At 38.6% G+C, this 113,917-nt stretch overlaps 2 protein-coding genes, 2 long non-coding RNA genes and 1 pseudogene across 11 annotated transcripts; all 5 read right to left on the bottom strand.

Moving 5' to 3' along the window:
- Window positions 1-13,610: 13,610 nt before the first annotated feature.
- Window positions 13,611-31,405, bottom strand: LOC144666293 (uncharacterized). The gene is made up of 3 exons (XR_013573160.1): window positions 30,910-31,405; window positions 21,747-21,824; window positions 13,611-15,089 (listed from the first exon to the last, which is right to left on the bottom strand). It is a non-coding gene; the product is annotated as an uncharacterized LOC144666293 (long non-coding RNA).
- An 11,247-nt stretch (window positions 31,406-42,652) lies between these two features.
- LOC144666294 (uncharacterized) lies at window positions 42,653-48,421 on the bottom strand. Its single transcript, XR_013573161.1, has 3 exons — window positions 48,347-48,421; window positions 48,095-48,151; window positions 42,653-42,724 (listed from the first exon to the last, which is right to left on the bottom strand). It is a non-coding gene; the product is annotated as an uncharacterized LOC144666294 (long non-coding RNA).
- Window positions 48,422-50,426: 2,005 nt separating this feature from the next.
- Window positions 50,427-79,352, bottom strand: LOC144666213 (uncharacterized). 5 transcript variants are annotated; one of them, XM_078527603.1, is made up of 6 exons: window positions 79,266-79,352; window positions 79,016-79,076; window positions 76,149-76,273; window positions 74,716-74,776; window positions 53,538-57,970; window positions 50,427-52,356 (listed from the first exon to the last, which is right to left on the bottom strand). In XM_078527603.1, the coding sequence occupies exons 5-6, from the start codon at window positions 57,916-57,918 to the stop codon at window positions 52,319-52,321; spliced, it is 4,419 nt and encodes a 1,472-aa protein (XP_078383729.1). In that variant the 5' UTR covers window positions 57,919-57,970; window positions 74,716-74,776; window positions 76,149-76,273; window positions 79,016-79,076; window positions 79,266-79,352; the 3' UTR covers window positions 50,427-52,318. The 5 variants fall into 5 exon arrangements, 4 of the variants coding, with proteins under 4 accessions (XP_078383729.1, XP_078383730.1, XP_078383731.1 ...); XM_078527604.1 differs by having other exon boundaries at window positions 74,716-74,773; XM_078527605.1 differs by having other exon boundaries at window positions 79,301-79,340.
- Window positions 79,353-82,481: 3,129 nt separating this feature from the next.
- On the bottom strand, window positions 82,482-101,668 carry LOC144666211 (uncharacterized). Of its 3 annotated transcripts, none has more exons than XM_078527599.1 (6): window positions 101,584-101,668; window positions 100,306-100,366; window positions 97,925-97,985; window positions 95,402-95,460; window positions 89,824-94,305; window positions 82,482-84,272 (listed from the first exon to the last, which is right to left on the bottom strand). In XM_078527599.1, exons 5-6 carry the CDS (start codon window positions 94,251-94,253, stop codon window positions 84,248-84,250), a joined length of 4,455 nt encoding a protein of 1,484 aa, XP_078383725.1. In that variant the 5' UTR covers window positions 94,254-94,305; window positions 95,402-95,460; window positions 97,925-97,985; window positions 100,306-100,366; window positions 101,584-101,668; the 3' UTR covers window positions 82,482-84,247. The 3 variants fall into 3 exon arrangements, with proteins under 3 accessions (XP_078383725.1, XP_078383727.1, XP_078383726.1); XM_078527601.1 differs by having other exon boundaries at window positions 82,482-83,347; XM_078527600.1 differs by having other exon boundaries at window positions 95,402-95,457.
- Window positions 101,669-105,419: 3,751 nt separating this feature from the next.
- LOC144666219 (uncharacterized) lies at window positions 105,420-113,903 on the bottom strand (annotated as a pseudogene). The gene is made up of 4 exons (XR_013573143.1): window positions 109,785-113,903; window positions 109,217-109,261; window positions 109,005-109,049; window positions 105,420-107,398 (listed from the first exon to the last, which is right to left on the bottom strand). The product of XR_013573143.1 is annotated as an uncharacterized LOC144666219 (transcript).
- Window positions 113,904-113,917: the final 14 nt, after the last annotated feature.

Raw genomic sequence — 113,917 nt, 5'->3', positions numbered from 1 at the left:
GTGACCGTCTTTGTCTCTGTATGGCAACCCGCGCACGCATTCCTTATGCTCAGCTTCAAATTTCGTCGTTAATGTTTTAATGGCATCCTCATCTACTACCACTGATTCACTGTCAAGCAATTTAAAGTAGCATTTATTCAACTGACTGTAAAGAAAGGAAAGTCTTTTCCAAATATCAAATTGAGCCCAAATAACTACTAAGGCTTAGCTGGCCACTGTTGCGAATGGATTTGACTAAAATGGCTGGAAAATTGCTAAGTTTGGAGCAACAAGTAACAATTTGGTCGTTAAAATATTTGTGCTTTTGGCACATAGACTCGACAGCAGCTTTCACTCTTCTAGATGAAAAGGATTCTTGAGCGCTGTAAACTTCTAAAGTTAAGATATTGTTTGTTCAAAATGGAAAAGGGAGACCTGAAAAATTAGAACGAAAGCCTTTGGATCGAAGGCAGCGACCGACAAAATAGATGTGACTGCAAAACCTTGTTTTAATGAAAATAAGCCTGGCTTAAAGAGGCATTATCACCAAGATTTAGTGCAATTTTCGAATCCCATGAAAGGGTCCTGAAAATTGTTAAAACGTGTTTTGGGCACAGACTGGTAGTAAGAAGTGGCCTAAAACTTGAAAACGTCGGGACGGCGTTTTCAAGTTTGACAGTTTTATTTGAAAGACGATTTCTTAAAAACCATTGATTGCGGTTTATTTACTTCTTGAGGAATGATTTCACGCCTTTCTTTTGTTGTTCAAAGGTTATTTTGCTTAACAGCGAGTGCATCCTCGTAGTTCCAGAATATTTTACACGTAAACTTAGAAGATTTCTCGTGACACTGTCCCTTTACAGTAACAGAATGCTGAATTACTAATAATAGAAGAAAAAGGAGTAAGATTGCGTACGATCTTTCCGCGTAGCTCCTTGGTGTTTCTTCAGGGTTGTCATCTCTGGCTTTAAGGATCTGACAGGTCCATCAGCTGAGGAAAACGATCTGAAAATTGTTTCAGAATTGCAATTTAATGTATATATTTTTTTTCACCAAGCATAAGGGACATGCATGCATTTGTACTTGTAAAGTAAATGTAACGGCCCAAGCTACAATCAGCGATAAAAGTAGTTGAGACACTTTCTTTAAATATGCTTCACTGCCATTATAAATGCTTCTAACAGTGATTCTCTCATACCCCAGTTCCCCAATTCAGTGTTGTGCTGCCAGTGTCTGAAGTCTGTGCAGCCTTAGAGATAGAAGATGCAATATGGCATTATATGGGGGAGAGGAGGTATAATTTGTCAAAGGTACTCAAAAATGGCATTTCAAATTGAAGTGTCTTGACACTTAACTTTAGTCAGTCATTACAGGCCTTAACAGTTGAGATGAGGTGTATGCAAAAACACTGAGGGCCAATATCCCTAAGTGCAACCAAAAGCAAGCTTGTTTAATAAGAGATTCTTTATGTGACTTAATGAATATAATAAAACCTTTACTGGTAGAAAATGAAACTGGACCCCTTTCTATAAATATAATAGCTTTTTTTATTACAATCAGTTATGGGAAGCTAATAACATGCATATTTGTTATACAAACCATTGACATTGATTAAATATTTAGAACAGATTGTTTGTCTCAAGGGAGGCCGATTGGCTGATTTTTAGTTACTGGCTATCTTATGTAATAGCAATTTACAAGAATCATTTTATTGGCCACCATAACCCTGTAAGGCCAGGGTGCATATGTACAATATTCTGATGTACAAAGTACATCCCACCCCACCTCAGGTTTAATTGACTCCCTCTAAGGGATGGTATAATTTTGGGCATTCATGCCATGACTTTCCTACAATCATTCAATCTCGTCCTTAAAGGCCACAATTTTCCTTCTGCTTTGCACCAGGGATCGGGACCTCTAATCTGAAAGCCTGCCACAAAGGCGACTAAATCTGATTGGCTGTTGAAAACTTGTTCGTTTCACAGCAATCTCAGGCGCATGTGCGCAATCAAACCGGAACCAGGATTTCCTGGTTCCGGTTTTGAATTAGCCCAGAGCCATTGAGTTTCCTGACCGCTGGTCAAAGGGGACACAACCTCTGGGAACATTAGATTGACAATAATTTGAATACAATAATTAGTTTTAAGGACTCACTACACGTAACAATATTTTCTATCTATCAGAAAAATCGGTCCGCGATGCGTACGTGTGGGGGCTTGATAATTTCAAATTTGATTCTTCTTTTTTGTGAATTCATTTAGTACATTCAATTACCTTAAGGCTGCTATTTATTGCGGCAAATAATCTTTGTGATTTTTTGCAAATTCATTCCTTGAAAATTTATGAGCAGCAGGTGATTCAAACATTTCTTTGATGCACATGATAACAGATAAACAGCGGAATGTCTATTACATTGATATACGATATTTTCACCCTTAAGAGTAGCGCAGTTGGGTAGGCATCTGACTGGGGAACGAGAGGTCGTCAGAGGCCCGAGTTCGAATCCCAGAGGGGACAATTTGTTTCTATTTTCCTTTTTTTTTTCTTTTTTAACCAGTAGCACTAAAATGGTTTGTTTATTATATCGCTCCGTAGGTATGCATTGCAGAATAATTTACATATATCAGAACATATAGCCATATAGACTGATTCAAGTACAAATGTATTAAATTGTGCTGTTTCTGCGGCTTTCAATATTGGCTTGCGTAAGCGTAAAAGCTTCTCTTGAATTGATGTGCAACCTGCACAGACTTCCAGCCAAACGAAATGTTGGCTAGTATGACTTCGTGAGCTGCTGTAATGACGAGCAACTTCAAGAACAGCTCAGTGAAATCAAAGAAACCACACGAAACGTACGACACGCCAAAATCCAATATGGCCTAGTCGACACGCACCAACGACTCATCCCCAGGCTCTCTCGCAGAAGACCACGTGACACAAGCAAACCCACACACAAATAAATAAATAAATAAATAAATAAATAAATCCCGCAGTCGATAACAATGTGGCGGCTTTGCCCCCACAATAAAGCATGTTCACACTTAGGGAGGCCAAACAAAAAATTATTATTATTTTAGGGCACGGTATCAAGTTGTGAAATAACTTTGAGCATTTTATGAAGAACTCAAACCAGCAGGAATCTTCGCTACAATAAATTGTATTAATTCCATGTTACAGTGTTAACAATTCAATGAATAAATTCATGTCGTTTTATTTTCAGTGGTGAATAATTAAATTCACAACAGAGTGTTTATTTTCAGTTGGAGAGTATAATAAAACACTTCTTATAATGACTGTCCCCAGGGAAACAGTAAGTTTTGTTTCCCCAAAACCCTCGTGAGGGTTGACACAACAAATAACTTGGAAAAATGAGCTCAGAATTCAATGTACTATGACTATTAACATGTACATGTAAGTAAATGCAGACATCAGGTTAGCATGTAAAACATGCTGGGATAGAACATTCTGATCAATCTCCGCTTCATGAATTCTAGTCAATATCATGGACTCTAGGTTTATGATTACTACATTTGTTCATAGACAATTTTGAGTTAATGTTGTTTGAGATGGTTTAAAGTAATTTGATCATGTTTTTGAATAATTGATTGGTCCAATCACAAATAAACTCATTATTTTACAATAAGCGTGCTATATCATACCCTGGTTTAACCATAGTTTGTAGAAATCAGAAGCAATGTATGAAATATCACATTCTGCCTTTGAACTGCAGAGGTAATGATACCAGAATTTTTTTTATTTGTATTTGTAGATATTCTTATTTTTAAATGTTTTTAGATATTTATTTAGCTTTTTTAAATATAAACAATGCCACAAGGTTTTATGACTTTTAATCAATGGCTATTTTTTTTAAAAATAAAGGCTATCTATCTGAGTGTGTAATATTATCAACAGCATAAAACATGTTAATCTTATACTGCTTAATTAAAATTCTGAACTTTTTGCTCTGTAATAACAAATTAACACTGCAATATTGATACAATTCCTAAGTCCTGTTCAAGCTATATGTAGGTTTTATTAAACAAACAAAGAATTATGGCAAAGTTGCTGCAGAACACCCAGCCACTCAAAAGCTCTACCTCTAAAAATCATGGATATGCACCTACAAAGCCTTTGTTTTTTCATCCCTCTTACTGTTTTCTATCTTTAGAACTAGTGGTAACCACAGGTTAGAAAGTGCGGGCCTTGACGCACTTAGAAAAGCTACTGGTACGAGAGTGCGCAATTTTAGATGGCAGTGTCGATAAATAAATGATAAAATGGACAAAAGACAATTATTCCGAGTAACGCATCAAGTAAGGAATGCATGTTTTCATCGTTTTGGGAAGTGTAATCGAGCACGCGGTGTGAATTGGAATGTGATTTTTCTCAGTCGGTAAACTCGCTATGTTGTGCTCGCCTTTTATTAACGTGTAGACTTGCCACAAGTCGACCTCATGAGTTCTTTATTGAAAGTCTAATTAACGTGACGCGATCAATGATAAATCACTGGACAAAAGACAATTATTCCGAGTAACGCATCACGCTTAACCGGACTCGAGGAGGCGGCGGAAATCGAGCCTAGCCGCGAACCAGTCGGAGTTGTTTTTTGATTGACAGTTTTTGAGTCTAATGCTTGCGTGCGCTTTGCGCATGCGCATTAGACTCTTTGTTGTATGAAAAAAGCTGTTAGCAATCCCAAGGGAATGGTTCGGGATCGATAATCGTTCGCTGTAATGTAGAAAACAATGATCAGCTGCAAGAACGGACTCCGTACGGACACGCACGATTAGTTTCAATTAAAAACAGCCAATCAGCGACACGTGTTCCCACGCATAATTAAAAGTTCTTTCTCAAGTCACGATTATTCAACACTTGAACAGGACGTAATAATTTTCCAGTTAAGACATTTGTAAGCTTTTTGTGAAAATAAATCTTCGTTTTCAGTTCAGTTAAGCACTTGTGTTTTCGTCTTGCTTAAAAAGCAAGACGTCTTTGAGAAAAAATATTTCGACGGCGACTCGCGTTTATTTACACAATGCGACCAAATATTTATTTTGTTTTAAAAAATAGAAAACTTTACCTCGTATTTTGTATTTAAGTCATTCGAATTTTGACCAATTTTTTCTTTACAGTGCAAACAAAAACCTTCAAAAATAAAAGATGTACATGGATAAATGTAAATCAAGTTACGCGACTAAATCAAAATGCGTTTGTTTGGCCGCTTTGCAGTATTACACTGTCCCGGCCTTTGCCATACACTGAAATCGAATTTCATGCTTTTACGACTCTCAGAGATCTTAAGTTCTTCTTACAGCTAGAAAAATCATAAAATGGTTACATTGATATGGAAGTGATGATTCGCGAAATTTGTACATCATGATAAACAGTCTTCGCTCCTGTGTATGGTAGCTCGATAATAATTGCCTAGTTTCCAGCGTTCAAAAGGTCATCATTATATTGACTTGAGCATTTACACCCGTTTTTAGGAAAATCTGTCACTAAGTGCTTACAGTACAATGGAGTAACAGTCACTATTTCAAGTGCTTTTATTGCAAAATCTGTTTCAAGAGTCATCATCAAAATGGTGAAAAATCTGAAAGAAAACGATGTGAAGTTCTTCAACCCTTGTTGTAATGAACATGCTTTTTGTAAATCGTCACGCAATCTTGTCCAAATGTTTAATCGTTTCTGTTTTTACGGACAATACGGAAGAAGTAACATCAACTCCTGTTCATACTTTAAATTTTGTGAAGCATATAACATTTATGACTGTTTCGTTTTCATCCATAATCATCCACGATGCCCCTAGCTTGCTATAAGCATTTTAAATTAAACTCCCGAACACAAACCTCTAACCAATTTTAACCGGCTTACGAAAACCGCGCAATCTGTATCACTATGCCATACGGCATTAGACTCATGTCACCCTTGGTGACCTATTTTTTTTTTTTGAAGTGTAGACGAGCACGCGGTGTGATTAGATGTGATTTTCCTCGGTCAATAAACTCGCTATGTTGTCAGTGTTATAACGAATTTCTCGAGAATAACCGTTGTTGGAATCATAATCGCTTTGCCGTGGTTTATATGTGCCGGATACAATCAGAGCAAATTTTCGCAAAAGCAACACTCGTAAAACAAGTCTGCAATATGTGACAATCATTCATGGAGAACAGATTTTCTCTTCCGGTGTTACGACAAACTGTCGTGATTGACACATTTTTCGCATTCCGATCGTTCTTAGTGGAAGAACAAAATTTTCAACTTCCGTTTTCTCTTCGCTTTTTAATAACGTGGCGCGCACGCGTAAAACACAATCCGCTGGTCACTGTCAAGATTAGGGTTGCGGGCCTCTCTTGGGCCCGCAACAAAATTTTTCACTCAAATCTAAGACTGCTGCCTCCTGAAGTCTGGAAATTCTGGAAATTTTCAGTGTGCCATTTGCAATTTCTTTCAGTTTTTATTTCCTGACCATGAACAAAATGGCAATGTTTGACAAACTGGACCATAATGCATGGCTTGTGGCCCTTTGTCAACAAATTAAGACACTTTTTTGAGCAATCACTCAACCAGCTCTCCTTCAAGCAGTAACTATAGCTCATCCAAGTGCATTGTTGAGATGAGTTTTACACTGTATAGGCACACTGGAACTTTTACGAACACACAAAAAGTATGCAGAGAAGCACAAGAAACAGCTGAGAGCTTTTGCACTTCTCGGTTGTTGTTATATTATATAGAACTCAACAATGCACAAGGAACATTTTTCAATGAAATTAAAATGTCGAAGAAAGTGCATGCACTCAAACTCGTGACATAATTAAGCTGTGTGCATTATACATGTAACTCTATAAACCATGCATGTGACATAAGCCACATGCTTTGTGGAGTTATAATGAACTTCAACTGACCAATCATGGCATGTACAATGTCTCGAACATTTTACAATAAATGGTGAGCGACATCTCTTTTGGTTTGCTGTTTTTGGAGAAACACTTACAATTATTCAACAGTCATTTCAACTGGTCTATTTCACCACATGGTAAACAACCTCTCCCAACCCCACCCTGTCCCCTTACCCTACCCCCACATGCAGCCAAGTGATTTATGATAAATGCCTGCCACAAACAATGGGAATCCCGATCAGGGGGATCAAAGGACGACTACAACAAAACAACTGACCATCAAGAGGCTGAATAATCCTTGATTAATCAATCAATCAAACTGGAAAACGAATCATTTCCTTGAGCTGGGAATATTGTTTTGAAATATTGATAACTTTTTGAAAGGTTATAGGTCACAGTTAAGCTACAGCCTCGGCTAAACGATCAAACATTTTCGTCCAACATCGTGTTTGTCACACACAACATGGCCAGAGTGGCTAAACGCCGAGCAAACAATGTTTGATCAAACATGTACCAAAGTGAGCCCACATAACGCTTTGTGCGCTGTAATTGTGGCGCGACATCGCATAGATTCAGTTTCTATTTGGCTGCTTTTTTCCGCTTGGGCTTATTTTGTTTGCAGAGGTGGCTAAACGATCAAACATTTGCATGTGAAGCAAAATGTTGGATGAAAATGTTTGATCTAGATCAAACATGGGAAACCATTTAAATGCAATGTTGAGAAAGGCGGCTAAACGGTCAAGCATGCTCTTTCAACATGGTGTTGGACGAAAATGTTTGATCGTTTAGCCGGGGCTTAATGCACCTATCAATGTAAAGCAACAGGAAGGGGAGGTCGGGCATAGGCCGAGCATTTGAACTTATCTGAGATTTCTGTTCAAATGCCCAACCCCAGAGCATTTGTGAATGTTCAAAAGAGTCACTAAACTTCAATAAAATGTTGTAAAAAAGTCCATTAAAACGGTCAAAAAGTTGCCACGACAGGCGGTGCTCTCAAATCCCCCTCCTATAACTTCCCTCAGGGAAAACAAAAACGCCCGCATATTTCTCGTTCTTAAATTAAAAACGTGCCCTACCAAAGGTTTTAGAATACAATCAAACCTGTAACATGTTACACGTAAAAATTCCAGGGGCACTAGGTCGGGAGCGTTATGACAAGCATTCGCAGGTGGACAAGTATTGAACAAAACGCACTAAAAAGGACTTTATTATTTTATGTCATTGAGAAAAAGCAAAAACCTGGGAACGAGCTACCAGCTTCGCGCGCACGCTGCGTCATAAACGCTTATTATGACGTCAAATTTTCACTTTGCTCTTTTTCGCGGAACGAACAAGCTGTGCGTTTATCGGGAGAGGAAAAGAGTTTTATTGTGAACATGAAATTGGTATCTTCTTACAGCGCTGACATTTCTCTTGTTGTTATCATGTAATACGTATCCTGCTAAACGAGAAGGTAAGATTTTCTCGTGTTTTCAATCTGTAATCTCGTTGTTAGTTTTTTCGCGCACTCGAAAATGTTGACCAGAGGATCTTAAAAATGCATTCTTGTCATTATAAAACATTTTCTCTTCTCAGCAAATAATGTAGCTTTTAATCGCCGATACTAAAAAGAAGTTGACATCAGTCTTTAGAAACAAGTAGTTCTTGACCAATGAAAGGCCGCCAAATCTGACTAGCAAAAGTTGATCGACTTTTCGGAAAACCAAACAACTACGGTTGCTATGGAAATCTTCGGGTGTCACGCGCGTGCATTTTCTTTAATTCTTCGAAACGCGCGCGCTTAAACGGTTATTTTTAAATTCACATCTCTCAGCGGCACGCTCTATATAGGGAAACAACTTTCTAAATTCTTGCAAAAAATTGCGCAAACAGATGACGAATTTATTAAGAATGTCATCGCGTAAAATTTACTGTAACTGAAATGAAGCCTTTTTCGTTCTTTACAGAAATCGCGTAGTCCAATAAATTCGTCATTTTCACTCATTTGTGCCATTTTGCGCGTGCACTTAGACTTAGACAGTTGTTTTCATGTACAGCTCGTGTCCCTTTAAAAGTAACGAAAGCCTCTATCAGCGCACCATTGTTTTCATTAAAGTTTTAATTTTGTTGCTCTTAAAAAAGAAAAGTAAACATCGATCGCTAATTACAAAATCAGTGAGAACAAACATACAAAATCCAATGGATTAGTGGAAAACACGGGGCCGGGGTCCCGGGGTGTCCCGGGGTCTGTGGAAAACACGGGGTGTGGAAAACATGGGGTGTGGAAAACACGGGGTGTGGAAAACGCGGGGTGTGGAAAACGCGGGGTGTGGAAAACACGGGGTGTGGAAAACACGGGGTCCCGGGGTCTGTAGAAAACGCGGGGTCCCGGGGTCTGAAAATAAAACGAAGGTAAAAATAAAAATTCTGGCTAAAAAGACAAGTTTAATAATTTATCACCACCAAACTTAGGATCTTCGTAAAACGTCTTTCCTTGCGTTGAAAAGCCTATAAACATGTCATAAAAATGCAATTCAAGTTTGTGAATCATATACTTGTCCTTGTGATCTTTTGGGAATATCCGTTTTTTCCATTTTATAAAATTAACAATTTATCAGGTATCCGAAAATAAATATTAAGACAAACTACGCGCCAACTTCGCCCATATCTGACACAGGCGCTGACTTCATTCACCTAGTTTCATTCATGAATCGTCGTGTGGTGCCGTGGTTTCAGCACTAAAAAGAAAGAAAGCTGCCGACCGTGATGACACGGCCAAAAAAAAGTTAAGGAGGCTCGATGTAGTTTTTTTAGCCGAAGGGTGGTTGTTTTGAAAATTAAAATTATCTAGGAAGCCAATGTTCGATTTTTGCTAAAATACACCATTATGATCAAATGTGACCAAATTTTAATTTTTTACCCGTCACTTAGTCACAACGGTTACCATAGCAACGATTGACGTTTTCTTTTGTTCTCAAACAAGCTTGATTTTCTCGAAATCTAGACTGACACTTGGTGTTTATTTTTTGATATGTTAAAGTTTAGTAGATTGACTAACTGTTGACGAAATTTTAGAAAAATCTGTAAGAGCGTTTTCAAGTAAATCAAGAATGAAATTTTCAGAAAAACACCGTTTTAATATAAAATAGGCGCCTTAAAATTGTTTCGTATTATTTGAGCACAGTTTCTCTCACTGACATATAAATACTTACACCATCAAAGACCATTAACTAAAAGCGAAAGACTTTTTGCTTTAATTTGTTAAAATATATCGACTGCCGATTGTAAGAAATTATAAGAAAATACCAAAAACTTCATTCTTGATTTACTCTAAAACGCTCTTACAGATTTTCCTAAAATTTTGAGCACAGGTAGTAAATCTACTGTACTTGAACATATCAAAAAATGAATGCCAAGTGTCAGTCTAGATTTCGAGAAAACCAAGCTTGTTTGAGAACAAAAGAAAACGTCAATGGTTGCTATGGTAACCTTTGTGACAAAGTGACGAGTAAAAAATTAAAATTTGGTCATATTTGATCATTATGGTGTATTTTGGCAAAAATCGAACATTGGCTTCCTAGATAATTTTAATTTTCAAAACAACCACCCTTCGGCTAAAAAAACTACATCGAGCCTCCTTAAGGAATTGCGTAGTTTCAGTGGAAAGAAATAAGCGAGAAAGAAGAAATCGGGAGGGACTCATTTGGATCCACCCTTGAAGTTAACTCATCTACCGTACTCTACTGATTATGGTTGTTATATCTAATATCCGTTTTCTGTGCATTGATATATGACCGGTAGCATGTCATAGTTATTCCACGCATATGCCAATGTTCACTTTTAGCTGTAGCTTGGAGCTACATGAATATAGCAAATCAATGTTGAGTCTTAGCTGGAGAGCGACATACTTTATACACGATCGGGTGGTAGTTAATAAAATAATTACATTTTGACTTAATTCGGCGGACAATGTTTGCAACCTGTACGCAGACGCCGCTAAGGTGAAATTAATTAGAGGCAGGCAGCTATACTGCGGTCCTCCTATTCGGCAGAACACCAGGTTTGCTTGTGAAATTAGAAAGCTAAATTTATCTGATCTACATTTTTGTACTGGTCTTTTGACAACAAAAACTATTTTGAAAATTTGAAATATACAGCATTCACTATAAGAGCACAATAAGGTCCACGGTTTAACCCTTTCCTGGCACGATAAATTACTTATGACTAGAAAACTGTCTGCCTGTATTTCCCGTTTCATTATTGGCTTGTACTGTGTTCTATTTGGAGTAGTTTTATTTTCGGATACCTGATAAATTGTTAATTTTACAAAATGGAAAAACGGATATTCCCAAAAGATCACAAGGACAAGTATATGATTCACAAACTTGAATTGCATTTTTACGACATGTATATAGGCTTTTCAACGCAAGGAAAGACGTTTCACGAAGATCCTAAGTTTGGTGGTGATAAATTATTAAACTTGTCTCTTTAGCCAGAATTTTTTTTTTTTACCTTCGTTTTATTTTCAGACCCCGGGACCCCGTGTTTTCCACAGACCCCGGGACCCCGTGTTTTCCACACCCCGTGTTTTCTACACCCCGCGTTTTCCACACCCCGTGTTTTCCACACCCCGCGTTTTCCACACGCCGGGACCCCGGGACCCCGGCCCCGTGTTTTCCACTAATCCAAATCCAATACAAAATAGAAGCTATCAAGTGTCTGAATTAAAGTTAAAAATTAAAGAGGGTTTTTTGCATTATGGGGTTGGGGGTGGGAGGTGGGGTACCTATTTTTGACATAACATGTTGAGGGTTCATAACGTTTTCTCTTTTCCTTGGAGTGAGATCAAAAAATTTTGTTTTGCCTTATGATGGATCTTGCCAGCCCACCCCCTGTCTGTCATGATCGAATTGAAGGACGTTCGCGGAAAGTCTTCCAACAATGATAGCTTTTTCCACTGCGAGCTTATGGTTTACTCATGCCATATAAAAAACAAACAAACAAGACCGAAGGACAGGGACAGCACGCTCTTTGCAGAGATATGGTGTTTAATAAATGCCAGAAATGCAATTTTCTCCGCCAAATATTCTTTAAGTGGATCTACCAAGCCTGGAAAACATGTTTCGGATGACCTGCACCCATCTTCAGTTTAGACTACAATGATAAGACTGCTAGTCAGCGTGATATAAATACAAGAATTATTTGTACATGCAGGACTTTAACCTAACTGAAAAAAGGATATAAATTATATAAATGCAAATTGGAAAGCTCAAAGCATGGCCTAGTGTTTTAATATCAATGAATAGATTCATGTCGTTTTCAGCAGAAGAAAGACTTTTAAGTCTTAAAAGCCTGGTTTTCATTAGCGACGCAAGCACAAGCGCAAGCATACATATTCGTTTTCAAACGGCTTAAAAAACTCATTAATAATTTATAAAGAAAATACAAAACAAATTAACGTTTAATGAGTGTCTTTATATCTGATAAAGACACGGCTAATCTTTACGTCCATTTTTCTAGGCCAAAATAACTACAAATCTAAATATTAGTGCAAGAATGAGTTGATCTACATCAGAAGACTTGTAAGCCGTTCAATAAATTCGCAGTTCGTGTTTTATTAAGTCTAAAACATTCGGCTGCGCCTCGTGTTTTAAACTTGATAAAGCACTGCTGCTCATTTATTAAACATTACATAAACGTGAACGCAATCACAAGAAAAGAAAAAATTTTGATCCTTGTGCTTGCGTCAAGGCTGTTTTCACAGTGAAATAAGCTGAAATGAGCTGTTGTGCTTGCGTTGCTTGTGAAAACCACGCTTTAGTGCTGAATACTAAAGACATCATGCAGGGCGTTTATTTTCAGTTGTGGGGGGGGGGGGGGGGTACAGTTAGGGCTGTGTGACTGAACAGTTATCGTAACGTCTGTCTCTGTGGGAAGTGTCGGGGAAACAAGTCTCACTCCTTGCCCTGGGGCAAAATGCTTATTATCCATTCTCTGCAACTTATATGATTTGAGATTTCTGTCCCGGATTCTGTGACGCCGACGAAGTAAGATTGGGGTATAGATGTTATAACCAAAGTTTAATGGACAAAATGCATCGCGTGGTACACTGACTGGGCGAAGGGTATCAAACAATTTACCCCGTCCGATTTGGTATCCGTCGCCCGATTTATAGATAAGTACAAAACAAACGAACAAGTCATCTTTTCACATCTAATTCTTTTTTGCTCAAATCATAGTGTTAAGAATCAACTTGCATTTTTTTCCAAGTTAAAAATAGGGTACATCATAATCCTTCCTTAATGCTGTGACGATAACAACCAATAAAAACAAAATATGTCATAAAAACTAACAATTTATTTAACAGGTGTCCTTAAAAAACTTAACATATAAGGTAAGTTGAAAAATGGTACATCTACAGCAACATTTGCAAATACAGCAGTATCTACTGCAATATATTATCATAGAGTGTATTAAAAAGACTCTTTAGATGACTCGAAACCTATTCTCATTTTCAATATAAAACTATACAAACTAACAAGACATTGCGACCTTAAATAAATCTAAATCTTAGTTACATGTGACTTAAAGTCGTGTGAAGGGTTTATTAGTAGAACTATACTGTACATTTTATGCAAAATAACCTGTATTTAATAACTAGTTTATTAGATTGTACAGCATAGTCCAAAGAATATATTTCTATAAAAACATATTTTTATATTTCGATATAAAAACTTAATTGAATTATTTCGATATATTTCGATATAAAAACTTAATTGATTGAATCTATACACGGCAGAAGCTCATTTGAGGTCCCTAACTTTCAAAACAGTAAAATAGAAAACAGTGTTGTCATGACAGTGAACGTCATAAGTTTTAGTAGACATTAACCCCTTCCTAATTATGGCTCGTCTTGCAATCTTTTGTTGGCGAAAGAAAGATATTGTAACGAGCTTGAAGACTACAACAGGCCAAATTTTATGTTTCGTTCACTTGGCAACACCGCTCATAAAAATATTTTCGACGATTTATAAGTAAAAAAGCAAAGCCTTTTACTTAGAGCTCTCGGCGCTTAACTTCGGCTTTTGCAGCATGAAGCGGCTAAAAGTATTACTACTCCCCCCTAGATGGGATGCTTGTCCATTGCATGTTTCTCTCCAGCATTCTGTCAGGTTGACCCAATAATTCACTGGTACCCATTTATACACCTGGGTGGAGAGGCACTGTGGGAGTAAAAGTGTTGGCCAAAAACACAACAGCATGACTCCTGCCAGGGCTCGAACCCGGATCGCTTGATCTGGAGTCCAGCACATTAGGCCAATACCCCCTCCCCTGATTCATACCTTGAATTTATTTCAAAAATTGTACAAAACTGTTTGCTATGTAGTATAAACACTTTTCCAATATCTCTGCCTAACAATTTTGTTTGAGCTTCTACAAAGAATCACCAGCACTACTACATGTACAAACTTACCCATCTAACTAATTCGTCTGTTTGCTGAAATACTGCTCTCATTCTGTTTCGGAAACATAATTTGCAAGAAAAAAATAACATTTCCCCCAAAACGGAAAATGCACTTGTAAATAACATCTATATGGTGTGGACTTGGAGTACATGTATCTATGTATACATGGATATTTTTGATTTGTTATATTTTCGTTACTTTGCGAGTCATTAATGATAACCGTTAAAAGAGGAAGGAAATTTTATGATGGTGGTTTATCTTCTATTCTAATAAAGATTTCCCTGTCAAATTAAAGATTAGCGGAATGAGAATCATTTGATTTATAAATACAGTTATTTACATCACAACGTTTTAAACGTTATATTATCTAATTTACGTTACAAAGCTAACATGCCTTGCACGCCTACAATGTCGGATTAAAATATTCAAAATAAGAAAGCTAAATAAGTAACCATTGGAAGATGGACTTATTAGCCATGCTTCAACAAGCACAATTCTACTGCTAAATCCTGACGCTTCACTAAAGGATGACACAAGGCCTTGTATAAGGCGCAGAAAGTTGCCTTTGAGCCTTTACTTTGCTTCCATCTCAGCAACATTTGATAAGCCTTTTCAGGGCATTCTTTATACTCGTTATCAATTGAATCTATCACTGCGTCAGCATTTTTGTTAAATAACCGACGTCCAAGTTTCTTCCAATGCCTAGGAATTCTCCCTCCCAATTCTTCCAGGTCATCATCTTCAGGTGTTCCCTCTTTAAATACAACTAAAAGAAAAGAAGCATATTTGTAAATTATATTTTTAAAACTTATGTTTTGTTAAAAAGTCGAAAGCATGAGGAGACTATTTAAAATTAAGACCAACACGCGCATACCGTAACATTCCGATATTATTCCTCGGGCATTAAAAAGGCTATTCGGTGGGATTTTTTTAGGGAAGGTGTAAAGACCTGGGATGGAATGTTTGTTATCGAAAAGAATGATTACGTTTACATTTCGAATGGATTTCGTAAGGATTTCTGCGTCCGAGATTTGGGGGTCTGAACCAATAACTTGACTTGTGTTCAGCACTTCACATACGTATTAGAAAACAAGAACATTGAGAAGCTTGAGAAGCTTAAAATCGGGCGCTTTGCCTTGAAAGGCAGGGTTCAGTACAGCAGAAACCACGAAGCAGTTACTTAAGTAGCACTCAGTCCGACTGTGTTTGTGTAAGTCACAGGGCTTGCATGAGCTGTATTAGTGTGCATAATATAATATCTAGAACGTTGTCGAGATTGCATTATTACTTAATGACATGATGGTTTCAATTTATAAATGTATCTCACACAATACAAATAAACGATTGAAGTAGACGACTAGACAATGTAAAGTTTTAAGACTTAGCAAAGTGCAGTGTATTGGTAATACTGTAAGGTGCGGTTTCACCTGAAGGTCGTGTGCTTTTCGATATTTTCCAGGCATTGCACTTTGATGGGACAGTACTACAACTGTTTACCGGGGAACTACTATTGTCAAGAAAATGATCACAACTTGTTGATGAATGATTGAACATTTGTTTCATACCATTACTGTAATAGCAATTGATGAAGGCTTTTAGTCCTGAACCAAAGTATAAGGACTGGAAAATACTGAAACCCATTATCAGCCACCTTAAACGGAAATATCTTGTTGGTGTTTCAAGGAATCCAAGGAAACTTCACTCATCCCATGTATCTATGTATTGCGGTATTTTCTAATTTTTTGAGTGATTTTTGGGGATGTTTGGCAGGTGATAGTTTTTTTTAAAAGAATTAGTAAAATTTAGACAACTAAGAAATATTGAAAATTTAATGTGAATTTAACATTGGAATTTGAAGTTAGAAATTGGCAGACGGACACCAAACAGTCCCGTGACACCCTGGAGTGTTTTTGCATGGGGGTCAACTGTGTGATGATGTTTCCATTTTTTTCTTCAATCCCCACTGATAAAGAACTGTTGTTGGTGTTATGTTGGTGTTATCACATGTCAAGCCTTTAACAAGGTATGAAAAGAACACAAGGATTTAAATTATTCTGGTGCTCAATTTTTGCGTAACTAAAATTAATGTTACTCAAATTCCTGATGGATTCTGTCTTAAACTGTTACGAGCTTAGTATTTCCAAATTATTGCATGTCAATGTAAGGCAAGACAAGACATGCCTTGGTTCTTATGTAATTCTCTTAAAAACACATAAGATATTGACTATAATTTTGTCTGTGCTATGGCAATTCACAGTGGGGTGGTCTTGATGTGTCTTTAACTTGTAGACTGGACTGGACTAGTAAAACGCGGACTAGTAAAACGCGGACTTGTAAAACGCCTCTAGACACTTCGAATTCCTTGGCCACAATCATCTTACGGCTCTCTTCAATACATAATGTCTCAAAAAAACAGTAACCTCAGAAAGAAGTCAGAAGCAAATAAGGTCGAAAGACCGAATTTGAACATATAACGGCAAATGTTCTAATGTCACGAACGTAGAAGTCGTGTAGGCCCGTCACCTTTATTTATCACATACTGCCCCCAAATTAAAACAGTACCCTCAGAAAGAAGTCAGAAGCAAATAAGGTCGAAAGACCGAATTTAAACATTTAACGGCAAATATTCTAATGTCACGAACGTAGGAGTCGTGTAGGCCCGTCACCTTTATTTACGATTGACTGTTGATTTCTGGACGGGCCCCGTTCTACCTCGTGCGAGCAATACAAACGACTGCACTCAACAGACGTCAAGTAGTGGAAAGAAAGAAACATATGCACACAACTCATAGCATCAATCCCGTTGTTTTAGTGGGGGTTTGCAGAACGAACATGTGCTATACTGCAAAAACATCTCCACGCTAAAACAGACCATAGAGTGCTCAAAAAAGCTAGAAATATGCCGTCGAAGAAACACACAAGAGCTTCAAACACAAATTGTTTCGCTCGCTAAACCGTTTAGTTTTATCCGATTTACAAGCGCTTGTTTTACAAGTCCGCGTTCTACAATTCCGTGCTTAACAAGCCCTCGTTTTACAAGTCCGCGTTTTACAAGTCCGCGTTTTACAAGTCCGCGTTTTACTAGTCCGCGTTTTACTAGTCCGCCTTTTACAAGTCCGCGTTTTACCTGAGTCCGCGTTTTACTAGTCCGCGTTTTACAAGTCCGCGTTTTACTAGTCCGCGTTATACTAGTCCGCGTTTTACAAGTCCGCGTTTTACTAGTCCGCGTTTTACTAGTCCAGTCCAGTCCTCGAAATACAGTATGCCAAAACTCCCCGCCCTCTAAAGATAAGTCCTTGACGGTTCTTGTCGTTTTTCGGTGCCTATTCATCTTCGGCATCTTTCTCATCCACCTCTCGTTCTGTCCTGTGTCTGTCATCACACGAAAGAAAAGCTGATTCTCAAAAAATCTGCCACAAAAGGAAATTGACAAAAACAATATGAAAACCATATATCGAAAGTTTCTTATTCTAAAATTTTATCATACGTCTTAATTCAGAGCTACAAAGAAGTTCCTCCTTTTGAGTTATTGATACTGTTCTTACAGTACCTCTTTCCACTAGCGAAATTTTACAAAATTCCTTCGCGGCGAAAAGGTAGCGCGAATCCAGAACAGACTCCAATCGAGAGTGGGTTAATTCTAGATTACTATTAATTAACTATTACAACATTCATTTTTAAAATAGTTTCCCAAGCCGACTAAGCTAACTAAACGTCGAGTGTATCTTTCAGTAAACAAAACATGCCGTTATGACGCCGGAAATCCAGCTCACGCATACTATACCCCGTGACTCACGCAAACCTCCGACTTACGTGCTACTACAGTCATTCCTTTCTAAACATTTTTTTTTTGACCACCACCGTACCTTTCTACCCAAAAAACTCATGAAACCGCCCGGTTTTAACCTGTTTTAACCTTTCAAAAATTAGAGCGTTCGAAACTAAATAAGATCCGTAATCACAAACAACATACAGCCGTTTACCAGCACTCTTTAAAACTCCTGAAACCCTTCAAAATCAGGCAAAATAAATCTTTGAACTAACCTTTATCAATGTTTCTTATTTTTTATTCAGTTCTATAAAATGCCTTTCATACACTACTGTCAAAGAAAAATTTCAATTTCCTCAAAGTTTTAAGACAAAAGAATAACAAATATTTCGTGCACAATGTAATTTGATTAAGCCAATATTATCACGTCTAAAAATATTTCAAGCAATTCAGTGAAAACCCGTTTTTTTTTTCGTATCAACGAAAACCACTTTCGAATAATCAATACATGAAAATAACAATAAGATCATAACGAAGAAAGGAACCTTTCTAATTATTTGAAGACTTTCAAAGCCGTGATATTATGCATCCAATCCGCGATAAAATTTAATTACAACAAAATCCAAGTTCTCATTTTGAATTCCATTTTTTTCAGTTGATACCTTTATCCAACTTGTGAAAAATTCCATTCAAGTTCCTATTAATAGTGTACATTCCCAATGTTTTGCTCAGGTCTTCAGAAGCGTCTTACTAACCAAATCTAAAATAATTCCAAAACATGCTGTACAAACATTCTACTCTTTGTGACAAACGACTTGACGACCAATTGTTCAGAAATGAAAATCGACACAGTTCTTGCTAAATAAAAAAAAAGTTTTACGGCGGAGTCAGGCTCAAAAAATATACCGCAAGATCACATCCCCATTCATAGTCAGAAACCAGCAAACCATCTAGTTTGGTAAAAAAAAAACACTGCGTGACATCAATGACGTTACCTTTTTCATTTACAAAAATAACTTTAACTTGTCAAAGTAAGTGCAATTTCACAATGGTGAATATCAGTACAGTATGAGGCCCAGTTATCGGCCGGGTCCAGTTCTCGGCCACTTTGTGTTTAACGCGTTTTTTCACACTCCAGTTGAATCAAAAGAAAAAGGTATTTCCTTCAAACGATAGACTGATTCATGTGCTTTAAGTATCTTGAGTTTGATCGTTCAATTCGATATAGAAAGCTCACACGTCGAGTTTACGCGGAGGTAGGTGAATTTGCATTCCCGAAAAAGTTGTTTGTTTACGGCTCCAAATTCATGGATGTAGTTAAATTCGTATTTTATCCAAAAGCCCCCACCATACGAGCTAATTTTTGGCATGTGAAACGTAGAATAATTCAGCTTTCTGCTTTAGTTAACTTTTCGTTGAACCGTTGTATTTTTTGGTCTTAATTTACTTCGAAATTTTTTCTTGCGACGTTTGCGTATTTGCCAGTTCTCGGCCACCCTGCTCGCTATCACAGCTTAGCGCTTGGTTTTTAATATAATTTCATCTGCTGCTGCCAGAATGAAAGAAATAAATGTTTTAAAAATAAAGTTCAATCTTATCTCTAAGTTTTGAGCTGACTCTTGTCTTGTCTATTATTTCTACAACACCTAAATCTTTCAATGCGGTTTTGCCAGAACCTGCACATAGGCAACTAGGCGCGTTAAAATCCTTCTTTTTTAAAGTAAAACAAAGCATCATAAAAATAATTTGGGATCGATATAGTATAAATAGGTTTACAGAGTGATTTTATGACTGTGAAAATTAATTGAGCATTTTTTTACAGATAATTACGCACAAGCTTTTTAGTGGCCGAGAACTGGGCCAAGGTGGCCGAGAACTGGGCCCACAAATGGAGCTTTTATTTTTATTATTTCTCGGGCAAATTAATTTTTGACCGGTCGATAGCTTTACACCAAAAAGCTGAATAATGTAGCTAGCTCTGGGAGAAATTTCAAGTTCCTGCGGTTCTTCTGAGGTAAGAAATACAAGTTTACGTCAAAAGTGGCCGAGAACTGGGCCAAGGTGGCCGAGAACTGGGCCCACAAATGGAGCTTTTATTTTTATTATTGCTCGGGCAAATTAATTTTTGACCGGTCGATAGCTTTACACCAAAAAGCTGAATAATGTAGCTAGCTCTGGGAGAAATTTCAAGTTCCTGCGGTTCTTCTGAGGTAAGAAATACAAGTTTACGTCAAAAGTGGCCGAGAACTGGGCCCCATACTGTACTTTGCACCGTAAGCTTTTTTCTCTGTCCTTCCGCCGAAGCAAAAAAACACAACCTGATTACACATTAACCCAAAAGTCGACCAAGTGTGCCTGCAACGATTTCCTGTCAAAACTAAAATGAAAACCATTGCGGTATGCGTCACCCGTAGCGGTTTTGTAGCAACCCCGAGCTATCCCCGTCTTTTTGGCCGCGCCAGGAGACTACGCTCTAGAACGACCAAAGGGTAAACCTTAAATCGGCCACGCCCGATTAAAAAAACATTAATTAAGCAAATACTCGACAACAAGATACTTGTTTTGACTGTAAATGTTAGAACCACAATTAGGTGGGTAACGGGAAACGCCCGCAAATTCAGAGAATTTTACTTCAAAGATCAGAATTAACACGTATTAAGTGTCATAGTCAGTAAAAATCAAAGAAATGTTGGCCACAGCCAAAAACTCATACTTTGTCAGTTTGAAGGCCTAGGTATGTAACTGAAAGATATGAAGTTAGTTTTTCGGAATATTCAATTTTACGGCAGAAAACCACGAATAAAGGCCATCGTACCGGAAGCTCAAATTTCACTTTTCGACAATCCGAAATTTCACGCTTTTCAGCTTCTTGCTACCCAGACGTTTCAAACGCTGTAAATCTTTCCTTACTTTAGTTGCATAGATTGACTCTTCCTTTATCGAAATATAGTTAGTATTTTTATCTCTGATTATTTCTGAGCCAGCTGAGCCTCGATTAAGTAGACACATTTTTCTCATTTAGGAAAAAGGCTAAAATAATCCAAATTCAGTGAGGAAAAAAGCTGACCGGTAGCTAGGGGGGGGGGGGGGGGACTCAAAAAAGTTTTATACGGGGAGGCTTCGCCCCAAGCTCCTACCCCTTACCCTTTTATATACCATTTTCACAGAAATTGAACCCCTTTCGTATACCTTTTACTGAAAAAAGGTACCCCTTTCATATACCTAAAAGACATGGCATAGACTTAGAACAGGACGTTTTCTTGTCATTTTCATGTTGCGCTTTATAAATTAAAATAATACAGCCATAAGGTGCGTCTGTTCGAAATATTTTAATTCAAGGCCCTTTTAAAAACCCAAATGACGGATTTACATACCCTTTCATATACCTAAACTTGTGAAATCCCTACCCTTTTATATACCTGAAGCCTGAGAAAGGTACCCCTTTTGGGCGGAGCCTCCCCGTATAGGCCATTATGGAGTATATGGAGTATATGGAGTATATGGAGTACTTCCCGGGGATCTTCCCTTCGACGTTTCATGCTTTTTTTTTTTTTCAGGTTGCCCCGCTTCACCCCATATCCACTACGAAGCCTTTTCGCAGAATACAATTAGAATGCGTCTCTTTTGTTTGGTTTGTATTACTTGAAATCTTACCCGCAGTGTGGTCAGGCTTGTGTTTCGAAATTTTTGAGCTGGAACATGGTGACTCTCTCTTTCGCTTTTTAGAAGTACCTAGAATAGAAAAAGACAAGAGCTCTTAGAGCTTACAACTGCGCTGGTCTCGTGAGCACTTTAGGGGAGCCATCTGGGGGGAACAAAAAATGCACCCCCCCCCCCCCCTTATCCCCTTCATCCGCAACGAACAATGATGCGACTAACAAACAAGCAAACAAGATGGTAAAAAATATTTTCCTTATATGCTAGTGGTGGCCAAATTTAATTCCCACGATCCTGATCCGTGAAACAAAAAAATCTTTTAAATCAGCATCCAGTGTTGTCTTGAATTACCGTTTAAAGTTTGAATAACCAGCTCCGAAAATGGAATATTGGAGCAAATAATTAAATCAAATTTGAGAAGAAAACTAGACCTGTGTTTTGCTGAATGGGAATTCCCCGGGGAATTAATTTACCAATGACGTAATCCTTGCAAGTCAGGGCATGTTTGTCTCAGTGGTCTTCCTTCAGATTTCAAAAATCCGTAGATGACACAGCTCCAAAAATACGTAAAGCTAAAAAGTCGAACATTTTACACTTAACATGCTAGGTTAGTTTCCATTTGTAGCAGTTAAGCTTTCAGAGCATTGCGTGATTCTTGTCGATCGGTGCCTTGTGAAAGTAGAAATTTGCTAACGCTAGCACATTCCAGGACACAGACGTAATGTAAATAAATGTAAATTCTTGCCAGCTAAAGCATCAAATTTTAGTATTTTCTTTGATTCAAACGCTTCAAAATACTTCATAGTTTTAAGTAAAGACAAAAGGATTCGCAAAGATTTCAAAGGTGGCTGAATAGCTTTGAAAAATTACGTGACTCCAGCCGATCGAAAGTGAAACTTGTCATGTCAGCACATTCTTTGACACCAACGTAATGGCATTTATTTACAAAGTCTGGCCCACTGAATTATATTTCTCTTTGAAAACTGACCCAATGACAATGTTTTGTAGTTTCTATACTGTTAGTATTATTTTTGCCCTTATTTTGGCTTTCGTATTACAATAGGCGGTTGTAAAAATGCAGCGACTGACAAACTTTGTGTGACATTTCATGGTTGACTTGTTCCAGCCGCGATTAATAATTTTTCATATATGCAAATTCTGGCCGAATTCCCACGCGCGGACGCTGAAGCGGTGAGGGTAAAAGGCGGAATGAGTTTGCGGAATGGCATGTGGCATGACTTGCGGAATGGCATAATTATGCGGAATGTAATTTACGCGGGATGACTCATTGACATAAATTTTACTGAAGAGCGCGCCAATTTTTAAAGAGCAGACGCTTTATTAAATAATGCGAGCTTAATGATAACAATCGATTGAAGATAGTGTTCTTCACGGATTCTACGAAAAATATTTCGGCGGCCAGTGTTTCCCCAATGCTAAGGATTTCCCATTCTGTGTACGGTTTATCGCTTTTAGTCAAAAGATAAAAACAGCGACGGAAAAGCATCCGACCGTAGATCTTTATACTACAAACCGAAAAATGCCTCGGATACATCTTTGTATTAATATTCATGTAGCGGTTATTAATACTGTATAAGTTAAACAAAACATCGGGACAGAAAGTCCAGTTTTGGCGGATGTCATCTCAGCTTCAGTAAGTACAGGGTAAAAAGGAGAGAGATTACGAACACTACGCCATATTTGTTTCATTAGAAGTCTACTAGCCCTGCTTTTCGTTAGTCTCCTTCGCAGCCGCTCGGGCTTAAATGACGCAACGCTCCCGGTTCGGCTCGAGTGCCAGGCTGCGAAGGAGACTAGCTTTTCGCCTCCCATTATGAAGACTATATAAACTCAGTGGAAGACTTGAACATTAACTTAAAAAAGCGGCAACCGACCACCGATCGAGTAGAGCGAAACTTCCATATAGTGACTATAGTCACTGCACGGTAAAAACAAGCTATCGTATTTCAAATCTAGCTCGCATTGCAGGTTTACCGATAAGGCAGATAAGGAATCCGGCGAGTAATTATCACTGCCTACTTGTTGTGAATACTTCGGCTTTCTCTTAGGAAATGAAAATCATTCGCTAAACATACATTTTATTTTACAGCAAAGATCACGAGACGCACATCGATAAAATCCACTGCGGTGTAAATAGTGTCACACCAGCGGAAAAGCCGTGTCACGATCTCTTCATCGCTGTAATAAAAAGCTAGAAATATACCAAAAGTAGTTGTCTTCAATGAAACCACTAGCTTTTTCCCACCCCTAGCAAGTTTTGATTTAGAAAGAAACGATTCCTGGAACAAGGCAGTGACACGGTCACACATTATTTCGCGGGCGACTAACAACACGTCACTTGCTTTCATTTTATATTTAAATGCGTTGTCTTTTGAAAAACTTCTCTTCAAATGGGTTGAACTTGACAGTTGTGTGTCTTGCCTTGAAGTACGTAGCTTTAGAACGAATATTGTTCTGTATTTTGCATGAGGCAAATAGACGAGAGTTTTCATTCATGTTAACAGAACTGCTCACACACAGCTAGTCGATAATTCAAGTCCTCGGAAGCGTCACGGCAAATAGCGAAAATAATTTCTCTGCTTCTGTTCGGCGTAAATCGGTGATTTGAACGGTGAAATAATCTTTACAACGATGTTCTATGGAAGTTTCCTGCTCAGTCCTTGATTGTTTTAGCCAGCAGTGTTTAACAAGGCGGCTTCTCTTTTAAAATTTGGCGCGCTTTTTAGTATAATTTATGTCAATGAGTCATCCCGCGTAAATTACATTCCGCATAATTATGCCATTCCGCAACTCATGCCACATGCCATTCCGCAAACTCATTCCGCCTCTTACCCTGACGCTGAAGCTGTTTTTAGCACAGAGGGTAATTTCCCTGGCATACCGAATGACGTAAGCGGTACAGGGCATGTTTGTGAAGGGAATTTTTCTTCATATCTCTAAAATCCTTCAACGACACAGCCAAAGAAATAGATTACGCAATAAATTTGTTTAGTAAAGACCAAAGGATACGCAAAGATTTGAAAGGTAGCTTATAATAGCTTTAAAACATTACGTGACTCGAGGTCTAGCCGATCGAAAGTGAAACTTGTCATGTCAGCACATTCTTTGACACCAACGTAATGGCATTTATTTACAGATTCTGGCCCACTGAATTATATTTCTCTTTGAAAGCGTGGAAACTTAGTATTTTCCATGAGTCAAATGCTTTAAAGTCGAACATCTCACACAAAACATTCTTTGTAAAGACAAAAATAAGAAAAAAATTCCATTTGTTACTGATTTGTAGCTTCGAAACATCGCGTGATTCAAGCTCGACCGAGTGGAGGTCTGGGTCTGGTCACCGACAAAACGAAAAAAAAACAAGAAGCTCTTAGAGCTTAAAACTGCGCTGGTCACGTGACCACCCTAGGGGTAGCCAAGCGGGAGAATAAAAAATGCACCCCCACCCCCTTATATCCCCTTTATCTGCGTCAAACAATGTTGCGACTGACAAGCAAAATGGTAAGAAAACACCTTGTGTGACATTTCATGGTTGACTAGTTCCATCCGCAATTAAATAGTTTTCTTATATTCTAATGGTGGCCAAATTTAATTCCCACGATCCTGATCCGTAAACCAAAAAATCGCTTATCCGGACGACGGGATTTTTTGGGCGAAGGTTTACAACAACTGCCCCTGGGTCTCCGAGGATAAACTTTACAATTGATAAGTACATCTGGCTTCACGCAAGGAACGCTAATATCCGTGAGAATTTTGACAGTATTCCCCATTTGCATAAAACTGAAAACTGGCCCAATGACAATGTTTTGCAGTTTCTATAAAATTAGTACTATTTTTGAACCTCTTCAACAGTTCAAAATTTATTTGACCCTGTTTCGGTTTTCGTATTACAATAGGCGGTTGTAAAAATGCAGCGTCTGACAAACTTTGTGTGACATTTCATGGTTGACTTGTTCTAGCCGCGATTAAAAATTTTTCTTATATGCAAATTCTGGCCGAATTCCCACGCGCGGACGCTGAAGCTGTTTTCAGAACAGAGGGTATTTCCCTAGCATACCGAATGACGTAGGCGGTACAAGTCAGGGCATGTTTGTGAAGGGAATTTTTTTTTTTTTTTATCTCTAAAATCCTTTCAATGACACAGGCCCAAAAATAATAGATTACCCTTAAAGGAGAAATACATGCAATAAATTTGTTTAGTAAAGACCAAAGGATTCGCAAAGATTTGATAGGTAGCTTATAATAGCTTTAAAACATTACGTGACTTGAGCTCTAGCCGATCGAAAGTGAAACTTGTCATGTCAGCATATTCTTTTACACCAACGTAATGGTATTTATTCACAGATTCTGGCCCGCTAAATTATATTTCTCTTTAAAAGCGTGGAAATTTAGTATTTTCCATGGACTAAACGCTTCAAAATTGAATAGTTCACAATAAACATACTTTATAAAGACAAAAAAGAGAAACTTTTTCCATTTGTTACTGATTTGTAGCTTCTAAACATTGCGTGACTTCAAGCTCGACCGAGTGGAGGTCTGGGACAGGTCACCGACAAAACGAAAAAAAATAATAATAACAAGAAGCTCTTAGAGCTTAAAACTGCGCTAGTCACGTGACCACCCTAGGGGTAGCCATGGGGGGAGAATAAAAAATGCACCCCACCCCCTTATATCCCCTTTATCTGCGTCAAACAATGTTGCGACTGACAAGCAAAATGGTAAGAAAACACCTTGTGTGACATTTCATGGTTGACTAGTTCCATCCGCAATTAAATATTTTTCCTATATGCTAATGCTGGCCAAATTTAATTCCCACGATCCTGATCCGTAAACCAAAAAAACGCTTATCCGGACGACGGGATTTTTTGGGCGTAGGTTTACAACAACTGCCCCTGGGTCTCCGAGGATAAACTTTACAATTGATAAGTACGTCTGGATTCACGCAAGGAACGTAAATATCCGTGAGAATTTTGACAGTATTCCCCATTTTCATAAAACTGAAAATGGCCCAATGTCAATGTTTCGCAGTTTCTATAAAGTTACTACTATTTTTGAACCTCTTCAACAGTTCAAAATTTATTTGTTTCGGTTTTCGTATTACAATAGGCGGTTGTAAAAATGCAGCGTCTGACAAACTTTGTGTACATTTCATGGTTGACTTGTTCTAGCCGCGATTAATAATTTTTCTTATATGCAAATTCTGGCCGAATTCCCACGTGCGGACGCTGAAGCTGTTTTTAGAACAGAGGGTATTTCCCTAGCATACCGAATGACGTAAGCGGCACAAGTCAGGGCATGTTTGTGAAGGGAACTTTTCTTTTTCTCTAAAATCCTTTCAATGACACAGGCCCAAAAAAAATAGATTACCTTTAAGAGAAATACTTTGCAATAAATTTGTTTAGTTAAGACCAAAGGATTCGCAAAGATTTGATAGGTAGCTTACATAGCTTTAAAACATTACGTGACTTGAGCTCTAGCCGATCGAAAGTGAAACTTGTAATGTCAGCACATTCTTTTACACCAACGTAATGGTATTTATTCACAGATTCTGGCCCGCTAAATTATATTTCTCTTTGAAAGCGTGGAAATTTAGTATTTTCCATGGACTAAACGCTTCAAAATGGAATAATTCACAATAAACATACTTTATAAAGACAAAAATAGAGAAACTTTTGTCATTTGTTACTGATTAGTAGCTTCTAAACATTACGTGACTTCAAGCTCGACCGAGTGGAGGTCTGGGACAGGTCACCGACAAAACGAAAAAAAACAAGAGCTCTTAGAGCTTACAACTGCGCTGGTCTCGCGAGCACTTCAGGGGAGCCATGTGGGGGGAACAAAAAATGCACCCCCTCCCCTTATCCCCTTTACCTGCGTGACGCAGGCTGCGTCGAACAATGTTGCGACTGACAAACAAGATGGTAAGAAAACACCTTGCGTGACATTTCATGGTTGACTAGTTCCATACGCTCTAGACCTGTGTTTTGCTGAATGGGAATTCCCCGGGGAATTAATTTACCAATGACGTAACCCTTGCAAGTCAGGGCATGTCTGTCTCAGTGGTCTTCCTTCAGATTTCAGAAATCCTCTAGATGACACAGCTCCAAAAATTTGTAAAGCTAAAAGTCGAACATTTTACACTTAACATACACCGAATGCAAATATGGCGGATCACTCGGTTGTTGCCTGGGACGAGCTGCATGAAAGCGAGGCTAGTCAGTCTTCGGTGTTGGGTTTTGACAATGCTTTCGTACAGAAGTCTTGCTTATTCATCGATCTGGTGTGTTTCTTTTCGCTGCTGCTACGAGTTGCTGTGTTTCTGAATGCCACGAGAAGTGATAGAAGTGTTCACTGTTTGCCTCTAAGGGAAAAAGTGGATCAATGCAATTCGTTGAGACGAAACAAAGGAGGTCGCGATCGCCGCGGGAACTACCGGTATTGAGGTTTGTTCGCTACATTTCAGGTTCGAAGATCTTAGAAAATTTCGTTTAAATGACGAGCTTATGTGGTGTCTTGTGGTGTTGCAGCACGAGTTACATGGCCAGGACCTTTCCCAAGGTAAAGGAAAGCTCCACTTCCAAGACATCCTCTGTCTCAAAAGAAGATGTTCATGTCCGGCTTTGTTCGCGTACGATCCGCTCGCACGGAATCGCACGATCAAATACTAACCAAGTGAATGAAATTCAACTGCCCCGATAGTTAAAGCTAGTGAAAACATTGAGCCAAATAAGAACGACTTGGAGCTAAATGTGATCGCTTACACATTTTTCTAAGATCTTCTAACCTGAAACATAGCGAACAAATTAACAGTTCCCGCGGCGATCGTGAACTCCTTTGTATTCCTTTCTTTCGTCTCAGCGAATTGGATTGATCCAATTTTTCCCTAAGAGGCAAACAGTGAAGACTTCTATCACTTCTCGTGGCATTCAGAAACACAGCAACTCATGGGAGTAGCGAAAAGAAACACACCAGATCGACGAATAAGCAATACTTCTGTACGAAAGCATTGTCAAAACAAAACACCGAAGCCTGACTAGCCTCGCTTTTATGCAGTTCGTCCCAGGCACCAACCGAGTGATCCGCCATATTTGCATTCGGTGTATGCTAGGTTAGTTTCCATTTGTAGCAGTTAAGCTTTCAGAGCATTGCGTGATTCTTGCCGATCGGTGCCTTGTGAAAGTAGAAATTTAACGCCAGCACATTCCAGGACACAGACTTAATGTAAATAAATGTAAATTCTTGCCCACTTAAGCGAATTCTTCTTTTAAAGCATCAAATTTTAGTATTTTCTTTGATTCAAATGCTTCAAAATACTTCACACTGAATTTTTTAAGCAAAGACCAAAAGATTCGCAAAGATTTCAAAAGGTGGCTGGATAGCTTTGAAAAATTAGGTGACTCGAGGTCAAGCCGATCGAAAGTGAAACTTGTCATGTCAGCACATTCTTTTCCACCATCGTAATGGTATTTATTCATAGATTGTGGCCCGCTAAATTATATTTCTCTTTGAAAGCGTGGAAATTTAGTATTTTCCATGAACCAAACGCTTCAAAATCGAATAGTTCACACTAAGCATACTTTATAAAGACAAAAAAGAAAAAACTTTTCCATTTGTTACTGATTTGTAGCTTCTAAACATCGCGTGATTTCAAGCTCGACCGAGTGGAGGTCTGGGTCTGGTCACCGACAAAACGAAAAAAAATAATAATAATAATAAACCGCGTGCAGAGCAAGAACTGCGCAGCGCAGTTAACAAGAGCTCTTAGAGCTTACAACTGCGCTGGTCTCGTGAGCACTTTAGGGGAGCCATGTCAGGGGAACAAAAAATGCGCCGCCCCCCTTATCCCCTTTACCTGCGTCGAACAATGTTGCGACTGACAAACAAGATGGTAGGAAAACACCTTGCGTGACATTTCATGGTTGACTAGTTCCATCCGAAATTAAATATTTTTCTTATATGCTAATGCTGGCCAAATTTAATTCCCACGATCCTGATCCGTGAAACAAAAAAATCTTTTAAATCAGCATCCAGTGTTGTCTTGAATTACCGTTTAAAGATTGAATAACCAGCTCCGAAAATGGAATATTGGAGCAAATAATTAAATCAAATTTGAGAAAAAACACTAGACCTGTGTTTTGCTGAATGGGAATTCCCCGGGGAATTAATTTAGCAATGACGTAACCCTTGGAAGTCAGGGTTTGTCTCAGTGGTTTTCCATCAGATTTCAGAAATCCTCTAGATGACACAGCTCCAAAAAAAAATAACGCTAAAAAGTCAAACATTTCATACTTAACATGCTAAGTTTAGACCAGAGGATTTGTTTTGTTTCCGTTTGTGGCAGATTTAAACCTTTTAGAGCGTTGCGTGATTCTTGCCGATCAGTGTCTTGTGAAAGTAAAAATTTGCTAACGCCAGCACATTCCAGGACACAAACGTAATGTAAATAAATGTAAATTCTTGCCCGCTAAAGCGTATTTGTTTAAAGCGTGAAATTTTAGTATTTTTTTCGATTCAAACTTTTCAAAATACTTCACACTGAATTTTGTAAGGAAAGATTAATGGCTTCGCAAAGATTTGAAAGGAAGCTGATAATAGCTTTGAAAAATTACGTGACTCGAGGTCTAGCCGATCGAAAGTGAAACTTGTCATGTCAGCACATTCTTTTACACCAACGTAATGGTATTTATTCACAGATTCTGGCCCGCTGAAATATATTTTTCTTTTGACGCATGAAAATTTAGAAATTTCTTTGATTAAAACGCTTCAAAATCGGACATTTCATGCTAAACATGCTTATTAAGACCAAAGCATTTGAAAATTTCCCATTGGTAAGTTTTTTCTAGCTTTTAAACCTTGCGTGACCCGAGCCCGGCCGAGCGGGGCATCAGTCTGGTCACTGAGAAAAAAAAAACCGCTTGCAGAGCAAGAACTGCGCAGCGCAGTTAATAATAATAATAATAAACCCCGTGCAGAGCAAGAACTGCGCAGCGCAGTTAATAAACCGCGTGCAGAGCAAGAACTGCGCAGCGCAGTTAATAAGTTAGTTAATTAATAACATTTTTGAACGACTATTCTGCGTGTTGGTGGCAAAAATTTATCCAAAATGAGAACAAATAACAACCACATGGTATAATATTACCTGCACAGTGGTCAGGCGCGTGTTTGAAACGTTTTGAGCTGGAAAATGATGGTGCCTCTCTCTTTCGCTTTTTCAAAGTACCTAGAATAGAAAAAGCAAACAGGTTACCCAGTACAGCAACCCACCAGGCCAATTAGAATGCATTAAGTACCTAACCTATCATCGTCATATATTTACTTTGTATACTTCCTGAATTTCTACCTGTTCATAAGAGAATGCAAAACACAGTCTATTCACAAAGGATCGGTATGACAATTAAAGCATCAGACGTACAAGCTTATTCATACTCCGATCGTGGTATACTGATTGGGAAGGGGGGAGATGTTGATAGAACCAAAAAAATTAATTCACAATGATTAGAAAGCCCTTAGTCTACTACACGAAAAGTTTTTGTTGGTTATGACTTTACGTGACATCATTAGATCTGCATATTTTATCCACCATTTTGTTTTCCCTACTTTCTTTGAAAGTCCAAACATTTTAGCCAAGCCTGCATGTTATTACACCGTATGTGGTTGCCATGGCAATGTTAAAAATCATGGACTCCCCCCCCAACACTGTACGTCTTAAAGGATTTCGATTGATGTCAAGGTAACGCCGGTTTTTGAAAAGAAATAACTATTCTTACCTTCTGGGTTCAAAGAAACTTGTTCTTCACTCTGAAATGAAACGACGCAAAATTGAATGTATTGCGATCAGTTTGGTGAAACGACAATGGTATTTATAAAATAAAATATGGGCATCAAAGTTTGGGTGTACGAAGGAAACAATAAAAATACAATACACTTAGCAGATGTTTGCTTATCCTTAACCTACGTATAAGTTAAGGAAAGTGCAAAAGTGAAAAAAGAAATTACCTAGGCAATATTGGTCAGGAGGTATTCACTTCAGTATAAATAGACACTAACAAGTGTTAACTAAAACTGAAAATCTTGCTAACTAAGTCCGTTTATAAAAGCAAGTGGCGACTGTACCTCAGTTTCACGGGCTGGCAACCATTTCTCCCAACCAACTGGGGTGATTGGTCCATGACCAAAGGTCTCTCGGCAGATCATCGGTCTTTTGGGACGTAACTCTAGGAGATGCAGGCAGTCATCATGGGTGCAGGAAGCTAAACTATGTTTGGCACATTTGTCAGTGCGTTTCAAGCAGCGGGTGCATGTAACACACAGTTTATACTGAAGTCCATGTAACCAGGATAACTCATCTGACATGTCTTGTAAGGTTTTTTCAAGAAAAACGAGAACTTCACGTGCCCTTTCTGATGAAGCATTTGATTCTTCAGCAGGTGAAGAATCAAGATCTTGTTGTAACATCACCTTGATGAATCTTTTTCTGCAAATTAGGATTAGATAATAAATAGTTTCCATTCCAATAAAAAACCTAGCTCCATTCTGAAACAAGTTGGGAGGATCCTTGGGACCGTGCTCAGAACACCAACTAATGCACCTTGACAAAAGCTGTGAAAAGAGCCCGTGAGGCACAAAGCCATCAGGGAAGTGTAGATACAGCGGACATGGGTCGCAGTCAGAGAGCTCAGTCTCACACAGGCCTGAAGGAGATGGTTTCAGCTGGGCTGGTACAAAGTATATTTGTTCATCAGTTACACCATCTTTAAATTTGGCGATCAATCCATACAGCTCCATCATATTCAAAATATCCTGCTTGGACAGGCCTTTCTGAATAAACTTATCAAAACAGTGGTCAACGAGAGCCATTCTGAGATGGCCACTTTGCTCAAGTTCCTGCCAGTATTCTGAGTACCTGGGGTCCTGCGAAAAAAAAAAGGACAAGCAACACAACATGTAAAACGTTTTAAAGCGTCATATTTGAAAAACTTGAAGGCAAGACTGCATAGCTCTCTTCGGAATAAACTTCTTAGCTATTGCACTCTCACATGATCAGGTTGCGCATCTTGCAACCTTGAGCTGTTTGTATGCGCAAAAAGGATACAGGGGAAACACAATTAACACGAAGTTTATGGCCAGCCATAAGTGATAATTGACAACGTGTCTTGTAATGCAAATGACCCAATTAAGGCTGGTTAACACTTGCTACGGAAATGCAATTAATGCAAGCAAGGTTCACACATAGAACGCAAATGCAAGGAACGTAAGACGCGCAGTCGTGAAGTCTTCTTTTTTCAAAATAGCGGACACGTTTTGCTTTGCTTGCTTGCGTTTTTGTTTGCATTTGCGCTTGCATTATCAATGTCCACATGTTAAGTATGCACAAATGCAAGCGCAAGCCAGGTGCAATAAAATGGGTAATACTCCTTTCCTAGTAAGTTCAAACGCATAAGCTCCTGCATTTGGGTTTGCGTCTGCATCGCACATGTGGACTAGCCCTTAAACCCTTAAAGAATAAGTTCAGGTATAAAGGGGTCCTGGCCTTAACCATTCTTATTTTGCTCAGTTGTCAGTCAACCATAAAAGCGTGTTATTTTGTTTTCACGAGGTTTTGAAGCAAGTTCAGTTTGTAGCACGCTTGACTCCACAATGTACCATGACTGCAAAAGTACAAATTTGAATTTTGCACCTGTAAGTAAATGACAGTTGTGAAGTGTGGGAGGTACCATCCTTTTAAAAGCAGAAGTTTTAGTTAACCTTCCTTTGACCTGTGTATCAAATTTTCTCATAAATGGAAAATCTCCAAGGAAAGTCACATTACCTCTAATGGGTAATTAGTATGGAAACTAAAGAGGTCTATGAACTATTTGTGAAGACACATATTTAAGGCAAGGTGCAGTGATTAGTTAGACGTTACTACTTGTCACTTTAAGCCTACGAAACTAATAATAAGCATTAATGAGCCATTTAGAACACTGATGTAAATTTACGTAGAGATTAAATTAAAGCATCTTACCGCTTCACTGAATGGTCGAACAACTATAAGTTGCTTAAAAAGATCAATCAGCCATTGAGCCTGTAACACGACAGTACGACCATGCTTCACGATCACACCAAGGTCATGATAGAAATTCAACATGGCTCTCAACTCTTCCTCATCATCTATACGGCAAACTTCTTTTGTGACTGTTTTAAGCCGATCAAGGTCCATGTGATAGATTTTCTTTGCAACTAATTCCTCGACAACTTTTTCGAAGTTGAACCACCTAACAACGAAGAAGAAAAAGTTAAGACCATTTCCGCTGAACAATCGAGCAATAAAGGCAAAAATAAAGGAACCAAAACAAACCCATGGTATGGTCACAGTTTTTAATTTAAGAAGAATTTATCGAAATGTAACTTTTAAGGCTGACCCCGCGCAAAGAAATCAATTTGAAGGTCTCCATATGTTAGTTCAAATGGACGTTTCAAGTCGGTTCAAAACAAAATAACACATAAATGCTATTAACAAGGCTAAAAAGGTTAAAAAATTATAAAATTAAAATATAATTAACCAAACGTTTTCGCCTGTTTGCCATCATCATCATCAACCCTGATGATGGCAAGCAGCCGAAAACGTTTGGTTAATATTTTAATTTTATAATTTTTTAACCTTTTTAGCCTTATAAATGGCATATATTTTATCAAGCGAACATTATGGACAAAATAACACATGTTTTAAGCTTTTTACGAATTTTGACATAAACGTTCTTGAGAATGCTTTAATATTTAATACCAGGGTCAATTGGAGAAACGAATTACAGTGAGATGTTTCAAATAGTATACAAAAATTAATGTCAGTGTGCTATAAGTAGATTTGGTAATTAATATTTCCACCTATTGCTCGAACTTTCAGCGGAATCCGTCTTAAATAGCCTCAGATATCTAAATACTCTTAAAATGGTCCAGACACAGGAAACTGACAATAAGTTTTCGATAAAACAGGACGATTTTAAATTTTACAAACTTAACCAGTGAAGCTAATTAGACATGCATTTACCGGTAGTATGTACAAGAAGCAAGATCATTCACGTCAGTCACACTGCCTAGTTAAACCATTTACACGTCTGTTTTCTGATATATCATTGGCAATAAATCAGATCATTATCCATTTTATTTTACATGTAAATGCTTTCATATAACGAGAAGCCTTTATGAAAATAATAATAAAAACTACTCCGAGTTCTGGTGGCTCACAGTTTTGGTGTCATCATTGTCATGGAATAGACACCATGCAGGAGGTATGTAAATGAATCAGCTTTGATATCTAGTGTTCCCTAACTTATTTATCAACCAGCAGAACGTTTAATATTTTTTTCTAGCACCTTCTTTCAAGAAACCCTTAGCTTGCTATCAGTTATTAAACTTTCAAAAGCAAAGTTAATATCTAACGATAGGAGCTCCTACACAGGGAGTCGAGTGGGGTTGTGCTTCACGTCACTTGATAAGATTAGTTAGGTCAATAGTCACAGATAACACCATACCTTATTGGCACTTCTTCACCCATGTATGGTTCCTGTTCCAACACTTCCATTATTTTCTTCTGTAGCGCTTCAACTCCATCGTCAACTGACAACCTTGTGTTGTCGACACTGAATAGCGGCCTGATCACATGCTTCTCAAAAGTCTTTCCACAAATACTCTTTTCAATGCATTTTTGCATCTTCTTTGTTTCTTCAAATGGCTGGTCAGCATGTGTTCCTACTATTAACACTGGAGTTCGGACGTGTGGCAGATTCTCCCCCTCATTTCCTTTTAAGACTCTACTAGCCTCATGTGTTGTGCGCCGAAGACAGTGCACAGAAACCAGCCAGGACAACAAATCTTCCAGATTTGTCTCATTGATTGGTTATTCCTAGACACATTCATGAGTGCCCTGTCTGACACTGGGTTCTGGTTTGGCGCCTAATTTTTTACTGTGGTTATACACCAAGAGGTAAACAGCTCTTGGGGAAAGGAACACAGGATGTGTAGCATAGTAAATGTGCTGTCCAGCAAAATCCCACACAGTTAAAATCACTTCTTTGGCTTTGATGTCCTCCTCTTTTTTCAGTCCCTTTAAATACTGTATAACTAGTTCAGTGACATCATTCCGTAAAACTGCAGTGCTATCAAAACTCAACTGAATATCTGGATCTGTTGGCTTGCTTTGTTCATCGATGTTCATGTTGATTACTTTGTTAGTATTAGGTGTTGACTCCACTACATGTATGGTTGGCGAAACAATTTTTACGTTGTTGTCGCATTTGGAATCTTGTGTTGACTCCACAGTTGGCGAAGACTCTGATTGCCTGTAACCGTAGGCCTAACAGAGACAAAGGCAAAGAAACTTATTGACCAAAGCTTTCTAGCGCTGTCAGTGGGGCTAAAAAACCATTTAGCATTGAGCAGCGCAGAGCCAATATTTTTTTGTGATCCTATGGGGTTTTTTATTTCCTACATAACGCGATTTATGCAATGCAAATTTCAAACGATCAAAGTTGATGCTTATGTAAAAATAACGGTTTGTAAATTATATAGTAATTATTTTCCCGTGGTTTTTTCTTAATTGTGATTTCATTGCCTATCGGCAAATTTAGCACAAAACAAAGATCATTCCATTCACTAAAATGTCTAAAAAGCAACCTGGAATGATAACTCAGTAATTTAAGTGACGTTGTGTTGACCAGTTCCCAAACCCACGACACTGTTTCGATATTTTTTAATACTCTATGAAATTTATACACTGTTTTAGAGGCCTTCGCTAGCACTTTTTGGGATGTAATCTACTAATTACCGTTTGTAAGTCTGAATCCATGCCATGGATATCTTCTGGATCTGTTTCATTCAAGTTTTTGACGACAATCCTTGCTATGTCTTCCACAAACACGGAATCATCAAGTTTCTTCTTCTCTGTGCGTTGCCAGTTCTTTACTTGGTCAACATCAACCTCAAACTTGGATGGATCAACTTTGACCCCGACAGTTCTCTCCTCTCCAGGGTCAAAAGGCATCCCCAGGAGAGATTTCTTCAAGCTTGTTTTGCCTGCACATTCCTGGCCAATTAACATAATGCGACCACGGTAAACTTTCACCTTTCCATTTTGCAGTGCATTTTGATAAGCAAGCTCAGCTCTGGGGCCCTGGGCCCGGATCTCCGGTGGTACTAATAAAATTAAACCAAAAACATATGCAACAATCAGAATGAATGGCTCTGAAAATATCTTAACGTTCATACTTTTTACTGCACTATATAATCATTAACGGGAAACTTATGATTTTATGCAATCATCAAAACTTGTAACCGCGATAGTCCCTTCCAAATAATAAATTTAAGCATTTTAAAACATTTGACGGTTTCCAGGTGTATTGATTTAATATTTACAGTCTAAAGTTGGTCGTAAAATACCACGTTCAGCTGGTAAATATACAGATGTCAAAGTCACGATATTTGAGTCTGTGAGGTATAACGTCTACAAAATTAAGGCTTACATTCGGCTTCTTCGCTTTCTTTAACGTCCAGATTACCAAGCTCTCTGAAATAATAACGAGAAAATGCTAGTCTGGTTTGTTCTGAAATTAAGTTAGTTAATACGGTACTGTATTGCTTTTTAGCGTTTTTGATCTGACATCATCTTAACAAATGGTAAACCCTGAATAGCTGATCGTACCAAATCATTGCTTAAAAGTGCATCCTACCTACCTCACCAGAGTTATGACGCACATGCAAAGTCACTGTGCTGCTTGCTCTTTTTGTTTAGCAACGATCAACAATTTAAAGCTCCCCACAACAACTTCCGTCCATGGCTCCCAGTGATTTGTTTAGGAAAGAACTATCCAAACATTAAAGCTAAATAGCTTTTGGCAGGTCTATGAAGGTTTTAAAACAGCACGCAAGATCTTTTTACAACAGACAAGAATACAGTCGTTTACCTTTTGCTGATTTCATTTTCTTCGTCCTCTTTTTTCTCTTGGAACTGAGGGTGCTCTTGTCTGGGAACTTCTTTAACCTTTTCATGTATTTCCTGAAGGTTCCCATGCTGAGTTGGATGTACTTCTGATTTGTTCACATCACCTTTTATCCAGAAAACCTGTTCATAACCTTCTGCTTTCAATCTATCGATTTCTGCTTGATTTAAACCAAGAGCAACAAGAACAGCACTTATCTCCAGCCAGAGAGCAGAGAAGGTTACTGTATCAACACCAGTTGTGGTTAAATTACCAAAAAACGCATTGCGAAAAAACTTAATTCGAGCAATGTTTGCCTCAAGGGTTGTATCACTAGGGGGTGGTTTAGTGTGCCAGCCTGTGAGGGGAGGGGAGAGTCCACAAATGTTGGCGAGGAGGAAGAATAGAAGAGTGATGTCAAATGTTTTAGAGTCTGGTGCAGCTCCACCAGGTGGGAACAGTTGGTCCCACTGAGCTGTACGCAAGACTCTTTTCCTTAAGAGATTCTTCAGAGTTGCATAGTTTGCATTGAGATCAGCAGCCAGGTTTTCAGGAGGATGATACCTATCAAAAACATTCCTTAGAACTGTTGTTCCACCATCAATAAGAAGTCTGCTGAGCTTGGCTCCATTTGCTTTCTCTGCAGAGCTGGCGAGGGGTGAAGGAGCAGCAGCTGCCATCTTAATCCAAGGTGCAAGGTAAAGAAGTTTACATAAAGGTCTTCAACAGTACCTGTGTGCAGTAAAAGAGGATTAAGTTGTTACATGTTTCTGTACGTAATCATTGTTAAACGTGGTTAGCACATTTTAAAATATATTTTTAGATGTAACTACCATATATGTTAGTGTTCATATGTTGATGCCGTGTGTCTCTAAATTCTACAGCTCGTGTGTTGCCTTTTTGTTGTTGTACTTGTTCGCCTTCAGATTTCGTGGGAGTGGAAAAGACATCGGATTAGCACATTGTTTAGGAATGTGCATCGTGCCGAGTGGTGTACTTTGGGATATGATTCACCCAGGAGAATACATGAAGCATTGCCCTGAGGTATAGCGAAAGCACATTATCTGGAAAGTTTCTTATCCTTACTTATTGATATTAAAAATTCACAGAAGCACTTGTGCGCACTCAGAGTTTTTTTTATTTTTATTTTTAATTTTTATTTTATTTTATATTTTATTGATAATCAACACTTTACAAATACTTATATACAACACTTATTACTTATACTTATGTACAATAGATTTTACAATTTAGTTTACCAAGTTTTTTTTTGTTTTGTTACACCGTATACTAAAGCATACAAAAAATTATAGGTACAACAGGAGTAATTACTTTATCTTACCTAACAAATTACTTATAATTTACTTATTGTAGACGTTTTCCTCAAATGCTTTCCATTTTTTGTTGAACACGTTAATTGTTTTGTCTTAAAAGCTATATATTTTTCAGTTTCGTATTTGATTTCTAAAATTTGTTTGAAGTGAACAAAGTTGGGTTTAATTCCTTTTCGTTTACAGGTCCAAAGATATGTTTCGCCCAAAATTATCACATAGTTTACCAAGTCCATTCCCTCCTTCAGGATTCCAATAATAACATCACGTAACAAAAGACACCCGTAACTACCAAGCTTATTCAAAATATTAACAGTCACCGTATTCCAAAAGGACTTTGAAAAGGTACATTCAAACAAAAAGTGATTGGTAGTTTCTCGAATCACTTGACAAAAAGTACAGTTAGGGCTTGTTTACGTAGCCTATTTTAAACAGACGGTCATTTGTAAAGAGAATAGAATTTAACACCTTGTATTGAAAGGAGCGTACATAAGGTTCGCTTGCTACTTTCAAAGGTAGAAGGTATGCCCATGAAATTTGACCTTCTCTCAAATCAAATTCTAGACCGAGTTTATCCCATTTGCTAGGTTTTTCATATTTGAGTTTTATTAAGTGACAATAGTAGTTTCGACATTTATAATTTTCTATATCAATGACTTCCTTAGAGCTAGGCACATTGCCACGTAGGTTCAGTGGGACAGATTGTCTTAGACCTGTCCAAACTAAAACGTTAGTCTTTGTTAAACCTTGTATTTTCATGGTACTGAAAGAATCAGTATTTGTCTTATCAAAAAGCAGGTCCTTTGTGAAAACAACACCATTATTCAAGTAATGCCTATAAAAAATAGTCCTGCCCTCAATCAGAATCTCTTTATTATTCCATAAAATATATTTGTAACCTCTGTCGGGGTCTACGCTTTCTCTTAATTCAGACCACCATAATAAAAGTTCAAGGTAAAAGGTTGATGAAATATTTAATTGATTTACATCATAATTGCATTGAAAGAAAAATAATCCTCCTTGGTTACTCAAAAGATAATTAAGGTAAAGCTTCCAAAAACCAAAGCACTCTTCATCCATAATTCGTTTCAGCCAGCTTAATCTTAATGCCTTTATCATGTTTTCATAGTCAATCATTTTAAGACCACGTCGGGTGACTTTGTCTTTCCCATTCCACAGGAAGTTAAAAACTAAGGAGTTAAATTCTTTCATCACAGATGACGGAGTGCTTAAAAAAGAGCTTGGAAAGATCATTTTTGGGAGAAGGATTGCTTTAATTATGTTAACTTTGCCATGAATGGAAAGATTTCTTGACTTCCAAAGATTAATTAACTTTGAAATTTTCTTCAGTCTTTGTTTAAAATCTCAACAAATAGCTTGACGTCATATGTAATATAGATACCCAAAAATTTGACACATTATATCCATCTAAATCCAAGTGGTTCCTTTTCACAGTCCTGAAGAGATCCAATCCACATGGCTTCAGTTTTCATGACATTTAATTTTAGTCCTGTAATTTTCTCGAGGTTATTATAATAATTAATTTAAGCAAGGCCTGAGCGGAGTTCAAATCGGCTAAAATAGTAGTTGTATCGTCAGCAAACTGTAGCAATTTAGATTCCGTGGCATCTAATTTTATCCCTTTGATTTTTTTATCATTTCTAACAGCAATAGCCAATATTTCAACAGCTATCACAAAAAGATAGGGAGAAAGAGGGTCACCCTGTCGCACCCCGCGCTCAATATCAAAATAGTGGGAACATAATCCATTGTTTATTATGCAACTTTTGACATTTTTATATAAGGTGTTAACCCATCTTTTGAAATCAGGTCCAAAATTAAATAGACTGATCCAAACACTTATTGAGAAAATCCCATTCTAAGCTATCGGAAGCTTTTTCGAAGTCAATAAATAACAGTAGACCTGGCAAATTTTTAGTTCGCGTGAAGCTCATTATATCACGAATTGAACGTATGTTTTCCCCTATATTTCTACCTGGAATATATCCTGTTTGATTTTCATGAATTAGCAATGGTAATAGATGTTTCATTCTTTCGGCAATAACTTTCGAAGCTATTTTTGCATCAACGTTTAAAAGTGAGATTGGCCTCCAGTTTTTAAGTTCACAGCGACCCTGATCCTTTTTTCAATAAGCGTAATCACTCAGAGTTGGTATGCCAGCTTGGGAGTTAATTTTTGAGACTTTTTTTAACACACTTTCTATTTATTTAAAACAATTGTTTTCTTCGTAATCTCTTCTATCAGGGGTATGGTTTTTGATCAGACATCAATCTTCTTTTTATCTTTTTAGTAGGCTGTTCACTACAAGAAATTTAGTATCGATCACAAAACTATTTTGCAGTGCGACTACTGGAACCGGGGCACCCTGAACAAAATTAACCTAAACAAATTTATAAATTTATTTATTTCTTTAGTATTTCTCTTTTAAGCGTAATTTTTTTTTTTGGCTGTGTCATTGAAAACATTTTAGAGATATGAAGAAAAATTTACATTCACAAACATGCCTTGACTTGGTATGCCTGGAAAATACCCTCTGTTCTAAAAACAGCTTCAGCATCCGCACGTGGGAATTCGGCCAGAATTTGCCCGAGGGGGGTACCCTAGGATCCAAAAGGCGGGGATGAGCGAAGGATTTTTTTGGGGTCGAAATTTTCGATTCTGGGGATTCTTTGGGTAGGAGAATTTGGCAAGTATTTTTTTGGGTGACTTGATTTAAATAGGGGATTTTTTTGGGTATTAAAAACAAACTTGGCGTATTCATGCGTTCATGGGAAGAAAATACAAAGAAATATTTTTCTTTATGTTATATCATTGCTCCTTCTGGCAATTTAGGGGCAATTTGACTAGGGATTTTTTGGGGGGTTATTTTTGGTCCAGGGATTTTTTTGGGTAAAGTCACAAGACTTAGTGATTTTTTTGGGTCCTGAGTTTTACCTCCATTCGATCATCCCCGTCACTTGGATCCCGGAGTACCCCCCCCCCCCCCTGGGGAATTTGCATATAAGAAAAATAATTATTTGTGGCTGGAACAAGTCAACCATGAAATATCATACAAAGTTTGTCAGTCCCTGCGTTTTTACAACAGCCTATTGTAATATTTGTAATATATTTAATTGCGGATGGAACTAGTCAACCATGAAATTTCACACAAGGTGTTTTCTTACCATAAGAGGTGGGGGGGGGGATGCAATTTTTTTGTTTTTTGTTCCCCCACATGGCTCCCCTAGAGTGGTCACGTGACCAGTGCAGTTTAAGCTCTCAGAGATTCTTGTTGCTTTATTCAATGTTTAGCAGAAGTGTCTTGACTATCAAACACATATGCTAAAAATTAGATGGATGCATAAGTTTCTCATGCTAAGCCTAAGTGGAAAATAAAATTGATCCATAGGTTCCATTTGAGCATAACAAGAAGCTCTAGAAGCTTAAAACTGCGCTGGTCACGTGACCACTCTAGGGGAGCCATGTGACCGACATAATGAAAAATAATAATAATAAAAATAATAAATAAACCTTGTGCAGAGCAAGAACTGCGCAGCGCAGTTAATAATTCATCAGTTACATCACAATGCATCTTACCTAAAACAAAAAGCAAATTTGTATGAAAAATCACATCCTGACTTTGAATTCTACAGCAAGTAGGACCTGCACCTGAAAGTGATAACAACAATCAGTAGATGCTGAAATTTCTTTTAAATATGGTCAATGTATTTAATTAAAATCCTGTACAACTTTTAGCATTTTATTAGCATTGAACCCATTTAGGTTGCTCTTAAGGGAAAACTATCCTCGATTTCTGGCTTAAAAATACATAAACTGCAGTAAGCCTTGGACTACAACTGCTACCTATAGGGTGTTACTATACTATACCTGCCAACTTTTTCTCGGTCAAAGGCGTGAGATTTTTTTCCTGGGAAGGCCGGAATTTCCGAAGGCGTTACAACAATATCCAAATTTTTTCGAAGACATCCGAAGTGTTCCAAGGACATACGTTCCTTATATATCCTGATCCCAGTTTGTGGACGTGTTTTGCTAAACACGACCTCCTTCCCAATGCTTTTTTTTTTTTGTCAAAACTGTGTCATTTCGGGGAAAGTATTACCATTTTCTCATTTTACATGGAATTTTATTTCTCACACTGCTTTGAGATTTTTGGAAAATGTGTCATTTGTGGATGTTATAACTCACAGTTTTCGACTAGGCATGAGTTGGCATGACATCGAAGTTTTGAACTCGCAGGCGTGAGACTCACGCCCGAGGTATAAGAGTTGGCAGGTAATACTATACACACCTACAATGTAGACTACTTTAACTTGTTAAGCAATGAAGTCATTGCATGTCATTGTGCGAAAGCCAAAGGTCAGGATCTTTTGTGATCAAACTATGAGTAGAACCGAGTTAAAGACTGAGAACTAACTACAGGAACAAATGAAGAGCGGCGGGAATAAACGGCCCCTGAACTTTCTGACTAAATCGAACATTATCGAAACAGCTCCAAATTGCGCATGCAGGTTTGTTTACGTGTGCTTAACAATGTCCTGTCTTTCATTTCACTGGTCTTTGTTTCGTTTTTGAAAAATTACACATGCAAAAAGACAAGGTTTTTGCTCGCGCGGCTTCTTTTGTCTTTTCTTTTACAAACGATAAACAAAGGAAACCTTTTGTTTCTCAAAACGATGAAGTCAGCTAAAGTTTTGGGATTACAGGCCTAGCCCCAACCCCTTAGCTTAACCCTAGCGAAAAAAGCTTAACCCTAAACCCCAAGGGTTAGGGTTAGGGTCTGACGCTAGGGTTTCATTTCAAATTTAGGGTTAAAAAGCTAAACCCAAGTTTAAGGGTTAGGGTTAGCGTTAGCGTTTCAAGCGGCTAGCTTTCACTGCAGTCTGCTTGCGGTTAGCTTCTTTTTGTTGTTTCGGGCAAGACTATTGTAATCTGTTACCGTTAGCTGTAATTTTGAGGTGAAAGTGAAATAAAGACTGATTGTTGATTGAATACGTTTGCTCGTGTTGTCACATTATACTAGTTTTGCTTTCAGTTAAGTGCCGCCGGCTTGCTCTCACTTCTATCTCCACTCCTTACATCATCACACATCTACAAAATCCCGCGAAAACAAGATAAACTAAGGCACGAATCGATTGATTGATTGATTTATTGATTGATGAATATTTAATGAGGCACAGAAAATAATTTTGCAAGGGGAGGTCCCCCCCCAAACCTATAAAGAATTTTTTAAAGTCTAAAACCAGGTCACTTCTCGGCAACTTTGTCGCGGCAGAACCCAAGCGGACCCTGTAAAACTCGCGTTGACGAAGTTCCCGGCAAGAAACCTCTTGTTTTAGGCCTTCTATGCGGCCAGGCTCAAACTACCTTGTTTGCAACGTTTTTTTCCGAAGCGCTAAACAGCGCTGTTGTACAAAACAAAGGCAGAAACATCACTCAGTTCTTCGAGCGATGCTGTAAACTTACGGGTATTCAGACTTAATGATGTCCTTCAACCACCTGGCAGCCGCAATCGAGCTTAAACTATAAACTTTTCCGTTTTACTTTCACAGACACGCCATTTCGCTTAATTCAAACTCTTCCGCCTCTAACATGTGACCTTACGTCACAATGCAGTATCCAGTCCTACGCTACTCAAATCAACAAAAGACATGCGCAGCGAGTCGAAGAAATGCTTGTTAAATGGTTTCTCGTCTTCCGTAGACGCTTAGAAAACCCTACAGGGAAAGATGTACACGCGATGCGTTGGAAAACTCAGACTGCTAGCTGACTGGGAGCACGTAAGCTTGCAAAATGCCTTTTTTTTTGCATACATAATTTCTGAAAAACGAAGAAAAGACCAGCCGAATGCAACACAGGACAGTGTTTAGCACACGTAAACAAACCTGCATGCGCAATTTGGAGCTGTTTCGATAATGTTCGATTTAGTCAGAAAGTCCAGGGGCCGTTTATTCCCGCCGCTCTTCAAATGTTGTACAAATGTGAACAGAAAAAATTGTTGTTTTTTTTAACTCAACAAGAAATTAAATGGCCACAATAAAATATTCCAAATAAGTTAGAAAGGTCTAATACAAAAACTTAGTATGAAAAGGAAAGACAAATGAAATTGTATATGATCAGCCCATTCTTGTACCCATTAAGCCCTTTCTTTTCTCTTAACTGGCTGGGCCTTGGCACGAGAAAACAAAGGGCTCTGGGGACAGAATTACCAGTCCTAGATTCTAGGGCTTCTGGTCTTCAGGTATGCAGTCATGACATTTCAAAGGAATGTTTGAGAGAGACATTATGTTTTTGACTTCCGTTAATCACTCAGTTGTTCCAAACAGCCAATCAAAAAAAATTGGAACTAATTCAAAAATCCTATGTCCCCAGAGCCTTCCATTTTTTCATGCCAAGATGGCTAAGAGAAAGGAAAGGGCTGTGGGGACAAGAATGTGATCAGCCCTATTAGAAAAAATAAACAGAGATCCCTATAATCTTTTTAACCCATTGGCGCCTGTGCCGGCCGTAACCAGCCGCGCGAAACTCGAAACTCAAAACTTTCGAGTTTCGAGTATCGAGGATAGAGTCTCGAGGATCGAGAAACAAGGCGGTCTTGAATATTCAAAACTCGAAAGGCTTTCGAGGAAACGATTTATTTCTCGAGGAAAAAATAGAAGCCGCTCGCACCTCATGTACAAGTGTTTTGCGCCACCTTCAGCGCATGAAATATAAACTTTCCCCGACATGTAACATTCGACAGTACGATATATTCGCGCCGATCGTAATTCCGTTTACTTACCTAAAAGTACTGACACAAACTCGTCTTTGAAAGCCGTAATCGACGACTTAAATTTAGAAAAGGATGTGACAAGAATCTGTACTTCAAACTTGTGCTCTCCTGTTCTTAAAATGTGCCATAGAACTGGATCAATTTGAGTTTTGATTGTATGATCAAATAAGTTAATTATTGACTCCGGTTAAGATTGCATAACTAAATCAGTGTATCATGTTCGGGTCCTCATGTCAAATATTTCGCTCGTTTGCTTCTTATTATATTAGTTTATTTGATGTTGCCTCTGTCTACACGAACACGCATGGCTGAATTATCATGGCCGCAGGCCTCTTTTCAGACAATGCATATTGATAGGTCTAAGGCTCCTTAACCATTTTGTTTTCTCCACTAGTTTTTTCCATTTTTTCCTATTTTAACATTTCAGACAAGTTTGGGCCACAATAATTTTCTTCGTCTCTTTGGGGCGTCATAATTTATCTGATTGTAATCATTAATAAAAGTTTATTTAGCCCAAAGTTGTCTCACTTAATTAGCGTCGGTTACATTGCGAGATCGGTTTTGTTTATAATTTTGAGTTTTGATTGTATGATCAAATAAGTTAATTATTGACTCCGGTTAAGATTGCGTAACTAAATCAGTGTATCATGTTCGCGTCCTCGTGTCAAATATTTCGCTCGTTCTCTTCTTATTATATTAGTTTCGTTTACCCTCCCCCCACTCCCAGGGGCGTCATTATCTGATTGTAATAATTAATAAAAGTTTATTTAGCCCAAACTTGTCTCACTTAATTAGCGTCGGTTACAATGGTTGAGGTCACACTTAGACTTTTCCTGTGGTTAAGGGCTTTTACTATAGTAAACAAAAGTTGACTATGGTAAACTGTGTTGTCGATTTTTACATTTCCCAGATGGCTTCTTGTTTAAATGTTGTCAATCAAACTGCAATTTGATGACTAAAACAAATAATTTATGCTCAGACATTCCACTTTCACTCGCTTGCATGTCGCCTGCACTGAGCCATGGATTCAGAACGCGTGGTCCTTACGATTATTGCTCTTCTTCTATTAATTGCTGCTATCCTGAAAGCTCAGAGATTCAGATTTATTGTCCTGAACATGTATTTTCTTCCCAACAGACGGCGGCACGACTTATCCACTGCTCTCCTCGCAAGGCGAATGCTGAGAAGACAAGCTTCTGCGCGGCGAAGAAGAGCGGACATTTGGCAGACATATTTTCAGCGACTTTTCTAGGACAACTGAAATAAAAGTTCTAGCGTTTCTTCTGTGTTGATCCGAACACAGGAATAGAGCATGTGAATGAAAATGGCGCAACCATTTCATGATTCCAGAGCTTTAAGACCTTTCATGTCAAAACTTAGACAATCCATTACTTAAATAAACAAAGTTTAGATAAACGCGCGATAAACCCCCGGGGGGGGGGGGACTCCCATATGAAACGGACGGGGATGCTCGTCGGAAATTTTAAAAAGAACCCCTAAAAGAAACCAATCTGGGTGTGGCTCAAGCCTTTCTTGACCCCTTAAAGATACCAAAAAACTAAGAATGGAGTTTATATTTGTATATTTCTTCGTGTGCAACCCTAAAAGAGACCATTATGGCTAAAAATATTGGCGTTTTGGGCGTTTTTTCCCGGAACACCCTAAGCGAAACCAAAAGTCCGAAATTTACACCACTTTAGCGAGACGATGAGCATCCCCGTCACTTTCATATGCGAGTCCCCCCCCCCCCCCCGGGGATAAACCATGCCTTTTCAGGTCGTTTTACTATAGTAAACTTCGCTTTCATCCTGCCGCCGTTGCTATCGCGACAGACTACGATTACATTTACCATAGTAAACTGAAAAAAGCCGGTCACACTACAAATTGGCTTAACTATAGTAAACTTGACTTTACTACAGTAAAAAAAAGCACTAGTGTGACCTCAACCATTGCGAGATCGGTTTTGTTTATAATTCGATCGATTCGTCAGAGTATTTGTGGATTCGAAATTTATCGATCCACGTTCCATTGTTTGGAGGGGGAGCTACATGTATGATTCCCAAACCCTGAGCCAAGCACAGAGGAATCGCTCAAGGGGAGGTAAATACAAGTTAAACATAATGACAGAATATTTTATGACTTTAAATCAATCGGACAAAAGAAACGGACCTGTATTCATGGCGGCACTGGGGGAGGGGAGGGCTGCGGTTTTCGAGCTTACTTCGTAGGTTTTTCAATTTATTGCTTACCTCAAAGAATTAATCGGTGAAAATCACATCTGGTCTTTGATTTCCATGGCGTGTGACCTGTTAAGATCAAAACAATGGTTAGAAATGACAACAGTTTCGTTCAAAAATGAAATGCACAACTACACATTTACTGAAAGCGCAAATGAATGATCTTTAATAGAACAGTTGATAGATCAGTGAGTCGACAAAAACTAATGAAATGTCGGCCGTCTGTTACTAAGAGCACGAAGCTAGTGTTTCTTCTGAACCAACCTTGCTGTAAAATACATGGATTTTATCAATCTTCAGTGAATCCAAACGAAAATAACTCCACACAGCTTCAAACACCATCTCAGCAATCGAGCGCAAAAAATGTCCCAGAAGCCTTAGCGCATATATTTTTCTGGAATGGCACAGAGTTAGGAGTTGGGAACTGTGGAGTATCGTACATGCAGTGCGGCTCGATATAAACGAACACGGCTTTGTGAAGTTAAGTAAATATTAACTGCGTTTCGTGTGATTGGCCAAAATGAATTTTTTGTTTTTAACCAGCTTTGGTCCCCGTTTTTTCCCCTTTTTTCTACTTTTCGACATAGCGCCTAGATTTTCGATACGCCCAGCACACGACATATACGTTTGAATATCGTATGCATGGCAGTTGTTCTTTCTTGTGTTAACAGATTGCTAGACCTACGAATTCTTTCAAAGCTATTCTAAACGGGGAATAAAAAATTTTAACCAAGCCTAAAAGCAGAGCTCCCCGGTTATTTACTCTGCCCTTTTGGTAAATATATGTTATTCACCAGTCGGGAGGTCCGTATTGGGAAAAACTGTACTATACCCGATATCTTGAACGGAGCTTCAGTAGAGTGTCACGGGCAGTAAACACTGCTATGCTTAGCTTAAATTTTAGACACGTTAAGCATGACGTTTATTTTTCCCGCAAACGGCAAAATTCAAATTCTGCCGTTTTGCGTTCGTACCCGGAAATGAGTAGCTTTGTTTGGGGTGAATGTGGGATTTCTCCTTTTTTTATTAAGGATTAATTTTTGAATATCATAGAAAGGTAACAAAATAAACGCAAGCTCGCGTCTGCCGTTTGCCGTATTACGCCATGCTTTTAAATCTCTCTATTTTCACAACTTAATTGTGTTTCTTTTGTCTTTTCCATCAAACTGCCTGTAGACACGGAGCCCATTAATATTTTTTATTTATCGAGTCTTTGTTTTCAATTTTGTCGCGAATATTTATTCTTGTATTAGCTTTGTTTGCTTTTTTGAGGTTACGGTACGTGTCATATTTTCGTGTGCATTTTTTTACTTACTATTTCTATTGTTTTGCTTAGCGTTTTCTGCGGTGTTTTTTAAGTTATCGTTGTCACTATGTTTAAGTCGCCGTGGTGTTCGCACAAATCTTCAAAACGCTGGTTAAAGTGCGCATTTTGGAGTTGTGTGTGTGCAGTTATTACACTGCCATCACAAGCACAATCTGATGGCCCCTTATTTATCAGCCACTTCCGCCAAGATCACAAAATACAGTGGTTCTGTTTATGATTATGTTTGTGTCTTTGACTGAAAACTTCATTTCTCATTATGCATTCGCCAGGTTAAACTTTTTATAGCACCGGTGTGATCCCGTCCAAGGGTAGGGTCGATTACCAGCCGATGTACGCAGTCTTTTTCACCCCCCCCCCCTCAAGAACTTAAGGGGGCGGCGGAAATCGAGCCTAGTCCAGGGGGGAGAGCCAACTGTTTGAAGAGTCGTAGCCCTGGTCAACAGGTACGTTACATTAGTGGGTATGCTACCTTGGCTCAGTTTTGCAGGTGAATACCCTCGTTTGCTTTCGTCTTCAATTTCTGTTGACTGTATGTAAATTTCAACAAGTAAAGTAGAGATTTCAGGACGACGTACATTTTCTGCCCTCCGACGTCTAACAACTCAGAAAGCACCATGAAGCAGGATCGTCTGAACTGCCTAGTTATGCATTGTCACAAATCGATAACGGACACACAGGGAACTGTTTAAGACATTTTAGGAAATTTGATGAGGGGTATCCGTATGTGATGGACTTGAAGTACGATGCGATGACCCCCTCTCTCCCCCCCCCCCTCCCAAAAAAAAAAAAACGCTCCGAAGAGAGAGAATTAACAGGCTTTTTAACCTCCTTAAAAAGATATCAAATTCTTGGGATTTTAAGTTTCATATATCTGCAAAAAAACGAGGCTGTGATCATTGATCTATGGTGCAACGACACCAAGTCATACGGTAGCTAAGGATGTTCACCATTACAATTTTTACCCGGGGAACACGATTTTTACTCTTTAAAGGTGGTTTCGTGACCAATCTCACAAGATGAAGATGGACAACTTTATTGAAGGTTATGTAACACAGGTTTACTTTCTTAGTTAATGACAAATGTTGTTCTAACCGAGCTAATTACTAAACTTTTCTTCTACAGGACAATATTAAAATACAGCCAAGGTCACCCCTACCAAGAAAATCAACAACTTTTTAACCAAAAATACAGAACTTGATATAATGCAATGGTATATAATCTGATGTATATCCGAGAAAAGTTTCATAAGGCCATCCCAATAAAATGTTTCGTTTCCCATTGCCCGGTCTCTTGTGATGGTAGGTCGGTCGGTCAGGCAAAAAAAAAAAAATTAACAGTTTAAGCGGCGTCTGGGTTCATTTAAGAAGCTTAGAGATGCAGAACCAAAATAATTTGTTTCAGTCGATCTCGCTGAGAACGTTGGAACAAGCGTTAATGCCCTTGGCACGAAACAGCCTTTGAAAAACTTAGTATCGATGTTAATTAAAGACAAGGACATCACATCATACCGATTGTTGTTAATAAAGAAAGATCGTGTGCTTGTAAATTAAAGTACTTGTCTTAGTATGCATAACAGATCACCTATTTTGTGATCTCTAAAAGCAAATATCTAATTTCATTACAAGCAAATATCTAAATTTCATTTAAAAGCAAATACACCTAATTGCAATAAGGTTGTTATAGAAGAAAGTGAAAAAGTCAAATAGGAAAAAGGCAAATAGGAATTAATTGAGCGCATGCATAAAATTTATTCTTACAAATTGCCTCAAAATGTCACAAAATACGAATTTATTAATTCATCTTGTTACGGCATATAAGTGGACTCAAAGTGTGCAGATAAAGACTCGTGTGTTTTATGTAGGCGCTACGAGTTATAAAACTACGCTAATTAATTCCTACAAGCTATAAACAGTGTGGACTTAACCTGAGTCACAAAAGGCATGTTTTAGCTGAGACGGTTTTAAAAGTATTTATGAGTTCAAGAAACTCGACTGCACTTTGAATTTTTTTTCTAGCACTAATATTTGCAAATAACCCTTGACTCAGCCTTACTCGATGAACAATTTCGAGCTGAAATATTACAACTAAATCACTAGTCCTAGCTACCAAACATTATATTTTACCAATTATTATGAAAAATACTGATTAAATTAAAGGTTATCAAGTTCAAATACTCACTGATTGCTAACTTCTTATCACCTTGGTAAACGGAATGAAGTACCTTAAAAAAAACTTGGAAAATTTTTTTTGAAATAAATTTTCCAAGAGGCTGAAAATCATCGAGTTAGGTTTATATTTTGAGAGTAACGGCTTACTCAAACTGAAGTAAATGATTACTGGTAACTTCAAGGCTATGAATTAAAGTTAAGGCTTAGAGGAAACAAACCGACCAAGTGAACAGAACAAACTGTGAAGCCGCAACCAGTGTATTCCAATATATTCTGTGTAACATAATCGCTACAGTTTACACCACTTAGCGGCTCTCTCACTGTATTCTGTAAAAGAAAAGCTTGACAGCTTCATAACCTTGATGTCCTTACGACTTATTAAACTTAATGATTCATTCAATCTATTCTGTACAATAAAGTCGACATTGTTCTCTAACGTCATTGGTCCACGGAATGTATTTAAATAATAAAACATTGTCTCTGTACACGCAGTGTTAATATTTGCGCTTGCTTTAAATCTTGCGTTGACATTGCATTTGAGGTATGTTCTTCTTAATGGTAACAATATAGTAATACATCGCAAAATGGCTTCTAAAAATAAACACGATTTTATAAGTATTTGTACAAGGAAATACATGTTTCGAGTTTTCCCGTCGTTCGTGGATCAAGCTTCTTCCTGTAGGCTCATTAAGCAAGCATTGCTTGATTAGAGCCGTCCTACAAATTGCTTGAAAAGCAGCATCATTTTGTCACACTACACAAGCAAACACCTGCAACAGCTGAAAAAAAAAAACACACACGCAGAAACCGATATTAAGAATACGCAAAGCAATGTGAATGTTGTTACAAAAACTAAATTGGAAAAAAAATACAAAAATAACAAATTCAATCAACAGTTATTTAAATTGATGACATATTTTAATTTTCTGACGGTTACCACGCGACTCAAACAGATTAGAGAGCGCTGCAAGTTAGTTGGGAAATCCAGAGTGACTTGGATGGAAGAGTACACTAGAATATCTTAGTTTTTCTGGTTGGTATGGGGAAGGGGGAGGGGGAACAGAGCGTGTTTTATTCAGATTTGCTGGGCCTCTTTCACCTGACTTTCCTTTCAATTGCACTTATGTCCAGGATTGAACGCAAGTATTGTTTAATGAGTAATTCATGTTTGACTGTGTTATTTGACATTTCCATATTCATATTTGACAAATTTTGGTGTGTTTTGGTGAACTTTTATTAATGAGGACACTTTGTGATGGCTGTCATGAGGAACGTGAATCTCATTAGCGTTCAATCCTGGACATATCTGTTCAATTGCCCTGACGTTACGCAAAATGGGCTTGCTTGACCATACCTATAATTTTCAATTGGCCTTTTGCTTTTAGTGGGCTTTTCTGACTCGAATCGTTATGACAATTACACCAGATATAAGTTTAAGATATAACATTTGATATAACATTTTTAAAGGTAATTAAAATAATTGTAAGGTAATCGATATTTCCATGGCAACGATAAACAGAAAACCGCTAAATCAGTAAAACCTGATTTTTACGTGAATCCGATTTACCGTTAAAAACTTATATTAGCGTCTTAGTAAACGATAAATAAAGCCTTCGAATGGACAAAAATCTTGCGTTACAATTGAAGCAATCATAAGCTGAAAATAAAGACTAGTCGAAATTTAAACAAACGCAGGTCAATGAAAATGTATTTCTCACGAAGGAATGAAGTGCACATTAATTTGAATATTTTAGCATGTTTGGCTGATTAGCACCTTGGCTTCTAAAATTTGAATTTGGCGACTGTTTTTTACCACTAAGTCGCCAAATGGCGACTCAAGTCCTGACTACATTCACATTTCTCAGTCCCTAGCAATAAACTGCTACTCTATTACAACGTTTTTCTGATTACTGTGACGTATAAAATTAATTTCTAGTTGTTTGTTCATATTGTAACTCACCATTTCCCTTTCTGCTGGCTTCATCACGTGGCATCTCTACCTGGATGAGTCTCATGTATTTCCTTGAGTACCTGGAGCCAATGGCGATCAGATGCTTATCAAGACAAACTGCTATACAGAATCCGCCCCCAGGATCGACAGAAATCTCACTTAGCAGATCACCTGACTTGACATTGTACAGTTGAAGACAATGACCTTTTACTTCGTCAAAATGGAATGTGACACAGGATTCGTCGCTAACAAACTTCCATTCAGAATCATTATCTCTGTGTATGGTGCGGATTGTGCTTCCTGTAGAGGCGTCGAAAACATACACGTCTTGTTCACCCTCAGGAGTCTTTGCTAAAATTAAAATTAGCTGTCCCGTTGGAGAAAACATCCCATCAAGGCAGTGGTAAAGTAAGCTCCAATCAGGGAAGACTTTTTGCCAGAGTAGAGATCCCGTGTCATCCAACAACTGAATTGACTGACGACCTGTAGCAGTTAGCAGGTGATATCTGCTATTACATGCAACGCACCGTGAATTGAAAGTTAGGATCGTTGTCAAGATGTTTCCTGAAGCTGTATCCAGAATTAACACTTCCTTGTCTTTAACACACGCCACTCTTTCTTTAGATATTGAGATCAGCTGAGTGATTTCTGGTAAGTCGTTCCAACTTTGGACGCATTTAGACAAGTCAACATTCCACTGCTCTAAACTGCCGCTATCTGTTATAAAAATAACTCCATCTTTAACAGGTACGAGGCTTCTGTTAAAATTAGTCAGACTTTCCTCTGCTTTGACCTCTCCCGTTAAGACGTCCCAAGTTATAGCTGCCGAATTTAAGACATCACTGAAACCATAAACGATATCTCCATTCAAAGAAAATTCCACATTGTCGATCTCAAATTCAATTGCTGCATCTTTTGGAACTCTGTCAATATTCAACATCTCTACATAAGTGAAAATAGGATGGCCCTTTAGTACAGTTTGTTTATTTAGCGCCATACCAAATACTAAATCCAACAATTCAAAGCCATCAGCAGCTGTTTGAAATAAAGGGCTAAAAGGATCTCCTAACAAGAATCCGCCCTCGCTGAGTGATTCACATTCCCATGGATCACTGGCACAGTCGGCATTTTCGACATCAACAGTTACTGAAGAGGTTTCTTGATCTTTGATTTGAATATTCAAACGAAAGAAATCACGACAACGTTGTTCTGCGTTATGCCAGCAAAAAAGGAATCGATGGTCAGGTGAAAACTTTATCATTCCACATACGCCTGGGGTAGTAGTATGTGCTAGTGTCTCAAAACCATTCTTCACATCCACGATAGAAATGGAAGCTGTAGAATACGAAATTGCCAGCAGCTTTCCATCTCGTGACCACGCAAACGACAAAACATCTTCATTTCTTGTGGTGCGAGTAATCTCTGAGCCATTCTTGAGACTCCACATAATAATACATTTAGCATCATCAGGGCAATCAGTTAGTAACCTGGTTTTGTCTCCTGAAATTGAGCAGACTGTAAAACGGCATCTGCTTTCAGGAAAAAGTGGTTTTAGTTTTCCATCAAAATTGTAGACACGGCTTAGGACTCCTGGTAGGACCACATCTTCAGTGGGGTGGAAAACAACTGAGCGGTAAAATGATAAAACACGTGAAGAGAATGTTGATATTCTGTATGCTCCGTTGCGGAAGTGAAGTTTCTGTACCATAACAGGGTTTGACCATACTAGCTTGCCAGTAGGGAGTGACCACAACTGAATCTTTCCATCTTTACACTCGCACACCATGTAATCCAACTGTGGTGAAACATCCAAACACGACACTTCAGATGAACATTGAAAACGGGCTAGAACAGCTCCCTGCTGCATCCGCTTGTGTACCAATTCCATATATGGTATTTCAGGATATTTGTTCTGCAACAGGTTTGAAGCCACAGAAGATAGTACTGTTCCTCCCTCATTCAACACGGTTTGGAAAACCACATGAGGATGATTTGTTATTGTATTGAAGTACTTTCTTAACAAGAAAGTTAAGGTGCTCAACAAAGCTTTACTATCTTCAGAAAGTTTTTGAGAAATTTCCTGGCTTTGAAGCCATAAAATGTCTTTAGCAGCTAATGAATCGTTTAAACAGAGCTTGGCATACAAAAGCTCTAAGTCTGTCACGTAAGTTTCTACACATTCCTCCAGGCTCCGTGATCTCCTATTTTCGTCTAACAGTAACATGTGTCGTGCACCATGATGTAGCGCATACTTAAGAGTGGAGCTAAACTGTATGTCATGTACACCTTTCTGTTTCAGATCATCAAGTTCATCAGAACAGAGGCTTGCAAGAATGCGATGGCCTTCTTTCTCGTCTGCGATAAAGTCATGCTCTCCATAACACGTTGTGTCTGTCAACCAGTCTTTAACTGACTTGTGAATGACATGAAGACAGCCATTACGAATGGGAAGAAGCGAGGACACACTGTCAATAACTTTCCGTAATTTACGCCTTGCAACTGGTGAGTTACCACTGAGTACTAAAACTTTAGAAAGAAAGTCAAGTGGCAAAGGCTCCTGTGATGCAGTAACAGCACAAAGCAAATTCAGAAAATTCTCTTCCTTGACGCCAAGCTCCTTTATAAGTTCATTCTCTAGACGTTGGAAATAGGATTCGTAGACTAACGAAATATTTAATGGTAAGCTGGCATCAAGATCTTCTTGGTCCAGAACTGACACATTCTCTTCAATAAATGAAACAAGAAAGTACGCGTAGAGCATGAGTCCTTCAGACCTATCTACGAGCTTTTCCACAATGGCGCCTTTGCTTTCTGGTTTCATTAGATGATGCATCGTCGAGCGCCCTTCAAACAACCGCCTGATGTCTTGCACATTCTCTTCTTCATTTGGTTCCAGCTCAAATGGCTTTAACTGTTTTAATGCTTCTGCAATGTTTCTCTCTGGTCGGGTCGTACATAGAAATCGAATCCAAGGTGGAAGCTTCCAAAAATGGTTAGCAATTACATCGAGCAGCCTATCCTGTTCTTGGTTTTCGCTTTCATCAAGGCCATCTATCACCATGAGCATGTTTCTTCCAGGGTCAGATAGAGTGCTTAGAGGTTCTTTAAACAGCAGTGCAAACAGCTCCTTCACACCCATGTTGTTGAGATCTTGACCCAGATTTCTTGACAGTTGTTGTACAAGAGCTTGTCTGTACTCTGGCAGGGCATGGCACAAGTGACAGGCCAAGGACTGAAGCATCAGCTGAGGATTTCGGTAACGTGCGTTATTATGCTGACAAAAGTGGCTTCCTGACAGTTTGCCAGCTTCTTGCATTCTTTTGCAAATGACGGCAGAAATCACTGACTTCCCCATTCCAGCGTTTGCAGTGATCACCATCACACGGTTTTGAGAGTTTCTGTCATCTAACCAGTTTTGAACTTTGTTAAACACCCACTCACGTGTGCCTTCTTGAAATCGTCCCACGTGATACTCAATGTCTCCTTTGAACTCTGACTTGACAAGCTTCTGTAGGACTTCTTCTTTCCTGTCTTTACCTTTTTCCTCTTTTAAGCACTCAATTGCTTGCTTTACTTCTTCCAGTTTTGAGTTGCTCTCCTGAATGGTTTTGCGATCTTCTAGCTGGGTTTGACGTACTTTCTCAACAGCTTGTTGGGTCTTGCTCTGGATCTTATACACTTCTTCCAGTTTTGCCTTGCTATCCTTAAGGGCTTTGCGGTCTTCAAGCTGAGTCTGAAGTGCTTTCTCAACATCTTGTCGTGTTTTGGTCTGAGATTGACGTATATCTTTCAGCTGTGATTTAATATCCTCTTCACTATCAGCCCAGTCACGTAACACGTCAAGATAATCTTCCTCCCCACAATGCTCTGCCTTCAATCTATCAATGTCCGCCTGATTCAAACCAAGAGCAACAAGAACAGCACTAATTTCCTGCCACAAAGAAGTGAAAGTTGGTGCATCAACACCAGTGGTCGACACATGACCATACAACTCATTGCGAAAATACTTAATGCGAGCAAGGTTTGCCTCACAAGAGGTATCACTTGGGGGCGGTTTAGAGTGCCAGCCTGAGAGGGGAGGGGCTAGTCCACAAATGTTGGTAAGAAGCAGGAATAGAAGAGTGATATCAAATGTGTTAGAGTCTGGTGTGGCTCCCGCAGGTGGGAACAGTAGATCCCACTGAGGTTTACGTAAAACCTTTTTCTTAAAAAGATTGTTCAGGGTGAGATAGTTAGCTTTGAGATCAGCAACCAGGTTTGCAGGAGGATGATAACTATCAAAAACATTCCTTAGAACCGTTGTACCACCATCAATAAGAAGTCTGCTCAGCTTGGCTCCATTTGTTTTCTCTACAGAGCTGGCCAGGGGTGAAGGTGTGGCAGCTGCCATCGTTATCCCCAGTAGAATGTGTAGAGGTTTACATGAAGCTCTTCAGTAGTGCCTGTGCGTAGTAAGATTAACATTGTCAAACAGTGTTCAATCCATGTCTATGTACACCATAATGTATGTTAAGGCCAACACCTTTTACGGCTTTTTTTCACTTTTTTTTTACTGGTCATACAAGTGAAATTATTAACACCCGGGGAGTTTGCTATCCTTAATAATCATTTTAATTATCGCAGGAGCACTTGTGAGCTCACTGAAAGTTGACATTAAGTTGGGTATTTTAAGATGGCAGGTTTTGACCTGGATAAAACAGAAAAAATTCAGTTTTAAGCCTTCAGAATCATAATTGCTCAGGTTAGAACTTTTTTCTGTAGGCATCAATCTTCTGTTTAGTAGGTTACGCACTACAAGGAATAGGTCTGTTGCAATGATTTGCAATTATCAATTACATGTATTTCAAAGTATGGACATTGTCCCTCGAGCTACATGTATATAAAGTTAGTGATTGGAAGGTGTGGTTGTGTGATGGTCTGAACACTAGGGAAGGCCTTGTACATGTAATCCAAATAGATTTTTTTTAAATAGAGCGGTTTTCACTTGAGTGTCGAAAGTAAATTGCGTTTGCTTTGGTTTTGCATTACGCATTACGCTTAGTGATTGGCTTAAAAATCTCGCGCCACTTTCTCAGCCAATCAGAACTAAGACCAAAATCAATCGTGATTCGCTTGAACGCACGTTTTCCCGCGCTTCGTGCTAGCAACATGTACTTGTTTCGATTTTTGATTGGTTCACTGGATTGTCTGCGTTCTTTGTGATTGGCCAGAGTAATTACTTTGGTTTTGGTTTTACGACACTCAATAGGCCTTATTCGTATTCCCCGACGGCCCTGGGAGGAGAGCCTTCTGAACATGAATGCGAGGCTCATGCGGGGTACTTTGCTCAAAATTGCAAAGAAACATGGAAAATTGCGAATGAATTGCCGAAAAACCTTAAAAATTATAAACGCTTTGAGGATCTAGAGCTAGACGGTGAACTGCGGGCTAGAGGGATACCAGTGTCAATCAGAAATAATTAGAAGATCTGGTAGAACTGACCAAGAAGGCTAACAAATTTACACTGAATCGTCGGGAACGGTTTCGAGTCAGCAATACTTGCAAAGTAAACTTCAACACCAGGTTATGTTTCCAGTTAATCTGTTATGTTTATTTTCAGTGTATATCCGACTTAAGCGAGGGATTAAACTTCCTTGAGGATATTTATATTGCTATTTAGGTAAGGGGTTCAGAAGAGGGAACTTGCTAAATTAAATTTGATCACGCACACATATCTCAGTAACAAACGTAAACAAAAGCTAGCGCTGTGATAACTTTTTTCACTGCAAGACCATGAAATGAGCGTGAAACGATCAACAGCATCACCTGAGCCAAATGAAAATCTAGCCTTTTACTACTCAAAAATTGTGTGTAGTTAGCTCCAAAACGAATTTGTAAATTGCTTTGTAATTTAGTGAGTTTTTCGATCTTAATGTGCGTGCGAGATTTTAATTTGAAACATCCAGTTCTGCTTCAGACTATTTTCGTGGAAGAATATTAAATGATCATTAAATTATCGATATCCTCACTTGACTGAGCTGAGAAAATTATCTTTTATTCGAAAATTCGATGATTTAGGGGCGAAAGGAATTTGGAAGTTTAGATCTTGTGATTTTGCCAGTTTGCTTGAACCGGCGTTCGAGAACATTAATTAAATTTACTATTTCTCTTAAAGACGTTTCGCAGCAGCACAGAAAAATAGCAGTCAGAGTGTGAAAGAAATCAGTTCAGTGGAATTAAAAGCTATTCTTTTTACTAAACAATGAGAGTGCTCATTTAACAGCAAACGAATTTGTAAATAATAAATGCACCATTATTTCGTTCAGTTGTTTTTGTCCATATGCCGATCAAAATATGAAGTCAATACGCAGCATGCCTTCAGACATTTATTCTTACTCTTTTTTTTTAAATAATAGCAATACAAATCTCTCCAAGTTAAGTCTATTGCCTCTGGCAAGTCGGATGTACAATCAAAACAAATATTAACAGATTGGGGTTATTACCTTGCGACTCGATGACTGACTTGCACTACCCCGATTCAACTACTTCAAAGAAATTTGTTAGTCTTCTCGGTCAGTTCTACCAGATTTTCTAATTTTTCTGATTGACACTGGTATCCCTCTAGCCTGCAGATCACCTCCTAGCTCAAGATCCTCAAATCGTTTATAATTTTTAAGGTTTTTCGGCAACCCAGTCACAATTTTCCATATGTTTCTTTGCAATTTCGAGCAAAGTACCCCGCATTAGCCTCGCATTCATGTTTAGAAGGCTCTCGTCCCAGGGCCGTCGGGGAATACGAATAAGGCCTATTGAAAAATGCTCTAATGCACTTAAAACTAAACCACGACAGATCATTTTAGTCTAAAAATGTGCAAAGGAGTGATTTTATGGCAGTTGAAAAATTTTCAAGGGGAAATTGTAAAAAACTCAATAGAGTCTGCTACTTCTTCGCATATTTAAAGAGCCACCATGAAAATATCCTTCCAAAATGGGTTGCTTTAACATGACTGTGTGTAGGTAACATGACCAGTTAAAGCTTTTTTAAATAAGTTCTCTTTTATATCACTGAGCACAAAGGTACAGCAGCATTGGGTAAAATTGTCCCATACTGCTGTAGCTTATCCAGTTTCTTTAGCATCAAGCAACTAGGAGAATTTCTTTTCCCCGTCCCTTGGATTGGATGCTAGTCCACAAAGTGTTTCCTCTCCTCATCAATCACTGGTACCCATTTCTACACCTGGGTGGAGAGAGGCACTATGAGAGTAAAGTGTCTTGCCCAGGAAAACAGTTAAGTCATCCCTGGCATTTAATTCACTGGTGCCAGTTTATACACCTGAGAGGAGAGAATCACTGTGACAGTAAAGTGTCTTTGACAAGAGAACACAGTGCAGTGCCCAAAGTATGGCTCAGATCCAGTCTGTTTGATCTGGAGTCCAGGGTACCCACTAGAAGGTCACCATGCCTCCCATTTCAATACACAATGAGCGCCAAAAGTGTTGAGACAGTCGGCACTTTTTGAGTACCTTGGACAAATTTTACCCCTCATCCCTTCAATATAACCCCCTCCCCCCGAAACAATGTTGTATTTGTTATCTGCAAGACTTGCCTCGTTTGAGTACAACATTGAAAAGGGGGGAGGGGGAGTGGTTCAGAAGCGGCAGCAGATTAAAGGTGAAAAAACGGGAATTTTAAATTAGTATCAATTTCATCCAACTGTCTCAAGGACTTTTGGCGCCCATTGTCTGAAAGAGAAATCTAGCTTTTTGCAATAATTATAAGTGCAAACTAAGAATCCATGGAAATACAATGTTTCGTGGACTAAGACGCATTTTTCTGATATTTAACATAACGGGTTACCACGGGTAACCACGGGTAACCAAACAAATTAAAAGGAATAAGAGTATCTTGTTTCTCAACTATTTTGGTTACCCGTGGTTACTCGTGGTTACCCGTTCATTTCGAGAAAAGAAGCCGTTTTTCACATGTTATTGACAAGCTGTTTGTTGAACAATCACAGATAGTTGCGATTCCATTCAATTGCATGCATTTTTACGTGATTAAATGAATAATATCGTCAATAATAACGTGAAAAGCCGTCAGATTCACGGGCATGTGACGTTTTACGTACCAGTTGCGTGACACCGTCACACAAGGCGATCGTAGGTTCTAAAATGCTCGAAAATAATCGGTGGAAAGTAATATATATTCGATATTTGTACCCTGTCCATTGTTTACAATAAATTAATCCATTGTCTCGCTTATACATGCAATTATTCTGGAAATTACGCCTTTATCTAGAGACTTCACGGTATCGGAGATGCGTCCTCAAAACAGACCAAAGGTTATGAAAGTTATATGTTCTTCTTTAGTGCATCGTCGTGTAATTAGATTTACCATGTTAAAAATACTTCTTCTTTAGCTAAGAGATACGCAATGCGTCCTGTCCACAAGCTGTCATCACATTCAAGTTTGATCTTTCGTGCAATTTGTAGAATCTTTTTCACATTCCGTCTGTAAATAGTCCCTTTTGCCGTGCTTCAAGGAACTTATACCATTTGCTACGCCAAAACATTGTCCTGTTCTGAAAGAAACGTGTCTTGGGCTGGCGCCTGCTTACCGCGTTAGTTTCTTGACAGTAAATCGACCCATCCCATTCCTTAACCTTGGGATTTTTCTAAGACTGGACCGCTTTTCCCGGGAACACAGTTTTTGGTGGCGTCCGATAGCTTTCCTCGTCACGCACACTCGATTTTTTCCTTTGCTCTAAGCAGCTCTAAAATGCGATACAAAAACCCCGTGATATTTAAGGTTGTTGCATAATTTATTTGGCACCTAATCATATTAATTTCTTTGCAAAGCAGACATACGCACGTGTTTCAACACAAATTCTAGCCTTAAAAACGATTTGGCCTTGTTTATGCGCAGGTCTAGCCGATTTGTGACGTCATCGCCAAATTACAATAATCACGATATTTACGCGCTAATTAATCTTTCGTAATGCAGCGCAGTACCAATGTGATCACCTGATTCTAAAGAATAATATATGTTTGTGTCCATGTTATGTAGTTTCTTATTTTCAAGATATACCGAAAATTCACCTTCAGACAATGAGCGCCAAAAGTGTTGAGACAGTCGGCACTTTTTGAGTACCTTGGACAAATTTTACCCCTCATCCCTTCAATATAACCCCCTCCCCCCGAAACAATGTTGTATTTGTTATCTGCAAGACTTGCCTCGTTTGAGTACAACATTGAAAAGGGGGGAGGGGGAGTGGTTCAGAAGCGGCAGCAGATTAAAGGTGAAAAAACGGGAATTTTAAATTAGTATCAATTTCATCCAACTGTCTCAAGGACTTTTGGCGCCCATTGTCTGAAAGAGAAATCTAGCTTTTTGCAATAATTATAAGTGCAAACTAAGAATCCATGGAAATACAATGTTTCGTGGACTAAGACGCATTTTTCTGATATTTAACATAACGGGTTACCACGGGTAACCACGGGTAACCAAACAAATTAAAAGGAATAAGAGTATCTTGTTTCTCAACTATTTTGGTTACCCGTGGTTACTCGTGGTTACCCGTTCATTTCGAGAAAAGAAGCCGTTTTTCACATGTTATTGACAAGCTGTTTGTTGAACAATCACAGATAGTTGCGATTCCATTCAATTGCATGCATTTTTACGTGATTAAATGAATAATATCGTCAATAATAACGTGAAAAGCCGTCAGATTCACGGGCATGTGACGTTTTACGTACCAGTTGCGTGACACCGTCACACAAGGCGATCGTAGGTTCTAAAATGCTCGAAAATAATCGGTGGAAAGTAATATATATTCGATATTTGTACCCTGTCCATTGTTTACAATAAATTAATCCATTGTCTCGCTTATACATGCAATTATTCTGGAAATTACGCCTTTATCTAGAGACTTCACGGTATCGGAGATGCGTCCTCAAAACAGACCAAAGGTTATGAAAGTTATATGTTCTTCTTTAGTGCATCGTCGTGTAATTAGATTTACCATGTTAAAAATACTTCTTCTTTAGCTAAGAGATACGCAATGCGTCCTGTCCACAAGCTGTCATCACATTCAAGTTTGATCTTTCGTGCAATTTGTAGAATCTTTTTCACATTCCGTCTGTAAATAGTCCCTTTTGCCGTGCTTCAAGGAACTTATACCATTTGCTACGCCAAAACATTGTCCTGTTCTGAAAGAAACGTGTCTTGGGCTGGCGCCTGCTTACCGCGTTAGTTTCTTGACAGTAAATCGACCCATCCCATTCCTTAACCTTGGGATTTTTCTAAGACTGGACCGCTTTTCCCGGGAACACAGTTTTTGGTGGCGTCCGATAGCTTTCCTCGTCACGCACGCTCGATTTTTTCCTTTGCTCTAAGCAGCTCTAAAATGCGATACAAAAACCCCGTGATATTTAAGGTTGTTGCATAATTTATTTGGCACCTAATCATATTAATTTCTTTGCAAAGCAGACATACGCACGTGTTTCAACACAAATTCTAGCCTTAAAAACGATTTGGCCTTGTTTATGCGCAGGTCTAGCCGATTTGTGACGTCATCGCCAAATTACAATAATCACGATATTTACGCGCTAATTAATCTTTCGTAATGCAGCGCAGTACCAATGTGATCACCTGATTCTAAAGAATAATATATGTTTGTGTCCATGTTATGTAGTTTCTTATTTTCAAGATATACCGAAAATTCACCTTCAGACAATGAGCGCCAAAAGTGTTGAGACAGTCGGCACTTTTTGAGTACCTTGGACAAATTTTACCCCTCATCCCTTCAATATAACCCCCTCCCCCCGAAACAATGTTGTATTTGTTATCTGCAAGACTTGCCTCGTTTGAGTACAACATTGAAAAGGGGGGAGGGGGAGTGGTTCAGAAGCGGCAGCAGATTAAAGGTGAAAAAACGGGAATTTTAAATTAGTATCAATTTCATCCAACTGTCTCAAGGACTTTTGGCGCCCATTGTCTGAAAGAGAAATCTAGCTTTTTGCAATAATTATAAGTGCAAACTAAGAATCCATGGAAATACAATGTTTCGTGGACTAAGACGCATTTTTCTGATATTTAACATAACGGGTTACAACGGGTAACCACGGGTAACCAAACAAATTAAAAGGAATAAGAGTATCTTGTTTCTCAACTATTTTGGTTACCCGTGGTTACTCGTGGTTACCCGTTCATTTCGAGAAAAGAAGCCGTTTTTCACATGTTATTGACAAGCTGTTTGTTGAACAATCACAGATAGTTGCGATTCCATTCAATTGCATGCATTTTTACGTGATTAAATGAATAATATCGTCAATAATAACGTGAAAAGCCGTCAGATTCACGGGCATGTGACGTTTTACGTACCAGTTGCGTGACACCGTCACACAAGGCGATCGTAGGTTCTAAAATGCGCGAAAATAATCGGTGGAAAGTAATATATATTCGATATTTGTACCCTGTCCATTGTTTACAATAAATTAATCCATTGTCTCGCTTCTTGATACATGCAATTATTCTGGAAATTACGCCTTTATCTAGAGACTTCACGGTATCGGAGATGCGTCCTCAAAACAGATCAAAGGTTATGAAAGTTATATGTTCTTCTTTAGTGCATCGTCGTGTAATGAATTAGATTTACCATGTTAAAAATACTTCTTCTTTAGCTAAGAGATACGCAATGCGTCCTGTCCACAAGCTGTCATCACATTCAAGTTTGATCTTTCGTGCAATTTGTAGAATCTTTTTCACATTCCGTCTGTAAATAGTCCCTTTTGCCGTGCTTCAAGGAACTTATACCATTTGCTACGCCAAAACATTGTCCTGTTCTGAAAGAAACGTGTCTTGGGCTGGCGCCTGCTTACCGCGTTAGTTTCTTGACAGTAAATCGACCCATCCCATTCCTTAACCTTGGGATTTTTCTAAGACTGGACCGCTTTTCCCGGGAACACAGTTTTTGGTGGCGTCCGATAGCTTTCCTCGTCACGCACGCTCGATTTTTTTCCTTTGCTCTAAGCAGCTCTAAAATGCGATACAAAAACCCCGTGATATTTAAGGTTGTTGCATAATTTATTTGGCACCTAATCATATTAATTTCTTTGCAAAGCAGACATACGCACGTGTTTCAACACAAATTCTAGCCTTAAAAACGATTTGGCCTTGTTTATGCGCAGGTCTAGCCGATTTGTGACGTCATCGCCAAATTACAATAATCACGATATTTACGCGCTAATTAATCTTTCGTAATGCAGCGCAGTACCAATGTGATCACCTGATTCTAAAGAATAATATATGTTTGTGTCCATGTTATGTAGTTTCTTATTTTCAAGATATACCGAAAATTCACCTTCAGACAATGAGCGCCAAAAGTGTTGAGACAGTCGGCACTTTTTGAGTACCTTGGACAAATTTTACCCCTCATCCCTTCAATATAACCCCCTCCCCCCGAAACAATGTTGTATTTGTTATCTGCAAGACTTGCCTCGTTTGAGTACAACATTGAAAAGGGGGGAGGGGGAGTGGTTCAGAAGCGGCAGCAGATTAAAGGTGAAAAAACGGGAATTTTAAATTAGTATCAATTTCATCCAACTGTCTCAAGGACTTTTGGCGCCCATTGCAGTTAAGCAAATGACTTATTTTTACTCTTATTAGATCAGAGCTCAAAACAACAGCCGATCGATGGACAATGTCCAATCAAGATGACAAATAATAAATTATTTTGTCTGGACGAAGTTTCAGTTTGCCAATCATTTTGACCGGTGACATACAACACACAGATAAAACTACAATGTACATGTAGATAGGCTGCACCTTGAGGTTACAAGACCAAATCTTGGCACAAGGATCCGGAAAGTACAAAACAGAAAAAAAGTGTTGCATTTTTATTAATAACCGCGCTGCGCGGTTCTTGCTCTACTCGTTGTTTATTAACTGCGCTGTGCAGTTCTTGCTCTGCACAGGGTCTTTTTTTTTCGGTGAGTAGACTGATGCCACCGCTTGGCCAAACCTCGAGTCACGCAACGTCACAAAGCTAGAAATCAGTTACCTTTGGAAACTTTACGAAAATAAGGTCTTTACTTAGCATGTTTAAAGATGATTTCCAGTCCGTACTGCGCAGACTCGGGGTTTGTTTACGTTTTTGTTTTGAATTCGTTGAAACGTTACACTTCGGTGACAGCATACATGACGTTTTTTAGTCCGCCATTACAGTTCGTTTCGTTCAAGAAGTTCCGATGAGCTAAAACGTCGATTTGAAATAGCGTCAAGGTTTTTCTACTCGTTATTATTTGTTCTGCAAGGATATCTGGCGTTAATAAAGAAGAAAAAGGTAAGTTTGTCGCGGAATTTTTAGTTTTGCTTGTAAACATTCCCTTCGTGTGGGCTCACATAAACATTGCAGCCGAGATTGCGCAGTACGAACTGGAATTCATCTTTAATGTAAAGTGTTTGATTTTTAAGTGTTTGACTCAAAAGAAATACTAAATTTTCATGCTATAAAAGAAAACGGCCAATCACGTTGTTGAATATTGACTACAAAATAGCAACGAAATGTATTGCAAAACGATTAGAGAAAGTCTTACCAATGTTGATAAATAATGATCAAACAGGGTACGTTAAAAACCGCTTTATTGGAGAAAATATTCGGCTAATATCTGATGTAATTGAGTTTTATGAGAAAAAACAACTACCTGGCATGTTACTTTTCATAGATTTTGAAAAAGCATTTGATTCCCTAGAGTGGAAGTACCTGTTTAAAGTCCTTGAATTAATGAACTTTGGGCCAATTTTCCAAAAATGGATCCACACCTTCTATTCCAATATCACCAGCTGTGTGATAAACAACGGATTTGCGTCCGATTTCTTCCAGCTTCAAAGAGGAGTCCGACAAGGATGCCCCTTATCGGGGCTCTTATTTGTCCTGGCAATTGAGGTACTTGGCCAAGCGATTAGGAATAATGAAAATATCAGTGGTTTGAAAATAAAAGACACCGAATTAAAATTAAGTATGTACGCGGATGATATCACAGCCTTTATAAAAGATGATCGCTCAGCTAATCACTTGTTTAATCTTTTAAATGATTTTGGAGGCTGTTCAGGTTTAAAAATAAATACTTCTAAAACGGAGGGTATGTGGCTGGGCAGTCTTAAATGCAACTTGGGTCAACGTTCTAAATTTAATATTTCGTGGCCTGAAAAATATGTAATCGCGCTAGGTGTGGCCTTCGCATATGATCAGTCTGTTAGTTACAAAATTAATTTCGAGGAAAAACTTGTTGCGCTAAAGAAAATTTTAAACCAATGGACGACCAGAGGCTTAACTTTAATGGGAAGAATTTGTATCATCAAAACCCTCGCTATCTCCAAGCTTGTTTATAATACCTCCGTTCTCACAACACCACCAAATTTTTCTTGTGAAGTTAATGATATTTGTTTCAAGTTCATATGGAACTTTAAGCCCGATAAGGTCAAACGTAACACGCTTATTGGTCCTATAGAGAAAGGGGGCCTTAACATGGTAGACTTCAACATGATGAACAAATCTTTAAAGGGAGCATGGGTTAAACGTTTATATGAAGCTGGTGATAACAAATGGTGCTCCCTCTTCTCATCTGCTACATCCCAATATGGTGGTTCGTTTCTTTTGGAATGTAATTTTAATGTATCTGATCTTAATTTCGTCTCGTATGTACCGTCCTTTTACAAGGAAGTATTGAATGTCTGGCAGGAGCTACATTCTAAAGACCCTTCTTCTGCTAAGGAATATGAAAACGAAATTATTTGGAATAACCGCTATATTAAAATAGATGGTAAATCAGTCTTCTATCCATCTTGGCATAGAAAAGGAGTTATTAAAATCGGTCACCTGCTAAATGAGAACAGAACGTTTTTATCCTGGTCTGAGTTTCAACATAGATATGGTATGACGGTAAACTTCTTAACGTATTACGGCCTTCTCACCGCGATCCCTGAAAAATGGAAAAAATCAATTTTAAATTCCGAACGAATGCTTACCGATGTTGACAGTAATGAGCTTCCTCTTGCGAATGTCACCGCCAAATCGGCTCGCGAACTGCTTGTTATGAAAGTGTTTAAAGCCCCAAACATAGAAACTAAGCTTATAGAAAAACGTCTTCCTGCTAAAGCCATTTATGAATTGCCATTCAAAGTTACAATAGAAAATAAACTCAGATGTTTCCAATACAAGGTCATACATAACATTCTACCCACTAATAACAGACTTTACAAAATGAAATTGAAAAGTTCTCCCAGTTGTGATCGTTGTAGCTCTTCATACGAAACTTTACCTCATTTGCTGTATGAGTGTCCGACGGTACAATTATTCTGGAAAAAAGTTATTGCATGGTGGAATGAAAAACGTTCAGAAAATATCACCTTAATTGACACAGATATTTTTTACGGTTATAAACCAGATTTAAGTAATTTTTATGCCCTGAATCATTTCCTCATCATCGCCAAGTATCACATTTATCTGTCCTGGTTGAATTCAGCATATCCGAATCTAGATATCTTCCTTCTCTTACTCAATCAAAAGATTCTCTATGAACGCACAATCGCTGTCAAAAATAATAGTTTGACGAAATTCAAAGCAAAATGGACAACACTTTGTGCCTAAGGTCCCCCAAGTTACCCCGCCCCCTGCCCAGAGGTTGTGCCGCAATCTATTTTATTTATTTTTTTCGTTTCATAGTAAAATAAAATACATACAGTTAGTATTAGAGTTAGTAGTAAAAAATTGAACTTTGTAAATAGATTGTAACTTTAAAATGTAATAGTAATATAATGTAATATTTTTTTGTAAGAGCGCTATTTGTTATAGTAGGTATTGTAAGACGTGTTATTGCGATATTATTATTTAAAAAGAAAATGTATATTAAATAATGTAATAAGTAATGTCTTGTAATTAGCATCGTAGGTAGTGTATGTATTTGTTTTGTTAAGTAAGTAGTGTTCTTTGTGTGTCAATAAATAAATTAAAAAAAAAAAAAAAAAGAAAAAAAAAAAAGAAAAATATATTTTAGCAGACTTGTTACTGTGCAAAAATACCATTACATTCGTGTCAATGAACGTGCTGACATGACAACTTTCACTTTCACAAGGCATTGATTGTGATCGGGCAGTCACGCAATGTTTTTAAAGCTGTTATTCAGCTACTTATGAAAACTTTACGAATCCTTTGGTCTTCATTTAGCAAGTTTAGTGTGAAATATTCAATTTTTAAGCGAAATGTATTTTTCTTTCTTCACTCTGCTAAAAACAGCTCAAGTGTTATTCTCAAATTTGATTTAAATCTTTGCTTCATTATTCCATTCTAGGAACGATTGTTCAGTGTTTAAAAATTAATTCGATACAACTCTGGCTGCTTATTAAATAGAATGATTTTCTGGCTTCACGGATCAGGATCTTGGGAATCTGACTAGCATTACAGTAAAAACCCGCGTGTAAGAACCTGCTTTTTTAAAGTTTGGCAAAACAGGTTCTTATATTTTGGGGTACTTACTGGCATTTTTTAGCTTCCCTGTGCAATTCTTGATCTCTAAAGACATCCTTTTTGATAAAATACAGTTATTGTATTATAAATAAAATAGTTTAACCCCACATATAAGAACCTTTTGGGGTATTAATGAAGCAAATTTCTGCCAGGAGGTTCTTAATTTCTAGGTTCTTACACGCGGGTTTTTACTGTACCATACAAGAAAATATTTAATTGCAGATGGAACTAGTCAACCATGAAATGTCACGCAAGGTGTTTTCTTACCATTTGTTTGTCAGTCGCAACATTTTTTGACGCATGTTATGGGGATGGGGCAGGGGAGGGGGTTGAATTTTTTTAACCACCCACATATAAATAGATTTACATACAGATAGATTTACCCGTTTTTACTATGCAAATAGCTAGCCATGTATATAGTCTTTTTTTATCACATAAATAGATTAACTTTTTTTTACCCCTTTTTATTATGTAAATAGCTTCTTTTTTAACTTATTTTAACTTTAAATTATTAATAATTTTATTGTAATAGTTGTATAATGATAGGTTTAAGTTTTTTTTAAGTTTTTTCTTAGTCAGGTGTCCACAATTAGTAGAGGGGACGTTTCCCCTCAGCTAAACATTTTAGACACGGTAATAAAGTTATTCATTCATTCATTCATTTATTCAGACTCCTCTGGCTGGTCACGTGACCAGCGCAGTTTAAAGCTCTAAGAGCTTCTTGTCATTATCATTATTTGTAGTTTTGTCGGTGACCAGAACCAGACCTCCATTCATTCAGGCTGAAAGTCACGCAATGTTTAGAAGCTACAAATCAGTAGCCTGCGTTGCAGACGAACAAAACCCCGGTATAGTGCGTCTGCGAATTAGAGCACAAAAGCTTGTTCCGGCCCCCCGCGTGTTACCAGGGATTTCTATAATAACATCTGATTGGCTTTTGAATAGGGCCGTTCTTTCGTGCGTCGTAATTGGTCGAGTGCATCATGAGAAACCATAGTTACGCTTTCGACGAAGACCAGATACAAAACAAACTTGGCGGCGATCAAGGCAGATCGGACCAGATCGGTGAGAATTAGCGTTTGAAGCGGTAAAAAAGCAGCCGGTTCGAACTATCTCATAAAAAAAAGAAAACAACGATAACGACAAGAAGCATACACAACTGACAAGCAAAAAGGTCATGGTATAAATGTTGAATAATCTACATTTGTCTTGTGGTGAAAGAATGTCACACAACGAACGTCCGTCATCCGTGATGAGAAGCAACACACCTTGCAACACAATAAACAGCCGGACCCGGCATTACAAATGCAGAATGCAAGTAGTCGACATCTTCACGAAAAATTTAGGACCAGAGGGAATATTTCAAAAGCTCAAAAAATATCTTGCAAATATGAATGTTCCAAGACTAACCGCGATAGTAATTACATATGACAAATGTAAAACAGAGGTGTCAAAATATCCGGGAAAAATATACAAACGGAAAGCCGTGCAGACCAATGTCTTATGGCTCTACTCAACTTTAAACGCCTCCGAATAATACAACTGACAGCATATCGTGCCCTTTCTAAACAAGTGAAAAGCGAAATAGATTGGATGAGCAATTCCAATACAGAACGGCACAAATATATGACAAGAACGTTTTACCGTATCTGGTATCTGGTATTCATCGAACGCGTAACTATGGTTTCACGAGATCCACTCAACCAATTACGGCGCACGAAAGAACGGCCCTATTCAAAAGCCAATCAGAGGTTATTATAGAAATCCCTGGTAACACGCGGGGGGCCGGAACAAGCTTTTGTGCTCTAATTCGCAGACGCACTATACCGGGGTTTTGCGTCTGCAACGCAGGCTACAAATCAGTTACTAATGGGAAATTTTCTTATACTTTGGTCTTTACAAAGCTTGTTTAGTGTGAACTGTTCGATTTTGAAGCGTTTGAATCAAAAAAACACTACAATTTCCTGAATGAAAGAAAAAAACGCTTAAACACTTTTTTTTAATGTCATGTATTTTTCAAGCTGTGTCATCAAGAGGATTATTTTCAGAAATCTGAAGGAAAACCACCGAGACAAACATGCCCTGACTTGTACGGTTTATGTCATTGGTAAATTAATTCCCTGGGAAATTCCTATTCAGCTAAAACCAGCTCTAGTGTTTTTCTCAAATTTGATATAATTATTTGCTTCACTATATCATTTTTAAGTGAGTTATTCAATGTTAAAACAGGAATTTGATACAACACTGGATGCTGATTTAAAATTCAGCATAAGCATAAAAGAATAATAAACTAATTGCAGATGGACTTAGTCAACCATAAAATGTCACAAAAGGTGTTTTCTTACTATTTTGTTTGTTTGTCGCAACACAAGTTTGACGCGGGTAATGGGGATGGGGGAGTCTTTTTATTCCCCCACATGGCTCCCCTAGGGTGGTCACGTGACCAGCACGGTTTTAAGCTCTAAGAGCTTCTCGTTTACATCAAATGTGATTAATAAACTGTACTAGAGCAAACTTCAAAGTCTTACCACTAATTCCTTATCCGAAATATATTTATCGGTAAATGTCATTCCACAGGGTTCATGCTCTTTTGAGCTTTTGAAATGCTATGACTTTCAATGACCTTTTCCATGACCTAAATTTGACCATTTTGCTTGAAAAAATTATTTTCAAAAACTACCGGTATCTTGATTTTGAGTACATGTTCTACCCTTTTCTTCACAAAAAACCTAGCTGCCTTATAATTTTATACTAGTAATACGTGACTCGCAGGGCCTCACGAAGCTCTGGAGTGGATTATTTGAAGTTGAACATCGTACATATTCAATTTTCCACAGTAGGCAGGAAGATATATTTGTTAAAAATTAGTAACGGGCATGGCCCTGACACCCTCGTTCCCAGGGTCTACTCCGCTTTGAAGATGGCGGCTCTTTCTGGTTCGTAAAGAGGTATAAAGCATTGGGAAGCGCAGGCTATTTTCAAAATCATCGACAAATTATTGGATGGTCGCATTTTGGACATTTATTTGAGGGCATTAAAAAAAAAAAAGGACGAACGGCAGGAGGATTTGAACCCTCCGCCCGCGCGCCCCTGATGGCGATGAAAGGTTTATAGCCTGAATAGGCGTTGAGGGAGTATTATGTGGAAATCAGTGTTATTTTAATCCGAAAAGAAAAACGATAAAAATGAAAGGCTCAGGATTCAAACCCACAAAAAAAATAAGGAAAAAAAAAAAAAAAAAAAAAACCCTAGCCGGATTCGAACCCGCGCCCTCAGTCCCGAAGATCTGATTTCAAGTTCGACGCCTTACCATTAGGCCACCAGCACGCGGCGACCGTGTGCCGTCATTTCCGCCACACCAAGCTCACAAATAAATAAATATATAATTATATATATATATATATATGACCGTAAACTCCACACGAGATTTCATCCCGCCTGAGCCCTTTGAGGGACAAAATTATACACCCCGCTACGCTCGGCCTTCGGCCTCGCTTCGCGAGGAACAATCAATACCATTTTCCATTACATGTACTTTCCATGACCCACACTTAATTTCATGACTGTCCAGGCCTGGAAAATGAATTCTTAATTCCTTGACTCTATAGATTTTCCATGATCCGTATGAACCCTGTTCCAATGCGGTAAAAGATTGCATAAATTTTTTTCGCTAATTTATGAACTTGAAGTTCTGTACAAGACAGTATACTATTATGCTGAACATTAGTTTTCATCTCAAAAAAATGTGCTTGATAGAATCTCGAAGCTTGGTAACCAGACATTTGTTCCAAACACATGAGAGAGAAGGAAAACAACGTAGGAATTGTTCAAATTTTGCATCAGATAATTGACTTGTCACTATCTCATTTTAATGTAAAGCCTCAAGCCAAGTGCCCCATACTTGCCGGAGCTTATCCCAATTTCTGTTGCATTTAGCGACTAGGAATATTTCTACCTCCCCCTGGATGGAATGCTAGTCCACTGCAGGGTTACCCCCAGCAGTAAATTGCTGGTACCTATTTACATATGTCTTAGGGCTGTTCTCTAAGGGTGCCCGGGTGCCTCAGGCGACTAACTTTTGTCTTTGGGCAACCAGATAATCTTATTTCTTTCATATAAGCTTTATGTTGGGCACCCTGGATCTCATAATTTGGAACCTTTGGGTTCCTTGTAATTTTTCTTAGAGCACAGCCTTGCACCTGGGTGGAGAAAGGCATGATGAAAGTATTGTCTTGCCCAAGAATACAACACAGTGACCCCGGCCAGGGCTCAAACCCGGAACGTTTGACCCAGAGTCCAGCATGCTAACCATTAGGCCACAGCGCCTCCCAGCTAAATGTATCACATCTTACAAGGACATTAAGAAGCCATCTACATGTATTCAAAAAAAAAAAACTCATAGCCAAAACAATTAAGAAATGGCAGGTCCTTTTATGCCATGTGAACAAAGATGATTCAACAAAACAGCAAAAGAGCCAGCTAGTTTAAATCTATTTGATCTATATTTTTTGAGCAGTCAGAAATGACTTATACATACATGTACAGCTGTATGACTGAGCTAAAATCTGGTTGGCTGGTCAACATGCAACCAGCAACTCTCTGAAAATGATTTTGAGCCCTGTAGATTATCTTTCTTATACTAATTCTTAAGAAATTATATATACATGTAATTTAGGCATTTACCTTGATTGCACCCCAACAAAGCAATAGTTACGGTCAGTACTTGACTCCCTCTTGGCATCTGCTGAAATTCAAAAATGTTTCATTGATGAAAACCAAGAACTTTTCAGAAAACTCTCTGACACCACACAAGATCTAAAAGCTGAAATCAACAAGGCAAAGAAATCCAAAAAGAATAAATTTCTTCACTTACCGGTAAATTTAAATGTAAAAAATAATTAATAATTGCGGAGGGTATGGCTTCAATTACCTAAACTGTGCAATCTGAAGTGCCTTGCTGCCCGGGGGGGGGGGGGGCACTCCCATATATAAGCTATATAGGTATGTGCCGCTGTGAAGGGTAGGGTTTTCAAGCAGTTTAGTCTGGGATAGGGTTAAGAAATCAGAAAGTTTTGGTCTAGAAAAGGGTAGCATTTGCCGGAAAACTGATCTGTGTTATGACGAATTTAGTCCAGAATAGGAATAGAAACTGAGAAGAGAAAGAGGCTTTCCTAAACGTAAATAAAATCATCGCAGCATCGTTGTTGACAGATGGTTTTCCATTAAAACACTGATAGTGATACAGTTCTAAAAAATGCAAGTCTGGGATAGGGTAGGGATTTACGGTGTCTAGTCTGGTATAGGGTTGCAAAAATCAGCTGAACATGGTCTGGTATAGGGCAAGGGCTTAAAATTCCCAGCGGCACACCCCCACCCAAAAATATACAGGATGCCCCCCCCCGGGCCTTGCTGACACATACAGAAACCGTTAATTATCCTATTTCTGAATCTTTCAAAAAACGTCATTTCGAATCTTTCGAAGCGTCGAAATTTAAATATTCTTAACCTCGGAAAAGATCCCAGGAAAAGGTGGATAATTTTAATTTCCGTTAATTATGTTTTTATTAAGTTGGTACCCATCTACTTTCAAACTGAACATAAAGAAAGTTACTTCATGAATTGTTTTTTTTTTTCTGCCCACCTACTTTCCTTTTGGTGCCTTTCTACTTCAAAGCTTAAAAATACCCCTGATGTACCCTTTCTTATTTTTTTTTTCAAGCACAGTACCCACACCATACATGTGTAAATGCCTGAATTATGGTGTGGGTACTGTGTTTAAAAAGACTTTAGTATGTTCACATTTGTGCCCAGCAAGAATCATACATGTACTTGGGCATGGTACCCAGGCACCAAGTGTGAACACAACCTACGTCACCAATCTAAAATACTTTGGCAGAAATACAACTGTAGTATTGTGTTCAGAAGACGGTGACATTTAAGGGTATAAAAAACCTTTTTAAGCCTCCTTAAGCTTCAAACATATGACATGACATGATAATTCCACTAAGATAGTGAGAACTGACCAATGACAAGTAACAATGGAACCTACATGTAGAACAGACATTATTTTGTTATTTAATTAAGCCTTTAAAATCCTTGTTTACATGTAAGCTTACCTGAAGTTCTCGAGAACTTAGATTTTACAAAATCTGTGAAGGCAGTTTGCATTGACTCATCCAAGGTTCCAAAGTAATACAGATGCACATCTCTGTGTAAGTTTCTTACACAGCCAAGTTACAGACTGCAAAATTAAATTAAGCTCTTGTTATATTATTATCAATGCATTTTGAGGGTAGCACCTTCATCAACCTTTGAAGTTGAGTAGTACTGTTTTGGTTGACCTGCATTGTGTTAGTACGGTGGGTTTAAATTTTGGATGTTAGAATGTGGTCTACAGTTGCATGTGTTGTCTGCCGTTGTGTATGTTTGATTCTATTACATACACTGATGTATATGTAAGTCATAAATAGTAAAGATGGTTAATTCTAAGCTCAGTGATAAATGAAAAAGATGAAATGTCCATTTCGGTCAGTACAAAAAATAATATTGCAGACTGCAGATTGCAGACAGGTACAAAATGCAGACTGCAGACTGTGTACAAAATGCAGACTGCAGACAGGTACAAAATGCAGACTGCAGACAGGTACAAAATGCAGACTGCAGACTGTGTACAAAATGCAGACTGCAGACTGTGTACAAAATGCAGACTGCAGACTGTGTACAAAATGCAGACTGCAGACTGTGTACAAAATGCAGACTGCAGACTGTGTACAAAATGCAGACTGCAGACTGTGTACAAAATGCAGACTGCAGACTGTGTACAAAATGCAGACTGCAGACAGGTACAAAATGCAGACTGCAGACAGGTACAAAATGCAGACTGCAGACTGTGTACAAAATGCAGACTGCAGACTGTGTACAAAATGCAGACTGCAGACATGTACAAAATGCAGACTGCAGACAGGTACAAAATGCAGACTGCAGACTGTGTACAAAATGCAGACTGCAGACTGTGTACAAAATGCAGACTGCAGACATGTACAAAATGCAGACTGCAGACAGGTACAAAATGCAGACTGCAGACTGTGTACAAAATGCAGACTGACATTTAAAACTGTTTTTCGTTTAATACATGATAACAGTTCATTTTATAACTTACCGGTTGTCACGCAATTGCTTTTCCGATGTCATCTTCCACGAAAACGTGCATATACTGTACCGGGGAATGTTCTTGCACCATTACTCGAAATATACTTTTTAAATGAAGTCTTGAAGATCATTTCACTCTTAAACATGATTTAAGCCTTCTCAGTCTTCGTTAATCGACCTCCGAAAGGCCACCAGGAGACAAAAAAAAGCGACCACTAGTAGAAGGTCATGTGTTTGCTGGTTTCTCGGTATCGTATTGCAACAAGTGTTGTTTCATTCTTACATGTATATGCGCCTGTACCCTCTGTGCCAGAGGTTTTTCTTGCACGGTTTTCGGTGTCAGTCATGTCTCTATTGTGACCACTCTTGGCGACAGCCTTCGGCCGCCGAAGTATCCACCGCACGAGAAAAATCCTCTGGTACCCAAGGTAATGCGGCCCGAGTTATGCGATCTCGCGCTTAAAGGGACTATGTCACGAGGATTTCGCAGAGTTTTGGTCTAAACTGTTCTGAAGTTAGTGGTAGGCAACTTAACCCTCAATAAACATTATCTTTGAACATCTAAAGGAATATATAACCTTAATTTGTGGATAGAAATCAAGCTACGACCATAAATATCGATATTTTGAAGACGCGCGGAAACAACTAGAAAACGTTTGCCTAACTTTTTCAAATTGCAATCCGTTTCCATCAGAGCCATCCGCAGCCAAAGATGTTTGTTAACAGTTTCAGTGCTCTAATAGAGCAATTTGTAATAAAAATAGACTATTATTTTTAGGTTTCCTACGACACAAATATAAATTTTGGCTGTTCAATAATGTGAAAAAATCCATGACATAGTCCCTTTAAAGTGAAAAGAACATTACCTGGGAATGCGAGTTTCCATGGAAGATAACATCGGAAAAGTGATTGCGCAAGAGATTGCGTGACAACCGGTAAGTTATAAAATGAAAACAGTTTTAAATGTCAGTCTGCATTTTGTACCTAGTCTGCATTTTGTATCCGGTCTGCAGTCTGCAGTCTGCATTTTGTACTGACCGAATGTTCATTATGTCACAAGCGTGTAATAAAAGAAAGGAAAAATGACATACTGAACATTTCATCTTAATCATTTTGTGATTTTTGTCTATATAATAAAAAAAATGCACAGTGGCTTGAAGATAATTTTTAATGTACTTATATTGTGGAAGACAAGGCATGGAATCATTACATGTCAGATAGCAATGCATTACAAGAGACACAATCCAAGGGTTTGCGATGCATTCTAGGAGGATGACAAACATCCAAGTTTTCGGATGCGAGAGAATCGTTTTTGGCAAAGCAAAAGAATGAACTCTTTTCTTGACTTCTTTTCTTATTTTGAATGTTTTAGAAGCAAAGATCTTCCAAAATAATTTTCTGGAAGGACACCATGTCAGTGAAAATGGCAGTTATTCATTATCAACACAGAGAAATGTAGTCACCACTTTGGCAACAAAACCAGAAGTTTAGTCGCCAAGGACGAAATGTGCATCGCATTGGCGAGCGTATTGGATGAAGTCGCAATTTCGAGTCCTGAGTGTAGCATCCCATCTTGGGGGGGGGGGGCTCATTAATTGTAAAATATTGTTCTTAGTCAACTTGAAAATAAAATTATATCTTTGTACCTCCATGTAATATACTCTATGTATTCATTATACTGCAAATTTAAAACTAATGGTACTATACTGCACACAAAGCAATGAAACTATTGTATCTATACTAACAAAATTGTCATCGTGAATTCATGTCGCCAGCAATCAATTCATCAGGTGAACTGAAAGCCCTAGTAAGTAACTACAATACATGTACTTACCTCAAATAAAAATTAATGGACAACAGATCACATCTTGAATTTTTATTCCCCGGCTCGGGACCTGTTTAGGTGACAACAGAGCTTATAAATGCTAAATGTCAAAAGTTTTATGTTCCGAGTATGAAATGCAAAATCGACTGACCGGAAGTGGTTCAAGTGGAGATAACAAAACACTGAGTTATCAAACATCAACGAACTGTATCCCTTGTGTTAGAAAGAAAACAAATTATCGTTTCTGAGCGAGCCTTACCTCAAAATAACTCGATTTCGTTTTAAAATACTCACTTGAAATCCGTGTAGAATATTCCCCTCTTGCACCTCAACACAACCAGAGAAGATAAAGCAGTCCCAGAAGCCACAGCGCCAATTCTCGTCTCCAGATCCCGACGAGACCTTTGCACGAGCGCCGAGTGCAAAAATCGGGCGTGGGGGGAGGGGGCTGGGAGTAGGCTCTTTCCGATTATGCTAGTAAAACTAGCATTTTTTGCTATTAGCAATACTCGTTGTTTGTCCAAAAATTGCTCAAATTATGCTCATTTTTCAATTTTTGCTCCTTTGGAATTAAAAATGCTTTAAAAACTGCGTACAACCTCTGAAAATTAACCACTGACCGGAGACGGGGCTCACCACCAATAAGTAACGTTATGCTGTTGACAACAAAAATGGCGGAAAATGCTAAATTATGCTAGCAATTCGTTTTAAAAAAAATGCCAAAATATGCTCCTTTAGCCAAATTATGCCAGGAAAATGCTAGCAAAATCGGGAAGGGTCTAGCTGGGAGGGGGGATAGGGGCAAGTGGGCACGGGCAGGTGTTTGAACTGCGGAATTGGAACTAAATTGATCTTATAAGTTGCTCGACTGAAGCACATTTTTTACGCAACACATCGTACAATTTAGACCAAGCTGGTCATTTATCACAACCCCATATAACCGTTGTTAATTACCATTTCTGATTGTCATTGTTTGTCATCGAAATTCTAAAATCCAACTCTCAAGACCCCTGAGATTTTATCTTTCTTCGGCTTTTCTAAATGCATGTGTTCTTGAAGGTTTTCAGCTTGATAGCATGCTTTGTCTTTCAAGTCTCTCAAGTAAAGCATTTTAAATTATGACAATTATGGCTATTTCGGAGTTTTCACTCCACACGACCTCAACATGGATTCATCCCGCGACTTTTCGCAATTGCAACAGAGGTATTGCGAGAAGTGATTACTGTAAATGTAGCGAATTCCAGATATTGTGTACCCCTCCCCCTCACCTGCAGGACACTGACAAATATTGCGTTTATACTAAGCTCTATAAATTTGTGTGGAACACCCTGGGGGCGGGGGATCGCATTTGAAAGGGGCGGGGATGCTCGCCGTCCCACTAAGGAGTATAAATTTCGGATTTTTGGTGTTGTTTAGGGTGTTCAGGGCAAAACGCCAATAAAAGCCACCAAAGTCTCGTTTAGGGCTGCACACGAAGAAATATAGAAATGTAAGTTCTATTCTATTAGTCTTCTATTATTTTTTAGGGGTCAGGAAAAGCTTGAGCCGCACCCAGATTGGTCTCTTTTAGGGATTTTTTTTCAAAATGTCCGAAGAGTATCCCCGCCTATTTAGGAGTCTCCACCCGGGGGTGGAACATTTTGAAGGATAACTCGAATATGGAATACCACACAAAGCTGAGAATCGCTTTGAAACAGAGGCAAAACGCAACTCGGAAACACTTCTTTACACGGCCATTTTGGTTTTTCTTCTTCATAGCATGACAGTATATACGTCTCAACCAACAATTCTGCCAGGTTCTGTTACCCTTTCTAGTAATCATAGCCTAATATAGTTAATTAATTGCTAACGGTGATTCAGCAAACTAAGTCATTGATAAGTGTAACTGAAGCCCAAGGGGGTGCTTGCTCAGTAGGAGGTAGCAGTGCGTGACAGGCCTCACAATCTCTACCGGTGTGAAATATTTGAGAACCTTTTATTTTTTTGGTCTCACGAGCATATCTTTTAAAGATTTCTCTCTCTTAAAAGATATATGTGGATCGTTAAAGATCTGTAAGGCGTAATGACACTGAATTGAAGATTTGTGTTTATCTTTATGTACTCGCTGCAAATAGTCTAAGACGTCACAACGGTGCACAAGGTCTCTAAGGTCAGGTGGTTCGCGTACTGAATAGGCCATTTCCGAGTTACTCTTTGCCTTTGTTTCCAAACGAGTCAACGTGCGACCATTCATGTGAAAATGAGTTTCACTTACAGGTCCATTTTCATGCAAATCAAACATATTTTCATTTGAATGGTTTCGCACGTAGACTCGTCTTGAAAAAGAGGCATTGAGTAACTCGGAAATGGCCTATTACCTAAAATTATCACTCAACCAATGTTGCCATTCCCGCCCCAGTTTCCTCACCGGCTCGTTTTCTCAAGTGTACTGTGTAATGCCCTAAACGGAAGCCTGCTCGCGGAGTAGCCTCCAAAACTCAGGACACCTGCTAAACACTGCTGCTTTGCGCAACGCTACAACTACAACAAACAGTGAATATTGGATGTCATAGCGGCTACTAAAGCCGGCCGCACACTAGAGCATCTAGCTGATGATGTTGATAAATGATGATAAATAATGATGATGATGATGATGATGATGATGATGATGATGATGATGCTCGTATGCCCGGTTGCTCAGCAGATTTCTCTCGTGTGCGGACGTTTTTCGTGAGAATTTTACCTCGCTAGGCCGTGAGGAAAAAAATCTATCGTGTTTGATATTTTTTGCCTCGAGAGGAAAAATCCTCAACGTGTGCGGGCGATGTGAGCTACTTGCTCAGCCAGAAATATCAACTGACCAATAAACACACGCAGAATGTTCACGTGATTCAACATGAAGGCTTCTAAATCAAACTTGCTAAGCACTTTCCTCACTGTCTGCGGTGAAATGTGCAGTGAGCAAATGGCTGAGCAAAGAGGCGCGTGGGGCGAATAGCTCAGCTAGTTGCTCTTGTGTGCGGCTGGCTTTAAAACAAAGAAGCAAAAGACTTAGTATCTAAGCAAACTGAAGCGAAGACATCGTGTCGACTGCGACTTGTCCTATTTTTTCGAGTAAACGCTGGGTACCGAATAAGCGCCGCGTCTCTAAGGTGAAGTTGAAAATAGGCCCTCAGGTATTTATTTGAGAATAATACGCTGTAGGTATATAAGCCGGATAAAAATACTGAACAAAAACCAGTACTTAATAAATATCGGGCTCAAATAAACTGCAGGAGTCAAATATACGCCGGGTCCATGCACCAGGCTGAGTTTGAAATAAACGCCGGGGGGGGGGGGTGCAATTCAGTGATATGATAAACCACTATGCCTCTATGGGTGTGTCCACCTTGCTGTATAGCTTTTGCCGCCATAAAACACTTTACGACGTTGCTGGACGGCATTAACTTCTTGCCTTTGAGGCATAACGATATGAACATTACGAAAGAACAAAGACTGAAGGTAAACAATTTTTAATGAATGTTTAACGATAAACCCAGTTAAACAACTCTCGTGAACAATGAAATTTATTCCCTGACTTTTTTTTTGGCAAGCTGCAAACGTCTAACGAAACAATATAGCTTCTTTCGTGGTGCACTATAAACATACTGAATAAACGGTCATCAGCAGGATGAAAGTCAAACGTTCTAGCTTAATTTCAAACACGTTTACAAGAAAATAGATTAAACGCTTTAGTTTAAGTCTCTACAACAAATTCCTTTTGCTCACTAGCACAATTAGACTTCTGTATTATGGTAATCGTAAAATACAACTACTTTGAACGTTCCGTTATAATTATTTCAATGAACATGGTCTTTTACTCTTTCAGGTACAATCATCGTTTTCCATCAAAAACTATACTAATCAAAAGTGATGTTCACCAATTACATGCGTCTGCTATATCTGAGTTCTTCACCAGTACATGTACTAAACATTTTCCAAATCTTGTTAAGTGCTCAATCTTAGGCTCAGATTAAACTATTTCTCAATATATTCTGTGTATTGCAAAACATAACAAACCAGTCACTTATATGCTACCAAACAGTCATGTATGAGCATTCTTTTGCAAAACTGTCTTTCAATTAAGATATTTTTATTGTACGACAGACGAAGTAAGACTGCACGGCAACGCAGTTTGGCGGAGTGCTGAGTGAAAAGAGCGGCTTAATACGGGTAAAAGAAATAAACATCTTCAAATTCTCTTTCTCCGCGTGTGTTCACGCGCTAAACACCGCTCTCGCTACACGCGACCGTTGTTTCGGCGAAATAGTATAGTGATGCAGCAACATCAATCAGCCATCACTGCGTCAAATTAACAGACACCTGAAAAAAAAAAGAAACACACAAACACAATTGACAAACACATGAGATAACAGAATGAAAAACGAATGAAGATATTTAACAATAGCCCAATAAGGCGAAGCCGAATGGGCTTTTGACCCGTGGCCCTTAAGGGCGAAGGGTCTAATTGTTTTAGTATCACCCAACTAATCAGACAGAAAAAGCAATAATAAAGTTAGCAAATGCAAGTTGAAAAAAGATTTATTTGAGAATACAACGAAAGAAAGCGTCACGCTCGATTGCTACTCGATTACTATTATTAATGGTCCTCTAGTGACGTAGCCAATCAAAATGCAAGATTTGCATTAGTCCACCAGTTGGGTGATACTAAATCAAGTTATTCACACAGTTGGAAAAAAACTCTGGTGAAACATTCATAAAAGCTATAGAGTTACGGTGCACTTGGCACATGAGAGCACCTCTTGAAAGTATTATAAATGTATAAAACTCAACAGGGATACCTACTGTAACACAGATATATTTGCCTGGTCAGATTTATTATCTACGTCAAAACGGCACAAAGTAATATTCATGGTTGGTAATATTCATATTTAAAATTCCAAGATATTAATTCTTCCAGGTTTAATGCTAAAAAGAATTACCGGACGTGATATTGTTACACCATATTGATTATAAAACCCTATTTAATTTTAGAAAGCCTCAAATTTAGACTCCCTCCCCTTCCCAGGTCATATCTCTTTTTAGCTAAAAAAATCAAAGGTTGGAAATCACACGATGGGTAGGACTTGCGGGGTATTTCGTGCAATAACGCAAACCATTCACTTATTTAAATAAGAAATATGTTTACATCATTTTCTGACTTGAGATATATTGAACTCCGGTGACTAAACATTAACCTCGTTCTTTTTTTTTCAACTGCCTCTAATCTACGGGTTTCTTGGTCTTCCTGAAAAAAGCAAATAAGTTGAGATTGCAGAACAGGCGGTTTTTTTTCCTTCGCGCTTTGCGCGAACGTCAAAATAAACCGCCTGTTCTAGAGGCTTAAGAAGTTTATTTAGAAAACCGCAGAACTAGATTTTGTAAAAGATGATAATGGCACTACCAATTATCGTCGACTGAAATCAGATTCAGGACAAAATTTTAAGAAACGGAGCTTTAGATATCGATGCTCTGAGGTCATTGGCCCTTATCTGAGGGGAGGCGGGTTCAGGGCAAGCTATAAAGGACCCTGCTATACTAATCAACTTAGGGCCAAACTACGAAATTCTGTTCGTGGTTGTCTTTGAAAGGTGACTCTGAATAGGAAAGGCACTTACCAATAGTAAGTAAGATCCTAGAGTGAATCAAAAAATACCCACCCGCGCTAGCACATGTGTTTTCTATTGAACAACGCACGGTGGCCGTGCGATTCACAAGATTGAACAACTGATTCCGGTAAAAAGTAAAAAGGATATTCCAGTGCAGGGCTGTAGCCGCTTTGAGTAGACTAAGGCCCTTGCCTCAATCATTTTTCAGTTTTATATGCAATGTGATTTGCATTCTGATTCAGGAAGCACAAAAGAAAGAAGTAAAGTAAAGAAAGAATTGAATGTAACATTGCCAAAAGAAACAATAGACAAGAAATACATAACAAAAAGTGGCACCCTCTGGAGAACATCAATTTAATTTAAATTGACAACAGAAGGAGAACATCTGAACATCAATCTTCAGTTCAGTTTTTTTATTTATTTATTTATTTATTTATCTAGGGGCAACCGCACAAACAAGATAGTGACAATCATTTTTGTGATTTTCGTGGTCGGTTATAACATTTAACATTATTTCACTGTTATTGGCTCTCCGAGATCATCCGTTTATATATATATATTACATGTAGTTAGAAAATACTATGAACGCCACATCCATGAAAGAGGAAAAGTAGAGCGGTACTACTTCTTCGGGGAGTGTCACAGAGACAATACAGAGGGGGATATCCTCTTAGAGACGTGTGCCCGTGTAAATGTCATATTTTGAAAGAAACATCTTCACACTGAAAATGGAAACGGAGTGTCCAAAACATGTCTTTGAAATTTAGAAGTGTGTTTATTTTTCCAAGTGTTTAATTTCGCTCATACTTTGAAAACATTTCGCTTATATTTTTTGATAGTCGATAGTCTTTCTAAACATGCACGATAGTGGCCCTACACCACTTTAACAAAATTAAGATAAAGATATACGAACGAAAATTTCGCTCGCATAGCTTGATTTCTCGGTGGTGTTTTTTTTCTACACTACAAGCGTTCCAATTCTATTGACATCAGCGGTTGAAGTCTCACTAAAATAGCCGGCGTTCGATCTCAACATACTGAAACATCAAAATTTACTGTTGCGTTTGTTCAACCTTTTTAAAAACTTTAAATAAAACGGCATACTGACTTTTTAAAAAAAATAGGGCCCCAATGGGTCCATGTGTTTTGCTGCTAGAGCAAAGTCTTAGGGAACATGTTGATGAAAGACAAGTGAGTCGAGATTGAAATCCAACGTCTTTTATTGTCTGTCACTTGTGTGCAGGTTAATAATTGCACTATATTGTAGTCACTTTGTGTTAATTCAATCCTGATAATTTTACTGATCAAAATTCAGAAATTATAAATAATCGCACGCGCACCGGCGTACAACAACAGAAAGACGGCGTTGAACGTAACGCAAAGTTCATTTTGAAAGCGAAAGTTTACAAATAATTATTATCATTCGTCAGTCATCCCTTCACGCATGAACACTCGTCGAATTTCAGTGTCTTCACAACAAGATCGGAAGATCGATAAGGACCAATTTTTGATTCTGCGAAAGTTCGTTTTCTTAAAGTTTTAGAAATTTGTGAAGTTGGAGGATTCACTGAGGACTGCGTAGCCGAAGATGCAGTGGCTCGCTGGACATCAAATTCTATTTTTCACGGCGTTTAATTAATCTTCACAAAATAAACATGTGGCGCCAGCGCGTCTGGCAGTCAAAAATTCATTTTTCAAAAAACTTTCCCTTTCCAGCTATTTTAGCGGGGCTTATACTATAGTACCTACCTGTCAGTCGTAGAAAAGCTGAAATTTAAGGATGAACTGTTTATTAAATGAAGACCGTATTATTTTTTAATAACTAGTAAACAAACTGGTCGCCACGCATTTAAACACGAACTGACGAATGTTGCATCTGATGCAGTGAATCTGGTGAATGAGAACTTCCTTTAATATTTCTTTGTTTTCGACGGTGTGCACCACTGAATAAGTTTCTTTCCCATTGTGATGTTACTAGTATTAATTCGTTTCTAGCTGTCTTTTATATAGCTCGAATACAGCTACAATTAGCGGTGCAGCCTACCAGCATGGTATATTCCTTTCCAGCTGTCTTTGCGTGACAAGTTACACGTTCATACATTTTATTTTAAAATATGAAGTTCAGAGTTAATACAGTACTAGTGTGCTGTAGACAGTGTAGACAAGGTGAGGGTAAGTTTATTTTCAAAGCGAAAGTTTACAAACTGTGCACTAACCGGTCCTTTGGAGAAAATATTTATGACCTTCGGCGAGGTTCCAAGTCTTCGCTCTTTTCGTAAATGATGAAAACTGCAGAATAATTTTCTCATAAAACTGGAGTGGTCGCGCCACAGTTTGTTTTCTTTCCCAATGCGATATACTTTTAAATCGGTTTTCTGTTTTCCAACGTGTCCAACGTGGTTTGCGTTCGAATACTTTGGCCCGTAACTTCGAATGCGATCAGCGCTACGGTTCATTGGTTTCGATTTTGTTTGTTCATGGATTTGATTGACATCGGTAGTTCAGATTTCTCCTCTGTTACGGCACTTACACCTTACGGCACTTACACCTTACGGCACAAACTTCAGCTCTCAATGTGTTTTGCTTGCAGCCATTGCGGCTGCAGCAAAACACAAAAACTGACAAATGAGAAAAAAAAGAATAATTATAGCTTCCGTTTGGATTTGAACCAACGACCAAGGCATACACAACTTCTGTAGAAGTTTTCTCTACCAACTGAGCTATCGTAACTTTGCATGGTACAGACTATTTTATTTTGTATATTTTAATATTATATTGGACGCGCTTGGAAAAAAAAAACATGTTCAACTACTCGGTTATGATTAAACAAAACCCGAAAAAATCGCTTTGTTTTAGCTTGTCGTACAGAGAGAATTTCCTCCCAATTTCTGCTCTGCATGTCGCAATAATATTCAAGCGCAGCCAATGGTTGAAATATATGCAATTACAGAGCAATGTATGGGCACGTTGCACAGAATTGCTAATTTCTTGACTCTTGAAAGACCCATACCAAAAATCAAAATGTAGGGATATTAAGAGTCGTACAGAGAAACTTCATGCCAGATTTTAGACTGAAAGGTGCAATATTCGATCCGTAGAATTATTTAATCACAAAGAATATTTACATAATTACAGAGCAATGTATAGGAACATCATAGAATCGCAAATTTCTCAACTCTTGAAAGATTTTTATCAAAAACAAAAATGTAGGGTTATTAAGGTGGCTCGACCCAGTTTTTTTCTAGCGATACCTAACAACTTTGAAACCCTGATACTTAAAGGGATTGATGTCAATGACAAAACTACTACATCGCATGCATTACACATAGGCTGAACTTCAATATGATATAATTTTTTTGGCGATCAGAATGAATATCACGTGGCAATGACGTCACACAGGGTTTTGCTCTGAATCGATTTTTAGGCGGTAACCGCGTTTTCTCTCGAGATCCTCCACGCTACGTATACCTTGGGTGTTTGCCTTCATCTCAGTGGAGTTTCATCGAAATCTACAAGAGCAATTTTGAAATATCTTGGAATTTCTTTTTAGATGGTATAATTTATGCGTAAAATAAAGTCAAGACTTCATATAAAGAAATTTGCTTCTTTTTTATGTTTAATGAGAGGATTTAGCCCCCATTCCTTTTAGAAATGTCCCATATACTACATCCAAACCTTTAGAAGAAAGAAGACTTGCGTGATTTCGAAATATATGAAGTTATCTAAATCGGAGTAGAGCTCAATGTTTAGCTCTATTTACCATTTTTCCGCCTACTTTCGCAAAAAAGCGATTATTTCAAGAACCCGTCGATGAATTTTTTCCAAAATTTTTCAGGGTGAAAAATAATCAGTACACCACACAATCCCTAAATTTCATGCTCATTGAAAATGTCTAAAGTTGTCTAAACTAAACGCAAAATTGAGTAAACATTGAAGCGATGTCGAAGTTTTGAATAATTTTGTGCTCTGGGAGTTCCTATTGTTTCGATTTAAACACAACATCGAATTCCTGTGCACCACGCGTGTAATGACCATGCTTGGCTACCCTCCGAAAGCTTTCCGAAATGGTTTACAAAGATGATTTACATAATTACAGAGCAATGTATAGGAACATCATAGAATCGCAAATTTCTCAACTCTTGAAAGATGTTTATCAAAAACAAAAATGTAGGGTTATTAAGAGTCGTACAGAGATACTTCATGCCAAATTTTAGACTGAAAGGTGTAATATTCGAGGCAGCCGTAGAATTATTTAATGGCATTTATTTAATTTTTACAGAGCAATGTATGGGCACGTTGAACAGAATTTCTAATTTCTCGGCACTCGAAACATTTTCATCCAAAACAAAAATGTAGGGTTATAAAGAGTCATACAGAGATACTTCATGCCAAATTTAAGACTGAAAGGTGCAATACTCGAGCCGTAGAATTATTTAATGGCATTTATTTAATTTTTACAGAGCAATGTATGGGCACGTTGAACAGAATTGCTAATTTCTCGGCACTCGAAAAATTTTCATCCAAAACAAAAAGGTAGGGTTATAAAGAGTCATACAGAGATACTTCATGCCAAATTTTAGACCGAAAGGTGTAATATTTGAGCCGTAGAATTATTTAATCGACTTAATTATTTAATTTTATTTATTTTATATCTTGTTTGTGTAATTATTTATTGATCTATCTATTTACTTTTGTTTTATTTAGTTATTCTTTTCATCAATTGGAATACAGTCTCCGACTTTGTGTAAATGTAAATGCAACATAGTAGTTAACGTAGTAACGTCGATGTAAGTAAGTTTTGTAAATGTAGTTGTATCTATGTACCCATATGTAAGTCTAAGTAAATTAATGTAAGTTTTATGTAAGTGTGTGTAAATAAATAAATAAATAAATAAAAGAAAAAAAAACTTTACCAGCTCACTAACCCTACGAGTAAAACACCAAGACCCATATCTCACTTTAAAATAAGGAAAAGAAAAAAAAATTGTTATTGTTTCGTTTTTTAGCAAAGAGACCATCTTGGGATGAGAGCTTAAAAAACGGCTACAGGCGTAAAAAGTTAGGGCACATTTGTATGCGAAAACATGCCTTTTTAAATATATACTCCTTAACATTTCTAAATAACATGTATAGTCAATATATAAACTAATTTACTTTACAAGTGCTGAACTATTCTCATTTACAGCTTACCATTTGCGCTTTCTGTTTTCTTTGTCACGTGGAAGATTCACCTGGACGATTTGAAAAATGCGTTTCGAGTCGTCGTTTGCAACCACATCAATTGCGACTAGACGTTTAAGAGGGCAAGTTGCTAAACAGAATGTTCTGAACTGCCTAACAATTGCACCAAGTAGGTCACCAGACTTGATGTTAAACATTTGAAAAAGAAACTCTCCTGAGGCATCTTGGTAGTCAATGATACACTCCTCGTCAGTGACAAACTTACAGTCATAAAAGTCAGTACCTCTACATAATGTCCGGCATGTCTCTCCTGTCTGTGCGTCGAGCAGGTACGCACTTTGGTCACCCTTTGAGGTTAAGGCCGAGATAACAACAAATTCTTCCGAAGGAGAGAACCCCACAGGTAGAAAGTAGCTACATTGCAAAGAATGAGGCCAATGATTTTCCCAGAGTATGTCTGTTCCATCCGACAACTGAAGTGACTGGCAGTCTAAATTAGTGGATACCAGCTGGCGTAACAACTGACATCTGCTGTTACATGTTATAGCTTCTCTTCCCAACATTAGACTTGTTGACCCATAACATTCATGAGAAAATGGGATTGTTTTTACTATGTCTGTGCTTGTCGTGTCCAGGATAGTCACTTCATTTCTCTTTCCTACACACGCCACCTGGTTCTCTGATATGGGCATCATCTCTGTGATTTCGCGTACATATGGCCAGGTACGAATGCACTCAGACAACTTAAAATTCCACAGTTCAGGACAATCGCTTCTTGTTGTGAACAGAACCCCTTCTTTTACGGGAACAAGGCGTTTGCTCTCTCCACTCTGAATACGTTTCTCTGCCATGAGCTCCCCACTTGAAACATTACAAGCCATAATTGTTACAAAACGTTCAGTCAAATCAATGACCTCTTGTCCAACAAAAACAACTCTTTGTACCGTCGGTTCAGTGGCAACAACGTAAACAATCTCGCCGTTTCGAGAGAACGCAATATTATCGGCTATGAATTTCTGACGGTGGTGGAATGAAGCGGTGTGGCTTCTAAGCTCTGTAGGAGTGAACATTGCTATGGAACTATTTCCAGGAAAAGTTCGCAATACACACTGTTCGCCTAGTACAAACAAAAATGCCCCCTCTACAAGGATGGAATCACCAGACCCCCCTTTCTCAAATACACATGAAAAACAATCTCCTGACAAAAAACCAGCCTCTGTACGTGATTCGTATTCCAAGGGTTTGTAGGAAACTTTGTCACCTAAAACATCCAACGAAAAGGCGCCATCGTTACGCCTTGTGACTTCTAGTTGAAAAACAAAATGCTCTTGCTGAGAAAGTGGTTCATGCCAACAGAAAAGGAACTGATTGTCAGCGGAGAACTTGATCATTCCACACACTTTAGAGGTAGTGGCATGTGCTAGTGTTCTAAAGCCTTCAGTTACATCGAGCAAACAAATTGAACCCGAACAATGGGAAATTGCTAGCAGTTTTCCATCTCGAGAACAAGCAAATGATAAAACATCTTCACCTCTGGTAATACGACTGATCTCTGAACCATTCTCCAGACTCCACATAATAATGCATTTGGCATCATCAGGGCAATCAGTTAGCACTGCAGCCTCTTCTCCTGAACTCACAACTGAGCAGACTGTAAATCTACAATCACTCTCTGGAAAAAGTGGTTTCCGGTCTCCGTCAAAGGTGTAGGCATGACTTAAGATTCCTGGTAACACCATTTTTTTAGTAGGGTGAAAAACAACTGAGCGGTAGCATGAAAAGACAGGTGAAGACGGTGACGTTCTATACGTTTTTCTCTCATGAGAATACGGTTTCTTTATCGTTGCGTGACGTACCCATTCTGGCTTTCCCGTGCGGAGTGACCACAGCTGAATCGTTTCGTCTTTACATTCACACACCATGTAGTCTAGCTGAGGTGAAACATCAAAACAAACCACTTGAGATGAACATGAAAATATAGCTTGAGGAGCATCCTCGTGGACGTCTTTGAGCACGTACTCCAGGTATGGTATTTCAGGATATTTGTCCTGTAAAAGCTTTGACGCCTCAGCAGACAGCACTGTTCCTCCCTCATTCAGCACAGTTTGGAAAAATAGCCGAGGATACTTTGTAAATGTGCTGTAGTACTTTCTTAACAGGAACAGTAAAGTTTTCAGCAAATCTTTCTTGTCTTCAGAGAGAACTTGAAAAATATTTTGCCTCTGAAGCCAAAACATGTCTTCAGATGCTATTGAATCATCTATACAAAGCTTTGCAAAGACAAGTTCTAAGTCTATCACATATGTTTGTATCAATTCCTCCAGGCTCCGTGATCTCATTTTCTCATCTACCTGTAACATGTGTCGTGCACCATGACGTAGTGCATACTTCTCAGTGGAGCTAAATTTATATTGTGTGTCAGTAGAGCTGAAATTTGTGTCACGAACACCTTTCTGTTTCAGATTATCAAGCTCATCAGAGCAGAGACTTGCAAGAATGTGATGGCCCTCTTTCTCGTCCACAGTGAAGTCATGCTCTCCATAAGACGTTGTGTCTGTCAACCAGTCTTTAACTGACTTGTGAATGACGTGAAGACACTCATTGCGGATAGGAAGAAGCGAGGACACACTACTAATAGCTTTTCGTACTTTACGCCTTTCAATTGGTGAGTCAACACAAGGTATTAAAACTTTAGACACAAAGTCAATTGGCAAGGGCTCCCGTGATGCAGTAACAGCACAAAGCAACTTCAGAAAATGCTTTGCCTCGACGTCAAGCTTCATAAGTTCATTCTCTAATCGTTGGAAATAGCTTTCATAGATTGACGAAATATTTAATGGTAAGCTGGCATTAAGATCTTCTTGATCCAGAACTGGCACATTCTCTTCTATGAATGAAACAAGGAAGTATGCGTACAGCATGAGTCCTTCAGACTTCTCTGAAAGCTTTTCCACAATGGCGCCTTTATTTTCTGGCTTCATTAGATATTGCATCCTCTTTTCAAAGAACAGCCTGATGTCTTGCATATTCTCTTCTTCATTTGGTTCCAGCTGAAACGGCTTCAACTGTTTTAATGCCTCTGCAATGTTTCTCTCTGGTCGGGTCGTACATAGAAATCGAATCCAACATGGAAGCTTGCAGAAGTGGTTAGCAATTACATCAAGCAGCTCATTCCGTTCTTGGTAGTCACTCTCATCAACGCCATCTATCACCATGAGCATGTTCTTTCCCGGGTCAGCTACAGTGCTTAGAGGTTCTTTAAACAGCAGTGCAAACAGCTCCTCCACACCCATGTTGTTGAGATCTTTACCCAGATTTCTTGACAGCTGTTTCACAAGAGCTTGTTTGTACTCTGGCAGGGCATGACACAAGTGACAGGCCAAGGACTGAAGCATCAGCTGAGGATTTCTGTAACGTGCGTTATTATGCTGACAAAAGTGGCTTGCTGACAGTCTGCCAGCTTCTTGCATTCTCTTGCAAATGACGGCAGAAATAACAGATTTTCCCATTCCAGCATGTGCGCTGATCACCATCACACGGTTTTGAGAGGTTCTGTCATCTAACCAGTTTTGAACTTTGTTAAACACCCACTCACGTGTGCCTTCTTGAAATCGTCCCACGTGATCCTCAATGTCTCCTTTGAACTCTAACTTAGCAAGATTCCGTAGGACTTCTTCTTCCCTGTCTTTATCTCTTTCCCCTTTTAAGCTCTCGACTGCTTGCTTTACTTCTTCCAGTTGTGCCTTGCTATCCTCAAGGGTTTTGCGATCTTCTAGCTGAGTCTGACGTGCTTTCTCAACATCTTGTCGTGTTTCGGTCTGAGATTGACGTATATCTTTCAGCTGTGATTTGATATCCTCTTCACTATCAGCCCAGTCACGTAACACGTCATGATAATCTTCCTCGCCACAGCGCTCCGCCTTCAATCTATCAATTTCTGCCTGGTTTAAACCAAGAGCAACAAGAACAGCACTGATTTCTTGCCACAAAGATGTGAAAGTCGGCGAATCAACAGAAGTGGTGGACACATGACCATACAACTCATTGCGGAAAAACTTTATGCGAGCAAGGTTTGCCTCACGTGATGTATCACTTGGGGGTGGTTTGGTGTGCCAGCCACAGAGGGGAGGGGCTAGTCCACAAATGTTGGTTAGAAGGAGGAATAGAAGAGTGATGTCAAATGTTTTAGAGTCTGGTGCAGCTCCACCAGGTGGGAACAGTTGGTCCCACTGAGCTGAACGCAAGACTCTTTTCCTTAAGAGATTGTTTAGAGTTCGATATTTTGCATTGAGATCAGCAGCCAGGTTTGCAGGAGGATGATAACTATCAAAAACATTCCTTAGAACCGTTGTTCCACCATCAATAAGAAGTCTGCTGAGCTTGGCTCCATTTGTTTTCTCTACAGAGCTGGACAGGGGTGAAAGTGCAGCAGCTGACATCCTTATCCACCGTACACTTTACAAAGGTTTACATGAAGCTCTTCAATAGTACCTGGGTACAGTGAAAAGAAAAAAGTTTCATTTTAGTTTTTAAATTTAACGTAACCGGCACATTTTAAAATGCATCGCTAAGTAATTTTAGGTGGCTGGTAATGGTTTAGGCAGCTACAACAATAATGTCAAGGAAAATCGTTTGGTACATAATTATTCGTTTAGGCATTACTAATGAAAAAAATAAGGTTGCTGCGACGTTAGAAATCGTTGCCATGGCGACCTCAGATATGGGGATAGATACCATATTTTTAAAAATTTAAGACATAACTTAAAAACTACTCAGTGAAAATTTTTGTTTTTGGTCAACACCTCTCTATCACGGAAACTTCTGATGTCTCGACAAAATTCTCACATATTTTCTCTCGTATGGACCCTCTCTAATACCGACAATGGACACTAAATCTTGGCCTAAATTCAAATAAAATTAACCTCTTAACTAGAGACACTCCGGAGGGTGATCAGGTGTAGGCTCACTCTATTCTTGGTGAACATATATATTTCTCCAACATGGGTTGCTATCATGAATGTACATGTGTTTACATGTACATGTAACATGACCAATACAAAAGGCTTTAGTCCTGATTACATTACTTTTTGCAAAGTCCATTGGACAGAGAACTGCTCGGGTTAGAAGGGGGCATAATACTTCAAGTAAGCATAATGCTATTTCCTAATTAAAATGTTGGGCATCAGATATCAATAAATTATTTCTATCTCCTGCATACAATATGATACTTGCATTTGAAAAAGTTTCCATTCTTACAATAAAAACACATATTTTTTAAAAGTTCTAAATGGCAAGGAATGATTATAAAGAATGCAATGATATCTAGTCCATCTATCTAGTCCATGGTTAACCCAGCATTAAATTCGCTGGTACCAATTTATACACCTGGGTGGAAAAAAGCACCGTGAGAGAAGTGCCTCACCCAAGAACTCAATGCCGTGCCCACTGCCAGTGCACAAACCCAGACTGCTTGATCTAGAGTCCAGCATGCTTAACAAAAGGTCACCATGCCTCCTATTACAATAATTATAATAATAACTAGATTAATTCTTATTCAGACTAATACTCTAGACATTTAGGCACTTACCATTGTTCCCCAACAAAGCCAATGATAATGGTCAGTACTTGACACCCTCTCTGCATCTGCTGAAATCAACAATATCTCACTGTCAAGTTAAAGAAAACAGAAAGAGGTAAAGAGCAAAAACCATTCTAGAAACACAAATGTATTTTAACCCCACTCAACACCAGTAAAGGTAAATTTTATCAGTTGTGTCTCATAAACTTGTAATTCTAATGGTCCTCTAGTGTACCAGTTGCTATTGTTTTGGGGCTAGGCACATTGTTCCTGTTGATTGTTCTATTGTTCTCTTTAAGGGTAGCGAGCCATTCATGGGGGACCTTGCGAGTGCTGCTACATGACCCAGTTATGCTGTATTGCCCGACCCAGCCCCTTATTTACACTCATTTATCCCCAATCTCTTTCCATGTCTATTTGTGGGGGTGGGGGGTATGGACAGTTTCTTTCATGAGAAAGTCCTGATAGTACTGAGTATTAGTATGGGTCACATTAAAAGCAAAGAAAAAATCTAGAAATAATCAGCTAGTTGGTAGAAGCCATGTGTGCAAATTTTAATAAGTATCCATTCTGTTAAAACACCACACCAAGACAAATGACAAGTTGTTGTATAATGTAATGTCACTTGAGTTAGTAAGTAATTATTTAGAATGTGTCTAGTTGTATTAAATGTATTTAGCGCAATGTATAGTATTCTAGTGTTGTATTGTGAGTAAGAATTATAATATAAGTACAGTGGAACCCCGCTTAACGGACACCCGCTTAATACGGACACCCCGGTATTACGGACAGTTTCGTTGGTCCCAAAGAAAACCTCATACATTTTCTCTTAAATTACCCGCTTAATACGGACACCCGTTAATACAGACAACGGACACTTTTCCGCGTCCCAAGTAACAAACTGTCATACATTGTCAACCCCCCTGTTCATCTGTACACGGTCATTTATCACTGTCGCGATTATTTGCTAACTTTACCCTAGTTAAATAATGGCAGAATTCGACGATTGTATTACAAAGAATAGCTTAATAGCGTGGCTTGCAAAGGTTTTGTTGAATCTTCAGTCCGCCTGGTTGTGTCGCAAGCTAAAAGCTTCCGTGCAAAGTAAAGTTACGGACTTTTTCAAATGAGTTTGTAGAGTTTAAGAACGGTTACGATCAGAGTTTCAGTTACAAAGGAAACTTTATAGAAAACGTTCTGTTGCTGTTGAAATGCGTTTTATTTCTTGTATATAGTAAAGTTGCGACATTTTCAAATAAATTCCACTGTTGAGTTTTTATAGTTTAATTCGAATGTCTGACTAGATCGTAAGTTTTCGTAAAAACTATTAATTTTCGTCAGAAAGTTCACAGTTTGCATTTGTTACATTTACAGTTATTTTTGATTTTTTCCAATTGCACTTATTATTAGTTTGAACACAATACTGTGACTGATGACATACATCGTATACCCATAACTTAATGCATGTCTTTTACCCAACTAAGTTGCTGTCTGCAATAATCTTCAAAGCTGTGACTTATGCATTTGTTTTCTACAATGTTTATCACGACTATGGTTTTGTTAAGAAACCAGGAAATGTTTATTACTGAGTATGTAGTTTTTTATGGCATTTATTGTTGTTCTCCTCAAATAAATTGATGTACTTAGATTTTTGAACTTCATCATTTGCGGAGTTTAAACATGTTTTCTTTGAAACATTAGCCCTTGGGAACTATATTGGTTTCTGGTTAGTAAAGTTTAAGCATGTCGGGGTCATTCTTCACTTTTGGAATGCTCTTTAATATCGCTCATTTTGAATTGAAAACTGTAGATTCAGACAGTTTCAAATTCCATCTTGTGGCAGTTGCGGGGCTGGACACTTTTTTGCTAGGCCTTTTTCCTGCACTGTCAGACCAAAGAGTATGCCATCATACCTGACCTTATCTCATATGTTTTTTCCAAGGAAATAGTGGGCAGGGCCATACAAGTCATAATTTTATTAAGATAAATAGAGACCATTACAAGGCCACACAGTGATACGAATTGTGCAGTTCCATAAATTATCTATCCCTCTCCCATGGAAGGGGTTTTTTCTAAGGACCCCACCCCCCACCCTTTGGCCTTTGAGACCCGTCCCACCCCCCAGGAATTTCCAATCCAATCTCACAAGCGAGTGCGAGATACTATTGTCCTTAAATTTCACTGTTGCCGTCAAAGCTTCGACTCTCGGCCAACTGTTCATTTTTCGGACATCATTCAGCCTTGGGCATTATTCTCTAATATACCAGCCGCCAGAAGGGGTTTATTTACTAATTACCAAAACTGTTATAATATTAGGAACCCAGGGAACACATGTACAAAATCTAAAATATAATATATCTCCCACCCCACTGCATATAAATGACTCCTTGAACATTTAAGCCATGACCTTTCTGTTAGTGGTGAGTAGCTTATCATATAAATGCAGTGATTAATTTTAGACTCAATAAGAATATTATTGATTCTGGGAAAATAGACATAGGTGGCCCTGGTTTAAGTTTTACAAACTCTTACCAGAAAACGGAAGTGATGTACGAAAACTCACATCCTGCTGTTGAATTACACAAGTCAAGACCTGTAAATCATCAACAAAAAAAATGCAAAAACTTTGTTTAATAAAGACTTTTTATTGAAATAACAGACTTCTTGCTCTATCATAACAAGAACTAAAATAATGATACAATGTTCCCTTGTCCTATTCAAGTACAGCCGGGAAAATAAGTACTGGTTTTGTACAATCAGTAGTTTCCGATTCATTTCATCCAATGAGACAGTACTGAACGAATACCTTCAAATTACAGAGACTTGAGATTTAATGATTATTAATATGATGCTTTAGTCATGCTGGTTTCCATGAATGGATCTTGATCAATCAAAACAAAGGTTTAACATATTCAATCTCAAATGTTTATGTTTGAGCAGCTACAAGTGGAAATTGTGGTTATGCCATCCCAATAAAATGTATCATTTCCCATCACCCGACTGAACCATTTTTTCGAAAAGTAAAAAAAAATCCAGATTCACTAGGATCAGCAATGTCGAAATCATCAAATTTGTAGTAAATAGTAAAGATGGTAAACTTCAAGCTCGGTAATAAATAATAAAGATGAGATGTTCAACATGACACGAGCATGGGACAAAGAAAAATTCTGAGTCCTGCACAGGAATCGAACCCATGGCCTCCCAGATACCCGTTGGGCACTCTAACCAACTGAGCTACGAGAGACTCATTGTGAGCTGGGCCATTTACAAGGTTGATATATGACACCTGTCCTGCATACTGCTAGGATCAGCAATGTCGAAATCATCAAATTTGTAGTAAATAATAAAGACTGTAAATTTCAAGCCTGGTAATAAAATTAATAATAAAGATGACACAAGCATGGGACAAAGAAAAATTCTGAGTCCCCAACAGGAATCGAACCCATGGCCTCCCAGATATCGTGAGCTGGGCCATTTACTAGGTTGATATGTGACACAACAACAACATACAATATGTATGATGTGATGTCTTTGTCTTTAATAAGCATTGATACTACGTTATTTAAAGACTGTTTAGACATTTGATAAGAAATAACAAATGAAAAGACCACGTTTTTGAGTTGACTTTAAATCGGCATGCTGTCAATCAATTTATTTCAACTTTCTGCACTGTTTGGGATTGGTTGACGTGCACTCAGCCAATGAGCATTCAGAAATTTTTGCATGTTAGACGTATAGATTATTATTATAACTAACACTAAATGCATAATGACACTGTACTATTTCATACATGTACAGTATGTCAGTATAACTAAAAAGAAAGAAGAAGTTTTGAAATGAATTACTGGTAGCCATCTTTAATTTTTTGTTTTATGAACTGTTTAACAAATAGATTCCATTTTGCCGTGCGTCTGTTCAGTTATAGATCACAGATGACGTCAAAATGTGGTATGAACAGAGAAGTGGCCCACGAGGCGCTAGCCGAGTGGGTCACTGATGTTCATACCACATTTTGACGCGTGACATCATCTATGCGTCTGTACTCTGATAGATCATAAGTAAGAACCAATCAAAATGCGCGTAGAATTCAAGTTATTATATAATACATAATAATAATAGACATGTACACTGTATGGACACACACACATGAAGAATTAACTTCTTTGATTGTTTTGTACCTTTTGGAGTTGTGATTGCCTAGTTTTTAATGGCACTATTTACATAACATAAATACATTTATACCATGCCATAGAAAATACAGCCAATCAGAATACAGGAAAGCCGTTGTATATTCGATGGTATTCAACCCAACCTTCCCATTGTGCGCTGCGATCTTATTCTCGATAAAATTTAGTGAGCGTATTTTTTATGGCATGGTATAAAATAGTTACACAACACTTTCTCGTGGTATACTATGGAATATCCCACTTGTCACTTGTATTTTCTTCGTATACACACTCGCCTAAAGGCTCGTGTGTATACCGAGAAAATACAAGTGACTCGTGGGATATTACATAGTATACCACTCGAAAGCGTTGCATAACTAGTATGTACACTTGGCAGATATCCAAATCTACTCAGAATGACATCTTAGTTTTATGTTATAACAACCCTGATTTAATACCGCCATTGTCTTTGATGGCCGAAACATTTTAGTTCAACGCAACCTCAGCAGTGTTTTGTATTTATTTGGTCAGTAAAATGTTATTCTTTAATATCAGGGAAAGTCAAGGAATTTTGAAAACTGATGTCTGTAACTTGGTGTGGGAGTTGCATTGCTTATTTAGACTAAATATCGAGCAGTCTCACTGTCTGGGTTTGAGCCCTGACCATACATTAATAAAGAATAATTTGTACATGCAGTCTGCCGGTTTCATTCAAGCTTGTTCGTAAGTTTTTACCACATTACTCACCTGAAATAAGAATTAATCGATGACAATTCACATCTTGAATTTTAATTCCACAGCTTGGGACCTGTTTAGGTGATAATAAAGCTCATAAATCCTAATAAATTTAAACTGATAAACGTTATTTGTTTCAACGAAGTATGAATGAAATAAATTATGCACGATCAGTCTGTTGCCCAGTTTCCGGCCACTTTAGTTTGTAATCGCTATAACTTCTCATTTATCTACGGAAAGTTACTCAGTTTTTGGTCAAAGACAGTTCATTTACTTACCTTAAAAATGTACAAAGATTGGCTGCGTTCGCCAAGTATTAAAGAAATTATGCCATTTTTTGCAAAACTAGTAAGTTGCCCAGTTTCCGGCCAGGTGTTCCAGTTTCCGGCCGTCGAACTAAAACATATTTTTCCCTGCAACCGGTCGACTTAAACCGACTTGTCAGTGCCTTGGCAAACGAAAAGTTAGTTTCAATATCAGTTTATTCGACTTTTCTTTCTCGTCTGCCGTTTTACGGAATATTTCCTCGTCAATGACCCGTTGGCGTTTCTTTCGCTTAATTAGGATGTATTGGCAGCGTATACATATAAACGTTGTAGTTTGTCATGCTATGCTTGCTTAAGCTTCTTTGGTACTCTTTGCTACATTTTCATTTCATTAATTTCTCGAGCATGAGATGCCAAAATTAAGTTATTTCACTTAATAAACATGATTTTGAACAACATGCTACTTGGTGGCCGGAAACTGGCACCGCCAGTCCAAATCTTTGTTCAAACTCTGACTTCTGAAATTCAGAAACAGCTGAATTCTGGCTTGTGACGACAGAACCCCTAATAAGTTTCATCTTTACTCTAAATTCTGTCAAAAAATTACTAAGCTTCTCGAAAAATTTCCTACGAAATGAGCTCTTTGTTTATGTACGGTAGCTTTGATGTGCAGTGAAAAGCGCAAAAATTAGTCGCTAAACGTTTACTCGCGTAAACAAAGCTCGACCTTTCTCGGCTGTTTCTTGTCCAAAAAGCCTGCCAAAACCATCAATTTGTAGCTGAAATGTTCCTTTTTCTGTTGCAAAGGTTCGGTGGACGAAAATAAAACATATCTACAAAAATAACCGACGAATATATTTTTTGGCCGGAAACTGGTACCGGCCGGAAACTGGGCAACAGACTGTAAAGCGGAAGTGATCTGACCGCAGCAAAGAAAAAACTGATCAGTGAGTCGTCAAACACTAAAGAATCGTCGAGGTGCTGTTAGAAAGAGAACAGATGATTTCTTGTAGGCGAATCTTACCTTGAAATAACTTGATTTCGTGCTACACACCTGTACACACCCCCTCCTCTTGCCTCAACACACAAACGTGAACACAACAATCCCACAAGCCCCGATGGCATTGTCGTTTCCAGTTTCCATCATCTCTCTCAGCCGGCGGGACTTATGCACCAGCCCTCGCCCCAAGGACGAGCAGGGTTTGGAACGTTACCCACCACAGCGTAGCCACCACACAGTGCACCCACCACTGGTGAACCACAACATAGTGCACCTACCATACAGTGCACCCACCACACAATGAACCACCACACAGTGCACCAATGACACATGGCATCCACCACACAGTGTACCCATCACGCGGCGGAACCACCACACAGTGAACCTCCTGACAACCCGGCCTTACCAATCGATGATAAGTGATATTAATCGATATCAATCGATGTCAATTAATCGATTGATATTGGAAATCGATGACCAATCGATGATGTGACTTTTAACATGAACGATTTTCATTGAACGACTATCGCTTTATCCCGGGCGCTTTATGCCACCGCACGATCGGCAGGATCTTTTATTCTGTTTAGCGCAAACTAACAGAATTCAAGTTAAACTTTACAAGAAATCGCCGCGTAGAACACAAGAGCAAAATACTCCTGTGCAGTTAGAATGGAAGACTTCAGTGTATAAACGAAACAGACTAACTTTACATGGTGGGATCTATAAGATTTAGTAGACAGAAATTTATAATTCTTATAATATACAGGGCCGCTATGAACAAGACACCGTTTGACCTTTCTCGCAGCTTTTACTAACTCCCGCGTATCGTATGTCGTTTACCGAAAGTCACGCTACTATTTAACGCAATCTTTGTTGAGAAAATGATGGGAAATCTAACCAAAAAAATTAAAATATAATTGCAAGATTGTTTGCATGATTTAGTGAACTTTTGCGCGTTGACCTTATGTTAGGTTTTTGAAAAAAAGAGATTGCGTACGTCTTGCGTAGCTTTATTTCGAGAAAGCTATGACCTTGTTTTAGAGAGACGTTAGGCGTCGTTAAGTTTATGTTGATTGCTTCAGTTTGATTGAGCGTTTCGTTATATAGACTTTTCAGGGCAATGTTTAAGTTTTTACTCCGGCTTGTTCGTTGTAACATTCTTGCACCATTGTCTATCATACGCAAAGCGCAAGTCTGTGGGTTTTTTAACGTGTTCACTGTTGTATATGCCACTATAGTTCAGGCAAGACCATGGTTCGATCCTACCGCCATCTCAGAACATTATTTCACGTTTCATATAAGTCCGTTGACTGAAGCGGACGGATGATAAAAGAATCAAACAGACCCGGACGACTCCCGGACGCGCACAGGCGAAAAACCTCACGGCAGACAACAACGCTGATTATCAGCTATATTTATAATGGGAAACATTACGATACCAGAACATAATAAATGTTAATTACGAAATACTAGGCAAGAAACAACGTACAAAAAACAACACAACTACTACGGTAGAACGATCTTCATGTCTACGTCTCTCATGTCATGTTTTTCCTCATTGTCACGCGAACTGTATCCTTTGTGGTGCCCAGTCCTTTTGGTGCACTGTGTGGTGGTTCCGGTGCATTGTGTGGTGGTTCATCCCATGGTGGGTACACTGCGTGGTGGTTCACCCATGGTGGATGAACGTTCCAAATCTATATGCCAAGGACGCCCAAGAGCAATGCAAGAGCTACACATACGGTTAAACACATACGGTCAGAATATTACCAATTCGAAATTGATAAAGATAAATCAACCGCTGTAGCGAGTTTAAAAAGCTGAAGTTTGAAAAATAGTCTTGTTTTCAGTCTGCGTTTTGTACCTAGTCTGCAGTCTGATTTTGTACTAACCGCTCCAGCTTACCGTAAATGATCTAATAAACGCCCGGGGCGTCTATTAAATTTTAGGGGTCCTGAGGGGGGCGTTAAACAGATATGAGGCGTTTATAAGAGAGAGGCGTTTATTTCAATTTACTGTAAAAATGACAACAAAACAAAAAAAGATGCTCGCGAAATAAGATAAAAAACAGAGTGCGAATGGGAGACTGATCTAATCTGCGCTAATGCAAAGCCTACAGATGTCGTTCATAGTTCGATATCGATGTCTTCATCGTTATCGGAGTCAAACATGTTGGCATGATTGTCCTCTTCGATGTCCGAGTCAAACAAAAGCTAAACAAGTTGCCTGATTTTACTTTACGGAGCGTTACCTTTGTTTTCGAGGCGATTCTTAGGGGGCGTCTGTTAGACACGGGGCGTTTATTAGAGAGGGGCGTCTAATACCATTTTTACACGTCAAGAGAGGCGTTTATTAGATACGCGGCGTTTATTTGAGAGTGGGCGTTTATTAGATCATTTACGGTACTATCAATTCGCAATTGCTGAAGATAAATTAACCGCCGTAGCGAGTTTAGAAAGCTGAACTGAGTAGTTTAAAAAAGTGTGTGCTACACACGCTATAAGGCTTTTCCAGCAATCGTTCAAAGTAAGATTCCACTACATGCCATAAGTAACACTGCAATATCAGATAAAACATTGGAACGCAACTAAACAATGGAGCATTGCGAATACCATAGAAGCCTACCTTCAAAACTCCCCACCCATCCCCCTTGGGGACCTGGGGTACTGTCCCAAAATTTGGGTTGTAGTGTCTGCGACAGTGTGTGCCGCGCTAGGTGAAACCCCTTACCCTATTTCAGACCAATATATGCAGTGGCGAATCTAGGGGAGGGGCCCAGGGGGCCCGGCCCGCAACTTATCTTTAGGCCAAACTAAGGCCCGAAAAACAGAGAAAAATTATTTTTGAGAGCAGGTCCCCTCCTTATTCCAGGGTCTGGATGATCGGGGCCCCCACCTACCTGAAGTTCTGGATCCGCCACTGATATGTATGCGATTTTCACTAATCTTCCCTATTCTAAACCTGACCATAACATCCGACCCTTATATTTATAATACACTATTTTAGCCTGATTATATCTTCGGTTCAAGATTCATTTGACAAAGGCTTCCCGACGTTTGTTGACTGTACTTCTCAAAGGACTGAATGAACAAGATCACATTTGTTCCCTAAGAATTATGCATATAATTCCTGACCACAGGGCAGACGGTAGACTTTCAATAAAGTCCTTCCTCTTATTAATGGCCCGCCGGCACCCCTTCGCGAGCCCGGGGTGCTAACTCTTTTAAAGGTGACCTGACCAATCTTACAGGATGAAGGTGTACAACTTTTATGACATTATTTGTGAAATACAGATTTATTTTCTTGGCTCATTACAAACGTTGATCTACTCGAGCTAAGTCCCAAACTTCTCTTCTATAGAACAATCTTAATAAACAGCCAAGGACACGCCTCAAGAAAATCAACAATTTTTAAACTAAGAATACAGTATTTTACATAATGCAATGGTATATCAGAGAAAATATCTTTACAGTTTTCTAAACATTTAGTATGCAAAACAGATCACTTAGTTTGTGATTCCACTAGGAAACAAAACTCTAACTTTCATTAATACGTTCACCTTTTCGGTACTGCTTAATACTAATAATTACTATTTAATAATTAATATTTAATACTGGCATTGTTCTAGGTTTTTCCAATCTAAGGTGGTGTAACCGTTTTAGTAGGCATATTACGCCGTTGTACTTAATTTATAAAATTATAAAACTATTATAAAACTAAAACAATATGAAAACGCTGCGATGCTTGAAGCAGACTAATGAAACTCTACCTTTCTATAATTTTGCGAACGTGAATATTTCTTGTACAAAACTGGGCGCTTTAGTAAAGCCCTTTTAATTGTAATTTTTTTCACCAATGTATTTTCACTTAATCAAGGCTATAAGCAGTGTAGCCTAATGTTCTGAGTAAGGAACCAAGTTTGTCTAAGCGGATATGGTATACAAAGTATAGTATACTCGATACTAAGAATCCACTGACATTTAGAGTCTCTCTCTTCGACTATGTACAGCAGTGCTATTAACAAACAATCCGTGACTTAAACTGCTCAACGATATCAAAAAAGAACAATTTAGTCCGGCGGCTTAGCTCCTGAATTGTGCGATTTTTGATACAAGCACCAAACTTTGCAGGATTACAAGCGTTCACATACTAATCAATTCTCGATATAGTGCCAACGCCAATTTTCTATTTTCAGCTAGTAAACAGCAATGAAATTTTCAGCCGAGAGGTCCCCCTGCCCCTTCCCCACAAAGTATTTCTTCTTGTACTTTTATAAACCTTTTGTTGTTGATTTTTATTCATTAATACAGATATGAATGCTTTTAATTAGGCTTACAATTGTTATTTTTTTATCATCTGTTTGATACCAATAATTTAATAGGAAATTATTGCATGGGAAAAGATTTTCCGTTCCCCGCCCTCTGCTCCCTCGCGTCTTTCGTTTTGCGCTAGCGTCCAGGTCTCTCGCGATCGGTGAACCGTTCGCTAACAGAAGAAAAATAGGAAAATATAGGGCTGTGAACAGTCTAAATTACAGCATTACATTTTAAATTTTGTACGTGCGACTTGGTATCACTACCTGGCATAATAGTATTTGTCTATTAACCAGGACAAACAAATATTTCACGAAAATTCATTGATTTTAACCCTATCCAGACCGGGAGGGGCGGAAAGTGCCCGCGCTGACTTAGAACGCTTATAACTTTTTCAAGATTCAACCAAACGCTACCAAACTTTGCGAATTTATCTAAAATTTGTCTGGAAATAATTTGGTAGGGTAAGTTGTTGTGTCAGGAGCTTGACGTCACCATGGCAACGGCATTTTGACAGGCATGTTTTCCCAATTTTGTAAATTTCGTGTTTCTATTAATGAAAACTAATTTTATTGCAATCATTTTCCTCCTTTTACGGTTTTTAAGCACAGTTTTATTGATTTTGAGTACCTTGCAGTAATTTTGGGCGGTTTTATGACGTTTTGGAAAAAATTCGAAATCCAAGATGGCGGATCCAAGATGGCGGCTGTTTTGACATTATGATGTAATTGTCACGTCATGTGACGTCGTCTTCCCACGTGACGTATACCAAAAAAATAGGTGTTTAGACATACTATATATTCCCTAAGTTTCATTGTGATTGCTTAAATATTCTGGAAGTTACGGAGGTCTGAAAAGATCCATAAAAGCCCGGTCTGAATAGGGTTAATAAATAAAGGTTTCCATGGAAACCGGTGTTTTTCGGGCTTGGCACTATATCTGAAAAAATTTCTGTTGTTGACCACTTTCATTGTGCCAAATTTCATGCTTGTATCAAAAAGTGCACAATTCAACTAAAATTTCGAGCTAAGCCGCCGGACTAATTAATCATAGTTGAAATATGGCTACTAAAACAGTAAATCTAGCAACCAAATTGAATGAAACTTTTTGACTTTGTAACACTTTAAAAATATGCGCCTTACACGACAGTAAAATATCAAAGAAACTCCACACCCCAAGACAACGAGCCGGAGCTTATTGAAAGGGGCTTACATTCTGCAGCAAATTGACTTCGGCGTGGAAAACAAGAGTTGTGGTTGTTGTTGCAATTGTTTTGGGATACAAATCACAGTTATGTTTTGTTCAAAAAGGTTCTTTTATAACTTTTAATAAGCATCGCCCTCGAAAAAAGCGCCGCTCTCGAATTAGTGTCGCTTATAAACGTCAACAAATTTATTAGTAATGGAGTAAATATGTTACTTAACAAAACACTGATTAAAGCAGAAGCCCATAGGAGTTTCTGTTAAAGCTTATAAATTCCTGGTCATGATTAATTATCATTCGGAAGTCACTATACAAGCAAACACCTGAAAAAAAAAAGCAGAAACATTTAAGACAACGTGAGGCAATGCAGATATTGAAAATACCATTACGGAAAATACAAATGCAATTCAGAACAACAATTTAGTACAAGTATTCATCGGCACAATTACGGGCGGGGTTAGCCAGAGAACAGCCCTCCAAAAGAGCTGTTCGCCCGTACAGAAAACGAGTAAAGAAAAGTTCAAGGTAACTCTTAACAGTGATGTAATACAGAAAATTTAAATTTTCGAATACCTTACTGAGGCATAAAGGAGTAGAAACCAATACATCGAAAATTTACTGGGCGTGATCAGAGTGGATCGGAAAGCACGTTAAATTTTATCGAAAGGCCGAGTCAACCGGATGCGCTTGGGTGGCCAAACGAACTCGCACGTTTACTCGCAAGTGCACGGCAAGTTTCAAGAGATCAATTTGAATGTCAAAGAAATGTACCAAAAATGCTAATGAATGACGTGCGATCAACTTGCTTTGACTTGGGCGGTCAAACGGCAAAAAACGTGCGCCAAATTGGATCCCAACCAAAGTGAACGCAAGTTGTCGCTAGTCAACACAAGTGCACGTAAGTCCTGGCCACATGGAGTTGAAAGAAGACGCAAGTTAATTTACGTCTACTTACGATTCTGTTCAGTCAGACCCAATAGTAGAAGTGTTCATTTGTCACCCAATTCTTGAAGGCAGTCAAACGTGCCATTAGCAAACACCTCTTGATGGTGATTGCTGGATAAATTAACCGAGGTATTTATTCTTCCTTCTCAGACTAAGGCTAAGGATCTAAGCGTTAAGTTTAACAACGACCGAAAGAAGGAAAGACTTTGGCAATACGTCGTGCTCTTCTTTCCCTCACGCATGGTGTCCTATAGCCCAAGAACATTTATAGCTTGTTACAGACCAGGTCATGCAGCCTGCAAGCGTTTTGAAGGATATCGTGACTTAGTAGGCAATAATCAACTAAAGTAAAACAATTTTCAACTCTGGGTAAGCCATGTTGCCTAATGTCTAACCTGTTTTTTTTTAACACTGCTCACTTAGAGATCTTGTGTATGGGCCATCCTAGTGGAAAAATAATAACAAAAGGTGAGTTGAGTTGAGAGGAAAAAAGTGTGGTTCATGTAGCCACTCATTATTGCATGAATTGTTTTATTATTTTTGAAATACCGGTGGATAGTGCAGGCCTGCGCGAGCGTGTGTGTGTGAGTCGGGAGACGAAGGAAGGCGAGAAGAAATAGTGTATACCCCGTTATGAAAAAAAAGATCGTGATTTGTGTTACAAGTATTTTGTAAATGTAGTAGCCAATAAAACCGTGAAATGTACTGAGTTTTTTGGGTAGCTTAAATCAATAAGAAATGCTTCAGAAATACAGGACATTGTTGCCCTACGGCTATCCTCTTGTTCTGTCTGCTCTCATCGATCTCTGGTGTGTTGACCTCCTGACGAAAGATAAGAGCGCTTAAAAGCAGGGACCAACCACAGTGCACTATTTGTGGCCAATCAGTCTGCGCAAAACTACTGTTTCCTAAATGATTTCTGATGCAAAATTACAAATACGTCACAGGCATCAGTCTGGAAACCGTTGTTATCTCATGTCCAACCTTTTGCTCATTCTGCTTTCTTGGTTCTCCAGTGTGTTGGCCATCCTGGAAACAAATAACAGCCGTTTGATAAAGGAAGGTGCTGTTAATACTTCGTGACATGGTAGATATGAAAGACCAAACTGTTTTGCAAGACATCTTGAATAAACCAATCAAAATTCACCAGAAAATCTGTATAAAATGTAATAATAACAGCACACCAACTGGCTAACCTGTCGTTTTTTTTCCTTTCTTCGATCTCTGGTGTTTTAGCCATCCTGTTAAAAATAAAGAAAGGGGTTTAAAAGAAGAAAAATCTTGTACATGCAGCCACTCGTCCTCCATTACACCTTATGAATATTGGTATCGATTAAGTTGTATTAAAGGGATTTGATGACAGGGGAGACAAAACTTTAACCAAAGCACTATCTGAACTGAAATTCCTTGTAACAAACTCAAACAAACAAACGAAGAACACTGTCCCGATTATTGCCGACCAATAAGTGATAAGCTTCTGATTACACTCAATGTTCTACTATGATCGATTAGAGTAATAAAACACCACAGGTTTCTTACAGGTTTTATTGGTATCTACCTAAAGGCTGTATCATTGCCTCAAGTGGCAACTTGTGGTTTTCACACAAGCTAGAAGTAAACCATACTAGTTCTGTCTGTTTTCAATGTTGTAGCGAGCATTGATGTGCATTTGTCCACTACAATAAATCGCTTTTAAGAATAACATGTTTACCTCTTCTAAGCATTGACTTATTAATTTTTTTCAATTTTTTGTAATGACCCCACCTTTTGTTCTTCTTGCTGTTTTTATCTTGTGGCAACCACACCTGGATAAGTTTGAATCCGCCATTAAAGTCACTGTGGCCAATGGCGAGGAGACGCTTACGAGGACAGGCTGTTAAACGTTTCACTTCATTTTCCAGATGGATTACACTCAACAGGTCACCAGACTTGACGTTAAACAGATGAAGACAATAACCTACTGAAGCTGAGCTGATAACACATTCCTCGTCACTGACAAATTTGCAATCAAAAAAACTGTAATACCGCTCGCCTTTCCATAATATGTGTAGTGTTTCTCCGGAAACTGCATTGAGGACAAGCAATGTTGGGGGCGTTATTTTGCCATATTTGCAAACTACTACAAACTGTTCGGCACGAGAAAACATCCCAAATCGAACTACATTAACATCATATGTATTTACAACGGTTAGATTGGTTTTCCAGAGAGTGGTTTTGCCATCCGACAACTTAAGTGAAGAGCAATGGTTGTAGGTTAACAGCTGACACTTACTGTTACATGCAACCAGCATCCTGTAACCAGATGGGATTGTCGACATGATTTCTCCGCTTGTTGTATCCAATATGATCACTTTGTTCCCATTTCTCCGACTTGCCTCACATGCCACTCGTTCTTCTGATATGGGGATGATCTTTATGACTTCGTATACTTGGTCCAATTACGGACAATTCAAAGTTCCACATCTCAAGAGGACCAGTTCCTGTTGTTAATAAAACACCTTCTTTAACAGCTACAAGGCACTTCTTAACAAGACGAGTTTTGTTTAGAGTAAGCTGCCCAACGAGCTCTCCACTTGAAACATCCCAAGCCCTGACTTTTGGTTCCTTGGCATTGCCGACAACATAAACGGCCTTGCCACTCAAAGAAAATACAATGTCTTTGATCCTGCCGAATGTAGCTTCTCCGTCAGTTTCCAGTAGTTCATTAATTTGCAACATATCTATGAAAGTATCACCAGGAGAACCCCTCAATACAGTTTCCTTATTTAACACAAAATCGAATTTCACATTCACAGTTGAAATAGGATCTCCTAACAAAAATCCAGCCTCACTACGTGATTCAAATTCCCAGGGCACATAGGATTTGTCACAAGATTTACTGACACGTACGTACATCTACCGCACAATTAGGATGTTCCGCCATATTGATATTCAAACAAAAACAGAGATTTAGCAAATGTACTCCACCAAAACACCAAAGAGATCGACAGTCAGGTGAGAACTTTATCATTCCACAACTTTCTCGGATGTCCGTTTCTGCTAGTGTTGTAAAACTATCCATCACATCGACAATAGAAATTGTACGCGTGGAATGGGCAATTGCAAGCAGCTTTCCATCTCGTGACCAAGCAAAAGACAAAGCATTGTCATTTCTTGTGGTACGAGTAATCTCTGAACCATTCTTCAGACTCCACATAACAATGCATTTTGCATCGTCGGGGCAATCAGTTAGCATTGTGGTCTTGTCTCCTGAAACCGAGCAAAGTGTGAATTTGCAGCTACTTTGGGCAAACAGTGGTTTCAAGTCTCCGTCAAAATTATAGGCATGGCTAAGGACTCCTGGTAAGACCACTTCATCAATGGGGTGGAAAACGACTGAGCGGTAAAATGACAAGACATGTGAAGCGGAAGGTGATATTCTGTAAGCTCCATTCCCGTAGTGAAGTTTCTTTTCCAACACCGGACGTTCCCATATTAGCTTGCCAGTATGGAGGGACCACAGCTGAATCATTCCCTCGTCACATTCACACACCATGTAGTCTAACTGCGGTGAAACATCAAAACAAGCCACTAGAGATGAACATTGAAATCGAGCTTGAACAGCTCCCTGCTGCATCTGCTTGTGCACGAATTCCATATATGGTATTTCAGGATATTTGTTCTGCAACAGGCTCGATGCCACAGAAGATAGTACTGTTCCTCCCTTATTCAGCACGGTTTCGAAAAACACATGAGGATGATTTGCGAAAGTGTTGTGGTACTTTCGTAACAGGTACATTAAGGTGTTCAACAAACCTTTACTATCTTCAGACAGCGCCTGAGAGACTTGAAGCCATAAGATGTCTTCAGCTGGTAACGAGGTGCTTACAAAGAGCTTTGTATACACAAGCTCTAAGTCAATCACATATCTTTGTACACACTGCTCCAGGCTGCATCCACCTGGTCTCATATCTTCCTCCAACTGCAACATGTGTGGTGCACCATGATGTAGCGCATACTTCTCAGTGGAGCTAAGCACTAGGTCACGTACACCTTTGAGTTTCAGTTCATCAAGTTCATCAGCACAGAGATTTGCAAGAATGCGGTGGGCTTCCTTCTCGTCCACGGTAAAAACATGCTCTCCATAACATAATGTGTCTGTTAACCAGTCTTTAACTGACTTGTGAATAACATGTACACAGCCATCACGAATGGGGAGAAGCGATGACACACTGCCAATAGCTTTTAGTACTTTACGCCTTGCAACTGGTGAGTCAGCACTAGGTACCAAAACTTTAGAAACAAAGTCAATCGGCAAGGGCTCTCTTGATGCGGTAACAGCACTTAACAAATTCAGAAAATCCTCTTCCTTGACGCATAGTTCCTTCCTTAGTTCATTCTCTAGTCGTTTGAAATAGGAATGGTAGACTGACGAAATTGCTAATGGTAGGCCGCCATCAAGATCGCCTTGTTCCAAAATTGATACATTCTCGTCAAGAAATGAGACAAGAAAGTACGCGTACAGCATGAGTCCTTCAGACTTCTCTACAAGCTTTTCCACAAGGGCGCCTTTATCTTCTGGTTGAATTAGACGTTGCGTCTTCTTTTGAAGGAACCGTTTGATGTCTTGGACATTCTTTTCGTTATTTGATTCCAGCTGAAATGGCTTCAAATGTTTTAACGCCTGTACAATGTTTCTCTCTGGTCGGGTCGTACATAGAAATCGAATCCAACATGGAAGCTTACAAAAGTGGTTAGCAATTACATCAAGCAGCTCATTCCGTTCTTGGTATTCACTTTCGTCAAGACCATCTATCACCATGAGCATGTTTCTTCCAGGATCAGCTACAATGCTAAGAGGTTCTTTAAACAGTAAAGCAAACAGCTCCTCCACACCCATGTTGTTGAGATCTTCACCCAGATTTCCTGAAAGCCGATACATAAGGGCTTCCTTGTACTCTGGCAGGGCATGACACAAGCGATAGGCCAAGGACTGAAGCATCAACTGAGGATTTCGGTAACGTGCGTTATTATGCTGACAAAAGTGGCTTCCTGACAGTCTGCCAGCAACTTGCATTCTCTTGCAAATTACGGCAGAAATCACTGATTTTCCCATTCCGGCATTTGCGCTGATCACCATCACGCGGTTTTGAGAATTTCTGTCATCTAACCAGTTTTGAACTTTGTTAAACACCCACTCACGGGTGTCTTCCTGAAATCGTCCAACGAGATACTCGATGTCTCCTCTGAACTCTGACTTAGCAAGGTTTTGTAGAACTTTATCTGCTTGGCTTTCAGTGTCGATTCTTCCTTTCAAAATAGCAACTGTTTGCTTTATTTTCTGGAGATCTTCTTCAACAGCTTCAAAGTGTTCCTCTTGGGTTTTTGCTACAGCTTCGACAGTTTCTTGTGTTTTGGTCTGGGTCTAGTGTACTTCTTCCAGCTTTGACTTGTTATCCTGGAGTGTTTCACGGTCTTCTAGTTGTGTCTGATGTATTCTCTCAACAGTTCCGTCTATGTTACTGTCGGTTTGATGTACTTCATCCAGTTTTGACTTTGTACCCTGGAGCGCTTTATGAACTTCTAGCTGGGTCTGACGTACATCCTCGGCAGTTTGTTGTGTCGTGGTCTTGATTTGATGTAACTCTTGCAGTTTTGTCTGGCTATCCTCAAGCGTTTTAATTTCTTGAAGTTGAGTCTGACGTACCTCTACAATACTTTGTTGTGTTTCAGTCTGACGTTGACGCAGTTCCTTCAGCTGTGATTTGATACCCTCTTCACTATCAGCCCAGTCAAGTAACACGTCAAGATAATCTTCCTCCCCACCATGTTCTGCCTTCAATCTATCAATTTCTGCCTGATTCAAATGAAGAGCAACAAGAACAGCACTAATTTCCAGCCACAGAGAAGAGAAAAGT

This window comes from Oculina patagonica, chromosome 9 (assembly GCF_052425735.1).
Source record: "Oculina patagonica isolate OP01 chromosome 9, crgOcupat, whole genome shotgun sequence".
NCBI lineage: Eukaryota > Metazoa > Cnidaria > Anthozoa > Scleractinia > Oculinidae > Oculina > Oculina patagonica.
The sequence above is the reverse complement of the archived record's forward strand: the minus strand, read 5'-3'. Positions and strand labels throughout refer to the sequence as shown.

What these genes read in the sequence shown, in the direction of transcription:
- LOC144666213 (XM_078527603.1), bottom strand. Translation starts at nt 57,918, where the DNA reads ATGGCAGCTGCCACACCTTCACCCCTGGCCAGCTCTGTAGAGAAAACA. An exon ending in AGCCAGCAGAAAGGGAAATG is followed by an intron (nt 52,357 to 53,537) that starts GTGAGTTACAAT and finishes TTTTTTTTTCAG; the next exon opens with CTGTTGCAGGTGTTTGCTTG.
- LOC144666211 (XM_078527599.1), bottom strand. Translation starts at nt 94,253, where the DNA reads ATGTCAGCTGCTGCACTTTCACCCCTGTCCAGCTCTGTAGAGAAAACA. An exon ending in GAAAACAGAAAGCGCAAATG is followed by an intron (nt 84,273 to 89,823) that starts GTAAGCTGTAAA and finishes TGCTTTTTTCAG; the next exon opens with GAAGACCAAGAAACCCGTAG.